Genomic DNA, 144,179 nt, shown 5'->3' on the forward strand with positions numbered 1-144,179 from the left:
AATATATTGTGTATACCAACATATAAAAAGAAATATGATGTGATGTATCAGTATCCTTGTTACCTCACAGATTTCTAGTCATAGAAACATCTATGTCATTACACATAATTTCACGCAAGACTGACCACAACCTCTTCCATCTCTCACCCACTATTGACCTTGGTAAGCGTCTGCGTCATGAGTCCGCCGCATGACAGCCATTCCTCAGTATGACCATGAGACAATTTTTATATATTTTAGAAGAACACTGCTGGCGTGACAGGTTATTTCATAGATTCCTTATTGGTAATAATTGTCTGTAATAAAAGTGTGACTACCCTCTCTTTAGAAACATGACTATCTGATTACACATACAAAGGACAAGACAAGGCATGAATTTACATAAACTGTTCCTTGCTCCAGAAGGGTACGCCTGCCTCTTACATGCATTTTATGATCACGTTTTATGTAAGCCTGTGTAAGCTGGCAATGTTTGTGTTTCAGATTAACTAAAGTCCCAGAATGCCAGGTGAACATTGTTGGCATATCTTTGCCAAGTTTCAATAACAATACAGGCTTTGTGTCTACAGAGCAGAAGGAACAAGGACACATGAGTCTCTATGCATATATTGTCACAAACTGGCTATGCACCATACTTTTCAATTCCAGCAGATATTTCAACTCTTACATGCAAAAAAGAAGCATTGGCACACCATGAAATAAAGATATGATGATGAAAAGCAGCTGACATGAGCTTGATACACAGAAATGTGGAAGCCTGTATAATGTCCAAAGAAAATCTATGGAATTGTAAGCAAAGATTTTCAACACAACATAAACTTCACATGGTTATGGGAATTCCTGCGTGACTAATGTCCAGAATAATGGCGAAAATCATTATTCCATCAAATCTTGTGTCTTGCTCTCATTTCTCTATAATACAAGAAATAATGCTTTAGTAGTGTAAGACTGAGACTCGGATCTGATGTTTACCAGAGTTTATGAATGCAGTTTCCTTCCGAGCCAGTAGAGACTGTGTGTCAAATTCTTGAATCGACTTGTTTGTAAAGTTCAGAATATTATGATTAGGTTTAGGGGCATGGCTGCATTCATCAATTTTTTTATGACTTTATTCATAAGAAATGAAATTAATTCCAACCACATGACCCTCACTTTTTTTAATTGTTAGGATGAGATCAGGTTAAAAATCCTTTTAAATTGGATTTGAATCGCTTTCATATGTGCATATCTAATATGTGGCCAAGCAACTGTAAAATAGTATAACTAGTCAGATCAGAATTCATGTGTTATTTGTTTGTTTGTTTGTGCCATGTACATAGAAATCACCTTTATAATGAAAATTCAGTTTGTCATTACTGTGATAATGGTTTTACAAATATGACATTTTCAGTTTAGTAACTTGACTGATTTTTAAAACGTGCTGAGATCTGTTCACATTTTTTAAATATATGGATTTCATACAAACACACATGTGAACCATCAAGGCAGAAAGATTATATCTAAACCAAACAAACAAAAAAAATCCTAAGCAAAAAAGCTAAGCAAAAAGGCAAGCAATTTGAATGCAAACTGTTTAACTGTTATTTTCATATACTAACCTATACGAAAGTACTGAGAATATGGTCTTCTTGCCCTCAAGATGACTCTTTTTTTCTCTCTGACCTTTGTTCTTTCTTCTCCACAAGCAGTCTGCCTCCTTCTGGTAATCCTGTGACGAGTCTTCCGTCTGGAATAAATGAGAAGTCTAGTCTCATGCCCTGCACGTAACCCTGCAAAGTTTATGGGACAACAATGCCAGAAATCTGCCTCTAATGCCCTGATAAGGCTTGAATAAAAAGAATAAAGTATTGGCCATATAACAAATTCAATGGTGCTATCCAACATAATCACAGCATGAACAAGAAAACAGAAATCCAGTTAATACTATGATTTCTTTTCCAAGTTCAAACACTTAACTTACTGTGTCCTTTGGAACTAGTGCTATGGGAGGTGAAACATATGATAAGATTGCATACAGTTACAATGCAGATACATGCAGATGGGCGACAAATTAAAGGAAAAAACAAAGGCTTTGTTGTACTGTGGTAGAAAATTTGCTGGCATGTTTTGGATCTACTTGTCCCCTCAGAGGGAAGGGTCACTGTTAATCAGGACAAATCATTCTGGTTCATCACCTTTATCCTATGATGAAATATTTCTATGCTGGTCCACAGGGCACAAGTGCTCACTGAACGATTTAATGAGTATGAGATAATGTAAATCATACACTTGATTCTCAACCAAGTTGAACATCTGCAGGAAATTTGATGAAGTGTAAGACAGCGCTCTCTAACACCAACATCAAACCACAAATTGAGGGGATATCCTTTGGATGAAAGATGTTCATGCCTACAGGACCATTCCAGAGAATATCTGTGCCAAGCACACTGAAGCTGTTTTGGCAGCTTGTGGTGGCAACGATTTATGTAAATTTGTGTATGTAAGTTTTATGTAAGGCTTTCTTTAATTTGTCACTCTTCTGCTTGCAGTTATGTTATGATTCACCAAACAAATAAAAGACTTATATATGTCAGAATATTTGCAGATCAGATGGATTTAAACAGAACTGACCAATGTCGGTGGTGCTCTGACTGGGAAATGAGGAATGTCTGTAAACCGTAAAAAGCAGACACAGCTATAAATATTTCAGCAATAAATGGATGTAATGCCATTAGCAAAACTCATGTGGAGACAAACCACATGAAATAAATGATGGCCTTTAAATCCATACTAAACAGGATATCTGAGGCAAACACAGAAACATCCCATGGTGCATCATTTACTCCTTAATATACACACAGGAAGTTCCCCATAGCTTGCTGTCTGAAATGTCCCAGAGTACCTCAGTGAGCTCAGTGCTGAACTGAAGACATACAAGTAAACTGGAAAAATAAATTATGGTAATATCAGGACAGGGCACTGGGAAAATAAACATTGTACATTTGGATTAGGGCAGCTAGTCTGTGTTTAATGTAAACTATCCAATATGCTTGAAGTTCCAAATCCAAAAGCCATCTATCATACACTATTTGAACAAATTAGCCTTTGGACAAAATACTTGCTTGGCTTCTCTAAACATTTTTCAGCAGGGTAATATTTATAGGTTTAGAAAAAAAAAATTATAAAAGTTATTTACATAAACACACCAGCAGGGGGCTCTATTTCTCAAAACTCTTTTGTTTTCTGAAACGAGTTTGGACCTGCCTGCATTCCGTAGATGTAACTATGACGTACACTGACATGGTGGAGTAGCTAGCTGAGTTAGGCTAGAAGGGAGGTATTTGAGCTGTCAAACTTTCTTTCTTTATATTTCATAACATTAGCTTGACGTTTGTGTTAGAGTAATGGCCTATCTTTTCAACTCGTCCTACAAAATAATCTAAGTCTTTACAGACTGTTTACTCGGAGTGTTTTGCTGTTTCGGAAGCGCCATACTGTGGCTTAATCTCAAATGTGTCTCTAATTCCTACTCTATAGGAGCCATAATAATGGATCCGACGCCCTATGTAGTGCACTACAGAACCCACAGGGAGCCGTTTGGGATTCGGCCTTAGCCTGAGTTTCCTCAGCTGTTCACAAAGTCCAAAGCTGTCTTTCTTGTACCTGTATTTCTACATTTCTGAACTGTTCATCTATCAAGCAGCAGTTAGCTAGCTAGCATCATGTTTGTGTCGGCATTCTGCGGAGTTTTATGCGGTGTTTTTCTGGCTGTAATGCTTTTGCGTTTAATCGCTGTCTTGCGGGCTGGTGCAGAATGTAAACCTGCTGCAAAGGGCTCGGTGTGTGTTCTTATTGTGGCCGGATCAGGTAAGAGGGATAACTTCATGCTGTTATGAATTATACAGCATGAGTGCTGGATATCAGGTAAATATCTCTGCATGTCCATCACAGGTGGACACACCACAGAGATCATTCGTTTGATGGGGAGTTTGTGCCAGTCTTACAGCCCACGCCATTATGTGATCGCAGACTCTGACAAGATGAGTGAAGAGAAGATTCGCACATTTGAAGCTTCAAAAGAGAAAAGCGGCTCTCCAGCACAGGTAACATGGATAACAGTGGTCAGTATTAAAGCTGCTTCTCTTTTCATATTTGCTCTTCCTCGTTTTTTTTCTTTTCCTCACTTCTTAGCTCCTCCCTCAAAGTCCAGTGGGTGGAGCTGAACCTGGTCCAACTCCTCCTATAAGCCTAAAGGCCCTTTACAACGCTGTACAAAACGCTTTACAAAACACTTATGCTGATGTTTTAGCTTAAACAAGACTCTACTTGAGGAGGGGCCACGGTGGCTTAGTGGTTAGCACGCTCGCCCTGCATCCCTGGGACCCCGGTTCGAATCCCACCTCCACCCAGTGCCCGGCGCCTGCATGTCCTCCCCAGTTTTCTCAAAGATATGAGCTGTAGGCTGATTGGCATTTCCAAATTGTCCATAGTGTGTGATTGTGCTCTGCGATGGGTTGGTACCCCGTCCAGTGTTTCCCCCGAGTCTCCAGAGACAGGCTCCAGGCTCCCCACGACCCTGTGTAGGATAAGAGGTAAAGAGAATGGATAGATGGAAGATGCTACTCCTTACATCATCACCTGACTTCTCTGTTTTAAAGCAGGTCATCTTAATTGACATTTACCCAAGGATTTTATTTGCACTCATTGTTAATTTAAGTAAAATAGCTGATCAAGTAAAACAGTCATTGATTGTAATTTGTATTTTGGGAGAGGTGGAGCTTTTATGCCATAGGCTAATATCACACACCACAACAAAAACACTTCTGCATAGGAAACACCTGTGTATCCTCACCTTAGAAGCCTCATATATCCTCTCTAATGATTCCTCTGACTGTATTTTAAAAAATGCAGTCATCCTTAAAGATGGTAGACCTCGACTGATTTCTGGTCATGGGGTAAAGTAGGTAGGATCAAAGCATGAAGAAGGTGTCAGTTAGAGTTTTGGGAAGCACCCTTAGAGCCTGCAGGTTCCCATATGACCAGCAGATGGAATCATTCTTCCTTTTTGTTTTAATGCTTCTAGTTTGCATTATAACAGAAATTTTCTGTATGAAAGATTTCTTTGTGGAAGTCACTTTATGCAGTTTTCTGCTCAGAGAGATGATTCAATATGTACCTTTTTGCATTTCCTGTTTGATAATGACTCCCCCTTTGTATCATTGTTAATAGACCCGTTCATTATGACAGCTACACCGGTTGTATTTTACAGTGTATCATGCAGCTTCTCTTTTTGCTCCATTTCAGTTCACCATTCATCGGATCCCACGTAGTCGAGAAGTTCTTCAGTCATGGAGCTCCTCTGTGCTCAGTACCCTGTACTCTCTGCTCTACTCGCTTCCTCTGGTCTTCAGACTCAGACCTGATATGGTACGTTTCCCCTGAATTACCAAGAGATCCCACAGCCTCAGTAGTTTTCCACTGAATTCCTTTCTTCAGCTTGGCTAATTGCTGCATGAGGCTTTGATTTTACCTCCATAATAGAAAATTCTTCACATATTTATGCTCTGAGTGGCTTCAGCCCTATTTTGAGAATGAAAGAGGATGAACGTTTCTTTTTTTGTAGTTTTCCATATTTCGCTGATGAGAATGGTATCTTCGTGTGAAGTCATTATGCTTCCTTATCAGTCTGCTTATTTCATGACTTCATGGTTGTGCTACTAATAAAATCTGTTTCTAATGTTAAGTATTGTAGAAATCAGGCTCACACTGGCAGACTTGGACTTGCATTCTTTTTTTTGTACTATTTTGGATTAATCCAAAGTCTTAGCTTTAGTCCTGGGCAAGAATTTAAAAAGAGGTCCCTCATCATGCATACTCCTACAGAGTTGTGTTGTCACTGTCACTGCAGGGGCGTGCACTAGCAGTAGAAACACAGATAGCTGTGCAGTAGCAAGTAACACTTGATTACAACAGCATAAATGTCTGAAAGTCACTTTTTATTGCCAAGTATACCTCACAGAAAACCCCAAAACCTTTACACAGCCACATTCATTTAAACCGTTCATCAACTACACGTATCAAATGGAAGATGAGTACATTGGTGAAATAGTGTACAAATTCAGAAGGAAATATGGATTTAATTTAACTTAATTAAGTTTAAGAAATAGAGTGATCCAAAATCTTCAGTCTAGTCAACATGTTTTAACTTCCATTTAAGGGGACACAGAGCTAGCCTATGATTCTGCATACACTTACTCTGCAATCTAAACTGCTCCCAAAGCTCTTTTTCTGCCCTGAAGGGTTAAGGTTTTGAAAACAGAAGTAGCCAGCCAAAATACACAAGCCAGTGATGCCAAGTAATTGCCACCATGTTATGCATAGTCAGGTGACTGCCAACAGCTTTAAGTAGAAGAAGATGCTATGTCATACACTATGTGCTTTTTTTGAATATCTCATTACAGATTTGGTCCCCAAATTGTTGTTGTTATAATAGCCTCCACTCTTCTGGGAAGGCTTTCCACTAGATTTTGGAGCGTGGCTGTTGGGATTTGCTCATTCAGCCACAAGAGCATTAGTGAAGTTGGGCACTGATATTGGGTGAGGAGGCCTGGGGTGCAGTTGGCGTTCCAGTTCATCCCAGAGGTGTTCAGTGGGGTTGAGGTCAGGGCTCTGTGCAGGCCACTCCAAACATGACAAACCATGTCTACATGGATCTCGCTTTATGTATAGGGGCATTGTCATGATGAAGAAGGTTTGCATCTCTTAGTTCGAGTAAAGGGGAGTTCTTAATATTAAAGCACACAGACATTCTATAAAATCATGTGCTTCCAACTTTGTAGCAACAATTTGGGGAAGACGCTCATATAGGTGTGATGGTCAGGTGTCCACATACTTCTGGGAATATAGTGTATTTTTGCTAAATCATATATTAATATATTTTTACAATATTGTTTACCTCAAAAGTATGCACCTTTCCTGAATATGTGCATTAAGTTGATGAACAAATAAAAAAAAATTAGGAAAATTGATGCTGGAATTGGCCCTGCAATGTTTAGGTTCTAGGCAATTGCTTATATGGCTGATGGCGATACAAAATGATGTGATACAAAATGGGATAGTGTAGTACAATTCAACATTTTACAGCACTTCTCAGTGTGAACACAGCAATTTGAGACACATCTCTTATGTGCTATCACCACTAGATGTCATAATCCTCTTCTGATTTGTTTTTTGTATGTTTGCAATTATGATAGTGTACCACTTACAGTCTGAATTACATAAGGAAAGTTAATTGTGTCAATCAGTAAACCTCAGTTGATGTAGAGCAAAGTTTGTATTTGTGACAAACTGAGAATCATTGGCGAAATGGTCAAACATTTAAAAACAAAAAGCCTTCTGTAACTGCAATCTTGTCAGCTTTCATTTTATAGGATTCCAGAACGTGAAATAGTCTTTAGTTAAAGAAAATGAAAGACATCTCAGTTCCTGCACCCTTTACAGCATGTCTGCTGTTTTTGTCTTCGTAACATTTAGAAAGGGGCAATTACACAGAGAATTTGTCCAGTTTTCCTTCAATCATAGCAGACTTTCTAGCCTTGCAAAAAGAGCTAGTTCAAATTTTCCAATGGTTTCAGGCCTACTTGTTAACATTCTTTGTTCAGTAATAGCCGCAATGCTATTTTGAGGTTGGGCATTCCATTTGCAAACTCTTTATACTTAAAATCAGTTGATTTTGCCATTTTCCTCCCAGCTGATGATAAGGCTCTGATATCAAGACATATCTGTGGTACAGAGAATCAAAACATCTGGCAATCCTCAGCCTGTTTCCAATTCAGTGAAAGGCATAAAGAAAAGTGTACAGAAACAGGAAGATAAACAGACAGAGGCAAATGAAGGAGGGGGAGTAGAACTGATACAGTGCCTCGTTCTCCCCTCTTCCTGCAGTTGGGAGCGGGAGTCTTGCTCTCAGGCTGTGGGAGGGCCTGACTGGATCCTCAGCTCCAGCTGTGAAACAGAGAGAGGAGAGGGAGGAAGAGCTTAACAGCATCGGGTTTCTGTACTGGCTGGGGCAGGGTGGGGCGTGATTAAGCAGGGCAGAGGGTGGGAGTGAATGAGAGAGTGAGGGAGACCTCAGCATGGGGAAGTCGCTGCCTGACATGTCAAAGGAAGCAGTCTTACTGTTTCTCTAATCTCTAATTAGAGGCTCTTGTTTATTCCTAATCATCTTTTTCCACTTTTGCTTTCTGTGAAGTGTGTTCAGAATGGGTGGAAGAGCAATCAGGACAGCCAGGGCCTTTTTTGAAAATAAAAGAGTTGACTTTTTGTGATTTTATTTTTGTCACACTGGATGTATATTAACGTTATTCAGATATTTGTAGTTACTGTCTGAATACTTGACCTTTTAATCTCAGGAATGTTATAACTCGTGTCCTATTATCTTCAGCTGCTCCTGATTTAGACATGCCATATTATTGGGCCTCTATCCTCTTTTACTGCTCTGAATCATTGGTTGAAGGGTTGTAATTTATGTCTGGTGACGTCTGACGCACAGGTCAGTACTTCGTGCCTGCATTCCTTAGCATGACTTAAATCTCCCCCTCTGTTTGTTTTTACCAAACTTGAGCATGTGTGTAAGTGGTGGGAGGCTGTGGGGGCTGCATTCTCGGGAGGCATCAGAGAGAACTGGGGGGTCAGTCCAGGTAGGCGGGGAGAGATAAGGGGGTGGTCTCAAAGCTCAGTTTGCCATAAAAGGACATGTATGAATCACAGCACCCCGTCAGCACAGCCCACCATCTCCAGATGTGTCAGCACAATCCAAGAGCCTGAGAGTGTCTGAACAGACAAGATGTAATGTAGTCTGTCTGAAGCCAATGGAGGATGGTTCATTCATTCTAAGTTTAGAGCCATTGAGAAAATGGCTTATTTAACAGTTTTTCTGAAAGTCAGTAACAATATGTCATGGGAATCTATACTGTAAATTGCTCAGGTCACTTTAAGGCACTTCCTGGATCTTCATGGGTTATATCAGTTATATCATGGATTAGAGCAGGGGTGTAAAACTCAAATTCTGCCTGGGTCACATCAGCATTTTCATAAAGCCCATGATCTAACGCTGTTAATTCTTATGTTATGTTATCAGTTCTGTATATTAACACCAATAACCTAAGCGCTGAAAGTAGAATTGGATATTTCTAGGAAACAGAAGGGCTAATACAAACTATTCAGCTGTATGCACTATTAGGCTTAGGTGACATGTATTAAATTTAAATGAATTTGTAATAATATATCTGTTTTCCAGATATCACAGATTTATAACAGTAAGAAAGATATTTAAGAAAACCTCACACAGAATTGTATCTATGGGTGTGTAAATTGTAAAATGTATGAAGATCATACTTGTCCTTAGTTCCCCATCTCTCCTGTTTTTGCACTCCAATATACACTATATGGCCAAAAGTATTTGGACACTTGACCATCACACCGCCTTCCCCAAACTGTTTCAGCAAAGCTGGAAGCACAAAATTGTCTTTGTATGTTGTAGCATTACAATTTCCCTTCAACTAAGGGACCCAAACCTGTTCCAGCATGACAGTGACCCTGTGCCCAAAGCAAGGTTCATAAAGACATGGTTTGCCAAGGTTGATGTGGAAGAACTCAAGTGGCCCGAGCCCTGACCTCAACTGAACATCTTTGGGATGAATTGGAACGCCAACTGTACCCCAGTCCTCCTCACTTGACATAAGAAAATTGCATATAAAGACATCCTATATAATTTTGTGCTTCCAACTTTGTGGCAACAGTTTTTTAGACATGGGTGTTGATTTTAACCAGCATTTCAGCACTGTGCCCACGCACACTGTACAGTGGTAGTTTCAACATTATGAGTCTGGTGTGAATTCTGCAAAATTCTGCAAAACTTTGTGCAAGCTTACGCAGGATGTATGAAACGTAGCAGCGGACCACATTTAGCACACAACCCTTGAGTCTGACACCAGTGGATTGCAGTCATTCCAAACTGAGGGCTGCAAAACTGTTCAATTTGTCACCATCTTAGGGTTGCTTATTACAAGCTTGTGCCAAGATACTTAAAGGTCCCATTTAGTGGAAATTAGTATGATTTATTATTTAATATGAGATTGAACTAGAAGTAAGTTACACGAGACCCCATGCGTATTTTCACTGATATCTGACAGAATGAAGTCCTACACATGCAGAAAGTAGGAAAAAGATTTTTTTCTACACTCCATCTGTTCTATTTGAGATGCACAACTTTTTCTTGTGTGGAAAATCAGGGCTCAAGAAGAGGAGGGGGTTATCCAGTTCATATGTTTTCCAAAAACAAATGACAGTAGCTTGAGAGCTACATCGTGAGCGGTCCAGCTTTGCGGCGTTCCAGTGTGGCTCCGTTCTGCTGAGCTCCTCTTTTCAGGGGTCTTTTTTTTTTTTTTTTTTTTTTTTTTTTTCCTCCATTGCTTTTTTTTTTTTTTTTTTTTTTTTTTTTTGCATCCAGCTCTGTGCCTCAGCACCATATGTTTTATTTTAACCTTATTAGGAAGTTGCTGGAGAATGGAATGGAGTTGCCTCTTGATTGTTTTAAGGAAGATTCCAACGTGGAATTTGATATTTTGTTCCATTCTTTCCTTGTGATGCCTGGAATGACTGAAGGATTCCCTGTTCAGATTTTTAAGAATGGGGCTTAAATATTAAGATCTGCATTTTAAAAAAATAAAAAATCTGTGTACATGACAGACACTTGTTAGACACTGCCAAATTTTTGTAAATTTTAAATTCTGGAGGGATGGAGCACCTTTTTTCCAGAAGGTATTAGGTATTCCCTCAGTTGGTGTTTTGATGATTGTGGTGAAGAGTGCAGTTGCTGAAAGCCAGCTAAATGCTCTCTACAGCTTACTAGCAGTGCCACCTGTTTTTTCCTTTATTTTGTCACCCATCTGTATGTCAAGTCTATTACCACTATATTATTAATATGAGCTTTTCAGTTTCTGTCTGACTTTCATGAAATATCAGTCTAGTAGCTGTCTGGGTATTCCTATTCTTAATCCCAGGTACTCATGGGCTTGGCATTTTTATGGTCCTCACAGCTGCTGTGTAATTGGGTGTGTGCTCATTCATATCCCCTTCAAACTGAGAGGACAGGTGAGAAAATGACACAGACTGACTCACGCTTTCACCTTGTGTCACTCTCTGTGCAATGTGGTGTCTTTTTACCTCTTGTAGGCTTTATCAGATTGTTGTCAGACTCGTCATGAGCCTTGTCACCTGTGTGAGAACTCATAGCTGGGTTTTATGAGCTATAGCCTTGACTGAGTCATTATATACTGATGTTGAAGTCAGTTTCCAGTGAAGTGTATATGCAAGCACAGGCACATGTACCAGCATGTCTTAGCATTAGAAAGTAGGAAACAATTTCGCCTCTTAAATTGGTTAACCGTACGGGTTCAGCCTATATGCAGTTCCTCAGAAACCTGGCAGATGAAAACACATGAGGACCTGCTTGCTCTGAATACTTGTGTGAGAGTGAGCAAGTCTGGTTTGTGTGAGGCTGGATGCTATTTTTCATAGAAAGTTGGCTGTGTGAGAATCCAGGTTCACTCTGGATGCTTCTGTGTCTGTCTGTCTGTCTGCCTGTCTGTCTACTGGGTGAGAAATGGTGTAGAAAGGTCCAGATGTGTGAACATTCTGAGGGACATTCATGAGGAATTTTCAGCACTGGTTTATGAATATGTTGTGCTGCAGTAAGTCATTTCCGTCTCTGCCTGTCCTCCACGGTGCTGGAGACACGCACCAGCCCGATCCACTTCAGTAGTACTCCAACACAGCAAGTGGCACATATTTTCCAGGACGATGTCATGTGAAACAGGGGGGTTAGCATGGAGGTGTTAGTGTGTTGTACTTCTAACCCTTTAGTCTTTATTTGTGTTTATGTCTGTAAGTGCCAAGGATTTTTTTGGCAACACTTTATCGGAAAACTTCAGGAGAATACAGTTGAAGCTTTCTGTGGGAAAAAAAAATTGCTCCTTCACAAAATGGAAATATTTTCTTTAAAACTACTTTTTCTTTCTTATCCATGGCCTGTGATTTATTTTGTGTTGAAGGGTGTACATTATGTCCATATTTGCATCTTGCTGGCAACAGACTTATTATAGCTTGGCTGGTACCCACAGCAAATGGTCTTGGATCTCAGCACACAAGCCAAAGCATCTTTAGAGCTGGAGTCATCTTCTCACTGTTGGGTGATTATTCCCAAAGGTAGACCTGCAAGAACACGTGAAGTGCAAATAACTCTGTCTCTCTCTCTCTCTCTCTCTCTCTCTCTCCCTCTCTCTCTCCCTCTCTCCCTCCCTCTCTCTTCCCATAAGCGTGATGAAGTATATGACAGGTCCAGCAATTCTGCTTTCTGAATTAGATCATTTCATCTAAATACTCAGTGGTCACTTTAATTTGTCTGCTTTATAACTTCTACCTTTGCTTCCTGGCAGTCTCTGCTAGTTGCATTCAGGCTGGATTATTTTACCCAGTTCATAGCTTACTGTTCAGTGTGGTGATGGATTCTCCAGATCCCATGGCTTCTTTCCACTGCAGTCTGACCGCTTTCCTGTGCTACTCCTTTTCTCCAGTCTAAATTCTCTCATTTTTCAACTTTCAGTTTTGACCTACATACCCATGAATTGACCAATGTAGAGTTCCTGATTTAAATGTAATGCCTGCAGATCGAATCTAAGGTGATCCTGATTGTGTGTGCATGTGTGTGTTTCAGGTGCTGTGTAATGGGCCTGGGACGTGCATACCTCTGTGTGCAGCTGGATTGCTCTTAGGGATCCTGGGGCTCAAGAGGGTCTTGCTGGTGTATGTGGAGAGTATTTGCCGTGTGGAGAGCCTTTCGCTGTCTGGAAAGATCCTTTACCACTTTGCTGACTACTTCTTTGTGCAGTGGAAGCCACTGCAAGCCAAATATCCTAAATCAATCTACATTGGGAGGATAGTATGAATGAAAACTTGACTTGACAGAACATTATTATTTTGTACTCAGTATGGGACAGTGATCTCTATTAGATCATTTTAATAGGTACTTTTCAATGTTGCTTTTTATATTGACTGTCTGATTAATTACAGATACTGTTACTGGAATGCACTGTCTTAAGTTACAGTGAGCTAAGGAATGACATGCGCTATGATTTATGTAGTGTATGTCTTCATGCTCTTGTGGTTGCTTAGGTGTAGCTGAAAATCTTGTTGCATGAGAGGGCCTTGCGTTCAGTCTTTTCCTTTTATCTTAAATGAAACTGAGGCCAGATTTGATGTGCAGAAGATTGGCTGCTGAAAGGTGCTGTCATGAAAAGCATAATCACTGCAGCCAAACCAAACACCACACCAGTCAGTGTCTACATGTGAAAACAGCCACATTTTTGTGTTCAGTTAAAGGTTCTACGAGGTACTTGACCTTTTTTAGTCTTTTTTTTTTTTTTTTTCTTCATAGCTGAAATCCTTGTGAGTGCTGTAGTGTTTTTTCTGCCTTTGTGCTCAGTGCTTACCCTAAGAACCCTGGAGTCACATTCTGAAGTTTCCTGTCCTTACTGCTACTACTGCTGTGGGCCACAGGAAGTGGCATGAATAATTGCGGTGTGTTTTTTGCAGTCATAAAATGTAGGGGGAAGAGAGAAAACACTCAAATTCTGCTGAAACATGTTTCTATTTTTAGCCCTAATCTCAGAACACTAGTATTATAAACATATTTTCATGCTATTTTTGGGAGCACCAATAAAAATATTCGATGAATGATAAATGCATTGCTTATAACAGTACTTATGTGTTAATTCTTGGATAATTGTCTGATTGCCTTAAAGCTTTCCCTCAGTCATGTGGCTTGCTCTGGACACGACAGGGACGTCCCTGAACAGCATGAGTTAAAAAGTCACAGCTGAATTACGTGGCGTTTTAGAGATCAGACATGCGCACCTTATGACTGGTTACATAAGCCACCATAAGGCTGTCAGATCATCTAAAAGCAGATATGGAAAGTTCTGAAGAAATCTGATGTGTGATTAGAAGGTATGTACTGTACACTCTTGTAAGATGCAGAGACATGATGTGTATTGAGTGCTGTGTCGCTTACTGGTCTTACAGCAGGGCGACTGTCATTATTGGCAGCTGGCTGCAGTGATTAAGTCAATCACAGCAGGAAGAGTAGGCTGACACTCATGTGGAAGTGCTCCAACGCCCACAACAGTGATCCAACTCAGACTTGTCTAGATTGTGGGCAGGCTTGTATGTCTGTGTTATTTTGCAAGAGATACTTTTACATACTTTTAATCGGTGTACTGGTAGAAAAGAAAGACTTGGGGCACCTGGGTTAATGTTTTATTTATTATAGCTCAGAAAGTTAAGATCCTCTGCATTAAAGCTGTTCGCTAATTATTATTTTAAAAAACTTTTAAAACTATTTTTTATAGTATTTTACTATACTTTTTTGCCCCTTTTTTATCCGTCAGTTCAATTACTGTGCTATTCGAGATATGCCATGTCCAATGTTGCAAGCTACACTGAGGAAATGACTACAACACAATTTTCCAACAGTCATTTGAACTCAATGTCAGTGTTTAATAGAAAGTGTTAAATCCAGGTCTTTAAAAGTGAAAGAAATTAATATAGCAAACTAGACTCTCTAAAAGCAGGTTATCCAAAGACACAGAAATAAATAGAAATATAACATGAGAGATGCCTAAAACTGATAGTTTTCCAGCAACTGTTTCTGTCCTGATTTGCATGTACAGTATTAAAGGTCTTGGGCACATACTTATATATATATATATATATATATATATATATATATATATATATATATATATATATATATATATATATATTGTCATTATTGTCATTATTTATTGAACAAAAGGGTTAATCTCACAAAAACTGGAAATTTGACTTGTGCAGAAGTATGTGAAGCCTTTTATTTAGTAGCTTGTGGCACTTCCTTTTGCAGCCATTACTTCAACCAAACGTCTTCTGTAACCACTGACCAGTCTCTCACATCTGTCTTTGGGGATTTTTGCCCACTCTTCCTTGCAGAACTCAGCCAGCTGAGAGAGGTTGGAAGGACATCTGGCATGTACTGCCCGCTTCAGGTCTAGCCACAACATTTCAATTGGATTGAGGTCCAGTCTTTGACTAGGCCAATCAACAGTGTGAACCTTCTTTCTTTTAAGCCATTCCTTGGTGGATTTGCTTGAATGCTTAGGGTCGTTGTCTTGTTGCATCACCCATTTTCGGCCCAGCTTCAGCTCTCTGACTGATGGTAGGAGATTCTCTTCAAGAATTTGTTGATAGGTCTGAGACTTCAAGTTTCCCTGAATAATATGGAGTCGCCCTGGCCCGGAGGCAGAAAAGCAGCCCCAGACCTTCACATTTCCACCACCATGCTTCACTGTTGGGAGGAGGTTCTTTTCCTGGAATTCAGTGTTGGCTTTTCTCCAAACATGGCGGCTTTGATTATGACCAAATAAATCTATTTTGGACTCATCTGTCCAAAGAATGGACTTCCAAAAGGCCTCTGGTTTGTCCAAATGCTCTCTGGCAAAGTTGAAACGGGCATCTTTGTTCTTTTTTGAGAGCAGAAGCTTCTTTCTAGCAACCTTCCCATAAATGTCATGTCTGTTCAATTTTCATCTGATTGTAGACGCATATACATTTACCACAGATGCTGCCAGAGAGGTCTGCAACTCTCTAGAGGTGATGTGTGGGTTGGCCTTTACCTCATTTATTATTTTTCTGGTGCTTCTTGATGATAGTTTTGATGGACGTCCACTTCTAGGCAGAGTTGTGGTCATGTTGAATGCCCTCCATTTGTAGATGATTTGTCTTACAGTGGATGGATGGAGTTGGAATCTCTTGGAGATGGTCTTATAGCCTTCCCCAGACTGATGGGCTATCACCACCTTCTTCCTGATGTCCTCGGATATCTCCTTTCCTCTTGGCATTGTTTGACTCCTTGGCACTACAGTGGTTTGGTTGGTTTCCTCTCTCTTTTAATCAGTGTTGCCCAACCACTTTCCTAAGGATGTCTAATTTGATTGGTTTGCTTAACTGATTAAGCACCCAAATGTGTTTCACTTGAATCTGTTTCCCACTTGACTTTACCAATGCAGCTGGGGCTTCACTTACTTTTGCACATACAATAATTCAATCTTTCATGTAGTTTTTTGGCTACTCACAAAATTCCCTCTAAACAAACATATGCAATTGATCAACATACATCTGACATTTAATTGATAAAAAGCAGGTGGTAATAAAATAAGAAAATCATGGTAAAACAACAGAAAACTCTGAACAGCTCAAGGGGTTCACAAACTTTCAAGCAGCACTGTGTATATATATATATATATATATATATATATATATATATATATATATATATATATATATATATATATATATATATATATATATATTTTTTTTTTTTTTTTTTTTTTTTGCCTTCACTGTCAGAAGCAAATAAGAGACAGGATCTCCAGGATGCCTGAAACACCCTCCCAGCATGACTGTGTACCTAAAAGAATTGACAAAACACATATTCAGTCATTTACTGTTGGCGCCTCTTTGAAATATTGGGAAATGTTTTGTCGCATTATTATTTTCACTTTAGATAAGTTCTTTACTGCACCTATCATGTTTTCACAGTGCTTTAGGCGTGGGGTTGTTATTACATTTCTGATTGGTTTCTGATTCACTTCTTATCCTTCTTCCTTAGTAGAAGCAACATGGTTTGAAAATATCCTTCCTAAAATATAAAATAATAAAATAGAAAATATCCTGATATTTACTGGAATTTGTGATGTCATCACTCTTCACAAGAGCCAGTAGATCACAGTCGCAACTCAGCTAGTGTCATATTTTACAGTGTGTTTTTTTTCTTTGTAAGCAGTTCCCAATTTTCACAAAAACAGAGTCTAATAGCTCATAGTTTATTCTGAAACTTGACAGTTCCAGTCTGCTTTAGTTCTTCTTTGCCTCCCTAGCAATGCTCACAGGCTCTTTATTTTTATTTTTAATAAAGGGATTTTATATGCGTGCAACCTCATATTTGATCAAAGACAACAACAGAGGTCCTACACACAGCACATTTTAAAAAGTAATTTTGTTTCCAAGGATGACAATTTCTTTTAATTCAGTTTTTTAGGAGTGTCAATATAACAAATGAGGAAAAAATGCTATTCTTAAAAAATGTTCTTTTGATTTTTTTTTTTGTTGTTGTTGAAGGAAAAATAAATAGTTTTTCCTGCTGTTTGAGTGGAATCACTATGTGTAATGTTTATATAATTTAGATAATTTTGCTCATTCTTTCCAAGGGTGCCAATAATTCTGCAGTTGGCAGTATGTGTATGGGTCAGTATTTAAGCAGCAGGTTATTATACTAAATTTACTATGGGTTTCTGAGGGTGTTAAATGGGTTTCTTGATAAACAGTCTTTGTCAGCATACTGTATAAACTGTACCTACATTTGGAAGTTGCCTTTTTTGCGTTACACATTTTGTGATACAGATTTCGGAGTGTAGCTGATTTGATTATCTGATTTGTAATTATAAAACATTATTATATACAGGTTTTCAATAATTAAATGAGAAAAAAAAGTTAAATAGTTGCTTGCTGTTTGAGGTTGTTTATGAAAAACACTTTATACAGTACAAACTAGTAGATCAGAGGTCTGGCCTCTCAGCAGTCAGTAGATGCTGCCAGCTGCACAGCTGTAAAAGTGGGCGGGGTTACGTATGCAAATCAGACGCCTATGATTGGCTGAAACAAATCCGTCAGTCGTCTTGCGACATTTTTCCTCCCCCAAAAAAGTAAAAAAAAAAAAAAAAACAGCTACCGAAGCGAGAATTTTCCGAGTGAGCTCAGTAAGAGCGCTGTCGTCCCGAAAAACAGGCTGAACTCGGGCGGAGTTGTAGGACTTTGTCTTTTTGCGGCAGCGGATCGCTGAATTAAATCATCTGTGATCTGAAATCAAGTGAAACACACACACTCACACTCACGCGCGCGCGCTACTTTCTGCCAGATTTCAGTGACACAAAGACATTTTAAAGCAGAGAAACATGACTCAGTTCAACAAGGGACCAGCCTACGGATTATCTGCAGAAGTTAAAAGCAAGGTAGGCCTAACTCCACTTTCTCTCTCACTGGTAGGGTGTAAAGGGAAAGATGCTGTGTAGAGGAGCAGTACGTGTGTGTGTGTGTGTGTGTGTGGGCTGAGGAGGGTTTCAGAGCAGCAGACGTTCAGCTGAGCATCTGTCTTTTAGTAGGAGACTTTTTTTTTTTTTTTTTTTACACAACATAGTGTATAAACTTAACTAATACCCTATTCTGTTTTTTTATCCTTTTTTTTTTACCTAAAGCAGGATTAAAAGTCATCAGTAAGTTCAGATAACTAAGTTAATGTGCTCTTAATGACTTTAACTGTCTTACAGTCTAACAGCTGAGAAAGTTCTAAAGTTTCAGATCAGCTTTTCACACTTCAACATGAGCAGCTTTGGAGTGTTATACAAACATCCAGCTCGTTATATAAATCATTTTCGTTGACTTACTGAAGCTAAATCGACTTTCAGAGATGATAGATTACCTGTTCTCGAAAGATTGGATCATTTAACACATAACTGATGTGTATTTCTAAGCGCTCAGTCGTTAAAATGTGCTACTTTGAATGTGGATGAATGGAAGAAGACGCAAAGCCAAGTCCATTGTATCCCATTGTCCGCCTGTGTGGGCGGAGCCTGCGCTCTTCACACGTAATAGCTGGACATGGTGGTTAGGAATCCACCTCACATTCATTATTCACTTTCTTCATCACACAGTCTGTGTAGATCCTGTGCATGATCATATGTGTATCATATGTAGATCCTGTACATGATCACTCTTCTGTAACCCAATGATGCATAGTCTGAGAGTTTGAGATGTATGGTATTGTACTAAATGCACTATTGGCCTGTAAATGAAGTTTGCACAGGATGCCTGATTTCACACCAAACAGGGTGGGAAAATATCCAAGTGTCTAAGCAGGCAGGATGTTGAATGAGACAGCGGAAATGCCTCACAGATTCTTTCGTGGATCACGTCACTATTTACCCAAAGGCTCTGGGAGCAGATGGGTCATAGGTCATATTCTATAGAGGTCTTTAAATCCATTATTCCACTAGCTTTGTGAGTCTTTCGAAATATGTTGAACATCACACCAATGAATAGTCATTGTTCTGGTAGCTTAATGAGGAAAATGTGGTGTTGTGAAACACAGGTATTCTACACATTTCTGAAATGCATACTAGAATACACTAGGATTACACTACCATTGCATCATCATCATCATTATTATTATTATTATTATTATTATTATTATTATTATTATTAGTCTAGTAGTAGTAGTAGGACTTTTTGTCATTCTTTGAAGGAGAATATCTTCAACAACACAACAAAAGTGTGATCACCTTGCTAGAATACATTCAAAATAAACAGGAAAGCTTAAAAGACATTTAGCTTTCGTGTGTATGTTCTGGAAAGTTTCTGTACAGACCCGTAAGCTGTTTAAGCCTTCCAGGGTTTGTCTGAACCATATCATCCCATTTCTGCTGCACAGCCTTTGCACAGATATCTATTGCTTTTGTTCAGTGTTTTTGGTTTTCAGCACAATTATAACAGTCAATTATAACATCATACAAACAGCACAGTTATTTCTTTCATGACAGCAAAAAGTCAAAGGGAAACAGTAATTCTGTATTTAATTGCATATTATTTTCATTGTTTTTATAATGCCTCAAAGCTGTAAGCTACAGTTATAATTGATCGATTAATCTTTAATATTTTAAAATATATTTTTCATATATTTTTTTTATATATCAGCTGCAGAAATCAAGAGGACTTGGCGGCAACTTTTGCCTGAGTTTTTTTTGTTTTGTTTTTTAAATAAACTGTAGTAACTTGCACACACCACTGTTAACGTTAAAGTGTTACACAGTGTTGTGATTCACTTTACTGGATTGCATCTTGTCTCCTATATTTAAGGAAAAGCCAGGTGGTTAACAAGGTTTCAGTAGCCATAAGCCATAGTCCTTCTCGGTAGAGTTTAGTTTCAGGCTGTTCGTTATAGGTCAGAGACTTGCTGGTCCTGTTTCTCTAGTTCACAATCTTGCTTTCTTGAAAACTGAGCATGTTGCTGTTTTCAGATGTTGTGAATCAAGCTGAGGATCGTTTAGTATCCAAGACTGATTTAGTTTTTTTTTTTTTATCTTTTAATTGTTCATATGTAATACAGTTATCATTGTACCATTGTGTTTTTGACCAGTTTTTTTTAATCATAAGTATTCCAAATTTCAAGGCTGAGTTGAGATAAATGGAAAAGTATGCTTTCAGGATAATCATCACCCATCCCTGGTTACACAATAACATACTTAAGTTTCACCTATTTACAGGCTTATTGCCAATACACCATGGGCCATTCATCAGTTTACACAACCAACATATAGCTGGCTTGATGAATTTAAGCAGGGGAGATGTTAATACTTTGCTTAAACAGTCATCCCTGTACCTTACTGATAATTTTTTTATAGAAAGGTTTTCTTTTGGCTCCGGGTCTTTTGAATAAAGATTGGTTTAAGGCACACGTGTCAATGGGACGCTATTTAGAGCAATGCATTTCTATTGTCTGAAATGTATCAGGAAAAAAATTGAAATTGTAGTCCATTAACGCATCTAGTCTTGCAATCATTTCTCAGAGTGGTTTCTATAGTAGTATATCCTGAGTATCGGTATTTGGCTGATACTAGTCGGAAGCACTGGATCCGTATCAGAGCAGATTTTACATATTTTACAATCCAGGCCACTGTCATATTTTATTCCGTAAACACATTCTGTTGAGTGACGTGTCTTGCGTGTAAACACAGGACACAAATACTAAAAGTATGCTACCATCGTGCCTCTAATGTTTCTCATAACTTGGCAACAGATGTTAGATTGATTACTGAGAGGATGTTAGTTTCAGGTCAGTAGTGGGTATCAGGTCTTACTTAGAGCTTTGATAGTAGTATCATATTGAAAATAAAATAATTTCGGTGGTGGCGTCCTTATATTATATTTAATTACAAAAAGATTCAATTGTCATTTACACTTTCAATACTTTTTCCAGGGGTGTAGTTTGTATCTAAATTGGTTTGGAGGAGGTTGAAACACTCTGGTTTACTCTGGCCTGGGAAACCGTCTCACTGTAGTATATTCATATTTGTTGAATGCCAAACCAGCTCACTTTTAGACTGTCCCCTGTGCTTCTCATGAGACTGTGGAACAGGGCTCACTGGAGAAATGCCAGGGAAGCTGAATGGCTCTGTGCTCATCATTGTGGAAGGATTGAAGATGCTGCACTTGATCAAGTTGAAGAAAAACCTGAGAGTGGTTTGGTGTAACCAAATCCAGGTGAAGTTCATGGCTTTGGGGCCATTTCTCCACAATGCTACATTCCAGAGAGAGGTTTAACGTAACCAATCGCAGTGGATAGAGAGGCTGTGCGGTCTGACGACTTGCTGCATTCCCTACAGTATGCTGACCAGTGAAATTTTTCCTGGATTGGTTCAGGCTGTGTAAAAGGCTGCAGCTGTTAACCCTGTATTGCCATTTTGGGTAGGACAGGAAAGTCCATTTCCTGAGGCCATTGTTTTTGCCTTCCATTTCCTTCGCAAAGGGTTTAAACGTAATCGTTTTTATGGGCAACTTACAAAATTATCTTAAGAGCATTTGGTTTTGTAGTGCAGCTTTTATCCTCTAATTTACCTACTCAAGACTTGATGGTTCAACCACGGTTGCTATGAAGTTTTTATGATGTGTACTTTAATACTGGTATAGTATTTAGTAAACGCATTCTACTTCAAAATTGCTGGAAAAAGATCTGATAGCTATAGCAGCAGGGAAGTTCCCAGTAAATTACGTGTAGGACCTGTTTAAACAACTGATACTGGTTTAAGAGACTTTATACTCCTGCATGCTGTTTGTCCATGCATTCATCCTGTTTTGCTTTGTCATTGGGAAGTGCATGGAAGTATTAATAGAAAGCCTGGGCCAAGGTTCAACTCTTGTTAACTCTAAAAAAGAGGAGCTAAAATGCTTCCTTCTTTTTTGAATGTTGCCAGTGTTCCTGGTGGACAACTTTTGGGAAGAAAGTAGTGGAAGAAATAAACTTGCCCTCCAATCTTTACTTGTGCCATAGACAGGAGTAACTCTGTTCTTTATTGCCTTTTCCCCAGTTACTCTCTAAATTAATTAGTCTGTAAGTGGACTGTACCTGAATGAGTTGAAATCTTATTAACCTTTTATTTTTAAAAAAATGATCTTTTGAGTATCCATATGATACTTTGATATCTTTTACGATATATTTATGAGACTTTATAATGTTAGCCATTTCGTGTGTCATTACATGAGGAAGGCCCTCTTGCCTGTCCTGAAATTGGACAGAGGGCGTAACTGTGGGCTACAGTGCATTCTTCCTGGTGGCTGCTCGCACATTCCAGCTGAGAGGTTTTTGAAAGAGGCCAGTAATTCAGTGCACCCTCCAGCCAAAACTGAATTTCACTCTGCTGAAGAGAAGGGAAATTAGCATTACAAAGTCCTGAGGGCTTTTGTGCATGGATATAGTTACCCACATGGTTTAGGCACATTTGAGCATGTTTCTTTTGGATGCTTGTTTTGACGTTTTCTTGGTATTACTGTCTTAGCCTCTGCGTCCTGGCTCAATGTCAGCCAAGCATACATGATGGTGGCAACACGCTAATATCTACACTGGCTTGGATAAGTTATGGTTAGGACCAGCGATGGAAACTAAACTAAGGGAAGTGAAGGCCAGCTGTTTCTCTCATGAGTCTCTTTTGCACTCTTAAGAGCTAAATAGTCTTGAGACTGTGTGACAGTTTTAAACAATTCAGTGGTAGAGGTATTTAACAGTTCTAATTCCTTACAATCTGAATCTATTTTAATTTTTCAGCCTGTATTAAATTGCGCATATTAGGTACTTCGTTGTTTTATCAATGCAGTCATAGGAATACAGCCATGCTTGGTCTGTCTGTGTGTAGCTAAGTTTGAGACTGGTGACAGCAGAAGGTGTGCTGAAGGCCATGTGGATCGCTTGATATGTAATAAAGGCTCCTGTTTATCATGTTTTGCCTGTGGGGAGTGATATGGTCTGCTTTATGGTTTATTTTGCTGGAATCTGGCTCAGTTTGTAACACTGCAACCTCCAGCAGTGTGAAAGACAGAACAGCTTCATCACTGTTGGAGTTCTGATCCTGTGTGCTGTCCTTTTAAATAACCAGATAAATATCATTTCATGGGTTTTGTCTTTGTGCTGACTCTGGAACTATGTTAAATGGGATTCAATATGCATACTGGGGTTCAAATTAGTCTCACGTTTTATTTATTTAACAGTAATGGAGTGATTTAATGGTGCTAGAGTCTTGACCTTCCATCATATGTTTGTTATGAACTGTTGGCTCACAACTAGCATTGTTGACTTTGGCAGTTGGCACACCATGCCGTCTCATACGTGCCATTTAGCGAAGGTAAAAAAGAGCTGGTGAGCCAAAAGTGGCCGTGCTCTGATTCACTGATTACATAGTGCTCTGGATAAACATGTGTCTGTGATGAATCACATGACTGAAAGCTAACACAGAAACAAAAGCATAAGAGAATGCAAGCAATGCAGCATTGTTTTTCTTGAATTTAGCTTATGGCAGGAACCTCAAAATGAGGAAGAAATTCACTATAGAAAATAACATTTCAGTATGTCTTAAAAGATGTTCCTTGAAGGCATCTGTGCCCTGAGTAACTGCTACATCTGGTCCTGGTCGGTGGTTGTGATTTGACAGGCTTGATCACAGTGAGGCTGGAGAGTGAGCATGATAAATCCCCTCTGGAGGCTCAAAGTGTTTTGTGATCATTCTAGAAGTTAAAACAGAATGCATTTCCACTCATACTTTGTAGCATGTGTAGTTGTAATAAAAGTCCATTTTCTATCTAACATGCATTTGCTTTTGCCCCATTTTCGTATTTAGATTGCACAGAAATATGACCTGCAGAAAGAAGAGGAGCTCCGCTTCTGGATCGAAGAGGTGACTGGCATGCCCATCGGAGACAACTTTCAGAAGGGCCTGAAAGATGGTGTCATTCTATGCGAGTAAGTTCATATACTGGAGAATGCTGAAAAGTGTGTGTGTATGTGTGTGTGTGTGATCAGATATCTCTGCACTCTAAGTCATATCACTCCTCCAGGGAGCTGACACAGTGTCTATCTTACTGTCAGCACTGTGTGATCTGCCATTGCTGTGTTACATGTAGGGAGTGCTGACTCAGTGTGCATGGCAGATCAAATAAAATGTCTATCACTGCACTGCTCTTCATCTTCAGTTATGTATCTTCACTATAGAGTTATGTATCTTCACTATAGAGTTATGTATCTTCACTATAGAGTTATGTATCTTCACTATAGAGTTATGTATCTTCACTATAGAGTTATGTATCTTCACTATAGACTTTTTAAAACAATATTCTCTTTACATCCTTTAGTTTATCCTTCCATTTATTTGAACGTGTAATAAAATTGCTTTGCTAAGATTAATCTTTGTCCCTGTGTCATTTTAGGTTAATAAACAAGCTACAGCCAGGTTCCATAAAGAAAATCAACCACACACAGCTGAACTGGCACAAGGTAGACTTACTGCTGCTGCTGTTTTCCACCCAGCTGAAACCCTTTGTTGTGAAAACTATTCATTCAGTGTCCTGGAAAGTAGCGATACAATACAAAGAATAACCCTGCAATGGTCTTACACAACAGTAGTCTGTATAGCCACTGTGTGCTATGGCAATAGTGAAACCCGTGATTTTTATCTGTTATTGTGTCCTAATGGGGTTAGTGTAAAACAGCTCTCTTTGTCGCCGTGTTTCCTGTAGCTGGAGAACCTTGGGAATTTCATCAAAGCCATCCTAACCTATGGCTTGAAGCCCAATGACATCTTTGAAGCCAATGACCTCTTTGAAAATGGGAACATGACTCAAGTCCAGACCACACTGCTCGCCCTTGCAAGCATGGTATGTTCTGCTCCTCTGTCGTGTACTGGGAACACAATGGAGCTTATTTTGTGTTATGCTTAATCCGTGCAGCATGCAATCATGTGTGATTAAAACTAATTATGTTACCTTTTTGCAGGCGAAAACTAAAGGCCTTGATACAAAGGTTGACATTGGAGTGAAGTACGCAGATAAGCAGGAAAGGCATTTTGATGATGAGAAGATGAAGGCTGGCCAGTGTGTTATTGGACTTCAGGTTAGATGCGCATCTTCTTCGGCTGTTTTTAATATCTGATTGATTGATGATAATTATGTTATTTAGCTACATATATTAGAAGTGGGCAAATTAATTCACAGTTGATGTTTTCAGATGGGGACTAACAAATGTGCGAGCCAGGCCGGCATGACTGCTTATGGCACGCGGAGACATCTTTATGACCCAAAGACCCAGACAGACAAGCCTTATGACCAGACTACCATCAGCCTGCAGATGGGCACTAACAAAGGAGCTAGCCAGGTACACACACAGTTTGACAGTTGTGTTAAAAGTGTGTAATGAGTAAAACTCTATTTCTCACATAATGGCACAGTGCTATAGATGAATGAAACCAAAAATCTTAATGAAGTTACATTACAAAATACACCAAATTGGATGGATGGATGGATGGAAACTTTATTGATCCTGAGGGAAATTGCAGAAACTCCAGGAGTTTGCCAGTTGTGATCATATTATCCTTTATACCTGTAATGTCAAATGTCACATGGCACATTCAGCAATATAAATTACATGATTGTGTATTTGTCTCCCTAGGCTGGCATGTCTGCCCCGGGCACCAGAAGAGACATTTTTGATCAGAAGGTCGCTGTGCAACCTCTGGACAACTCTACCATCTCCCTGCAGATGGGCACCAACAAGGTGGCATCTCAGAAGGGCATGAGCGTGTACGGGCTGGGCAGGCAGGTCTATGACCCCAAATACTGTGCCCCGGCCACGGAGCCCATCATCCATGCCAACGGCAGCCAAGGCACAGGCACAAATGGCTCAGAGATCAGCGACAGTGACTATCAGGCAGAATACCAAGAGGAGGAGTATCAGGGCAATTACCATGATGAATACAGTGGCCACTACAATGACCAGGGTATCGACTACTAGGGAGAGGTGCATCATTACTCGAAACAGTATTAATGCAATATATTCTCAACAGAGCAAGTCTTTTGCTATCATCACTAGTCTTTGTTTTGTATTAAGGGATGAGAGAAAAAGAGAGTGTTATTGCCTTGTGATCCCTGCCCCTACTCTAGATGACCTGTTTTTAAGCTGGCCATATTTTACTGTGGTCATATTTAAATATAAACAGTAAGTTACCTAAAACCTGCTATGTTAAGATGCAGAACATTAATTTTAACTGCTTTTTTTTTATGAAGAATGGAGAACTGTGAAGAAACTATTCCACATTTTCACTATGCAGAATTTGCTCAATGGAGATCCACTTTTTTTATACCCTGTGATTTCTTTGTTTATTAATTGACTTTTCATGCATCTCAGAGTGAATCAGTCTGAATTAGCAATTAAGCTTCACCAGCCAATCTCTGCTCCATTGCAACATGAAAGAACTGAGGATGATCTTAAGCTATGTCAAATAATGGGCAGAAAAATAGAGCAAAAGCCTTTAAGTCATTCCATTTGTCTTTTTACATCACTGGAAGTTTTAGTTTTTTCATATCTCTGAAATGCCAAGGCTTTAGTGCTTAAGAGAGGTGCTTCATTAGACTGGATAATCAAGAGTTCTTTTAGTTTCCTGCTTTTATCAAATAGTTTTATTTGTGCCATAATCTTTAAATTCTTATACATTCCACTCCCCCTGTATTTATTGTCATTTTCTCATTTAAACTGTTTCTCTGTCATGCGGTTCTTTTAATGAATAAATTGTATGTTATAAATAAAACCTTTAATGTCTTGGTTCTTTGATAGAATCATAAATCTTCAGTTTTGAGGCTACCCTCAGACAACTTCCAGAAGGCTTTTGGAAGCAGTTCCATAAGCCAGTGGCCTGAGATTTCTGGAAATAGTTATATAACATCTTTGAGTGAAAAAGCAGGCTCCAAAGTAGAGAAACTCTGCATAAAAAGACATTGGAGAGAAAATTGCATCTTGTGCTTATACATGTGCCACAGCCTGATAGGATTAAAGTGAGTTACTGAAAAGTTAACATTTTGGCTTGCATGTATTTATTCTGGGGTAAAACAGAATTGTTTCTGTGCTGTGGTTCTTCACCACCATCCTTCAATTAAGAGTAATGTGCTCAAACTACTGCGCTGATTGCTCAACAAAACCAAGTTGGTAAATAGATACAGGGTAACTGGGTTCAGCCAATATCCCCAGCTTGATCCGGATCATCTGACATATTCTGAACTAGTGGTTTTAGATACCCACAATTTTACCCATCTTTTTTCTCCAGTTACGTGTGCAGTGCACTGGCACAAAAGAAAACTGATGAGTAAATATAACGAGAAGAATACCGTTCCTTATTTGTAACATAAATGACTGAAGTCTTAAAATATCTCTTCCCGGGGCAAGGAACTACAAAGAAACTTTTGTTTAGAAAATTGCCCAGAAAAGTAACATACAGTATAGTTTGTTCCTTTAACTTCTGCCACTGTATGAAATTATCTTATTCTTTTCATTCCCATGTCAGTGTAAAAGCTTTTATTACCTCAGAACCTGATAGCCAGGTATTTTGCCTGATGTTCCATTGCGAAAGTTCCCAAAATAAAGCCACATGAGGAAAGCATCTGAATGACAGAACATTGACCAAATGAGATCCGGCCTTTAGAAGAAAGCTATGGCATTCGTTGGAACACTGCCGCCCTCTCCTTTTCCCCCTTCACTCCACTGCAGAGAAATAATCAGTGCTTTGTGCTAGCTGTGGAATCCAGGACCAAAACGCAAGGCGCAATTATAGGGAAGGCCCCCCCCAAAAAAAGCCTGTTACCGCAGCAACCACCAGGACCGAAACTTAACCAGTCCTGTAGCATAGCACACGATTGAAAGCATTCAATTCCAGTTTTCCTTCACTGCTTCGAGTGCAGTGAGCCAAAACCATGTTTAAACCTCAGCTATACTGAACCCTAATGATTGATAGTATGTTTACTGAGTCACATTCCAAAAGATTCTGCATCTGAGCAATGGTGGTACTTTATCCTCATGCCTCTGGCATTTTCAGTGTTCTTCATGACTAATGAGATAACGTCTCTTTCCATTGACAGCCAAGTGGCTATATTAAAAGTACAGCTATTAAATTCTATTAAACCTTGAGAGACACTGGTTTGGAGTTATATTCAGAAAAGACTAACTATTCCCTCTCCGCATTTCACATTTCTCGAATCAATCACTTCTCACTGAAACATGAGAGAGGCCTTCAGCAGCCTAGCAGCGTGTCATGAATCCAAAGACAATAGTGAGTGGGAGTGAACTGTGTCTGTGAAAACAGTTTCAGGACTGCAGTCTGGACTTTATTAGCAGATTGCTTCTGCTCACTTTACCTTAGAATGTAACTCACCTTACCTCAACCCAGACTGAAAAGAGGGATTTGGAAGCTGAAAGAAGAGAAGAAAGAAGTAGAATACCAGGAATGAGGATATATTCAGCTTTAGCCAGACATGTACCGAAGGCGGAGGGGGGTGTGAAGGAGGGAAGTGAAAAGGGGGAGGGGGGATTTCCTGGAGCTGACGGGTTGCTGATCACAGTGAGATACAGCCCCCTTGCTGACAAGAGCTGGGCCTGATCCAAGACCAGTTGAAATGCCTGGAGGGGGCCTCTGCTTCTACAGGTCCTGACACAAAACGGATCCGACTCCTGCTCTAATATTGTTATGGTCTTAGCCTTCTTTTGTTTCCCTTTTCCACAATCAGCAATAAAATTCCATTCGTGCCTTTGTAAGTGGAACCACTTGCAGTGAGTCTTTTATTAATCTTGGGAAGTGCAGCATTAAGTGCACCATCCTGTTCAGAATTCTTTAAATAGTTCTTAAAATCTTTGTTAGCTTTTACAGTTCAAACTCCAGTCATAGATTTATTTTGTCCTTGATCAGTGGCATTTCAGTGTCCTTGGATATGGATGTAGTTGTAGAACTAGTTTGAACAATTTATGAATATCCTTGACATCCAGGACCTCACTGGATTGGGGTAGACATTTTCCAGCAGAACTCTTAAATCCACCAAGCTCAAAAACATCTGAGACTAGCCTAGATATCAAGCAAAGAAAATACTACTTTTTCTGGTACAAGAACAGCTTTTAGGAGGCTGTACAAAGGCTGCTAGATTGAATATACTGTGACCAGTCCAGATCACTGTTATTTTTAGCTCTAGGTGGGTAAAAATATCTCAAGTTCAAGGCAGTCCAACTAATTTGGCAAGACTGTACAGTAGTACTTTTGTACTTTTTTATTGTTAGCCAAGACGTATGTCTGTGTTCTTTTACTTGCTAATCATATACTGCATAGTTGAGTGCTGAATGGAAGTCATTGATAAAACTGTCTTTGTACAAGATAGATTAAAAAAGAGAGAAAAATGGAGAAAGGAAAAATGAAAATAAAAAATACTTCAAAAAACTCAGTGTTACTGATTCATTCAATGCTTGTTACAAAGTTTTAAGGTATTCTTTGTACTTGGAGTTTCCTTTTCCTTGTTGTTTTCCTACTATCTCCTGAAGGAATGTCAATAATTCTGTAGCCTGCTGTTCATCAGTCTTCAGCTGAGAGCAGATGTGTGAACCATGCCTCACCCACCTCTGCTAAAAAGGAGGTACCACCCATGACATTTGCCATTTGTCACTCAAACATGCACACTGAACGATACTTTATCTAACTTACTTTATAATGTTAAATGTCTCCTTCCTTTGGTCCTATACTTTAAAAAAAGATCATTTAGCAGCCTAAAACCCTAGGGGCTCTGGTTTGGAAAAAGTTCCAAGGAAAGCCCATTTGGGGGAAAAAAAAACTCTTCAGCATGAAGAATCATTGAGGAACTCATTTTTCTAAGAGTGCACAAGATGGCAGTCATCATAATCCTACAAATCATGGTCCAGACACTTCAGAGCCATGGCTAATTAGCAGAATTTCAATCCAGTCTGAAAACCAGAATACATATAGTACAGGAATAATAATCACCACACAATATCATATACACATCCTTTTGTGTAATGAAGCTGCAGATATTAAATCTTTCATTTGCTAAAAGGAAAGGTCAGACTTCCTCTTTTTTTTTTAGTCAATAAGTCAACTATTACATTCTCTTCAAATAGCCATAGATATTTCTTCAGTCAAAATTCAGTCATTCAGTCAGGAACCTATTCAGTGGGAACCTATTAATGATTTATTAAGGGTTTTGCAAACTGGTTTTGCAAAGATTCGAGCACACTACTGCATGGAGCAGTCTATTGATAAATCTAATCTGGCGGTGGTTTTGGCACATTTACAGGTACATGTACTGTAAGTCAAGAAAAAAATATTTGACCTGGCTATTATTTCAAGCACTCAATTCCTGTAAATGATGTTAGCAGCATCCAATAAATGGTGAGGAATTTTCAGAAGTGTGTGCACAGGAAAATCAAGGTGGTTGCCCAGAAGCATGGCCATACATATGTATATGCAAGTCTGGGATACAGTCAATGATGCTTAAATAGCCAGCAATCTCTTCTCTTGCCAAACTAATCGTCACTAGCAGATCCATCACTGGTTTTACACATTTCTACAGAAAAAATGTTTCCCCAAAACAATAGTTCTTTAAAGTAATAGTGCTTTAAAAATATTAGAAAGAATGTTCAAAAAGAACATCACAAAAGAACATTATGTAACTCTTTACACACACACACACACACACACACAAATATTCTTTAGAGCCTCTTGAGCCTTGAACAGAGGTGCACCAATCATCTTAGACTAAACAGTAGGATTTAAGTAATTCTAAACGTGTTTCCATTTTATAGCGGAGCATTCCACTGACAGGGGAATTGTTATTCATTTACCAGACTTTTCTTTTATGTCAACTGCAAGCACCAGCAAAGTTCAATCCAAGACAAGTGACTCACTACAGCACCTCTCTACATTTTAAAACTTCATTTCATTTTCAAAATGTTTTAAGTAGGTTTAGCAGATGAAAAAAATTAATTGTATATATTCTTCTTTTTGCATGTGACCCCAGTCACGGGTCTGTCAATCCACTGCTTGCTCCACTGTCATTAATGCTATGAGCTTAGGATGATATATTTGGTATAAAGTCTTTCAACCTCCATTTTTTTAAATAAATGCACAGCATTTGTATATTTGTATATTACCACACAATCCTGGAATCTAACAATCTCTGAGATATTGAGACTGAGATAAATAACTTGCCATGGAGATAAATAACTTCAACATATATTTTAAAGTTCCAAGCTCAAAAGTGGAAATCCACACACTTTCTGCAGCATGTAGCTGGTGATTCTTTTTAAGACAAAAGAAACAACAGAAATCACAAGTGATCACAAGACGTTAAATCATGAGACATTAAAACAAAAAGCCAGCTCGCCTAAGACCACTGCCATACAGCTGTGACATCTCTTACAGCCTTCACTGGTGTGTATCTGCTATGTGAGGGCACTGTCTGTTTCCTTCTGGATTTGGGTGTGATGGGAACAGAGGGAAGAGGAAAGTCATAGGTGTGGATGGATAATGATGTTACAAGACCCATGTGAGCAAGTGAAGTTACAAATGATTTACTGATATCTGTGTTTCCCACAGTATCTCAGTTTCCCAGAGAGTGGCTGAAACTAATCAGATCGAATTTAGAGCAGACTGGAACGATTGTTTGGTTGAGTTGGAAAGATCGTTATCATACTAACTGCTAACAGAGGGATATGTTTGTATCTTATGTAGACTAAAGTAACGTAGATTTAAAAAAATGCGAGTGTGGTATGTTTCATGGTTGGATTTACATTATTATGTCTGCTATACATATGTCTGAACAAGAAATTGCTTTATTTACAGAATATGAAAGTAATTATCAGGGGATCTGCAGAAAAGCTCTTCCTTGGAAGCATTATGCAAGCTTGTAGGCCTCTAGACATCTCTTCTTACAGACAGAAAGACAGCTGACACACACTGGCACAACACATGAGCGTGGGCTACCTGATAACACTTCTGGCCTAAATTCACTGATACTGCCATATCACCATTTATAAAAAAAATCAATCCGATTTCTGGCTACTGGAGGATTACAATGCAGACTGTATCAGTGAAGCTATTCTGTTTGGCTACATATACACATTTAGGAGTAATTTATAGCAAGAGGTAAAGTTAATAGATGACATCTGATGCAAGAACATTATTATTATCCTGTGGCCTGAGGATTTGGGTTTTTCTTGTGTTTGTAAATAGAAACAGTGTGAGGCAGTGTTTGTGCTCTGACTGCTGCCAGCTTTGCTAGCATTTCAGTGTACATTGTCTGCCCTCTGGTGGACTAAAAGAAACAGCAAAAATGGAGTTCTGATCTAACATGGCATTGAAGAGAAACATAAGCAGTGAGAGATACAGTATCAGTGCTAAACTGTTATCTTAGTAATATTTTACTCAAGGGATGAGCGACTAAATCTGTGTTGAAAGAGGATTTTATAGAATCAATAATAAAAATAGTTAAAAGAAATCCTTAAACAGAAAAAAAGTTATTCATCCCAAAATTGGTCTGTATACCAGGCCTTTTGGGTGTGTACCATTAAAATAAAAGTGCTGAGAGACAAATTTTGCCCTCTGTCCACAGTCCACCAAGACTTAATACTCACTGAACTTACTGAAGTGTGGTCTGTCTGAGTCTAGTCTAAATCATGTGCAGTGCTCTAGATCCACAACATGATGCCCCACTCATATATGTAACGTTCAAACAATAATAATAAAAAAAAACTCCTGAACCGAATTATGTCACCTATGAAGCAAATATTATAATATCATTATATAGCAGTTTTTCACCATGCAACAAATCAGATATTCTGCAAATGCAACCTTGTCATAATTAGGCAATGCAACCCCTCCTTCCCTCTCTTCTTCCCTATATTCTTCCCTCCCTCCTCATCTGAAGATTTCCCTACCCCATCACACCCAGCCCACCCCCTAAGGACGTAATAATTAGCGTGTGTATTGACAGCGGGGAAAACTTTAAGCTGTGCAGGTCCGGGGGTCTTGGCCAGCCTCTATACATTAGGAATGAGGCCTGTCTGTCATATTTAATAATGCACAAAACATTTTGATCAAATAGGAACTGAACCTCCACTTGGGCTGTGGCCCAGAACAACTCCTACCCCCCGGGCTAGAAACGCTGAAGTTGATGTTTTAATTTAGTGCTTAATTTCACAGGTGGAGACCCAGAATCCAAACTGGCGCTGTCACTTAAACTTCATAAACTTATGAGCTGTATCTAGTCTGTTAGAACAAAAGCAGCAGCTCAGTGGTTAGATTTCTGGGCTATACACGAGTTTGTGAGTTTGAATCCCATGTTTGAATTTTTCACCATGCTGTTAATCTTGGCTCTTGAACAACCCTGCTGAAACATCCAGCTGGTTAAGCCGGACCACCTTTGCCAGCTGGTATACACTACTAATGTTTCATTGTAGAAGGTAATTTTAAGAAAATAACACAACAGTAAGGCAATTAGCAAATCTCAAACATTTATTGATCGATTTATTCAGGTGATAAAGAAGCTGGTGGACAAGCTGGATATTTCAACCAGGAAGCCCTTACTTGTCACACATACATTACAGCACAGTGAAATTCTTTTCTTCATATATCCCAGCTTGTTAGGAAGCTGGGGTCAGAGTGCAGGGTCAGCCATGATACAGCACCCTGGAGCAGAGAGGGTTAAGAGCCTTGCTCAAGGGCCCAACAGGTGCTGGGGCTTAAACCCTGACCTTCTGCTCAGTAACACACAGCCTTAACCACTGAGCCACCACTACTCAAAGCAGGAGCATAAAAGCATCTTTTAAATGAATATATGTAAAAATAATCATCACACTGTATTACTCTCTGAATACACACATGCAACAACACCTTCCACTGACATAATTATTAATGCAGCAATTTAATGTTATGTCTACACATAAATTTAACCCTAACAGGAAACAGGAAATCTTTTGGCTCTTTCAGTTTTTAAAATAAAATTGCAGATTTTATAACACACACACCCACCCACCCACACACACACACACACACACACACACACACACAGGAAACCTTTTGGTTCATTCAGTTTTTAAAATAAAATTGCAGTTTTTATAACACACACACACACACACACACACATAGGAAACCTTTTGGCTCTTTTAGTTTTTAAAATGAAATTGCAGTTTTTATAACACACACACACACACACACACACACACACAAATGTTTGGCTCATTCAGTTTTTAAAATAAAGTTGCAATTTTTTATAACACACACACACACACACACACACACACACACACACACACACACACACACATAGGAAACCTTTTGGTTCGTTCACTTTTTAAAATAAAATTGCAGTTTTTATAACACACACACACACACAGCACACACACACACACACACACACAGTACACACACAAATAGGAGCCTTTCAGTATTTAAAATGAAATTGCAGTTTTTAAAACACACACACACACACACACACACACACACACACAGTGATGAGACATGCACGGATGTGTGTGTGTGTGTGTGTGTGTGTGTGTGTGTACTGTACTGTATGTCTTTAAGACTGAGAGTGAAACCTGATGCCCACAGCAGAGAGCGCTTTGCCCTGCAGTAACCTCCTCCATCTCTGCGCATCAGGTTTGCAGCATCCAGCTTTAGCATGTGTCATTTCTGCTCTGCACACCGAGCTCACTTTCCGCACGCATGGCATTAAGACGCGCGTACAGATGAGCCGCTGCGCTGAAATGAAAGGCCGGCTGTGTGTGGCGGTGTTGTGGAGGAGCGATAGAGCTGCTGAGTGAGTGGACAGACTGGGTCAGCCCATGATGCGTTCAACCGCCGAGCCCAAGTAGCTGACAATTACAGCAGCCACGGCACTGAGTGCAGCCGCTAAGCTGACATGGTTGATGTTTGACTGGAGGTAAGCGTGACCGATAACCTAACCAGCCTGTGCTTCATATTATGATTCTTGTTTTGGGGGGGTTTCTGGGTATTGCGACGAGATCTGGCCTAGGGTTACAAAACATGTTAGTACAACAACGACCATGTTTTCCCGAATCGAGTGTTTATATATATATATATATATATATATATATATATATATATATATATATATATATACACACACACTACAGTCAAAACTGTATAAAAAGATGACGATAGATATGGAGCTGTGTTAGCGTACTGCTCTTACACACTGTTTAGCACAGTCGCAGGTTTTAGCCGTCATCTTTCATTTGTCCACAGTAGTATAAATACGTAAAAATACTTAGCACATATAGCAAATAGCGCTGCTAAGTAACTTCCACACTGAACCACAGCTAAACCAAACAACAAGCCGGGATTTGTTGAAGCTCTTTAGAGCTCAGTGCTTCTACTTTGCTTGTCAGGTTTAGCAGCTAGTTCTATATTTCTTCTATAGTCAGGAAATAGGGTTAAATGTATGGTTTGGACAGGAAATGCAGCGTTCACCAGCTACTGTAGCTACACCTGTTACTGAGTGTTTTTAAGTCTCAGCAGTAACGTTTTGGGTTAAACATTAAGCTGTAAACAGTTTCCTGGTGTTTCATATATCTGTGCAGTTCATTTTGATAAGTGACTGAATAATCTATGGAAGATACTTTTCTCTACACAGACATGCACATGATAGAGAGGACATTTGTGCTCCTGTTGGTCTCAGTTCTCTTTCACACCTTGTCTCCCCCTCCACATTTACCTTGGATTTTAATAACATGATCACACACCTTTTACTGAAGCATTTGGATCCTGATCATTTGGCGTTTTAGACATTAAAACACATTCAAGCTTAGCGTTGCGTGAGCTGAATCAGATCTACCAGATCTAAGACCTTGAAGGATTGCAGGCATGGCAGCAGTGATATCTAAAGTAAACAGGAGAGTCTGGCTTTGCTTGGAGCCTTAATAAGGAAACACAGTGCTCTGGAATTCAATCTACACACATCATTCAAAATGAAATGAAATAAAATATTAAAAATGAGACCATATCGCGTGACCGGATTTAAGTAACATTTTCTCTCTAATAGAGTTCCAGTTTGTGCTTTACATATGTTGCTTTGTGACCTGTACAGGCATTTGCCCTTGACAACTGGCACTTATATGAGGAAGAACTTTAAATACATTTCCACGACACTGAAGTATCAGTGTTAGACAGACAGCTATGCTTATTCTTATTAGAGGCTTGCAGCATGTATGTAAATTTCGGTGCACATGTGACTGTATTTGTTCTAATGTGCAAAAAAAAAATTACTACTAAAAGCTTTGTGCTTCATTTGCAAATCCAGCCCTTATATCTTGGGAGTAGTTTGGTCGAGGTAACCCTGGGTGCTTGGGAACACTGAACAAGCTGTGACGTACAGAGAGAGGGACAGCATGTGGTTAAGTTCCTGTGTCACAAACAGCACGTAGGCATATAGATAAGATTGTATAACTGCGTGTTTAAATCGATGGAGAAAGCATGCAGTAAGGCAGGTTTAGCCCAGGCTGGGGCACTGACTGTATGGATATGTCCTAGATTGATGACAGATTGATCACGTCCTGATTGCACACACTGCAGCGCTGGCACATGTTGTGTTTACCTGCGTGGTAAAAAACACAGCTTACCTCCACTGTATGTCTGTGATTTGCATCTCTCTGTTTAGCAATAGCACCTGTATATAAGCTCTGTAGTTATAGTCTAGTTTATATATATACACACATTCTTTTCTTCTTCTTTCTTTTATTATTTATTAGTTGTTGTTTTTTACTTTGTTTTATTTTATTTTTGTTTTATTATTGTAACTGTTAGGCCTGTTACGTGTTTTTATGTGCTGTGGTGTACAGTATCTGTACAGTGTAACTGAGTATGTTGTAAGGTGCTTATGAAGAAAAACCAAATGCCTTTAAGCAGTTACTTTGGAAACAGCTAATATTTATGATAGTTTAGTTATTGTGTTATATCAGGACCTCTGCTTTTTAGTGTCTTTTTAGCTTTTTAATGTGTACTACACACACTTTGAAGCAGGTGTAGCCTCAGGTGAAAGTGCTGTTGACGAGTTTCATTAATTGCAAGTGGTTATGATAAACAGGTTTGTGAACTACATCAGTCAGATATGCATTTAAATCTTGAAGACGAATGTTTAATGGAGAATGCTTCCTCCATACCTGGAGAGCTCTATTAATTATCTATTAAGCATAATCCCAGTTCTGACTGCGATAAAGACATTATGAAAGCTTCTATTTAGCATGATGTTAGATGATTAATCCAGTACTGGGCTTTTCCAGATGATCACTATTTTTGTTCCTTGAGCAGGTAATTCAGTTTATAATGAAAAAATATAGTGTGAGCGAGAGAGCTGTTCTACTGAATATTCACTACAACAGCACAACTGCGAGTGTGATATTGCTTTTAAATCAGCTCTATAAACAAGAAATTAATATTGAGAAAGTGACATTTCAGACACAGTATGTCCAAATATTTTGGTTATTTTGCTCCATCAATGAAAATATTTCCCAAAGAAGCCACAGCTGGACAGAGTGTAGCGTGTTGAAATGGTAACACACAGACTGACTGACAGCCCATAGGAAGTGTACTACTGTATGAACAAACTATTGCTAGAGTAGGACATTTTTTATGTAGCGAGCACAGACAAGTCTAACGTTATGTTAAATGTTTACTATCTTAGTCTAACTGTGAAATTGTCTTGCTTATCTGTTCTAGCAGTATATAAGCAAACCTATTTCACAGTTGCACTTTGCTTACAGTGCATAGCCTACAGTAGACAGTACTCCAGCTGTTACCATAGCAGGCCAGCTGTTTGACAGATACCTAACATGAATATAACATTGGACTGGAAGATTATGAAAATGTAACATGGGAATAAAGAAGATTTCACACAGTATTTTATACAGAGGCTTGAAAGTCCTAATGCTGGAGTTTTAAAGGTATGTTTTCAAGGTTTGAAATGTGGAGCTTTTCAACAGAGCTTTTCAACAGAAAATACTAAAATAAAGGGTTTAAAGTGTCCAATCAAACACAGCAGCTACAAAATGAATCATCACCTTCTATCAATACGGTCAATAAATAACAATTTGTCAGTGCAAAAATAAAAGCCACAGAAAATGTTCCCACAATTTGAAATTTCAACTCATCAACTTGGAGAAGTCTTCTGAACTACCAGTTCCTTACTTGGTTACAGACAAATCAACATGGCCGCTCACACTGTATACAGTGTAAAATTACAGTACACACCACTTTTAAATTAGCTTATAGCAGTATTGGCTTTAGCTCAATTAAATATACAGACACAGTACTTGGTTAAATCTATACTCAGTTGTTTGGAATTTGCTTGCAGTTGCTCTTATACAGTATTCTGTCTGTGTTCAGCCTGCACAACATACCCAGGCACCAGGACAGAGCTTTTCATGCATACTCTACATACAATAGTCTAAAATTGTTTAGTGCATTTAACACAATTTTGCATTCAGCAAGGTGATAAAATGCAGAATTGATGGCCTTTTATATAGAGTAGGTACACAGAGTATGTTTTTCCGGGGAGGAGTAGAACTTGTCCTGTGAAACAACTGCATTAGTAATGCAAGATCAAACTGATACCTTAAATAGGCTCTCACTGGATCAGGACCCCGTCTGCGATGAGAGAAACTGCGTTTTCCAAACACTGATATCTTTGATAATTTTTACTGTTAATAAAGAGAAACAGTTCAGCAAATCTTTTTAAGCTGATTGGGGAAAAAAATGAAATGTAAACTCAATACATACAAGAAACAAGCTGTGTTTCAATGTGCAGTGGATATCTTCTTTAACATTTTAAATAAGTTCAGCCTAACTCCAGAATATTTTATTTTTGGAAGTCTGTAGGCACAAAAGCAGCTCCAGAATTATTAGCACTCTTCAAGAGAATGGGAAGAACAATCTCCTTTCAGTCTCTGCTTTATCCTGATCAGTTTGTTTGCGTTTTCTGGGAAGACAGGACAAAAGTCCATTTTAGGGCACCACACACACACACACACACACCTAGGAGCCACTGTAGCCAGTTCACCTACAGGCATGCTTTTGGGAGGTGAAAGGGAACTGGAGTACCTGGAAGAAAACAACATGGATGTGGAACACATAACCACCAAGTTTTTTACATGACGAGCAGTGTTCCCATTGTTCACTGCTTCGACTGTCTGTAAGGCTGAAATCTTTAGCATAGTTTTTCCATACAACTGCTTTTCATACAACTCCTGTGACTCTCTTGTGTGGTAACCATAGTGACCAGTACATTAAGCAGAGATAGCACTTGGCCACGGAGGTTTGCTCTGTTGTTGTAAACCCACAGGATAATTATCGAAAAGATAACCATATCGTCAACCCTGTGGAGTTAACTAGTTACCACACTTATCACTCATAGCTTTGATTGTGGCTATGCATGTAAACAGAAATATGAGCACATTCACATGCTAGCTAGCTACATCCTTAATGGTGACTTAATAGCTATGTATTCATTCTTCTTCAGTAAGCACTTTATCCTGGTCAGGGTCATGGTGGATCCAGGGCCTATTCCGGGAAGACTGGGAGCGAGGCAGGATGAAACACCAGTCTATCGCAGGGCAGACTGAATAACTATATGATACATATAAACCAACATTAACACTCATTTTCTGATTCTGGGTAAATTTATTTTGATTATGTTGGTAGGCTAGTTAAGTTAGTTAGCAGGAAATTTTGGTTGATGCAGTTCTTGCATTGTGGTCTCTAAAGTTAAGAGCTTTTTAACTCTGAGGCGGAAACTGCATGCTTATCTCAGGCACACTTGCAGTAAGTTCTTGGAGATGAGCACATTTGCTGCTCCGCCCATGTCACTTTGCTGCCCACAGAATTTGTTTAAACGTTGCCTTCTTGACAGTGTTGAACAACAAACCTGGGCTGTCTTGCTTGATTTTTATATTCTTACTCACCCTTGGCAAAGATGCTATCGTTTACAGCAAGTACTAGAGAGCAAGTTTGGACAAAGCTTTATTTTACAAAAATATCACACCTGCTGCCTTGCACAAACATTACTGCATATTAAATAGAATATGCAATAAGTAATGTCTGTATGTAATAACAAATTGAGACAATGTATAGATTTATTTTAACAACAAAAAAAATCTTTTCTTAGGTACAGCATTGGTTTCAAAATTATCAGCACCAATTAATATTTAGTAAAGCCTTATAGAGAATAACAGCACTGTGTCTCTTCCTGTAATGTCTATCAAGGTTGGAGACAGAATAGAGATGGATCTTTGTCCACTCCTCCATGCAGAACATTCAAGCTGTTTTATATTTTTTTGGTTTGTTCATGTGGACTTTCGCCATCAACTCAGACTACGCGGTTTCAGTAGAGTTCAAATCCAGAGACAGAGATCATTGTGAAATATTGATTTAGTGTCCTGCAGCTATTTTTTGTTGAATTAGATGTATGCTTGAGGTCATTATCGTATTGAAACTACAAAAGCAAGCTAAAGCAAGCATTTATAAAATGCTCTGTCTCATGTACCGTAATATTATAGTCTAATTTTTACAGCCATGTGTATACAGGAGAACAGTAGTCAGCTTAGATAAACAGAGTACAGTGTAAAAATAGCTGCTTTCTATTTTAGGCTTAATCTGAAACTGAGAAGAGTTATTCTACATCTAAGAAAAATAATGTTAAGCTGATGAGTGTAGTTCATATCTATTTCTTGCACATTTTTTTTTTTTAGCTTGATGGTATTCTTAGACCATGGGCTATTTGTACTAGCATGTGAATATATTTTTTGATTTCTGCTGAATATTGAAAATGTAAATTTAAATAATAAGTTAATTCTTAGTAGCCTGTAGGATTTGCATTTTCAGTCAATTGAATGTCTGCATATGTCAATAAAATATGGTTTTGTAACCATCTGGGTATTAGTATTTGTAATATTCACTACAGTGAACTGCGTCTGGAACGTCTGAACGGAAGACTGCAGTCGAGCTTGCCAAGTCGTTTTGTTGTGTCATTTTTGGCTGATCTCTGAGATTCACTACGCTCTTCCTCAGGGTGGATGAACTAATTGACAACTTGATGCCCCTCAGTGAAGGGCACAAACAGAGCAGTAAAGTAGTTTATGTCTGCAAAATCATCCATTCACTGACATTGCCACGTTGTGCTTCTATGTCAGATTAAATAGAGAACTTGTTTTGCTGTGTTACTGGACTACTTATAGATCCCAGGGTTGAGCTGTTGGAGCTGTCTCGGGCTCCGCAGTATATCCTATGACATGCTCGACATTAATCTGTGGCAGGCGTCTGAATGGCACTTTAAATAAAGTAAGGCATGATATTTTGTCAGAGTGTTTGTAGCCTACAGTACACTGAACTCCACTGGTGTCCATGTGTACAGTATGTGTGTCAGTCTCAATGGCACAAAGGTTATGGTACAAAGAGTCATCAGTGTGGGCAGAACCGAGGCACAAGTGCTATTGCTCACTGATTTTTAATTTTTTTTAAACAATCTGTCTCTGTGCTCCTCCATTTCATAGGTGGCCATGGACGCCTTCAGTCAGCTGATCTTGTTCATCGCTACACTCAGTTTTTGCACCTTCCAGTGGCTCTTCCACAGCTTGAGTCCCTGGTTGTCATGCAGGATCAGCCCAGGCTTCCTGAAACTCAGCCACAAGCAGCAAATTGAGTGGAACTCAAGGTAACACACATACCACACACTTTCCAGTGTATCCACCATGCAAACATGCTAATGGCTTGTATTGCTCTCTGCTCTGACTACAATGGATATAAAAAGTCTACCTGATAAAATGGCAGGTTTTTGTGACGTAAAAAAAAAAATTAAACCAAGATAAATCATGTCTGAAATTACAATGAAATTACAACATATAAAAATTTAGTGAAAAACAATCAGAAACATTTTAGGGGAAAATTAAAAGTTACAATAACCTGGTTGCATAAGTGTGCACACCCTTTTATAATTGCGGATGTGGCTGTGTTCAGAATGAATCACATTCAGTCTCATGTTCAAAAGTAATTATCACACAGCTGTCATCAGTGAAATTATTCTGATTAACCTCAAATAAAGACCAGCTGTTTCTGTAGGATTTTCATCACATATTATTGGTTTCATCCGACTACTGAAGCCATGTTCCGCAAAGAGCTTACAAAGCATACATGGTACCTCACTTGTTGAAAGCTATTGATCAGGAGAGGGGTATAAAAGAATTTCCAAAACATTAGATGTACCATGGAACACAGTGAAGGCCATCATCAATAAACAGAGAAAATGGAGCACCACAGTGGCATCACCAAGAACAGGACGTCCCTCCAAAACAAAAACTGCCAAGAGACCAACGGCAACATTAGAGGAGGTGCAGGAATATCTGACGAGTACTGATTACTATCTGCATGTGACAACAATCTCTCATATAGGGTGGTTAGATGGAAGCCCTTTCTAAATCACCCCAAACCATGTGGCAAAATGTGTTATGGTCTGATGAGACCAATTTCAAACGGTGTAATAATTCCATAATTGCAGAAGGTATGCTTGGTGCAAAAAAAAGCACATCACCAAAAGAACACCATGCCCATGTTGCAGCATGGTGGTGGCAGCATCATGCTGTAGGGCTGCTTTTCTTCAGCCAGAAGAAACTGGGGCTTTTATCAAGGTGGAAGGAATCCTGATTCCAACTAAAAATCTGTGGGGTGACCTGCAGTGGGCTGTGCACAGGAGATGCCCTCACAATTTGAAGGATCTAGAATGTTTTTGCAAGAAAGAGTGGGAAAATATTGCCAAGTCAAGCTGTGCCATGCTGTTAGACTCTTACCCAAAAAGACTGAGTGGTGTAATAAAATCAAAAGGTGCTTCAACAAAGTATTAGTTTAGGGGTGTGAACACTTATACAACTAGGTTATTTTACTTTTCCTTTTTCCCTAAAATTTCTGATTTTCACTTTATTTGTATACTTTGCTATATCACATTAAAGGTGAGAAAATGAAGACTATGAAGATTGCTACTCTTTTAAAAAAAAAAAAAAAAAAAGGCATAAGTTGTGTGATGTTTACAAGCCCAACAACTGCAAGATCATAATGTAATGGATACAAAGTGAACATGTATGTAAGAACTTGTAATGAGGAAGAGTGTTTGCAGAATACTTTTTACACTTTTTAGCTCCACAACAGAACCACTGATGTGTGGTGGGATCGCCTTTTTTATACTGATGTAGCACTGTATGTTGATGTGACACTAGGTATTTATACTACTTGTGCCATTCAGATGTGTTTTTGCTTCTATGCTCTATGTCTCCTTGTTTTTCTAGGACAGTGTCCACATTCCATGCCATATTGGTCGGGCTCTTTTGCCTCTACATCCTTTTCTTCGATGAAGCCATCAATCAGGACCCTGTGTGGTAAGAGAACTGTCATACTGCATGCAGAGAATTATGTGGCAATGCTGCACTGTAGGAATGAACACAGCTGGAGTCGGCTCTCAGTCGTTCTCCTCACCTCAGGGGCACAGCAGTGACTTATTTACTCTGTCTTTAACCCTATAGGGGAGACCCAACATTGGTGAAGATAAACGTGGGAATAACAACAGGCTACCTCATATCTGGTGAGAGTTCATTCCTGCAGTCTCATTACATGCAGATGGCTTTCTGGGATATTAAATAAAGTCTAAAAGCAAGTGAAACTGCTGTGACACATGTCATAAGACAGTATTATCTGTTGCCTTGAAAAATAATAAATGCTCAAATTACGTTTATTTTATAGAGCATATTTAGTACTATTTATGAACCTATATTAGCCACTCCAAAATGATGTTTAGGCAGATTCAGAGGCAATAAACCTTTGCTTGTGACGATACAGTCTCCTCTGAAAGTATTGAATTGAGGAGGCCAGTTCTATTGTTTTTGCTATACACTGAAGACTTTTGGGTCTGAGATCAAAAGATGAATATTTCCTGATATTTACATCTAGATGTTTTAAAAAAACATAGAACATGGCACCTTTGGTGGAAGACCTCTCAATTTTTAGGTGAGCAACCGTATAGGGACAGATAGTCTTAAAGTAAATTAAAGTAAATAACACTTAATATTTGGTTGCATATCCCAGGTTGCAATAACTGCATCAATCCGGCAACCCACTGACATCACCAAACTGGTGCATTCTTCTTTTGTGATGCTTGCAGGCTTGTACCACAGCTTCTTTCAGTTGTTGTTTGTTTTGGGGGTTTCTCCCTTCAGTCTCCTCTTCAGGAGGTGAGATGCTGCTCAATTGGGTTAAGGTCTGCTGATTGACTTGGCCAGTGTTAAACCTTCCATCGGGGGAATTTTTCCTCCGATGAAGTGCTTTGTTGTGTTGGCAGTGTGTTTTGGGTCATTGTCTTGCTGCATGATGAAGTTCCTCCCAATTAGATTGGATGCATTTCTATGTAAATTACCAGACAGAATGTTTGTGTAGACTTCTGAATTCATTCTGGTGAATAACATCATGAGTTACAGCATCAATAAAGATTAGTGAGCCTGTTCCAGAAGCAACCATGAAAGCCCAAGCCTTGACACTACTTCCACCATGCTTGACTGATGAGCCCATGTGCTTTGGATCATGAGCAGATCCTTTCTTTTTCCACACTTTGGCCTTTCCATCACTTTTGTAGAGGTTAATCTTGGTCCAAGAACTTTTCTGGCTCATCTCTGTATTTCTTTGCAAATTCAAATCTGGCTTTCTGATTCTTACTGCTGATGAGTGGTTTGCATCTTGTGGTATGGCTTCTATATTTCTGCTCTCAAAGTCTTCATCAAACAGTAGCTTGTGATACCTTCACCCTTGCCCTGTGGAGGTTGTTGGTGATGTCACTGGCTGTTGATTTTTCTTCACAGTTATCATAATGTTTCTGTCATCAAGTGCTGTTGTATTCCTTGGGCGACCTGTTCGATGTCTGGTTGTTAGTACACCAGTGGTTTCTTTCTTTTTCAGGACATTCTAAATTGTTGTCTTAGCTATTTCCAATGCTTGTGTAATGGCTCTGATCAATTTTCCCTCTTTTCTCAGCTTCAGAATGGCTTGCTTTTCTCCCATAGACAGCTCTCTGGTCTTCATGTTGGTTTATCCTTTTGAACAACAAATGCATTCTTCACAGGTGAAACCCACGGCACAGACCAAGAGTAGACATTCAGAGCTATTAATTGTTTAAACATTCAATCTAACCTGGGCAACATACCGGCATACCTGGGCAACAAGAAACACCTGTCAGTGTTCCATTGTTTTTGATCACTTGAAAAATGGGTTGGTTCAAGCAAAAGGTGTCATGTTCTAAATTACTTAATACATCTAGATGTAAATATCAGAATATGAAAGCTGAAATTCTGATCTACTGTCTGATTTTCATCTTTTGATCTTAAACCCAAATGTCTTCAGTGTTTAGCAAAAGCAACAAAATTGGCCTTGCCTTTCTAATACTTTTGGAGGGGACTGTATATTTCAGGAATAATTTTGAAATATAAAGAAATCTACACAACAAATCTGTTCAAATCATGTTTGAAATATCTTTAGTAGATAGGCCTTTAGGCCTTTAGTAGATTTCTATGTGGCCCATATTTAGAATGAATTCCAGGACCATGTTAAATATAATTGCAAGTTCAGCTGAGTATTTAAAAGTGCAGTGTATCAAAGTTAGTGTTGTGATTTGAACAAACTGCTAAGGGCTGTTCTCATGAAGTCATCGAGGTGTCACCAAATGATCTCACTTTGTCTCTGCAAGAATGTGAAATACTGTGAAGTAGTTTGTTATTTTCATATCATGATGCAAGTACAGTATTTGCAGTATGTGTCCCTGCTGTAAATGAGCCTCTGCTCTCAGATGGATTTCATGTAATATTAAAAAATGTCTAGACTGGGAAGTCTGACAGGTTGTTTGCAGTTTACATATTTCCCCTGTTCTTGTGTCTTTTTCAGATCTGCTGCTCATATTTTACTATTGGAGGGCAATAGGGGACAAGTATTTTGTAGTTCACCACCTGGCCGCTTTGTATGCTTACTACTTTGTATTGGTGAGTTCCCTATTGTCCAAGAGCAGAATGTGCAGGCAAGATGGGAAAGAGACGGCCAAGGGTGAACAGTTGTGACGCCTGAGGGGTGTGAAGTGGCTGCTAAAACCTCGCCGTTCTCTACTAACACATCCAGGCTTGATCAGATGCAGTGTGTAATACATTTATTCACAGCACAAAGATAATGTTGTAGTCAACAGTTCTGCACGAGATGAGAGATGCATATTCTGCTCAAATGAAGTTTTAATAAATGCAGTTCCCCCGCATTCTTTATGGCCTAATTAGTCATGTAAATTGCTTAAGTTGTTGTCATAGCGATGAGGTGACATCGTCCCCAGCATTTTGGTGTTGGAACTGAACTGATTTGTCCAAGAACTGGCTCTTTTGCTTTGTAAATGCCTGTTATGGTATAAGATTGTTTACCCGCACCACCATTTCAATGGAAAATGGACTAACAGTGATCTGCTACTTTTAATGATAAACAAATTAGAAAAAGCAGCTTGCTCTGGAATTCTGCAGAAATGTTATTTGTAGTAAGTACTGTACACTGTGCTTACTGTTGAAATCACTTAAAACAGTGTGATTCTGATAGTAACACACAGCTCTAAGATAAAATATTCTCACTCTTCACAGACCTGCTGGCTCTTAATGTGAGCACAAAGCAGACGTTTTTATTTACCTTTAGTTATGTTAGATGAACTACACAAAATGGCGGCCACTGCTGTTCACCTTTGGCTCGGTTAGTATGTAACCCTCTAGGTTGCCAGGTTCTGTAGTTGACTGGCTTTGATGATGATGGTACTTTTTGCATGGAATGCTCAGTGACGTTAATGGCGTGAGCCGTCCCACGTATCCTTGCCCTCCCTCCACCATGCTTTTCTCTTGCATTGGCTGGGTGCATGTTGTAACCAGCTCACAGCTCACACACTGCTGCTGCTGCTGCTGCCTCTGGTGGAGGGTCTGCTGAATGCATGCTTATCTTCCTTTCCTTTATATGAGAGAAGTTTCTCTCTATATCCTGTATTTCTCTAGCGCTCTTTTGAGCTCTCTCTCACATGCACAATTTCTCTTCCAAAACCTAATAACCACAAAGTGCTGATGATGGTGCAGAACTAATATGAGCTGACATTGTTTTAGTTTAGTTTTTTGTTTTTTTTAATGGATGCGTTTCAAGGAGAGATCAGTTTGTTCTTTCTTGTGCTGCTATGGAGAGAATGAACCATCAAGTACTATAAGCACTGCTTGTTCTCTTTGATTTTTTTTCTTTGCGTGTTGCCACAGAATTCACTTCTAAGAGAAAACCGTATGACTGTGGCTGAGAGCTGACTTGACATTACAGAATTGTCAGGCCACCTGACCAAAAATATTGAGCAACTATTGAATTCTGTTCTGACCCACAATACACCGCATGACAGGAAGTGCTTAGTTTAGCAAAAAACATCTGACTCCAGATTAGGAGAGTGCTCAGCTCTGTGGCGCAGTGGTTTTGCTTTTCATTAGTTGTTTCTTTGGCAGATTTCTAAAAATAGCACAGCGTAAATCTTAGTAGGTAAAACAGGTTGTGAGCTATACCAACCTCCAAATGAAATCTGAAGCTCCTCCAGAAACATTAAATGAATGTTTTTGTAGGGCCATACTGTTACTGGACACTTTCATAACTGCTAAATTAAGTCGAATAGAACTAACAGAAATATTCCAAATGATATGCATGTGCATAAGATTAAAACAGATTTATCGTGAAGCTTGGAGTCTCTCAGCATTGTTTTATTCCTGTTTGTTGTTGTTTAAGTCATAACATTATTTGTTGCTGTTCCCTGTGTTATTTAATGGTTTGTCAGTTTTACAAACACATTTCAAATGCGCAGTATGCTGGCTCTTTTACACTGATGCCAGTTCTCATAAATCACTTGCTGGCTATTAATAATGTCAGATGGTAACAGATCGTTTGCTTTTAATAGTCAGTTTATTTTCTGAGGATGTACTTGGTATTTTTGATCGACATGAGTTCGTCTCAATACAGACCAGATTAAACCTGAAGGACCTGTGCATATGGTCTATAAAAGGCTGATGTACAAAAATGTTTAGTGTATATGTTTTTTTTTTTTAAATCTATAGTGCATGTTCGACAAACCTTTATTGTTGATGTTGCAGCTTTTCTGTTGTTTTTGCTTTCAATCTGCACTTTCTTTTTTTTTTTTTTTTTTTTTTTTTATACAAAGAACCTGTCCTGTCTGTCTCTGTCTTCACCTAACATGACGTCCTGAATAATGCAGTCCCACTTTTACTGACCCCCAAACATGCAAAAAATACCAGAGCAAAGTTAGTGCTTTCTTAATAAAAGGGACAGGGCTTGGCTGATCTAGATCTAGACTCCTTCCTGTCTTGTCTGCTGTTGTGCTGTTGTGGAACACTGCGCAGCTATGAAGCCCAGTTACAGTATGGACTTACCAGTGCCTAGGGGTACTAGCATGCAAATGCTGGTGTTTTTCTCTTTTCCTTTTTGTGGTCCATGTCCACTGTTGAGTAAGTATTCTAAACCCTGAAATTCATTTCTGCCCCCAAGGTAAGTGCTATTCATGTTTGCAAGTGTTGGACTAGGAATAAAAGGGTGAACATGCATACAGCCACGTCGACGGCCACCACTTACCGGCCAGACATACAGAAGAGCGACTGTAAATGCAATATTATTTAAAACTCTGTAACCTAATGATCTGAGCATTGCGGTTCAGGTTTGAAGGACTTCCCAGATCTAATATAATATACTGTGTCTTTAATTAGTATGGTGTTGAGGAGGCTCTACCTGAGGTGTAGTGATATTTAAGAGTGCTGTTATACTGAATATCAGCACGGCTGTGATTCATCTGTAGCTAATCGCAGCCGTGCTGATATTCAGTATAACAGCACTCTTAAATATCACTACACCTCAGGTAGAGCCTCCTCAACACCATACTAATTAAAGTGCGATATTGCTTTATTCAACAGTTCTATAAACAGGAAATTAAAATTGAATAAGTAAATAGCTTCAATACCCTCAAAATCAAGACTATGCTATTACCAAAGTCACATGATATGCAACATGGATTGCCATTATCTGCCTTTTTTGAGTTTCAGTGATCTAGGAGTCTGGACACAGGTCTGCCCTTCTGCAGCTTTGTGAGCTGCTTTTAGTGATGAAATGCTTTCTGGATTAGAATTCTAGCAGTTTAGACTAGCACACCAATTTTCAAAGAGCTTTTCAGGCTAAGGGCTACTATTAGCCTTAAGATTTTTTCTAAGTATGGCTGCAGGTTTTTAAGGACAGTACCATTGTTAAAAAATGTAACAAATACATGACTTGTAACATTATCCCTAAATTTGATGAGTCTAGGCAGAATTAATAGTGCTCTTATGAGGATATCTCCCAAAAAAAGGTTTTGTATTGAAATTAGACTCAAGTCCTGGGCTATGACATCATCACGTAAAAACGCATTAACTTTACCACGTCTGTGTGCAAACAACTGGACAAGTAAAAACTCAGCTTCATTTTTATACTCAAAATAAAGACCACTCGAAGAAAGACAGTATTATGTGCAAAAAAACCCATAAAAACAGACAAATAAATAATTAAATTAAATATTCATATCATTAGCCTGTCAATGTGTCAGTTCTTCTTCCAACCAACCAATCAGATTCTGGATATGAATTTAGTAAATTTAAATTATATACACTTCACCTTCAATAAATTTTTTCCCCATGGTGTGTTTAACACATTAACATTTTTGCCAATGATTTTTCTTTGTTTTGAACTTGCTAGTACAAAACAAAACCCTCATTACTGGAAAATATACCCAGAGTTTTGAACTGAATATTGCCCGAGTCTAATATATTTTTCCGTTAATAGATTAGCTGTTATACAACTCCAAGGTCCCAGGTTCAGTCCTTAGCTTGGGTTACTTTCTGTATGGAGTTTGTATTCTCCCCGTGTCTATGTGGCTTTCCTCTGGGTTTCCCTCCACCTCCCAAAAACATGCCAGTAGATGGATTGGCTAAGATAAGTTGCCCCTATGTGTGAATGAGCTGAGATGAAATGTGTCTCATCCAAGGTGCTGTTCCCGGGAAAGGCTCAAGATCCACCGCAACCCTGACCGAAAAATATAAAAGCGGTTACTGAAAGTGAGTGAGTGAGAGTGCATTAATAGATTAATTTGTAAAACACTCATCACTGCTGGTTGTGGCTACCTGTCTTGGTTATGAGTTGTCTATGTTTGACCCACCCTGGGGGTGCACACTCAGTATGCAGAGTCTGATGAAGGGTCAGTAATAAAGGTCATTGGGGTCGCTCTTCCATGCTTCATCCACACAAGGTTACGTACGGGGTTTTCCACAAAACTAGAGACGGTTTTTATACATTCTCGTGTTATCAAGCCAATCCGGTTGCCTGTTTATTGTATTATTTTGTCTGTCATTGTCTGTTTCTTCTTCACTGTGTTGTTCCAGGGTCAAGGAATGTTGCCTTATTTTGCTAACTTCCGTCTGCTTGCAGAGTTTTCCACCCCATGTGTGAACCAGCGGTAGGTTCTCCAGTGCTTTCTGTTCAGTTACCTCTGTGAGGAACTTGCGAGCTACAACATCATTATGAATTAAACCAGCTGCACTTAAAGCTCATGAAGCGCATATGAATTATACAATGAGTAAAAGTACAGTTAATTATAAGTTCTTGTCATGTGGGTGTGCTTGCCTGTGTTTTGCAGCTGGTTCTTTGAAGTGTTAGGTTACCCTAAATCCTCCAGACTCAACATTGCCAACGGTGTGCTCATGGCGGTTGTGTTTTTCATGGTGCGCATCGCAGTCATGCCTGTTTACTACAGCCGTATGTACTCTGTATATGGCACGGAGGCCTTCTATCGGGTGTCGTTCGGTGGCCGTAGTGCCTGGATCTTTTCCAGCATCTGTTTGGACATCATGAACATCATGTGGATGCATAAGATTGCGTGCGGCTGCTATAAGGTTCTGCGCTCCAGCCACCATGTAAAGTCCCAGACCCAAGAAAATGGAAAAATGAACTAAACATGGAAGAAAGTTCTCACTCTGTCGTGGGGGAATTTGAGGAAGACCCTTAGTGCACTCTGTGAGTCAGCCAGCAGCAGATGCATAGTTAGACTGATATACTTGCTTTTGAAGCTGGTCATGGGAGAAACCACCCCAGAGCAATACAGCACATGATCAACGTTTTCGGTGATGCTCGTGCTGCAAGAAGACCACTCGTGTCAGAGTAAGATGGCTGCTGGTGTCCCCTCATTCCACCTACTTCAGTGGTTTAGGCCCAACATATGAAAAATGGTCAGCTCAAAGCACACTGGAATTTTTATTTGATTATGTTTGAGCTGTTTATATTTTTATTGCCTGAAAGTGAGGCTTTTATTTTAAACTTTAAACTGAACAAAGTCTTACTAGGACAAAATGTGCCACATCCTTCTAATTTATTCATCAAAGCCACTGCCATCTATAAACTCGAACGGCCACCACGTTTACTTTGAAGTTCCACTTCATACACTATCTGTGAAGGATCTCACGCTCTCACCTTCACTACATTACACCAGGACTCTCCCCAGATCACAGACCACATCTGAACAGGACGACATCTTTACGCCAAGGATGCTGGGAAGGTTTAACTGTGAATGTGCATGGACATTTTAAATTTACATAAAGATTTTATACCGATATTGTTGCGATCCGGAAAAGTAGTGTACTTTCTTTGTGTGATGGGGACACACTTCTGTCTTTGCTTTTTTTGAACTTGAAAATTATCCCGGAAAGGACATCTTCACCTAGATATGGTTTGGAGATGACGAACATAATTGGAGAGTTTTGCACCTTGCTCTGCCATTACTGCAAGATAGTTTTGATTTTTAAACTGGGATTTGGGAATGGTTTACACGCACACGCACCCGAAGTTCTCCACACACAGCTTCGTTTGTACAGGGGATAAGTGCATGCTGCAGTGTGGTTCTCTGAATGTTTTGCATTGTTGATAGGAATATTAATGGACATGCACAATTACACATTTTAGTTTTATGTACAGTGACAATAGAATATAAACAGTCTAATATTTTGTAAAAGGCTTCAGTCATGGACATTACCCTACAGCTGATGTTGCTTATGTGCTCTCACTAAAGCAAAGGATGTTCAACAACCTTTTTTCTGCATCATGCCTTATTTATTTGAACCAGAACTGAATCAGCACGTACATGTATATTTATTCTTTTAAATGAATTGTATTATGTATGGAGAAAAGGTGTTTGTGATGTATCTTAATAGAGATATACAGAATAAAACACAAAATCAGCTTGAGAGGCATCATGTCACTTTGCAGGAAATTGTAGTGTAGGATATTCATGCGCAGTCTTGAATCTGATTGAAAAATTACCTACAATGATACTATTACTGGATGCCACATGTTATTTTATATTATAAAATTTAAAAGTATTTATGTAAATGTGTGTGTAAGATGACATGAGATGTAGAGGAATTATTTGCTCTTTAAAATTGACAGAAGTTCTATTTTTTATCGAATAAATTACTTGAATCCTTGCTCTACCTTATGGAGAATAGTAGTTAGTGCAGATTCTTTTAATTTCTGTACTTACAAGAGGAGGCCAGTCATAATCTTCTGCATTTGCTTATTTTGCAGACATTTGTTCTAGATGCCTTTTTATTTTTAAGAAATGTTTCTTGGCCATTTTCAAACCTTCTGATGCCGTTATGTGTTTTAAAGTGGATTGAGCTTGCATGTCTTTCCTTCTCTTTTTGTTATATTCTTGCCTTAGGTCTAATGTATGAAAGATGAAATGAATGTTTGTTACTTTATTTTATTTGTACTGTTTAGTGTGGATTCAGGTACACCAGCATAAGATATGTCTTAATATGGTTTTAAAACTTTGCCCAATTACCATGTTTCAGATTCCTTCTAACCTTTTCCTTGTATCGAAAAAAAAATAATGCAAAATGTTTTCATACTAGATGTAAATACATTCCATTTATGTAATACATTAATGTAATGCATAAATACATTTCTGTAAACGTTCAGTGTGAGAACTAAACGTCACAGGGATGGCTGTAATCTCAGTGAATGGCTAGTGTAATTTGCGTTTTCCCATGCTGGGAATGTTGATTTCATATTAATGTTAAGTTCTTATTAGTAAGAATATACCGTAGTGTAAACTCATTTGGCTTTTAAGTTTAATGTATGTAACTTGATTGGGGAAAAAAAAAACCACCTTATGTTTGTCTACACTGCTTTTGCTTTTGCATTAAGCTACACAGAGCAAACAGCCTCACTGTGTCTGGATGATTCTGTGTGATTTTGGAGTTGTATGAAGCAGGACCAAGAATGTTGCTTACATCTCATTGATTTTTTTAAAATCTTGTCATCAATCTTCTTTTTTCTCTGACCCAATACCCCCATTTGCTCAATAAAGCAATATGTTCATTTGGATTTAGTGTAATCTAGCCTCCCACGATGATCGGTCTCAGCTGCGCCTTCACTTATTGTATTTTGTATCAAATACATTAGTTCCATTAAAGCAATAATTCATGGAAAAACCAAATTTGCACAAATGTTCTATTAATCATCTTTCGCAGTGGAGCTACATGGCAAACACTGATACCATGCAATACTTATATTTCTCTTAACAGTGCTTATGTAATGATAAATGAAAAATATATTCACTATTCCAGGAGTGTAATATTTATTTGTTGCCGAGCGCTCAATACATGTTCTGCCACGTATTTATAAATGGTATGAATGAGTATATAAGTGTGTGTGTGTGTGTGTGTGTGTGTGTGTGTGTGTGTGTGTGTGTGAGAGAGAGAGAGAGAGAGATGCCCTGCATTGGACTGGCGTCCCGTATAGGCTTCCCGGGACAGGCTCCGGATCCACTCTGACCCTGACCTGGATAAAGCTGTTAGTGGTGATGAATGAACAGAAGTAATCCCTTACCGTCTCTCAATGAGCCTCAATCTGAAACATGCACTAACAGTTTAACATGAAGAAAGTAGTCTTTGTTAGGCTGTCTGACTTGCATATAGAGAGAAGATATAATGATGTAATGAAGCAATCTGCCCAAATGGGGCTGCAGAACAGGGCTCACCAGATACTGGGTTCATATAGAAAATATTGCCAATGTTGGGAAAATTTGCAGAACAGAAACATTATTCCAATTTGTATATTCACACTTTATTAGGAACACTATACTAATACTAGGTAGGGCCTCACTTTACTCTCAAAACAGTCTCAATTCTTCATGGCATGCATTCCACAAGGTGTTGGAAACATTCCTTTGAGATTCTGATCCATGTTGACATGATTGCATCACGCAATTCCTGCAGATTTTTCAGGTGCACTTTCATGCTGCGAATCTGCCATTCTACTACATCCCATAGGTGCTCTATTAGATTCAGATCTGGTGACTGGGAAGGACACTGAAGAACACTGAACTCATTGTCATGTTCGTGAAACCAGTTTGAGATTTGTGACATGGTGCATTATCATGCTGGAAGTAGCCATTAGAAGATGGGTAAATTGTGGCCATGAAGGGATGCACATGGTCAGCAACAATACTCTAATAGACTGTGGCATTCAAGTGATGATTGATTGGTATTAACAGGCCCAAAGTGTACCATCTGTGTGCCTCAGCAGAAATTGAGATTCATCAGACCAGGTTACATTTTTCCAGTCTTCAGCTGTCCGGTTTTGGTGAGCCTGTGCCCAGTGCAGCCTCAGCCTTCTGTTCTTGGTTGACAGAAATGGAACCTGACGTGGTCTTCTGCTGTTGAGATGCTTTTCTTCTCACCACAATTGTATAGAGTGGTTATCTGAGTTACTGTATCCTTTCTGTCAGCTCGAACCAGTCTGGCCATTCTCCGCTGACCTCGCCTGTATCTGCATGATTTTATGCATTACACTGCTCACATGCTTGGCTGATTAGAGTACAAGAAATTATTGTTAAAAATGTGCATTGTTTACAGTGATATGGATTCAGTTGCTAGTGAAATTCATTGCCAATATTTATTTAAGTAAATTAGATTAGAAACGATTAGAGAATGGTGTAATCTTCCTCAAAACCATATTTTGACATATATTATTTTAGGTCTATGATAAAAGCCAAGTGTTGCTAGTCGACTCAGATTTTTTTTAAAACTCTAGTTAAAGCACATTTTACCACCAGAACATCCTGTAAGTGTGAAAGCATTAGACTTTTCCAGACCACTAGATGGTGGAAGGGAGCTGTTTTGAAAATTCAAGAACCACAAGCGTCTGTACTTGCTTCTAAAGAGTGGTGATCATAACTGTCACACTGGTCATGTAGCTGTGTCACATTTTAGCAACTGGAAGATGAGAAGCAGGTGTTACAGGTGTTAGGACATGTGGAGGAGGAGGTAACAGAGGAGAGGGAAATCGGGATGGAGTGGTGGCAGAGAGGTCAGTGATTGGAGACGTACAGGAGGAACTGAGAGAGGAAGGAAAGGCAGATAGGGAGGCTGAAACCTGACCAGGAGGCAAGAGGAGCAGACATTCATCCTTTCCTCTTTTTCTTTTTTGTACTTGGCCGTTACAATAAGCATTTTTTAAAAAAAAAACTCACAGAGATTTGGGCATTTCCATCAGTTATTAGCAGCTACAGGATAGCCACTGAATTTCTGGCCAATGAGCATTAATTCCCTGCATCGGGACAGTTCTGAAATAGAGCTGAGTCTGGGCTTGAACCAACTCATTCATAAGGCCTAAAATCACACACAAAATTGTCTATATCAGCAGTGTATTTGAAATACAATATATGGCCAAAAGTATGTGGACACCTGACCATCACACCCATCTGTGGGTCTTCCCCAAACTGTAGACAACTGCAATTGTCTAGTATGTCTTTGTATTCTGTAGCATTAAGATTTCGCTTCACTGGAATTAAGGGGCTCAAAAATGATCCAGCATGACAATCTGAAATCTGTGCACAAAGTCAACCCCACTGAACAACTTTGGGATGAACTGGAAGGCTGACTGTGCACCAGAAGAGTGGAATATTATAACAGCAAAGGGGGGACCAACTCCATGTTAATGCTAATGGTTTTTGAATGGGCTCATACATTTGGCCACATAGTGTATGCTTTCAAATATTTTTTCCTGTTAGAAACACAAGTTGTATGTATGGTGTGAAATTAACAGTGTAGGATTTGCAATACACAAAAAACTGTTTGCTCTATTTTGCACTTCCTCACCACCAGGGGAGGTGTTTACACACCTGGATACTTTCTCGTTTGTATGCTGAGAGCTTGCTGTAAAATATTATCATGAAGAGCTATCTGTCCCTTTCTTCTTTTTGCCTTGTACACATGTTGGGTGTTTTTGAATATTTTGAAGCTTTCTTCATAACAGCTTGTGACTACGGTCAGAGCTACAGGTAACCTGTACTCTAAAGCCCCGCTGTTGAAAGACAAACACAAAAAGGCACAACTGATCTTTGTCCAAAAATACCTAGAAAACCACAATACTTCTGGGAAAATGTTCTATGGACTGGTGAAACTAAAATAGAGCTCTTTGGCAATGCGGGTCAGCAATTTGTTTATAGACACTGGAATGAAGCTTATAAGGAGCACCGTACCTACAGTTAAATATGGTGGAGGTTCCATAATGTTGCAGGGCTGCTTTGCTTGGCCTTGGAGGCCTTGAATGTATTGAAGGAATCTTTAAATCAGAGGATTACCTGGGCATTTTAGAGCGAAATGTGTTACCCAGTGTCAGAAAACTAGGTCTGAGTTAGAGATGGATCCTACAGCAGGACAATGCCCCTAAACACACACCCAAAAGCAGAAACGCATGGGTAAGACGAAGAAAATTGACTTTTTTATTTTAACAAAACAAAAACAAAAATATTTATTAACCAAAAAAACCCACCCTAATTTAGAATGTACACATCTAACCAGGGGCAGCTTTTGACACAGCCAGTGTCTATTCCCCATTTACACCACACAATGCTGTTGTTTGACATTAATAGAAGCAACCACAGGGTAGAGGAATACTCATACAGACGACTGACAACTAAAGGAACTACCGGTGGCTCTGTTGTGGAGGCATTTTGATGGTGTGATTTGTGTCCACTCATTCTCTTAGAGGAAAGGGTCACTGCAAATCAATACAAAGTCATTCTGACTGATCAGCTTTATCCTATGACAAAACATTTCCCCATCCGCAGGGTACGAGGGCTCACTGACTGGCTTAATGAGTATAAATTTAATGTAAATCATAGATGCCACTATGCCCTTCACAGTCACCAGACCTCAACCCAACTGAACATCTGTGGGAGATTTTGGAGCTTCGTGTTAGCACTTTCCACCACCATAAAACACCAGCTGAGGGAATATCTGCTGAAGACTGAAGAATCTTGTAGAATCTATTCTAATGCATACTGAAGCTGTTCTCGGCCAACACCTTACTTTGTTGACACCTGTTACTTGTTTTTCTTTCTCTATGTTTACTTCATTGTGTATTAGTCAATCCCTCTCCTACATACAATAAACTGTATAAAAAATATTTATGCTTGTTTTTAAAATAAAATATTATGTAACTGTAAATATATATATATTCCTGTTCATGGGAAAGCCTTAGTTCCAGAAAGGTAAAAGGCTTCAAAATGTTGTGACTACACATAGTTAGGAGGGTGTTTTAGTCACAAATTGTCTCTTAAATCATCTGAATTATTTGTACACTTCTGCCTTCAAACTTTGGGCCACAAAGTTTTGTATACACCAATTCTAAATAAGTTTTCACCTAAACAAGGCAGAAAAAATGATATTGTTTATTACATTAATTCAAATAAAGTAGTATACACACAAGCATTTAATGAAAACATTAAATATATACATGCTGCAAACACATTAACTAACGCTACACATATAGCCTAACATACAGTAAAGACGAGACATTGGGACACAGTTTAGCCACTAACAGCCACAGTTTAGCAGGAAAATCTTTAAGAATGTACAACTGTGTGATGCTTTTGGCATTTGGGTCATTTCATGAAGGTAGATTAAACAGCAAAATACTGAAAGCTACTTGAAAGAACCTGTTAGGCTAGTTATTTCCAGAACACACAATAAACTGCAGTGATAATTCTATGTTTTCATCTGAGCTTAAACACAGACAAAAAGAAAAGAAAGTACACAGGTGTTTGTCACAGTTTGCCACTCATCTGTAGAGAATCTACATTTTCCTCTGCTTAGGTATTCTGTTTTATCCGGCTTTATCCATCTTTGATTTGATGTTCTCTAAACTGTTGATGAGTAGGCCATTATAAGTCCACCTACGAGTCTTAATAATGCAGCCATTAGATCTCTGTGAGTGTAACCTGAAAGCACTCTGCCTGAGGCTCAATGTTTAGTACAAATGCATCCTCATTGGAGTAGTGCTCGATGATGTTGTCATCCATGTTGACCAGAATCCTGAGAGTCACACAAGAGAAGACAAAAGATAAAAAAAAAAAAAAGCATGAAAAAACCAACACAATATCAACACTTGACCATCTATAAACACAGAGTTGCCTGCTTATTAAGTATAGGGATGTAAGTAACATGTTAGCCTGGGCATGGTGTCTACAAGGTGCTGGATGTGCAGGAATGGTGCACAATGCAGAAACAAACAAGTTGTACAGTGTGTATTGTACATATGCACAGGTTTGCTGCAAACAGCCCTTTTCACCTCACCCCAAAAATGCTGCATAGGGTTGAGACGTGGAGACTGTGCAGGTCACTGTCACATTTAGCTATAATATATGCCTCAAGACATCCAAGTGTATAAAAAAATAAATAAGGGTTTAATTCTCTTTTTTTTTTTTTTTTTTTTTTTTTTTTGCTTAAATCAGAAAAAAAGGCACAAGAAACAGAGACTGATTAAACATAGGACCTGATTCTCTGATGCTCCTAAATACACAAGATGAGGTCTGTTTCAGATAATAAATTGTCAAGGAAACTTATCTTAATTCCATCTAATCCTTGTACTGTAAATATCTGGATTTTCATGAATCTCAACACAGCTAACTCACAAATTCTGCTTTCTGGAATGGAAGTTTGATTTGGTGATCCAACCTCACCTGCAGGTAGTAATGCAAACTCTATTTATGTCTAGGTTTTGATATAATTCAAGCATTATTATAAATACAGATGAGAAGCCACAATTAAAATTGGTGTGTTTTACTGTTAACATGAAATTATTTAAAAACATGCCATGATATCTGTGTGTCTTTGAATACTCCACCTATCCAACACACTGAATCCTCTTATAAGAAAACGCACCCATTACTTCACTGAGCTATAAAAGATCCACATCTGTGCCTCTGATTCACATTTATAAATTACATGTTGGCAGTAAACCTATACTATACAGTACTTACTTAAAACTATTGATATTGATGTTGATTCTGATTATTTGCCTGCAAACTGAGCATTTTTTCAGGTTGTTAAAACATACTTAAATATACACACATTCTGAGCAGGCATATGTTTTATCATACAGATGCACCAAAGAAACTGCTAGTGTATTCTTGTTTTGTGACCACATTTGATCATTCACAACTTTAAGGGCCACTGTGTGTGAAGGTGAGGGCTAAACCTAATAAACTGGTAACTTGGTGTATAATGCCAAACAATATACGCATATTAATGAGAGAAGATCTAGTCCATGACTTCTTTAAGTTTTTAAACTGATCAAGTATTTGACCCAACAGTAATACAGCACCTAGCACAGCATGAGTGCATTTCCTAAAGGAACTCCTAGATTACATCATGAAATGACTTCAACTTAAATCTTTGCTTTCTTTCCTGAGAAACCAAATTAATTACTAAAGATAATATTTATATGTACGTGTACATAGTATGTGATCATTAGATCTAATCAGCTGTCACACTGTTGTTTTGTGTCATGGTTGTTGCACTCCAGCTCCACTTTCACCACACCCTTTGATTACTGTTACAGCCTGTTCCTTGTGATTAGTCTCATTGTGTCTAGTTTCTCTCACATCTTGTTATCCTAGTCTTCCCTTTCTGTGTAGCCTGCATTTGAACATATATATCAAAATACATTTCAATTTCCTAGTTTCTGATTTATGACAATGCTAAGGCCTTGGACTCAAGATTTGTAAGACCCATGTACCACCCATGTACCAAAAAAAAAAAGAAAAAAAAAAAAAAGAAAAAAAAAAAAAAAACACCAGAAGTAATGACAAAAATATTAAGAATGATTAAATCATCACTCCACATTCCTATTGTTCAGCTTTTACTCACCCTTTCTTATTCTTCTTGTAGATTTTACTTATCTTCTCAACAGGAAGAGCATATTTGTCTGAGATCTGAAAAAAGAATGAACCTGTAATTCTGTATACTTCATTTTAACTGTGAATGTGTGTATGCTAGTTTGTGAAGTGCAAGTTTGTACTTACAGCCTCAGTCAAACTCTTCACTGTTGGAGACTTGAGCATTAGTGCATCAAAAACCTCATCAGACTCTTTCCTTACATAAAGTAGAACTGTTATTGAGAAACAGTCATTGGTTACAAGGTGTGAATACAGAGAAGGAAAAGCAATTACAGCAAGGATCATGTACACTCTCAGGTACATTCAGTGACTCATTATTAAGTTAGAAATCAGATAGAATATATATTAATCATCCACATCCGGTTCTCTCTTTGTCTCCCTCTTTCCCTCCCACGCACATGTACATACCCCTCCTTTGCGCATCACTTTTGCTCTGTTTGGCTGGTGGAACGCAGGGATCATCCTCTGACTGTCTGAACACCCTCTTCATCATCACACTGTAGTGACAGTAAGCATAACTGAACTCAGACCCTCTTGAGAAATTATTAATAAATGATCATTAAAATCATTTTAATGATTTTACAGCAGAATTTCTTTTGTTTACTCATACTCAATAAATATGAGTGAACATGAGTATAAGTAATGAGCAAACCTGACACGATCCTGAAGCTGTGAGATGTTTTTGTTTACTATTGAATATCATTTCATCAATGGTCATTAAAAAAGAATTCATAATCTGTTAACTTAATATTAGGCAGAATTTAAACTTTAAAATACAGGTTTAGAAATCCAGCAACCATCCTGTATACTTCTGCAAATACCAAGAAGCACTACACACCAGTATATGCATTCAGAAACAAAATATTCAGCTCATTTGTTTAATAACAATGCATGACTTTGTTTATAACACATTACTCGCTAATCAGGGTGTAACTGCACTGCACTTACCAATCACTCTCCATTTCTTCAGTACTATATCCAAACATCTGTAAACAGACAGGCAGAAGAGTTAAGGTTAAGGTGGGATAAGAAGGAAAAAGCTAATGCCACAAGAATAGGAATACTATTTAGGAATAATATTAAGGGCAGGAGTATGGCACGAGGGATGAATAACTTTTTTGGTATTTATGCCTGTTTTGTTTTATTTCTCCTTTCTAGTTTTGCATTTGCCTGGCTGCACTCTGATGCATTAACACATAAAAATGGATTAATGATTACAAACTCTCTCACCTGTGCAGCTCTCTGCATGTTACTGAAATGAACATCAGGGATGAACAACACTGGCTGAGAATCCAGGTCTGTTATGGATTTGAAAAATGTGATGTCTGATCTCTTCTGCATTAATGCTCCAGGACTTCCTCTTTTACCTGACAGATCTAAAAGAAAATGAACAGCCAGGAATGATACTGTGTTGTCCTTCAATGTATTTCACAATATAGACACGTTTCTAAACTTGTTCTATTGTACATCCTGCACATTTCACTAGTCCTTCCAAGTATTTGAACACTTAAGGGATGTCCATCAGAAACATGCATTTCTTCAGTGAAATCAATTACAACTACACAAAAACAACTCTCTTGTGTTACAGGAATCTGTGTGCCTTTAATAGGCAGCTTTGCAGAGACAAAAACTGTGGTAAATTGTGTTAATAAACAACATTTTTACAGTCAACATGTTTAGCTGTAAACCCTGCTGTTTCATGTTATAATAATGTAATTTATAGGGGTGTAGTAATAATAGGGTTAGGCATTTTAGAAGACTTTGGATCTTTATTTGCAGTTAAAATGACGTCTCAGGCGCTGCTACGGAGCTCATTATGTTTCAATAGAGCATTTTCAACAGGTAAGAGACTTTATTCAATACAACTTTTTGGGGAGAATTTACAAATTTATTTATTTATTTTAAGACATGGTGAGCCTGGAATACATTTTGTTTATATTATTAAACCTCTGTTCGTAGTAATTTTTTATTTATTTAGTTTTATAGAGACAAAATGCACATTGTTATGCATTGTTTATGATTCATAAATTAAAAAAAAGAATTATTTTCAGTCATAATTTTTCTTCATTCAAATTTTGTTCAAAATATTCTGAGAATTGACTTGTGAAGCCAATATCATGAATCGAATTATGAAGGTAGTGTATCATTATACCCTAGTAATCTATATTATTTCAGATTGTTCACATGTCTGCTTTAACTCACCATTGTGACCTTGCCCTCCAGTCACATGACCCTTTGTCTTTTTCCGCATCTGCTTTCTCTCCTCATCGCGAATCTTCCTCTCAGCTCCCTGCGGAGAAATGGGATGTGCAGAAGCAACTATTTATATCACAAATTTAGATAATAATTGCCATAATGTTTAATGCAGTTGTTTTAGTAACTAGTTGGACACACAACGGTACAAGACATTGGATAGGAAACATTCCTACCACAGATTAAATATTTTATTTGTTAAACTGCCAGTTGTTATAATCACATGCACTGTTAAAGAAACACTTTTGCTAACCTTGTCACAGAAGACCTTGATTTGGCAGTAAGCTCTGTGAATTGGTTTATTGCTCCTGTTGTTGTAGCTGTATGTATCAATCTGAATCATAAGTGGAAGCCCTTTCACTCCTTTCTGAGAGGAGAAATCTGTGCTCAAACAGTTCACTGTGATGAACACCTATGAAAAGATGAAAAAATGATGATGTACATTCCTAACATTTAGAAGGTATGTCTAAGTGGTCCCCCCCCACACACGTCTCCTTTACACCCATTATAAAGATAATTAGCAGAATATTGTTGTATAGGACATTATTAAAACAATATACATTATGAGAAAAAAGGATGCCCTGAAAATGTCCCTGAACTGTAAAATCTAGCTATAGGATTAGCGTTCAATTTTGACATGTGTTATAATAAAAACATAGGACATTTTGTTCCCAATGTTCTTTTCGTGGATCAAACAAACCAATGTTGCTTTATTAGGTTATTTATTTTACAAATATTACAAAACAAATGGGGTCTATATGACCAAAAGAATCACAGTCAGGTCCATAAGTATTTGGACAGTGACACAATTTTCCTAATTTTGCCTCTGTACACCACCACAATGATTTTGAAATGAAGCAATCAAGATGTGATTGAAGTGTAGCCTTTCAGTTTTAATTCAAGGGGTTTAACAAAAATATTGCATTAACCTTTTAGGAATTACAGCCATTTTTTACATAATCCCTCCATTTTCACAGACTCAAAAGTAATTGGACAAAATAACAATTATAAATATAAAATTATTTTTAATACTTGGATGCAAATCCTCTGCAGTCAATGACTGCCTGAAGTCTGGAACCCATAGACATCTCCAAATGCTGAATTTTCTTCCTTGACATGTTTTGCCAGGCCTTTACCTTAGCCACCTTCAGTTGCTGCTTGTTTGGGTTTCTTTTTGCCTTCAATTTTGTCTTCAGTAAGTGAGAAACATGCTTAACTGGGTTGACTTAACTCGGCCATTTAAGAACATTCCATTTCTTTGCCTTAAGAGGCTCTTGGGTTGCTTTCGTGGTATGTTTTGGGTCATTATCCATCTGTACTGTGAAGCGCCATCCTACCAGTTTTGCAGTATTTGACTCAATCTAAGCAGAAAGTACAGCTCTATGCACTTCAGAATTCATCCTGCTACTTATATCAGTAGTCATCAATATCATCAACATCATCATTAATCACCAGTGAGCCAGTTCCACTGGCAGCCATACATGCCCATGCCAATACACTCACTCCACCGTGTTTGACAGATGATGTGGTATGCTTTGGATCATGAGCCTTTCCTTTCCTTCTCCATACTCTTCCCATCATGATGTGGTATACGCTGGACCATGAGCCCTTCCTTTCCTTCTCCATACTCTTCTCTTCCCATCATTCTTGTACAAGTTAATCCTGTTTTCATCTGTCCAAATGATCTTGTTCCAGAACTGGGCAGGGTTTTTTTTTTTTAGATGTTTTCTAGGAAAGTCTAATCTGGCCTTTCTGTTCATGAGTGTTACCAGTGATTTGCATCTTGAGGTAAACCCTCTGTATGTACATTCATGAAGGCATCTCTTGAGGGTAGACTTGAGAATGATACGCCTACCTCCTCCAGTGTGTTCTTGACTTGGCTAGATGTTGTGAAGGGGTTTTTCTTCACTAAGGAAAGAATTCTGTGATCATCCACTTTAGGCATTTTGGTGTTGCTGAGCTCACCAGTGCATTCCTTCTTTTTAATAATCTACCAAATTGTTGATTTGTCTCTGCTATCTCTCTGATAGGTCTGTTTTGTTTTTTCAGCCTGATGATGGCCTCTGTCACTTGCATCAACACCTCTTTGGACCGCATATTACTTTTGAACCTACTTTTGAAAATGGAGGGATTACGTACAAAATTGTGGTAATTTCTAAATGGTTAATGCAATATTTTTGTTAAACTCCTTGAATTAACGCTGAAAGTCAAAATCCATTATGGTGGTGTACAGAGGCAAAATTAGGAAAATTGTGTCACTGTCCAAACCCGACTGTAAGTATGAGAAAGTTACTTCCTGCAGGGGGTGCAACCTTACTAAATTGGTCTAAGTGTTACTTTCTCAATGTTATTGTGCCATCCCAAACAATTATGTTCACATGATCTAATGACGTATCTACCAGACCAAGCTACACAGTGGCAGACAATAAGCTAAACACAAATATAACACTATCCAGTAAATAAACAAAAGACATTAAAAAGAATAAACATCCACAAAGTGCATGCATCTAAATGACTACTTCTGAGCCAGTGTCTGTGTTTCAACACCAGCTTTAGTTTAAAAAGTTCTGAAATGAAATGTAAACTATATCATAAATGAAACAATAATGAATTATGAATTATGAATGCCTCATGTTGGATGATCTTCACTTCTGCTGCGGCAATTAATTTATTCAAATAAACTGAAAGATGTTTGCTTGAAATGCTTCACCGCAAAACACCATGTGCCAATATTTCAAGATACACTGGAAAAACTACTTTTGAAAGATGAAATGTGGGAAATGTTTTTGCCTAGAGTGAAAATACTTTCCCACTGATGGACTAGTTTGCCTTCATGTCTGTACCTGTAACTTTTGTTTAATAAGAAGTGCAATGTTGTGAGAACCACTTCTTTTCTCATGGTCATGTGATCACTTCCAACAGTCATCGGTTAATAAACTACAAACATGCTCACATGTGTACAAGTAACAGTATTTTTCTTTCAAGTTTATTGCAGGATAAGCAGGAAATGCTGATAGTTTGATATCAAAATAAGCCTGAAATTGAACAGACCATACAATATACATATGCTCCTACTGTAGTGATGGGGTTTATAAGAAATTATTATCCATATTTTTCATATGTTCTATATAAGTTATTAACTCAGATGCTGCACATGTTAAATGCTAGTTAAATTAAATATATAATCTTACAACAGAGGCAGCTTAATGTTGCAAGTCTATGCTATGAGGAGTTGAAATTATTATTAATTATCATTCAGAAAATAGGCTCATGACCTCTAAAGTTTTTTCTTCTTGATTCTGAATTTCTTAAAAAAACACTTTCTTTGATACAGGCTTGTGCTGTTATTGATCTTGCGGCAAAATACCTTGAACTATTGATTCAGTGTGTTAAAATGTGATGGTTTAGTACCTAGCCCTGCTCGGTACTTGCACAGATCTTCCTCGCATAGACTTCTTTTGTATTAACTACAGACAAAGTTGTGTTTGTTCTGCAGCAAATTAGATTATCACCTGAACCTTGTGTTAGAGTAGTGATTTTTGACGCACAAATCAAATTAGCCAGCCTTATACAGCAACAGTGTAACTTAAAAGAGAAAAAAGTTAAGTTTATATTCATTCTAATTCAATCCATACTTGACATGTGAATCATAATTAATAATTATGATTCAATAATAATAATAATAATAATAATAATAATAATAATAATAATAATAAAGTCTTAAAGCAGGCTGCATTTATAAGATAAGATAAGATAAACTTTATTAATCCCCGAAGGGAAATTCAGGTATTCATTTATGGACCTAGCATGTATTGTGAAAAAAAAAAAAAAGTAGGCGTATTACTTGACAAACTCAAATCACAACTTTATCAGTTAATCCAAAGCATTCCCAGCAAGTCCAAACCACTATTGAATAATAAGAGCTCTCAATATCTTACATGTCTGCATGCTCACCTTAGCCTCCTCATTAATGTCCCAGGTGAAAGAGACAGCATTGTAGGCAATTTCCTCCAGGTTCCCAATAGTGTTGAAGCTCTCTTTGTAATCAGCTTTATAAAGAAAGTAGATCAGAGAGAAGATCGGCAATAAAATAAATAAAACCCTCTGCATTAGATTCATTCTCTCTAGGCCTTGAAAGGGCAATATTATAGTTTTAGTGAAAAGAATGAATCACTTCCAAAAGTACATATATTTTAATTGATCTGCAATTCACATAGATTTAGTATATATCATACACACTAAGGAGAGCATGACATGATCAATGCAGAATGACAGTACAATGAAAAAGGCCAACAAAAGCAACTAAAACATTGTTAGTACAGTGTTAGATTACAAGCTGAATTCTAAAGTAGCATTATAATATCAATCATATTCAGCACACCTATTCCTTGCATCTTGAGCCTGTGTTTATTTATGTACGTTTCTCCTAACAGCTATTAACATATCTATTCAAATCGTGATCTGCAGCCTTGGGCAATATGAAAAATCCTGGGATACTGTTATTCAAAACATGTATTATGGCATATCAGGTTCCAAGCTTTCCAAAACATGACTTCGTCCACATGCTGTTCATCAGACCACCAAAGTGGTCTTGAAAAGTCAACCCTCCACACCCCTGTCTCTGGCCTAACCATATATCTATTGTCTACCCATTTTCCATCTGTGAGTAAAGGTGATGGGTTACATTGCCCTAAGCCTTCTACTAATGTTGCATTTAATAGAATACAATATGAAGGAAAAGCAGACGACTAGTGAATGAGGGGGTTAGGGCATTGTAACACACACACACACACTCACACACACACACACACATACAGAGGGATGTTAAGTGAGGTGAATTCCCCAAGTAGTAAGAAAAGACGGCACACAAATTCTTACCAATGTCCAGGACTCTCTGTTTGGCGGTGTGCTGACGGGTGTGCCAGTAGTTCCAGTGCTTCAACTGCTCATCGCGACATTTGTCATCTCCAAACACCACCATCACCACACTCTATAACACAAAGAGAAAATGAAGGCTGCATAAAGCACAGAAAACACCACAACAGAACCGTGTATCAAGAATACAGTCTAGATTATTACTCATAACATACAGTAATAGCTACATCAAACCAGAACACTCTTTTTGCTTCACTGTTCACACAGGCAGAGTGCAGATTACCACGTGGATGGTGTAAGAACTCACCCTCACTTTGCTGATAGGATGGCGCAAGCCTTTACCAATGCCCGCCTCACACAGTGTAATGCCATAGAACTGGCCTCTGTTCAAATAGATCATTGGACCCTCGCCAGGTTTCTGTCGAACAGAGCGGCTCGCTTCTATATTGTACTGGAGCATGTTCCTACAACACAGGAGATGAACGGTATTAGTAGTCATCCCCCCTGACAGGGAAGATATAGATCTCCATTTCCTTTTACCATGACTGCCTATGTTTTAAAAAGGCTCAACTCAAGACATCGCTAGTAGAGCACAAAACTTACATTCCAGGCTGCTCAAAGAGAGCGTCTTGGGCCCCTAGAGTGGTGGACACTCGGAATTTCTGCTAAAAACACAGAATATCAGATATTAGCATTCTAATAATGATAAAACCTAACTGTCTACAACCATTGACTCATTTCATTACAGTGTATCCTAGACAATCTGTACATTCACAGCATTTAGCAGATGCCCTTATCCGGAGTACTTTGTAGTCTCTACCAAAAACATATCCTGTAGGAATGCACAGTTACCAAAAGGATGTTTTACCCGTTAGGTAGGTATAGGTATGCGAACAAAAACTCCTACCACATTTTCGCCAGTGTAAGAGTCTTCAAAGGTGCTATCTGGAATGCTCCTCTGCTCGTCCTTGCCATAACTGCTATGTGCTTCCTGAGTGGACTGTTGGTAGGGCACATGATGGTATGGCTGCCTCTCAGGCTGCTGGTTAGAATACACCTCTGACTTTACGTTGGCCACCACTCCCCCCGCTGCTGGTAATGCGCTATATGAGTCTCGCTTCACCTCTGTGCTACGAGAATCTGTGTTGACTGAGAGATTGACTGGGGGAGATCTGGTGCCCTGAACGCGCTCATTCATGGATTCGACACCACCATGGCATATCCTATGAAAAATAAACATATAAGCAAAAAAAAATTTACATTTGGCTTAATTGTAACTCTGACAAATAAATCCTATCATTATCACATTTCATATGCATGTGTCAAGCTGATTGCAAATAATGCACAACAAACCTTTTTTCTTCCTCTGGAAATTTAGCTACAGACAGGAGCCTTTTCTCTTTTGGAACCTGAGATGCACAGGAGAGTATGGTTACAGGATAGCACTCTAAATAAAGAGCTCACAACAACTACCAAACAGATATTAAGTCTGATCTCGTAAGATAGACGTCTCGTAACACCTCCTCTTTCTTGTGGAGAAATGTAAGCACAAGAAATGTCTCTTTCAGGTACAACAGGACTTTCACTGTTCAAAAAAAGGCATGAATGCTGGTTTGGATAGCCTTGGATGGCTTTTCAAGAGAACAAAGCCTTTTCACCTTGTAGTATTCATACAGGAGTCCAAGAGCTGCCACACTGTCCTCGTCTCCATTGATGCTCATCATGGCCTTGGTGGCTGCAGTGAGAGGGTTCTCCAGGTAGGCCCTCCAGGCTTCATCCTCACTTGTAAACACACGGCGGGACAGGAAGGACGTCTCATTGGGAACCACTACTACCAGCCGCTTACTGTGCCACAGAGCAACATATGTTGTGAGGAGAAGCAGGTGATTTGGAATTTATAATCAAACATGATGTTTCTCAGTGCCAGGTGTTATACGATTTATACAGTAGCACCAAGTGCATACAAGTGGGTAGGTATTAGGAGTACTCAACATTTTGTAGGCTAAAATCAAGTCAGCACTGAAATGAATGAAACAGTACAAAAGCAACGTTCTGGTGTGGGTGTGTATTTTAAGTGTAATCGTGGAACTCTAAGTTTAGGTCAGACATAATAAAGAGTCATACTGTTTCTACAGGAGTTAATCTTTTCTCCGAAGCAGACTCTTACGCTAAATAAAACCAACACCTTTTCTTGCCCGAGGCATTTCTGGAGTCAACAAAGAGCTTCACCAAAATCCTGCTATTCCCAGAGCTCTCCCTTTACATTCCCACACACAATACACTATCCCAGTGGATATGGATACTACCCTGTGGATGTGCACAAAAGCATATCAGGAAATGTAGGTTAAATGTTTACATGAGTGATCAAGACTATTTTGACCTGTGAAAATAAACATCTTACCTACAGCCATTTTGATTTCTGTCAGTAAAGCTAAAGGGCATTAGAAGACATGCTAGGGTATTACAGTAGACACTATAAATAATATTTAAAAAATAATAATAATTTTAAAAATAAGTTTGGACTTTTTTTCGTTAAATGAAGGGTGTTAACACTAACAACGTTAACAACGACAAGTCTGAGGTTTTTCATTGAAGTTTGCTACAGAGGAATGGATTCTAGCCTGAACAGGTGAACTTACCTTTCCTCCTGAGCCATGGTTATAACGGCTCAATCCACTGTTTCTGCTGGGAAACTGTCCAGGAAGCGGCAAGCTTTCAGTCAGTTAAAAGCCTTCAGGAGAACGACAGAGCAAACGTTAAACGTTACCTGACTCCTAACATCCGTCTGACATTAACATTAACCTCGTTCCACCTATATAAACAAAGCAAAATGACTGTATGTGGGCGGGAAAGCACTTTCCCAAAACTCAGCGTTCTCCGAGACGCCACCGCAGGTGGGTCTGAATCTGTCAATTAGAAGGCGGGGCTAATACTCACCTCAGTCTGATTCACTACTGCCGTATCGGATCGGAGTCGACTCCTGCGCGCGCTCACACTGCACGCGACCCGCTCGCTCTCAGGGTCAATCCCAAACCGCTCTCTACATCCTAGAAAAGTCAACCACACAGGCTATATCGAAGAACAAGATTTACACCCTAACTAGTGCAATGTGTATCAAATAAGTGGCCATATGGGATGCAGCTCAAGTAAACAGCTCAAAACGGCACTACAAGTGATCAGGTTTCTTGGTGCAGTTAAAAAACGAAGCTTTCAAAAAATTAGCACACTGGCACAGGGACTAGTATTATTTTAATATTATTCAATTTTTAATGACTAATATTATTTTAATATTCTTTACATTTTTAATGACTAATATCATTTAAGCCTCGGACTTTTCATTGGTTTTAACAGCCTTAATTTATGGAAAAAAATACAATTTCTATCATTTTTCCCAATGTGTTTCCTATAGTAGCCTAGCACATGTCGAACTAATATTATTTGGCTTTCATTTTAATTTTATTTAAAATTTATATATATATATATATATATATATATATATATATATATATATATATATATATATATATGGTGTGATATGGTGTGAAAATCAGTATAACAGCAATTTTGTAAATTTTCAATTTTGTAATAGTAATGATTTGAAAAAGAGAGAGCTGCAAGTATGAGAGTTTTTGTCACCCAGTTCAGATGCCATTTGTTGTTCAGACATTTCTGAGTGTATAAGCTGATTTATTGTTGACTGTCAGACTAGTATTTCTTTGACACAGTAGCTGATGTCACATAACCTAAGGTAAGACTGGGTGTGTGATCCTGTTATAATTGGAGATGTACTGAGCCTATCATTTGCTTTTAGAGGTTTTAATATTCAGTCTTGACACTGAAGAAAGTGCTGTTTAGTCAGGATCCAGAAAACTGCATGGATCTACATGATCTATTAAGTGTATTGTGAGAATATGAAGTGATGGATATAAGATATTTCAATTATTTCAAGATGTACTCATGCATGCTTTTTGTCTTAGAGAGCATGACCAAAAACATGACCGTAAACAAAAGTATTGTTCCATTACTAGTGTATTTTACAAAAAGGTAAGTTAAGAACAGTGATGTCTACATGCACTGGGGTCATTGGGGTTGTTCTTAAAGGTAACTTGCACCTTTTGGCCAATTTGTCAATATTTTGGAGATGGAAAATCATTATTCACATACAAGTCACCTTCCTTTCAATTTACAGCAGAAAAGCCAGGACATTCAAATGTCAAAATCTCTTAAGATGGCTAGAATTGAGAATACTGGCTCGGTGATTTGAGGTCAAAGCTACACACCAGCCAAGTGCAATGCCAGATCTTTCCTGAATCTTTATTATTCTTCATGGGACAGTTAAAAAGAGGTGTGGCACTTCAGAGTCTGCAAAGAAAAACTTGATTCTGCTTCTACCCGTCTGACAGGTAACGGCTGCAGTGTAGGGCGGACGTGAGTGAGGCATGTGTGTGTGTGTGTGTGTGTGTGCGCACGCGTTTTCACACACAGGTTACACAGGCATTTCTTCTTACCTTACATATCAACTAAAAGCTCAAACTTGTAGAAAGACTTAAGTGATGTCGTAACGGTACATGTTTTTCTTACCCATACCACCTCAGGGGAATTAAAGTTTCTTGCAGACCTCTGGGCTGCTTATTAGTCTGTAAAAAACCATGATTTAAATGCATCAATGGTTATGTTGATTGGGAGAAAATGCAGTCATTGTAGACTAATACCACAGAGCTGTGATGAAACACATGATGTCAAGTGCGGTTTACTCCAGCTTGTTTGTCATCTCTGAACCTGAACACTTTTAAGTCTTTAATTAAAATGAGCTCACACTTTCGTCTCTTAGATGATTATAAACTGGCAGTTCAGGAGTAATCAAACTGGTGTTGTGACAAATTTGGCATGGTATATTAAAATGTGATTAATATCACTAATTTCTGCAATTCACTATTGTATCTTATGATATGAGCGCAAATACATCCAATGATCACGTAGGCTAATGTTATCTTTCAAACAATGTCTTTTATTTTGGTAAATAACTGCTAGTATAGAGATATAACAAACCACTTATTCTCATAGTTACTATCTACTTATTGAAATACCTTTTCAGTGAGTGTCATATGTTTAAGGATATTACATGCCATAAGATGTTACACAAACATAGTCACATTATACTATTTACAAAGGATACTAGTGAGATTGCAAGATCCCAATTACAGTAAATACAACCCACAGTCCCAAATCAGGTTTTAAATAAATAGATAAATCTTTATCTGTCACACCTGTCTGATATTATAAAACATCCATAAGATGAAACTTGTTTTATATTCATGTTAGATGTGAGCATAGACATGTTTTTCCTGAAGCAGTGTGAGCCACTCAGGCCTTAAGCTCATAGGATTCACTCTGAAAACAAACAGACTGGCACATGTATAGCACAATTGCTCAACTGTTGGGAGGATACAGTCATGCTGGAGAGTGTTAATGAGGAAAGACAGAGAGATAGTACTGGTTTTTCTCTGTCAGACGCCATTTTAATGATAATGCCTTGGACTTGTTTATTATGGGGCTCATGTGCCACTTAATAATATCTGAACAAACTATTATAACAAGTAATTAACTGATAAACTGAATAAAATATGAATAAAATTGAATCTGTTATTGGTCATGGCAAAAGTTACAGATTCTCAAGAAGTATAATCCCAATCACAAGATTATCGCTAAATAGTAGCCCTGCTGTATTTATATTAAAACAAATGATAAAAAAAAAAAAAAAATGTGTCACCTGCTCAGAGAAGCGGTGGCTTGACTTGATAGAGAACAGTTGCGAACTGAACTATCTGATATCACAAAACTAAATCCAAGAGTTGGTAGAACACAGAAACAGGCACCCCTAAAGCAGATGCAAAATACAGCACTAGAACACCGAGCCCTGAGGCAGGACTGCACCCTGGATGGGACGTCAGTCCATCAAAGGCATCACACGCACACTCTCATACACTCTAGTGGCAATTTATCTTAGCCAATCCACCTACTAGTTTTATACACACAGAAAACATGTTTTTGAGAGGTGGGAGGAAACCAGAGAACTCTGAGAAAACAGAGTTTCTTGACAACTCTGTATATTTAGAATATGCAGGGTTTTGTCAACAATTTAGCATGTGAAAGTACGAGAGGAGCTGCAGGATAGCTAGTTTAGATGGTTTAGCTAGTGTAAATGGTGAACTGTCTGTAGTAGACTGAAGTAGAACGTGTCTGCAGCTTCAAGGTCCTAGGTGTCCACATCTCTGTCCTGGCACCTTAATAGTTCAATTCTGGTTAGATATGCAACAGCGTCTTTACTTCCTGAGGAGACTGAAGAAGGTCATCTGTCTCCCCAGATCTTAACAAGTTTCTATCGGTGCACCATTGTGAGCATCCTGACCAACTCCTTCACAGTGTAGTATGGCAGCTCCACGGTGTCTGAAAAAAAAAGTCTTGCCCTACACTTTGTCCAGATGTTTGATAGATGTGGTATGCTTTGGATCATGAGCCTTTCCTTCTCCATGATCAGAACTGGTCAGGCTTTTTTTTTTTTTTTTTTTAAAACAAAGCCTAATCTGGCCTTTCTGTTCTTGAGTGTTACCAGTGGTTTGCATCTTGAGGTAAACCGTCTGTATTTACATTCTTGAAGGTGTCTCTTGATTGTAGACTTTGACAAAAATACGCCTACCACTGAAGACTTGTGAAGGGGGTTTTCTTCAACAAGGAAAGAATTCTGCGATCATCCACTTTAATTGTCTTCTGTGGTCTTCCAGGCCTTTTGGTATTGCTGACCTCACCAGTGCATTCCTTCTTTTTAATAACATACGAAATTGTTGATTTGGCCACTCCTAAAATTTCTGCTATCTAGCTAGATAGGTCTGGTGTCACTTGCATTGACGCCTCTTTGGACTGCATATTGAGACTTCCCATTAACAGCTACCAAACACAAATTCAACACTTGGTATCTGTCTATAAATGGAGGAAGTATTTTCTCCAGGTAGCCTGAACTTCATTATTTATAGCACACGTTAATTTCAATGAGAAACAAAAGCAGAAAAAAAAGGAAAGCATAAAACAGTACTGGATCAGATATTGTGCAATGGATTTGAGGTATCTGTTTGTAGCTCTAGAGAGACTGTATTCTGCAGTAGTACAATCTGAATGAGTTTGTTCACATCTCACAACAGTCTCTTACTCAGTGACCACTACTCAGTGTGATAATTTAGAGATTAAGACCTGTCACCTTAGCCAGCCTTGACCAATAACTATTACTGTAACAATCTGCGAATTGACTAAGAGCAGTTTTAATTACTTGTATATCACATGATAAATTAAAAAAATAATCAAACTGAAATTGTCTATAATTTTTCTCCAGGTAGAATTGCATAGACTAATATTTGTCTTTATCAAGTTATTTATGTTTAGTAAATGATTTGTTTCTTTTTTCATTCAAGTTGTTGATACATTTACCTGTTGCTTTACCTATGATCCATTGATTTGTACATTTCTGAAATAACTGATGATTTGTCAATTGATTTCTCTGGAACAATTTAAAATAAATTACTGTGGCCATTGATATTTTGACATTGTGTAGTAATTTATCAAACAGAGAAAACAAGCGTTCATTTCCTAAATTTAATTTTTGCTTTATAGTATAACAAACAGATTTCTATGCCTCAAGTTGTCACTGCCACAAAATACAGGTTACCATACAAAATCTACCAAACAAAAAACAAAAAACAAACAACTGCAACAAATACAAATGTTCTTTTTGACAAACAATTGTACAGTATAAATTTATACAATACTGGTTCTGTATATTTGGCACCTAACCACATGATATAAATTGTGATATAGAAATACGTGATTCTTAAAAAGAAGAAATACAAAATTAAACATATGCATACACCATGGAGTAAATTGATGCAGTAGTTGTGATGTTTGAACATTTTCCAACTTTACAAAACAGCAGTTTTAGAAAGTAAAGAAATGAAAATTTATCAAATGAAAAATATAGCAGTACTGAAATCAAGGCAGCGGCTCTCACCTGCAGTTCTGGGGAACCACATGTTCTGCACATATTTGTGAAGCACCAGCTATAATACACTTGAACCAAATCAAAGCCCTTTATAAGCTGATTCAGGTGTGTTAGAGCAGGAAAACGCTCAAATGTGAAGTGTGTGGGGTTCCCAAGACTGTAATTGAGAATTACTGCAGTAAGGCATTTAACAATTTGCTGTGGCAGCCAATAACATTCAAAACCTACAATAAACAGCAGCAGCAACAGAATGCATCTGGAGCTCCAATGTGTTTATCAAGCGCACTGAAAGCAGGACAGGAACTATACAACTATACTATTACTAATTTTAAAACTGTATTTAAAACTGTATCTGATTTTAAAACTGTATTTTTTATATACGATAACAACTCATTTGTTTAATGGTGAAGAAATGTAGTCACTGAGATCAGATCCCACATTGTTAAACCTTAAAGAAGATACATCAGATACAGGTTATGCTACTATATTTCCAGACTAATACATCATCTTAATGTACCAAGTTCAATAAGAAACATCTTTTCTATCATGAATGAATTGAACACACTAACGCTTTTGGGAAATTGGACCCTGATCATTTGTTCTATACTCTTCCAGTAGTAAGTGGCTAATTCTAGATTAAGTTTTAGCATTACAGGCATTTACATTAGTAAAAAGCATCATGGCAACAATAAAGCAGTTATCCATAGAAACACATAACTATTTGCACATGTATGTGTGTGGCAGGTCAGTAACCTGACAATGTCTACATATCTACAACCTACAGTTCATACTAGATTTACAATGTACATCATACTAACTTTTACATCAATAAATCTTCAGGTCTTCTACTGTAAATATTAGAGTTTTGGCTGCTCACAAGCTCTCTGGGACAAAGCAACAGACCACAGAGAACAGTGTGAGCAAACAGTACCAGGACATACTACAGCCACACACATACACACACAAACCAGCATGCATACATATAACACAAAAGTTTCTCTTCCATATACAGTTAAAATTTATTTAACATGCTCCACTGAAAACACTAAAAACAAGATGATGTTGCATCTTAAAATAGTCATTTGATAGTTCTGCATGCATGCCTGTTTCGTTATTTGAAGAAAAAAAAAATTTTTCACAGGCTATACAGGCCTATTAAAGTAGAGAAAAGTCCCACAATTCTTCATTTCTTTTCCTTCAGGCAATACAGCACAAGGGAGAAAAATGAGTGCACTTCTAACACCTGTAACAGTTCTAACAGTTCTAATGTTTATTGGGATTTGGGAAAAGTGTAGTGTACATACTGCACAATTATGTTGACATATTTGTTGTCAAGAGTAATAACACTGACATGCTAATAATAAAAAGGGTAGATCCTGGAACAGTCATTACTGAAAATTAATTTCCTCTGAAATGCTAAAAAGCTAAACCAAATTGTAAGGCTCTGCCAAGGATATGTGCATATTCAGAGTGATGATCCAGAACCTTTCAGGCAGGCCAATACTAAATCAGGGACAAAAAACTGCATGAATTTACAAATATTAGTTGGCCTTTATAAAAAAAAAAAAAAAAAACTCTACACTACCAATCTATTTAACTGCATCTGTTTGGTGCTAGTACTGAATCATGTAAAAAGGCATCTGGTGAGGATGTGTTGTTAATCACTGCTGGTCAAAAACTAAAGGTGAGAAATTTATAGCTGGGTCTTCTTGTTGCAATACTGCTGGACACTTGACAGTGCGGTCAAGCTGTCCTATTAAAATAAAGAACACAAGTAGGCCTCCAAACCTCTTCTTCCACAGTGCTTCACTTCTCCATTATGCATGTCAAGCTCTCCATCTTCTGTTCACATTTTATTTGACCAAAATATCTAAACTCCTCATGCTGCATGAATAAAACATGTGCTTCTATCAGGCAGTCCAAGTTACATAGCTGAGCCCAGAGATATCCCCTAATTCAGATCAGAAATTCTCACAGAGAGAGCACAGCAAGTAAGGATGTGTGTGATGTGTGCGTCACAGAAAGTTGTAAGCAGGAAGGGGCGGGGGCAGTTGTATGTGTGTGTGTGTGTGTGGTGCCTATATCTGGTGCCTATATCTGGTGAAGCTCAGTTTGATGGGATACAGACCCGTATAAATAGGCCCTGTCATGTCCCATTATTATGGTATCAAAGACTGAAATAAAAACCATAAATAAATAAAATGGAGGAGGAGGAAGTGGTGGGTGCTGCTTTTAGAACTGTCCTGCACTGCTGGGGTCACACTGCAACAGACGCACGATGGACGGGTCACTCTTCGCTCCTTTAATGAACTCCTCCAGAGACAGCTTACCTAAACAAGAGCACAGACCAACTGTCAGCAATACATTCTAGGCTGCTTTCAGTTCTACAAACTAGAAAGGCAAGAGGAAAATTACTTAAATCAGTCTTTTTAACTGTTAATGATCCTTAAAATCGACCAATACCCTGCAGTGTGCTGCGAAAGCCAGCAGATGGCAGCAAGTAACATTTTCATCTTCCTGCAAGTCTAAATTACACACCCACTGAGCACTTTATTAGGAACACCTGTACACCTATTAATTTATGCAATTATCAGCCAATCGTCTGGCAGCAGTACAATGCATAAAATCATGCCCATACAGGCCTGCAGCTTCAGGTAATGTTTACTTCAACCATCAGAATGGGGGAAAAATGTGATCTCAGTGATTTTGACCGTGGCATGATTGTTGGTGCCAGACAGGCTGGTTTGAGTATTTCTATAACTGCTGATCTCCTGGGAGTTTCACACAGAGTTTCAAGACAGATTCTTTCTGAAAGCCAACAGTTCATTGACCACGAAATCAGTCCACTCTCTCTTCCCCTAGTTTTTCAGCATTTTTCTTGCACTCTTTCTTCCTGCATAAGCTGAAATTACATGGGACTACTTAAATGTGCTCCTTGGCCTACTCATCTATTTCAGTTTTGCTTTGTACTGCAGTCATAAAAACTATGCATGTTAAAGACATGCACAAGGAAATAATTAGAAGAAAACACACACACACACACACACACACACACACAGCAGTATAGCACTGATTGTAAAAAATGATATCAAAGCACTGAGTCAAACTATGTTAAAACAGACAAAACACAAAACACTAGATAGTATCCTGAGGCAAAAACATAACTCTTACCATCTCGGTTGGTGTCCATCTGTCTAAAGATCTTTTCTGTTCTTTTCTCTGGTGTAGACTCATCCTCTGGCATCTTCATTACTGACGAAACCATTTTATAAATAGCCTAGAAGGGACCAAAGGCACATTAGGATAGCAATTTGTCAAAAAAAAAATTAAAAAAAAGGATTTTAATCAAGGATTTCTGAGGATCTTTCCTGGGCACTCAACACACTGATCAAAAAGGTGCAACAGCATATTTACTCCCTTAGAAAACTAAGGAAAGCTCACTTATCCCCCCAGTTACTACTGAACATTTACTGCTGCACTATTGAAAGCGTCTTAACAAACTGCATCACAGTGTGGTACAGCAATTGCACTGTCTTAGATCAGAAAGCCCTTCAGCGGGTGGTGAAAACTGCCCAATACATCACTTGTGTCCAGCTACCTTCATTCAAAGACAATTATCACAAACGCTGCTTACTGAGGGTGGGAAATATAATCAAAGACACCTCTCCCCCCAACCATGGTCTGTTTACTCCTCTACCATCTGGGAAACACTACAGGAGTCTTCGCTGACGCACTAATAGACTCAGGAACAGTTTCTTCCCATCAGCTATCAGCCTTTTGAATTCTGAACTCAGGCGCTGAAGTGTGCACCCCTATTCTGACCCATGTTTTTTTTAAAAAAACAAAAACAAAACATTGTACTGTATAATATTAATGCTGTTTGCACTCTTAAATACCATCTGTATCTTGTCTTTTGCACTACCATGGTAACTTGCCCTTACACCTCATTCTGAACTCGCCTTCTTGCACATTACTGACTAATTACTACATGCACCTTCTATATTTGCAGTGATATCTCTGCAAATCTCTCCTTATATCTCTATACAATGCACCTTGTATATTTATACACCTTGTCATTTGCACTTAGCTGGTCTCTACTTCCTCTACCTCATACCTTGCACATGTCTGTAGGGGAATTTTATATTTTTTATATATATATTGTTTATATATATATTTATACACACACACACACACACACACCGATCAGCCATAACATTATGACCACCTGCCTAATATTGTGTTGGTCCCCCTTTCGCTGCCAAAACAGTCCTGACCCGTCGAGGCAGGGACTCCACTAGATCCCTGAAGGTGTGCTGTGGTATCTGGCACAAAGACCTTAACAGCAGATCCTTTAAGTCCTGTAAGTTGCGAGGTGGGGCCTGCATGGATCGGACTTGATGGCCAGCACACCCCACAGATGTTCGATTGAATTGAGATCTGGGGAATTTGGAGGCCAAGTCAACACCTTGAACTCTCTGTCATGTTCCTCGAACCATTCCTGAACAATTTTTACAGTGTGGCAGGGCGCATTATCCTGCTGAAAGAGGTCACTTCCATTAGGGAATACCACTGCCATGAAGGGGTGTACCTGGTCTGCAACAATGCTTAGGTAGGTGGTATGTGTCAAAATAGCATCCACATGAATGCCAGGACCCAAGGTTTCCCAGCAGAACATTCCCCAGAGCGTCACACTGCCTCCTCCGGCTTGCGTTCTTCCCATAGTGCATGCTGGTGCCATCTCTTCCACAGGTAAACGATGCCTTCCACATGATGTAAAAGAAAATGTGATTTATCAGACCAGACCACCTTCTTCCATTGCTCCATGGTCCAGTTCTGATGCTCACCTGTCCATTGTAGGCACTTTTGGCAGTGGACAGAGGTCAGCATGGGCACTCTGACAGGTCTGTGGCTACACAGCCCCATACGCAGCAAGCTGCAATGCACTGTGTGTTCCGACACCTTTCTATCATAGCCAGCTTTAACTTTTCAGCAATTTGTGCTACAATATCTCTTCTGTGGGATCAGTCCAAACGGACTAGCCTTCACTCTCCATGCGCATCAGTGAACCTTGGATGGCCATGACCATGTCGCTAGTTCACCGGTTGTCCTTCCTTGGACCACTTTTGGTAGGAACTAACCACTGTAGACCAGGAACACCCCACAAGGCCCGCCGTTTTAAAGATGCTCTGACCCAGTCATCTAGCCATCACAATTTGGCCGTTGTCAAAGTCTCTCTAATCCTTACGCTTACCCATTTTTCCTGTTTCCAACACATCAACTTCGAGAACCAACTGTTCACTTGCTGCCTAATTTATCCCACCCCTTGGCAGGTGCTATTGTAACGAGATAATCAATATTATTCACTTCACCTTTTAGTGGTCATAATAATGTGGCTGATCGGTGTGTGTGTGTGTGTGTGTATGTGTGTGTGTATATATATATATATATATATATATATATATATATATATATATATATATATATATATATATGTATATATATATATATATATGAATGACAAAGTTGAATCTAATCTAATCTGATATTAAGTACAATATCAAAATTACCTCTGGACTTTTAATCATGTTTAAGTTTTTTACAGAGCTAAAAAGCCTGATCACAGACATGATGCCGTATAAAGCTGTCTAACCAAATTAAAACTGAATACTACACAAAATCCAGCAAAAACAAAATTGACTGAATATATACTGGATGCACAAACAGATTTAAGTGTTTGTTTTTATAAAAAAAAAAAAAAACATACTTCTGTGATGTCATCAGGACAGTGAGTGGATTGCTTGTGCATATGCAAGAAAAGCAAAAACTATACCTCACATCACATTTCTGGAGTTACATAATTGGCTAGGGAATAAAAGATTTGTATTTGAAACACCATCCCCTTGGCCCAAATTGTAGTTTAGTGTCATAATCCACCAAGACGACTTTCATCCAGGAAAATGTATCACGCTTATAATTATTTTCAGATTTTATATTAAAATACACCCTTGGAGTTAAAATAACATTGGAGGTGTGAATATGGCACTGGAAGTAACCATATGTGACTATCTTGGCTGCAACATGGCTAGGAAGAGGACAGAAAGCACAGTCACAAAAAGCACAAATACAAGGTGACAAGAATAAATACCAACACCCTTATACATTCAAGTGAATACACACCATGGGCATCAAGATATACAATACCCCTAAAATAGATTTCAGAGAAGCAGTAACTGTGGCTCTCCTCTCTTTCTATAGCAAAAGCATCTCTTCTGCTTTTTAAGGCACATGTCTCTCAGTTCCACACCAAAAAAAAAAAAAGAACAGGCTCTAATTAAACTGCTTCATAGCTATGCACTGCTGCTGGTGTGAGCCTTACAACAACCACCATTTCATCTCCATGGAAATGTAGACATAGTAGAAAATGATGCAGTACAGAAAATGAACTGAGCATTATTTTCCTGAGCTGTTAAAAAAAAAAAATCAATGAATTTCCCTAAATAATTATAACCATGAGTTTATTAACCGTCATAATTTATTACAAATAAATGTATTTAAAATGTTCAGTTGTGTGTTGCGTATTAGTGTATGGATCAAGCTGGGAAATTCACATTCAGAATGATTCACTGAAATGCACTAACTAGCATCAATTGCAATCATCGCAAACACAATAACCACTATTCACAGTCCAATTTGTGCAAAATCATTTAGTTTTTTCTAAAGTGAAAACTGATTAGTGTGCATTTAATTATTTATAATTCTGCATTACTCTTAACAGATAAACAAGTCCTCATTCAATTCTCTGTTCACACACTAAAATAAAATTTAGCACATACCTGCACAATTTCCAGCATCTCTGCCTTACTAATATATCCATTCCCATCCAGGTCATACATGCTGAAAGCCCATTTCAACTTCTGCTCCAGCTTTCCTCGTGACGTGACGCTGAGTGCAATGATAAACTCCCTAAAGTCTATAGTGCCATCGCCATTGGCGTCGAAGGTGCGGAACACATGCTCAGCAAATTTTGAGGCATCTCCATAGGGGAAAAAGTTGCCATAGATCTTCTTGAACTCGTCCATAGATAGGTGGCCACTGGGGCAGTCCCGCAAGAAGCCCTTGTACCACTCCTGGATCTCGTGCTCGGTGAAATCTGTGCTTTCCAGCAGGTCCTGCATCACCTCTGGCCGCAGCTTGCTGTTCTGCTTCCCCATGCTTGAGTTTCAAGTTATAGCTTTGGGAAGACCAGAGAGAATAACATAGTAAAACACATGCAATTTCACAAAATTTTCTAGTTTTTTTTTTTTTTTTTTATTATTATTATTATTATTTACTAATAATTTACTAATTTTGCAATCTACTTCATACTACCTGAACATTTAGGGCCGATACTACTTCATGTAAATCACATTTGACCACAGGAAGCACTGAATGAACATGACTAGTCACTGAGAATGTTCATAATATAAAAACAACCACTTTCAGAGAGGAAAGTTGTTTACATGAGTTATTTTAGACATCATCTGCCTTTCTCCACATTTCCTTATATCAATGCATATCAAATGAAGAGATTATTTTAAAAAAATGTAAAGGTGTACGTTGGTACTGCTGTTGCTCAAGAATACAAACCCATGCAGGTCGCAGACTCACATATAAGAGGCAGCATGTAACTCTCGGGCTACAACATGACAGAACACCCAACTACTGGAATGAAATTTCAGCATGGCTGAGCACACACACATTGCAGAACACAGATACCTTATGTAGACATTAGTGATCCATAAAACATCTCAGACATGAGCAAACAGTATTTCTTGGCTCATTGCAGACAACTTTGTGAGGGGCAGCACGTTGCACCTTGTATGCTTTGGATGTAATCCAGTGAAGAAGACCTAACTAACAAACATGGCTGAGGTGGAAAAACTCGGTTGCATTTGTTCAGTAAAACCTACCAGATTTACTGAAGTGATATTGTGTGGAGGAAGCAGAGAGAGAGAGAGAGAGGGAGAGATAGAGAGAAAGAGAAAGAGAAAGAGAGAGAGAGAGAGAGAAGTGAATCGGCTAGTTCGGCGACATGAAAAATATCTACGATCAGAAAGTGGCCTACGCTATTTATGTGGGTCATTACTCTCATAAATGAGATGCTCTGAAGATTCTGCCTGTGTGCTAGGATTTTCCCTCTGGCTAGATACAGCATAGATGTAAGAAAACAGCAGTTGTAGCTTTAGCCTGTGCAAAAACAAAGTACTACACTAAAACCACTTTGTGTGATAAATATTGAACCTTATTCAAAAGTCTGAGGGTTTGGTCTACAGTTGTTCTAAGCAAGCAAACTCATTATTTTGGGTTAAACTGATTGTTGAATTGCAGTCCTGAAAGTAAGGGGTTGAAATTTGTCCTTTTCAGAATAATAACCCTAACCAGTAGCGTTAAAATTTAACTCCTGCAAGTCAATAAATAAATAAATAATAATAAAACAATAATATAAATAAATAAATAAATAAATAAAACAAAAAATAAAACCCTTTTTCAGAGCTGATTGTGATTCCTTGTTTTGAACTGTTGTCTTCTTAGATACTGATAGCAATTTTGCAGAAAATGTTAGTTCATTCATCTTCGGTAACCGTTTAATCATGATCAGGTCACAGTGGATCTGAAACACTGGGAATGAAGTACAAATACACGCTGGATGGCAAGTCAGTCTATCACAAAGCAATTTAGAGTCAATGCCATCATATGCTGGCATATTTGTGGGAGGAAACTGGAGGATCTGGAAGAAGACCTTCACAGACACAGGGACACATGTAAAACTCCACACAGACAGCAACCCGAGTTCAGGATCAAACCAGGGTCCCTGGAGCTGTGAGTCAGTTATGCTACACGCTGCGTCACTGTGCTGCCTCGTTCTAAATTCAATTCACGTCAGTTAGCTCAAGCTGGAAAGATAACTTGTCTAGCTTAGCCCAATGAAGCATCTACCTTTTCATATGATGTACAGTGTCCGTTCTCAAACCCTCTTTGAGAGCAAAGACAAATAACAACTTATAAAAACTAAATATAAAGCACATAGGTCCCTAGTGTACAGCTACACAGTCATGCTTTAAAATAGAAGATATTACATAAATTACTGCTCATACTTACACGGTCAGAGGCATGAAGTCTTACTCATATTATCTCATACCATATATTATCACCCACTCTTAGTCTGTGCACACACACTTACACACACAGACTCTGCTGTAGATACAGGCATAGGAATATACACCACTGACACCATTTGTCATTATGAATGACTTTTGCATGACTGTTTAAATGAGAGTACAATAAGAATAAACAGTAATAAGCTTATTCAAAAATTATTTAGCACTATAATAGTAACATTAATTGTAAGCAATTGTGTCATCTCTTTTGTCCTATAAATTATTTTTAATTTCATCCATTTTTACACGTATTTCAATAAACTAAGCCAACTGCATTTCACAGCAGCACGTGACATATTGGTCTTTATACCACAGTGCGGTTGAATTCTTGATATACATTCATTGACTTGGTGAAGTTTTTCGTTGATCTGGTGACGTTTAAGAGACGCTTATTTAACTTTTATGGAAAGAGTTTTGAGTGCTTTGTAAAGGATCTTGGCTAAAGACTTAAGGACAGACAAGCTGTGTTTTTTTTCTAATTAACGTCAAGAAAGAAAAAGGACATGCTGGTGAGATAACGACTGTTTATCATGGCTACAACGTAAGCGATAACAAGAACCAACTTGTCTTGGCGGACATTCAATAATATGCAACATAGCTATAAACCATTAAAATGTGTGACATGTTCATTAATAAATTAAAATTGTAATCACAAATCCCGGCGATAAAAGTAGAACAACACACTCCAGACCATGCCGTTAAAAAAAAAAATAATAATACACTTTGGCCCACTTCACATGTATCATTTTCCATTATCCACACAATCTGACGTGTGTTATTCCTTACAAATTTTAATAATCATTTGAAACTCAGGACATTTTGAGATACATTTTATTTACAAACAAAAGGAGTTGTACACACAAAAAAAAAAATTCTCACAACAGGACACAATGTCTGTCAACCTTGGTTGAAATCAATCATTCTGAACGTTACTTCTTGTATTATTCTACGCAAACTTCAGACTGCTGCTTTTCTAACAAATGAGCAATGTGACGTCTGCCTTAAGCCTCCCCTTTATTGTTGGAATGAATCTGGGAGTGATTTAGAAGGGTTAAAGTATTACTTATTTCTCTAGTCCACCAATCTAAATAGTAAAATATGATGTCTCTGTGTCAAGTTAATTCTGGCATCACACTTGGAAGGTATTTGATTTTGCCTCCATATGCCCAGAAAACTGAGGCATGTCCGCGGCTTAGCCTCAAATAATAAGTGCAATAGAAATGATGCATTTATAAGTACATCGGCTAATTACTTCCAAATAAATGGTAGAATAGTTAGTCATCTAATTAGTTATTATTAATCAGCGCATATGGTGTGTGAATGGTATTTAAAAAAATGAAATACATTTGAAATTTACTACTGTGGGTGCATGTTTCCATGGTAACCCCATAATTAGACACAGCCCTAATTGCACCACATTTTTTATTATATGTGTTTCTCGGGAGGAACGGGAATCGTGCACTGTACAACAGCGCACACGTATAAAGAACAAGCATTAAACACTAACTACTGTGCACAATGCTGTGCTGTAGAAAATCTGCACACAGCCATTAAAATGTGTTGCTTCTGAAATCTGAAAATCACTGAACATCTCACATATATGCACAAATTATTAAAAATACCTCTCTCAGGAGATCCAGTGCTACACTATATACATCACATTTAATTGGTGTGAGAAAGAAAAGCCTCAGAAAAATGTCATGCAAATATAAATAAAATCTCAACTTGAATATTAACAAATACACCTGGCCCATTTTCCCCTCAAGTGGATTATTTCTGAATCCCCCTCCCCCACAAATCACTTGTCTTAGGACAATAGTGATGCTAATAGATCATTCAGCTCAATAATTCAGCAAAGAAATATGAATGAATACAGCAGCCTGGAAGCTTGACGAATATGGCTAACTCCGTGCCCTGCTCCTTCTCTAGGCTCTATGAGTCTCTTCATAAAAGCAGGTAATATAACCAGTCAGATTCATCAGGCAGTTGCCATGGTAATCTGTTCTGAACATTTCGTGGACTGATTGAGACTGAGTGAAGCGGCGTTCACCTCAATGTGTGGCTCACAAACAGAAAGAGGAGATCGCGAGTGTGATGTGAGAGTAACACATTAAGGTTCTGCTTAATGAAAGCCTTTACCACCTGCCAAAATTGGTCAATTAGTCTTATTATCACGGTCAAAGCCTGGAGGAATGACAAAAAACTCAGACAATCATCAGCTCCTTGAATCTTTTACATTCAGCAAACCATTAGAGTTCTAAAACCTTGTGTCCAATCTGAAAATATTAAAAGATGTTCAAAACATTCCAAAAATGTTCAAAAGATACTTGGACCCATTTTAATGTCCGGTGCTATGATACAAGCTTCCATCTGATAGACAAGCGTGGGAGACTAAAGTACCATTGAGAGAGTAAAATACATTAGTGAGTAACAGCTTGTGTTGTTTCGATCAGTTGTCTGTCTAATTATATTATAAATTAATAGTCAAAGAGAACGCAAACAAGATTAAGATAAAATCTGCATATGACTCTGTTACATTCAGGAAAATTATTATGTATCACAATTTATACAACAGTTAGTTCCAGTCCACTAATTTGATTGGTCGAGTGTTTATATTTCCTACAACCACACTGGAACGTTTCACTGCATAACTCCACTCGTCAGTGTTTGCTACATAAAATTCCACTTCCTTGTTCAAAACCATTACTATAGTAGAGTCAGCGACATAAGTGGACATGGCAAATGATACTTTTCAAGAATATAACTTTTGACTTGAATTAGGAAAGCTTGTCAGGTGAAGATGAAAAGGAAGACGTTTTACCAGAAGCACCTTTAATGAGCACGTACAAATCAATGTGAACTATCTAGCCACCTAGCTGACGTGCTATAAAGTGAGTGCGGCATCTCACTCAACAGAACATTTGGCCATATTGTGTCCGAAATGTCACTTACTTGACATTAATTCCTTGTTTATAGAACTGTTGTATAAAAGCAATATCGCACTTGCAATAGTGAACTCAGCACGGTTGTGATTACCTATGACCTGTGGTGAATCAAAATGTTAAAAAAAAAATAAAATAAAAACGTAGAAAATATGTAGAACTTGAAAAATATATATATTGTTTGCGTCATGGCCTCAGTACAAGTGTGTTACATTTCTGAGAAACCCTGCTTGGAAAACTGTATTACGGTCTGGATTGCTTCTTTGTGTTTGGATGGGCCTCTTGTCAGTCATTTGATAGACAGTCTGTTCGGAAAGAAAAAAATAGGGCTGAAATCCTTAAGTTCTCAGTGAAGCCAGATAATTCTCCTCCAAGAAAAAAAACGATATCCTCTGAATAAATTAATGACTATTAACAAAGTAAAACCAGAGTAAACCGTGGCAGTGCTTTTCCATGATTGAATAATTTATTACCAGTGAAGGGGATGAAGCTGGACACAGAATTAGTGATGTTGCTCCTGGACAGGTCTGTAAGAGCAATCTGTATACAGCTTTGAAGTGTTTGAATGGGTGGCTTTTACATAAAGTTTTATCACTTAGATACTCAAGTAAGGATGAACCACCTGCATAAAAAATATAGTATGTAATTCTAGCTAACTACTGTGCAGCTAACAATGCTAATACTGGAGCTTAAAGCTAATAAGTGCTCATTACAAAGAAAAATAGGATAGCAAAAGGACTCTTGACCATTCTTGAATCAGTATGAACCAGATTCTGTGTGGTTATAGTGTTATAACTTGGCTTTTAAGCAGTTGAATGGCTAAGTGCACTTGACAGTGATGTCATGACAGTCCTTGCTAATGCTCTCTAGCTGAGCCACAGTAGATTCAAATGAAAAATTTTTTTTTTATATTTTATATATATATTTTATATATATATATATATATATATATATATATATATATATATATATATATGTTTGAATAAATATGTAATAGATAATCAAAGTATTATTATTATTATTATTACAGCTTATTGCGTTGTTTAATGTTATTTGTTCACTGTGTTAAATAAAAGCATTAACCCACTTGTTTTAATTCATAAGTCAGTAAAAACCCAGGAGACTCAAGTGTTTAATTAGCCGAGGCTGACCTTTTGCCATGTTGCTATGGAAACAAAAACTCTTAGCAATGAGAAAACAGGAACTCTGCAATTAAAATAGATGCCCCCCACAACCCAACTCTGTGAGGAAATCGGTTATAAATGAGTAAAGCTTACTTGCTAACTAGGTTTTTTTTTTTTTGTAAGATGTTTTAGCATTTTTTTTTATTGATAAACATGAACTATGTCCTTTAGGTCCTTGTCTCAATTAAACCGGTTTACTATTGCATACTTTCCTGCTAGTGTTTATATCTACTGAGGCTTGAACTAGCTCTTTACGATGTTGAAGTTCTTCACGCACATGAATATCTGCAAATGGTTAAACAAATGCTCATTTTTCTATGTCGTTTCTGTTGCTGAAATAAGCCATGCTCTCCACCATAATGCCGATCTCATGTAGCTTTCTAAATTTAAAATAAAAAAAAAAAAAATCACCTCGGCCACAAATGGCTTCCCCAGGAAGCTGTAGCTCTTTAATTAACCACAATTCTTTTCCATCTCCAAAAATGCTCACAAGGCAGGATTTTTTCATGTATTCAGACCTCCTTCTAGAGGTTCTTCACCACTTCTTTTAAATGTGAATAGGGGTATTTACAACGCTAGTTACAATTTAGATTTTGACCAGAGCATGGCGAGTAAATCACTGAGAATTTGACAATACTAAATAAGGAGTAAGACCATGAAATCTCACTTATGACTTACTGCAACAAATACAAGCTAGTTTATTACCAATTGGTTAGCCAGCTAGCTATCTGCGATGAGAGGAGAGCTTGGGGCATTTCCAAGTTGCAGAGTCATGTTTATACTAGCTCTTTACAATGTTGGCAGTTGTATTGAGGGGTGCAGAAATGTCAGCCTTTAAATGTTCAAAATAATGAAAAATGTGTAGTGGCATACAAAAGCAATAATCAGCATTAATCAGAGCATTATAAAAGTAGAAGTGTTAATAATGATTAAAAAGTACAAGTGTTAATAGTAAATAGTAAATCAATGTTACTATCACGTTAACTGAACTGGAACGTGAACATGCATGTGAATGTGGTAAATACTGAGGGAGGACAGTCTTCTCTTCCACCTTACCCCTTATGCCCTTACACAGCTGAGGTTAGCAACTAACATTTTTTTCCAAGCACACTGAGCTTGGTCTACAGCTTCATATGGCTCATCAGTCAAATCACAGACTAAAAGATTTGTTTCATCCATGGCAGACCTTTATGAACCAGCAGTTCTAAGTCTCAGCATGTGTACAAGAGAATGCAGGAGAAGATTTCTTGGTAACTTTCTAAACTTCATGGCTGATGACTGGGCAGATATTGCTTAATAGGCTAGGATATAAAACAGCTGCAGAGCAATCAGATGTCTCAGGGAAGGAGACTCAGACACAGTCTCGGATGACTCAGACTAGGCAGATATTGATTAATAGGCCAGGATATGAAACAGCTGCATAGACACCTCAGGGAAGGAGGGCTATTGATGGTCATTTGAATGAATTCCGTAGATATGTGACCGTGCTATTCCTGAAGGCAATGTTAAAAGTCTTATGTAACCTAAAAACAAATTTACTGATAAATAAGCTTCTTAAATTAACTCCCATATTAACGTCATCTTTTCAAGAAGAAGACTAAAATACAGCGTGAATTGACTTCTGGGAAATTACTGTGTGTTATGTTTTAAAAAAAGAACATTACTCTTGTGAAATGTCATGTACTCATGACTCTTGTGAAAATGTGAAGTATGTGAATCTGAGACCCTGCCAAATGATTACTTCATATTAGAGGCTCAATTAGAGTGCTAATTAGGAAATGTTTGCAGTTTGCACTCCAATCTAACTTGAGAATGGGTTTTATACAAACGCCTATATCTTCAATGACTACCTTGCTTTTTGGGCAACATTATATAAGAAGAGGTACAGGTTAGTTTTATGTGCACTCATATGTTTTGCACAGTTGTTCAGAAAAACACAGACAACAAAGCCTGGCTTCTTCTTGGCACTTCCTGACCTGAACTGGCACATTCCATTACACTAGAGCTTAGAGATATTCTCTCCTTCCAATATTACAGCTTCCTCAAGATCTGAGGGTGACATGACCTAGCGGACACATCACAACCTCACTGTCCTGGACAACATTACTTTGGCCTTTCGGACCATTCAGGCCTTCTTTTTCATTTCTATCCCCCATACAGCATGCTTATTGCTCCTACAGAAAAACGAAAGGTGCTCAATCAAATAAAAAAAAAAAAAGACACACAAATCTATTAATAAATTGAATCTACAATCTCATATTTCCTCTATTATTTTTCCAGTTTCTGCAAATTAGTGCAACCTGGTGCAACCACTGCCACTGGTGCAGATGTCCTTTTTTTGGAAACTTTTTCTGTCAGACCAGATGAAGATGCTGGTAAATTTATACTACAGCGCTCTTGTTGTCACTGAGTCAGTGAGATGCAAAGTTTGGGTGAGCTGCACTCAGATGGGCTGCTGCTGAGAGCTGAATTCAAAGGCAGGCATTCAAATGTTAACATTTCATGATATATTTCCAAAATAAATTTCAGAAATTTCAGAGGGGGATCTTTCAGAGGTCTCCCTGTGAAGGATGGATCCTTCGGGGGGAGTAGGGCGTAGTCATTAGTCCAGAATAGACAGCAGCCTCAGTGTACGAAACGGACAGATGGGTGAAGATGATGGCGCCAGGACTGATAGTTCCTATCCTTCATATCAATAATACATCCTCCAACATTCTATTATTTTACTTTGCATTCTATTTGCTAAAAAATAAGCAAACAGACAGTTTGATACTTTTATATTAAAGCTGATTTTTAAAAGGTACTTAGAGTATTGATATTTCCGTATTGATGTGTCCATCCCTAATGAGAAGTACCTCAGGCTACGTCCACATTAATCCAGATAAATTTGAAAATGCATCTTTTTCTCTACGGTTTGGCCTTTCGAAAATGTTATCAAGTGGATCAATTGCCGTTTTCACGTTGTAGTGTGCCCTGAGAAAATGGAGACATTCAAAAACAATGACACATTTTTAGTCATGTGATACATACAACTCAAAACAAACAAGATGCTGGACCATGTTCTACTGCAGCTGTTGTGCCTGCTACCCAGTTTGATAGCATTGTTAAACATTAATATCACTTTGTACAATCTTCAGATTGGATTTTTTCACAAGGGACGGAACGTTCACTCGCAATTGCTATTCAGCAGTAGAACAAGAGGACAAGCGCATTTCAGACCGTACATGAAACGGTCTGAAGACCTGGACGCACCAGTGTGTGGTGGGACAATTTTCGTACATGAAATTATCGTGCCCGAGGAGCGGGATGAGAATTTGAGGATGTCTAGAGACTCTCTATATCATCCGAGTGAACTTTTTACAACCTTATATTCAAGGCCAGACAGCATGACTGAGACCACCGGTGGAAATTACAAAGTAGTCTTATACTACTTGTTGCATGCAGTCTATACTACTTGAGCGACGAAGGAAGACTCGGAAAAACGGTGAATGCGTTTGGATTAGCTCGACAAACTGTGTCTAAAATAATCAAAGAAGCGTGCAGGACTATCACATTTCACCTGAGTCCCAAGAATGTCATTCACAGATGCAGAAGTACAGAGTCTTGTCACAAAGTTTTATGAAACGCACAGAATGCCGCAATGTCTTGGGGCTATAAACTGTACTCATATTGAAATATAAAGACCTGCAGTAAACTCCACTGATTACAGTAAAAGAAAAGGCAAATTCTCTGGCTGCCTGCGATTACAAGTATACATTCATGGACATTGTCATTAAGTGGCCTGGCAGCGTTCACAACATGCGCATATTTGCAAATTCAAAAATCAATGGCTACTTGAGAGATGGAAAGGTCCCTTTTTGTCAAAGAGTAGTTGTGGAGGGAGAAAGTAATGTTCCTGTCTTTTTACTGGGAGACCCAGCACAACCCCTGCTGCCCTATGTCATGAAAGAGTATGCGAGTGGAGGAGTTACTCCTGAAGAACAGTACTTTGGGTTGTCACTGTGCAAGTCCAGAATGATGATTGAATGCTCCTTCGGACATTTAAAAGCATGGCAGCACTGCAGCAGGCAATAGACATAAATCCGGATGATCTTCCTTTTGTAATCACTGCCCGTTTTGTCTTGCATAACGTCTGTGTAGCTAACAGAGAAATGATTCCAGAGCAAAATGTTGCTGTAGCTGTTCAATATGACAGACTTCCAGTCTACACAGCACAATAGCTTCCGAACAGAATGCAACCAAACTGAAGGGAGATGAGTGAGAAACGTGCTCACCAAGCTTCTTGACCTGTGAATGATGCTCGTAATGTCCTCTAAAACATTTGCGTAACTTACAGTTGTTGGTATCTTGGTTGGAATGAAATTATTACACAAAATTCGGTTAGCTCGGTTATGCAATACATGTTATTTCATGCTCTAAGTGTTACATTGTTTGTGTGCTGCTGATGTTATGCTTGTCTGATTAAAGTATACACTCAGTTTGTTCTATAGGCTGTTTGCTGTGCATATGATATATGGGTGAAATGCTCAGCTCCTGGAAAGTGTTAACTCGAACTGGATTGTAACAGTGATTATAGTCACCAGATCTGTATAAAATAATACACTTGAGTTACTAATTGAATAAAATGTATTTTGTTTTAAACATATTTCAAACTTGTTTTGCAAAGAGTTTCAAATTTTTCCAAGGTCAAGAAATGTAGCAGGGGGAAAAAAACAAAACATACTTTTTTAAACTTATCACTGCTGACAAATCATTTTTAAAATTGTGCTTTGTCAAACAACACAGTGAACATTACCAAAAACAAGCCTTGTACATGCCCTTGTACACACTGGTGACATGAATTTACATAAGTAATTCGAACTGCAATGAGTACATAAAACAAGTAGACTTTAAATGTCTGTCATCCGAGAAGAGACATGTGAAAACAGAGCAGTACCATTAAAGTCCATCAAAAAACATTTAAAAATAATTACAAATAAGGGGCACACACTGTGCTGTTGTAACCATGGTTACCTTAAATTTGAAAAAGCTATTACAATTGAAGCAAGAATTGCACAGCAATTAAACTAGGCCCTTTTTTGACAGGAACTACAAAAAGGAACTTGTAAGTAGTAAACATTAGACATTACAGAATAAAAAAAAAAAAAAAAAATTAGTTTCAGTCTGCGTCATCAGAGAAAAGACATCTAGTGTAAGAAAATGGAGCAGCAGCTTGATGGTGCTGTAGGGTTGATGCGGTCACCACAGGAGAAGGGGCTGAGGCAACAACTGGCCTGAGTGACTTGTGAACATATGGTGGTGCAACATATGGAGTCTGGGCCATTACCTGTCTCATAAGTGTAAATCCCAGTGCAGTTGAATTTGTAAGTTTTTCAAATGTTGGAAGTAAGCATGCCTTTGTTCTCTGAAAAGTTCAGCCTTCATCCTCTCAAATTTTTGCCTCTTCACCTTGAGATCCTCCTGAGCAAGCACAATTAATTGCCCATCATTTGATAGTTTTCGTTTCAGCTTTTCTTGTCTGTAGGTCGACAGCGTTGTATTCAGCCTGTCACATCTGTTCTGGAACAAGGTAGATATCCCCTCTGTGTCTGAGTCCTTGAGTCCAAGTCCTCTGAGACTTGAAGTGCTAGCAGCAGCAGGGGAAGGAGCAGAACTATAGAGTGAAGGGGAAGGACTATCTCTACCGACCAACTGGGGACAGTCATCGTTGTTAATATTGATGGTTTCGATGCCGGAATTAATGGTGGTGATGGCCGGCGATCCACCCCAAATCTGCTCACGGTGTTCGAAGTACAGCAACACAACTCTACCATGCCTGTTTCTCTTTCTGGATTCCACCAGGTGTCTGTACTTAAGCCTAATAGCCTCCAATTTTGTTATTACTTTTGTGAGACCTTCCTTATTGTACAGGTAAGCTGCGTTAGCAGAAGAATAGTGGTCCAATATTCCTTCAAGTGGTCCAATATTTCTCAAAATTTGTTTTGGCAGGATTCCCAGTCTACACTTTCACCTGCCTTTGCAACTTTATAGTCTTGGGTTACCCACAGCAACACCACCTCTTTGTCTGTCCATTTACAAAACTCTGTGCTTTTCCTTGACATTACCGCAGGACTGAAAGTAAATAAACGCCTCATGGAAACGACGCAGACCAAAGCTTCCTACATTTTTACACATGCACAGGGATGTAAGAAATTTCAGATGTTTCAGTGTGGATGAGCAATTTTTGGAATACGTTTGAAAACACCAGTTTAGACAGAGAGCATTTTAAAACAAAAATGCAGTTTTCAGATCTATCCGGATTAATGTGGACGTAGCCTCAGATCCACAAAAACATTTTATCCAGTTCCTTCCATTTTTCAATCATAGCCAGGCTTATACCTGATTTGGGCATGATGCACACATGATTTTGCTATGACTGGCAAATTTTTCCATCAGGGATAAACTGGGCGTGAATCAGATGGTGTTTGTTACACAGTGTGAGAGGTTAATCAATGCCTGATAAAGGCGTTCTGTGAAGCTGTTTTAGGTCATGAGCAATTTCTCGAAATTTCATCAGATGCTGTGAAAGCAGTGTAGTGATTTGATATGACTAGCAGCCTCGTGCCTGTACATGGAAGACAGATTGGAACATCACCGTCCACAGATTTAAAGCCAATCTGTGACTTTTCAATCATCAGTGTGGTGGTGTTGCTCCGCAACCATACTCACATGCTGTAGGCTGTGTAATTCTTCGGCTTCATTGTTCCACATAAAAGTCTGAATCTAATGGATACACTTTCTGAAAATGGACAAACCATATTGAGCACGTTTCACCAACCACGTCTGTCTCCATTGTTTTCCCCAGGTCTGTTTTTGGTCTTTCTCCCAAAAAAAAAAAAAAAAAAGACTTATAATTAAAATTGAAATTTGGATGTGATCCAATAATGTACTGTGTGGGAAATGACATCAAATGATTTCTGGTGTCGATCTGAAAGATTGTAGTGTGGGCAGTAGTCAGATCACTTATACTGTGGAATCCCTGCTTAGATTACTGTGTGCAAGCACGTGCACCATCACCCCTAATATATCCAGTAGTGTATTACATCTTGCTTGAAAATTAGATATGCAATTTTGCATTATTGTATTATTGCTGTTCACAAGCAATCATTGTAATTCTATTTGCAGAACAAGAAGTTAGCTAGCAATATCATCAATACCTGACATCATGATAAGCCACCATGATGTCTAAATATTTACAGACCACCTTCCTCCATTGCTCCATGGTCCAGTTCTGATGCTCACGTGTCCATTGTAGGCGCTTTTGGCAGCGGACAGAGGTCAGCATTGGCACTCTGACAGGTCTGCGGTTACACAGCCCCATACGCAGCAAGCTGTGATGCACTGTGTGTTCTCACACCTTTCTATTATAGCCAGCATTAATTTTTTTCAGCAACTTGTGCTACAGTAGGTCTTCTGTGGAATCAGACTAGATGGGTTAGCCTTCACTCTCCACGCGCTTCAATGAGCCTTGGGCAGCAATGACCCTGTCGCCAGTTCACCGTTTGTCCTTCCTTGGACCACTTTTGGCAGGTACTAACAAGTGCATACCAGGAACACCCCACAAAACCTGCCGTTTTTGAGATGCTCTGATCGAGTCGTCTAGCCATCACAATTTGGCCCTTGTCAAAGTCACTCAGATCCTTATGCTTGCCCATTTTTTCCTGGTTCTAACACATCAACTTCGAGAACTGAATGTTCCCTTGCTGCCTAATTTATCCCACCCCTTGACAGGTGCCAGTGTGATATCAATGTCATTCACTTCACCTGCCAGTGGTTTTAATCTTATGGCTGATCAGTGTATAAATTAATATATTTAAAACAAGAATTAATTAAACTTGAAACAGCAAACAAAAGGTCCATGTTGCTGTGCTACAGGTATTTTTTGAAGGCAACTGAAAGACAAGTGTCGATAAAACTGTTTGCACAGCCACTTCTCATTAATAGTGGCTGAGCTGTGAGGAGTGCTGGACTTGCTGGAGTAACACAAAAAAAAACGTTCCTTACATGGACACATGAAACCATAGATAGTCATCAGCACACCAGTGAGTGGGGGGGAAGAAATGCAGAGGCTACAACAGCTGCCAAATACTTTGAAGAAGAAACAGAAAATGCATATGCAATAACTTAAAATATACATGTAACGAGCTTTTCTCTTCCACCGTCCCTTTCACCCTGTACCACTAAAGAATTACAAAAAACGAGCAGCTGTGTGCGGCTTGCTGTGTGACGATGGATATTCTGACACACAGTCCTATGGCTGAGAAGACATAGTGAACAAAAATAGCCTTTTGAACACTTCTCACATCTCATACTAGTCCGTAATTCAAAGTCCAGAACAGGGAGATGTTACTGGACACTGGAGATCCCAAAAGCACAGAGTTATTTACGTTGAATGCTTTCAAATGTCTATTCATAATGCATTCTTGGTTATTTTAGGTAAAAGGCTTACATTCTTTAATCTGTATTCCAAGGAAAATATAAAATCCTATTTTCTCCATTACCATGTTAATGCACAGAAGTGCCAGACTTAATAAAATAAGCCGAACATATTTCTCAGCCAGTTTCACACTGATAGCAAACTCCATAACATCCTCTGGCAGTCATAGTGAAGCAGCATCTTAAGACCCTTTTTTTTCAAAGCCAACCCCATAATGGGACAAGCCTCAGTGACCTCTGACCTTCTCCAAGTGGGCCATTGAGAATGCTACAATGGGGACGCCCACACAGCTGTCCCTGACAGCTCCGTGTCCACTCAGTACTGCCTCACAGCTCCACAAACAAGCCTAGTGCAAATAGTCTGGACATCTGAGAAATGATAAAAGCCTATTAGGTTTGGTATTCAGAAACCTTTGTCTATAGTTATTCAGCAAAAAGTTCTTGATAAGAAATGTATCACAAACAGCAACAACACACAGGCCTTGAACACATGTACGCTGAACTTTCTTCTAATGCTAAGCCTCACATCACAATTATTTGACTGAACATCTGATGTCCCCACATTCCTCTACCTTTCCATTTAAACTATAAACTTTAACAGCTTGTTTCTACGTCTTGAGCCAGATGTGTAAAACCACACTGTAAATTACAGCAGAGAACTAACAAACGACGTGTATTAACGGCACATATTAACTTTACTTACAAGCCGCTCCTCTCTGCCACAAGGCGGACCGTGATGTGCGACAGTTGACAGTGTTGATTCCTTAGTGAGGAGTAATGACAGTATTTATTCAGTCAATTACACTAAGATGGAAGAGAGGAAAGACTATGTACAAAGCTGTGCAAATCTCCAGAGCATCAACACCTCTCTCTCAATATTAATGCTGGGATTACGGTCTGGAGAATGGATGCTGGCCATGGCTGCCTCCTGAGCCAGGTCATAAATGTTATAATATAAACTAAGTTTCAACTTTATAAGGGGCTCATAAAAGGTAGAACCTTGGACTGGCACTTAAGCACCTCTTCAAACACAAAATATAACAGTGATGACACAATATCACATCAATGTGTCTGTGTCTTTAAAGAAGGCAATTTTAATCTTTCAAAATCCGAGTTATATTAGGAATCCACTCAGTGCATTTAATTTTGTATGCTACATGTTTCACTGTTAACATATTTTAACAGGCACTTGGCTTACTCTGTGCTGAGTGCACTGTACAAACTTTCATATTAGCATGCACGACATAGAAGTACAAAGTGGGAGGTACGGATATTTGAACTGAATTCACACTCCACCTATGAATGAAGGCAGAACCCATACTAACTACTGTGTTTTGGTGGGCGTGTAATCATTTTTAATATTCTTCATAATTTGAGGGTGACTATCACTTTTGTTTGAATAATTCTATATCCGAGTACTGACGCCCAGGTGTGAGTGCACACACAGACACACACACGCACACACATAATCTGGGCCTGTAATAACAGACAAGGCTGATAACACACAATAGCAGCGGTTGCTGTGAGCCTAATCTCCTCCCACACGTGTGGGTTGTGTTGATGTAGCTGCCAGCACTGTATCTTATCCTCATTTCTAGCAAGCTTCCAACGAAAGAGAGAGAGAGAGAGTGTGTGTGTGTGTGTGCGAGCCTGTCAACAGGCCTTCAGAAAAAGGAGGAGAGAAAGTGTGTGTGTGAATGGACACTACAGACATGGCAGAGAGACTTCCTTATTTCCACCATACAACCATCTGAGGACACGTGATCACAGTAAAATGCTTTTACAATAGGATTTCATAAGCTATTGAGTAATATAGTCTGTGCAGACGTGCCTTGGTAAACTATAAACCAGAGCAACTCAGAAAAAATGGCTGAAAAAAACTGCAGCTATATCTAAAAGGCAAGGTAAGTGCAAAGCTATTCGGGCAATCTGAAAAGGCGCAGCTGCTCTGCTAAATGCTGAGGACCCGCACATAAAAACACCGCTTAAGCAGACGAGGAGTGGGAGACTTGAAAGCGGTGAAGGAGTAGGAGGGGAAATATTGAGGAAATTGGAAGTGATAAAGGAAAAGAGAAGAGCTGTAAGACTTCGGAGATCAAGCTTCTTTCATTTTCCCTCCATCTCTCTCCCTCTCCCTCCTTCGTTCTCATGATTTACTATGTTCAGATGATTCCTGATCCTTTAGTGTGACATGAGCATAAAAATGATACCAAAACAACCCCATAATCCATGTAATCTCAAGCATAAGCCATCCCTTCATCTTTTTTATACCCCTCCGTCCCTCTCCCCTACACTCAAGTTCCCCCAAATCTCAGCATCAACATAAGCAATAAATACCAGGTCAAGCCTCTTGGGAATACACTGACCTCATATCCGGAAGAGACACAGAGTGAGGGAGATACACTGAGTGAGAAAGCAAGAAAAAATGTAGGGGGCTGAGTATGTGAAAGAATGAGAGTTTGAAGTAAATGCAGGAAAAAAAGAAAGAACCAGGGTGGGTGGAGATGGGAGGCGATCAGGGAAAAACTGCAAACTGAGTTAGTGTGTGACTAAAAAATACACACAGCATTAATCTATTTTTTTCTGCTATCAAGATTTCTAAAACATGCAAAAGAGATGCTCGGGCAATACTTGGGTATTAGTGCAGAAGAGACATACCTCTTCTTTTTAGTCAAAACAAGTCCTTAGAAGTCCATAACCTCGTAGTTTCCCCTGAGTCACAAACGCAGACAGCAACAGGCAGCTATACAAACCCAGCAAGACTGAGTAGGCAGCAGGCAGTTCAGAGATCAGCCTCGTCAAACCCAACAACTCTAAGACTCTTCGAAGCCGCAAGTAGCCGAATGAAAAAGCAAACTCGGACCGAGTTCCTCCCCTTGTTCCTCCCCTTGACGCAAACTCCAGTCACATGGTCTCATCAAAAGCAGAAGTGAGCCTTCGTTGCCCTGGCAACAGAGACATGGCTGTGCAGTGATTTCAATAGGTCAATCTCCTTCAGAGACTCTGAACAAAGATTCACCAAAAACCATACATGTGCATACACACAGAGACAGAGAGAGAGACAGAGAGTGAGACAGAGAGAGAGACAGAGAGAGAGAGAGAGAGAGATTGAGGTGATATCTTTCTAAAAATTGTGTCATTGCACAACTGAACATTCAATACTTCCACAGTTATGAGAAAAGGTTTACAAATCATTCTCATCCATTTCTCTACACAAAAAGTCCTGTACATTTTCGATGAAGCGTTGCTTCAACAGCCTGCTTTAAATCACTCCACAGCCTTTCAAGGGAAGCCTTTCAACTACAAAATTTCTTTTGTTGCAGCAAGTGGTGCCTCAGAGGGAGACCCCGTAACTGCAGGCCACCCCACTGGCCCCTAACAGGTTCACACTTATTTTTACTTCCCCCATTTTAATGGCTTTTGGCATTGGTTATTAAAGTCAATATAAATTGAATTTAGTGACCAGACACACAGACTTTCAAAGAGCAACAAATGTATAATATTTCTCTTTTGTCCTCCATCCTCTCCCCCACATCTGCTACCTGCCACACTAACACAAGTAACAGCACCACATCCATTAGCTATCACAACAGAGAAAGCTGCATTTCACTCCAAATTAATTATAATTTCAGGTATCTGTAAGGTCAATCGGGTAAGATTATTCATTGTCATTAGAATCCAGCTAGCTAACTTGCTTGCTGTTACAGGCAACAAGCAAAATTTCTATTGTTTTAAATTTAACATTATAATTTCTGATGTTTCAAATTCAAACAAGATTAAGGTCATGCTATTTTGTACAGTGCTCCAAGTGTCCCCGTGTTCCACACAGTTGAGTTAATCATTCATCTTTTTATTAATTATGTCCAAGGCAATAAAACAAATCATACGTCTGCGAACTTTATCTCCATGTACTGTGATAAATACTGATTTAGGAGCGTCTGGGAGCAGGAAAAAAGACAGGGAATGTTGGAAGTAGAGCAAAGATTCCTGCACAAGACCAAGGCATTTATCACAATCTAAACCTCTTATGTGGTCTAATTTTGGAACGTGCGATTAGATAGATAGACAGACAGATAGACAGCTAGACAAACAGACAGATGACAAAAGTTTCATGCCTCCAACTTGTGGTTTAAAGAATTTAAAGAGTGGTATATTTTTTATTACCTTTCCGATGGTAAGAAAAATAGATGGGCAGCGAACAGAACCAACAAATCAAGTATGACAAAGATGTTATAAATCCTTTAACTGTATTTATAAAAAATAAAAAAATAAATAAAAAAAAAAACTAGCCAAGAAAACTGGCCAACAAGCATTGCAACCTTGACTTAGATTTAGCAGGTTAGAAGGCTAAGCATTTTACTGAGAGTTTAATTTAAGCATATAATTAAATGTTTTTCCTGTGAAGTGACTCATGAAGCTTGTGACACGGTATCAGCTATCACAACTTAAGCATCTTATGTAGCCTAATTTTGGAATGTGTGACTAGACAGACAGTTAGATAGATAGATAACTGAGCAAGTAAGAAGTATTCAAGAGCAATAGAAAACATTCAGTAAAATTATAAATGATAAAATATGAAAGTCTAAAATAAATATAACCATTTAAACATCAGTCCTGAGTCGATGTAAAAGTGACAGAACAGTGGTAAAAATGTATATGCAGCAAAGTGTGTATGATTAGCAGTAAGTTGTACAATGCAATTATACAATGAATTAGCAGCAGTGCAGTAAACAGCCAAGTGCAAAAAATGCAACAGATGTCCAATGAGCTTATTCGAGGAGAAGGCTCTAATGCATATTGGGGTTTAAAATGGAGATTGCTGTTAAGCACACAAAAAAAGCACAACCTTATGAACTGATGTTCATGCACGCTGCAGGTAGCAACAGCCTCCCTCTGATCCCTGTGCCTTTACACACACTCGAGGGGCAGTTACACACTATTGGGTTATATCTATAGTTGCTACAACTGCTGTGCATATTTTTAGGAAACTGTTGACATTAATACTTAACACATATTAAGTAAAACCCTGTTTCATTTGTTGGTTTCGTATCACTAAAAAAAACAGGAAATTGTAATTTTGCACTAAAAGTTTTGGGTGTACACTGACTTATGTCTGTGTATGTGGTTTTGATTTATTTATTTATTTACTGCCACAATACTACATGTGAACGTGGACACAGACAGTCGCCTTGATATCGTGCTGTAAAATTTGTTGATGCTGTGCGTTCTCTATTCTTTGTAGTGAAAACCTATAATTAAAACTCTAAAAATAGAACTAAAACAAAGACAGCCAACATCTAATAGCACATCATTATGGCTAAATTTTCAGAAAGCAAGTTTAAGTTCTTGAACATTATATATGCTCATAATACATATTTCTCTTGTGCCATTCAGGAAAACATTTTCTGTGGTCTTAGCACAGACAGAAGAAGCTCTGGCTAAGGGTGCTGCAACACACTGAGCCTTTGGATTCCATCACAATGGAACAGAGACACGTCATTGTCTTTGTGTCACTATTTCAGAGCTGACCTTGCTCCTGGTCCACAGAGCATGGAAAACCTCATTTTATACAAGGGGCCTGATTACCATCTGGAGGCATGCTGAGTATAGGGTCAAGGCATTTAAAACAGAGAAAAGAGGGGTGCCTATGGAGGAAGGGTAAGGTCATGGAAACAAGTTCTACAGGGCATGGTACTGGCATGGAGGAAGAGCCTTAACTCCCAAATCACAAATTAGAATTATTTACTGAGAACACACTCTAATAATGAAAATGTACATATACAGGAGAAGCATGAGCATGTAAATTTAGATAATGTATTCATTCTGCAGACTTGGGACAAAAAAAAGAGCATGCAACAAGTACACTGATAAACAAGGCCAGAATGATGAGACACCTCTGTTCCAACAATAAAACATTTAAAGTAGGACCACACAATTTACTATTTATGATTGCTGTTACAATAACAAAAGCCTCCAACATACAAACCCAGTAACAATTTAAAACATAGCAGCAAAAACACATAATTTCTACAATTACTCTTTTCATACAATGTCATAGATATAAATTATGCAATATACACTTTGTAGGTTTAAATTCGAGATATAAGAGCTCTTACAGCTATCATGTCACCCAAAATGCATTTTATAGTATTATCTTATTGCCAATGCCTCCACCAGCACCAAGGCTAGTACTTCTTGTTACTAATTTTTATGCCAGAAATACCCTTAAAATACATTTCAAACACTAAGTAGGCTATTTAAGAAAAACTATTTCAGACATTTCACCTTGCTGAGATCTTGACTCTGTCTGAATCAATTCCAAAATCTGGCTACAATGATATTTCCATATAAATACCAACAGTCAGCAACTCGTTCTCACGATATCACGCTAACAAGAATCTCGGATGTACGCACAGACAAACAACCCCACAACATAATGCCTCCACCATCTCGTAGCAGAGGCATAAAAAAAAAAAATTTTTTACAAATTTTCAGCCTTTAAGAGTGCCTTTGACAAAAGAAGAACGCATTGAAATCATTCTCATGGCTGGACCAGGAAGCTGTTGCAAGGTTACGGTGGAATTTAACAGGAAACATGGCAAGCATATCGGACAACACTGTTGCCAAATTTATTAACAAATTCAAAAAAGACTGGAAGGGTTGCGGACCAACCGAGAAGTGGACGTCCACGAACATCCACTGACGAAGACACGACCGACGTGGTGCTGGCATACATTGTCCCCTATGTATGGAGACTTCTGGGACCTTGTATAATACAAAAATAATCATGATAGCTGAATGGCTGAACAGCTGAAATAAGAGTAAGACTAAGTTATTGCTTGCAAACTTGCACTTCTCCATAAGCATATCCAAACAGCTACTTGTTGCTGTGCAGTTTTAATCTGACAGTGTGAGACCACTGGCTGCCGTCTACAAAATCTCTATAAATGAATAATCTCTCTAGCCACTGTACAGTTTACTGTACTGGACAGGCACATGTACAAGCTGGAAGACATTTAATATTCTTTAGGCAATGTAACCTCCTCCTTAAATCTTCAGTTGTTTTTGAAATGACACAAGACCTTAGACCAGAGGTTAATTTTAAAAGTTAATTTAGCTGCTTGAACAAACACAGAGGATGATGGCAGTATGTCCTATCTTTGCAGGAAATGGTTTTTAACCTAGCCAATGAGCACAGTATATTCTTGTTATGAACCTGCTAAAAGATTCTTCAAATTTTCTTTAACAGCAACTGTTTGTTTTTTTAGGCACTTATCAGATTTGAGATTAGTGTCAAACAGTGGATACTTACAAAAAACAAAGAAGATGACAGAGCCTTCACTGATTAAAAGACCTGTATCTTGCCACCTCAGAAGTGTTAACTAAGGGTAGCCTTAAAGATATCCTAAACATCTTACCAGTCTAAAACAGGGATGTAAATGAATGTTTATAAAATACTGCTACTGCTTAATGTTTATTTCAGCACTGGATACTTCATATGGAATCTCCTTCTAACTGAGAGGCTAAGGGAAAGCACTAAAATGCAATTAAAAAAAAAAAAAAAACAGTGGTTAAAACAAAAAAGGTAAAGCTGCTGTGTAGTAAATTTAAACAAGGCTGTGCCCCTGGCTGGAATCCCAACCACAGAGCCTCCATTAAATCATTATTTAATTACATTATTTAGATTAAATTATATCATTATTTAATCCAGACCTGTAAATTGCATGATCACAGTGAATTCTCTATCCCTAAATGGAAGGCTGGAGTTTAAAAGCAGCATAGCATTCATCCATAGCTAAAAATGCACCAATATCATCACTCCACTGATGGTCCAGGCCCTGTAGACTCTTTCAAGCAGGGTAGTGCCAGAGTTTGGCACTTTATAATTTACTGACTACTCAATAAATCTGCATGCCATTCATATGCATTGTATACTCATAGTCAAGCAAATGCAGATGGAAAATGTGGCTTAAAAAGTGAATGGCAGATTTGGAATTTGACCTACTAATGTCACATTCATTACAAATCACAACATCTCAGAATAGGATGGGATGCAAGTCAAATGCATTGGTTTTGACATATTTGTATTTATTAAGACAACATTTATGGGTAGACAGCAGCAGCAGCTCAGTGTAGAAAAATCTTTGCTGTTGCCTAGCTACCAGTGGTCCAGGTAGTCAGCAGAATAATGTATGTACAGACCAGGTGTTTTTTTTTTTGTTTTTTGTTTTTAAAAAGAAAGAAAGAAAGAAGAAACACACACATATGATGTTAACAGATACAACAGCACTGCTGAACAGGTAGATCCAGTTTGTTTGTTTATAATTAATAATGCCAGCTCCCATGGCTTTTTTCATGGCATGAAACAGTTTAAAATGTAAAAAAAAAAAAAAAAAAAAAAAAGGAAAATTTAAGTTTTTTTTAAAGGTCCTAGAGGTGTTCACAGTTCATTAAAATATCCCTCAAGGAGACTGGACTTTGGCATAAGGGGCATAAGGGAGGATCTTCACCAGTTAACAAAAATTTGTACACGAGTCTGGAGTGGCTTATTTGGCAACGAGTGTAGATGATATGATCCCAGTGATTAGACAAGTAGAAACAACGTTATCTACCAACAACTTGATTTCATACAGTTTATTTGTACTACATTGGTATCAAACGCTCTGCCATTTTTTTGAAGACATAAGAGTATATAATAGGTTTGAGGTCTGAATAGGGTGGAATATGGCATTTTTTGAGCTTTGAAGATGAGGCCTCCTTAGCAGCAGAATCTGCTTCCTCATTCCCTGGAATTCCACAATGCCATGATAGCCAACGAAAAATAATTTTAAAATTCTGTGCCTCACAAGGCCACAGTTAAAATTTCCACAAAAGCTGGGTGTTCATTTTTGAGGGATGTCAGAGTTTGAAGACATGATTTTGAGCCTGTTATAATTAGGAAATTTCACTGTTAAGAAGTTTTAATACGATCCAGTGCCAAAATAATAGCGTTGGATTTATTGCAGAAGTGTGTCTGACCTAGTACATTTAGATCAACTTTTATATTTTCTAGATGGGGCTTAATCCTACCCTGGGTATTACCTACCCTGAAGTCTGTTAGATAAGCAGTTATCAATAAAAGTAGGCAGCAGTCCTCTGAAACCAAGTTAATGCAAATCCTTTAAAATACCGTACTTCCAAGTTGCTTTCTCAAAATCAAAGAAAACAGTAATCATGTGTTCCTTTCTTATAAAAGCATCACGTGTATAACTCTCACAGCTGATGAGGTGATCTACAGTGCTTCTTCCTTTTCTAAACCCACACTGAGCATTACATATACAATGATTGGACTCTAACATCCGTACACGGCATTCATTAACCATTCTCTCCATAGTTTTACATAAACAACTTGTCAGAGCTATGGGATGATAACTGGAAGGTTCACAATGATCTTTCCCTGCTTTTGGAAAGGGAATGATTTCCACTTCTTCCCAAGAAGAAGGAAGTCCTGATATCCAAATTGAGTTAAACATTTTTAAATGCAAGCACAAAGTAGTATGAGGTAAATTCTTTAAAAACTGATAGTGAATGGTATCTGGACAAACAGCTGTATCCTGTGATTTGTTCATGGCTCTCCAGTAATTCCATGACAAAAGGTTGGTTATACGATTCCAAATGATCAGGAAAAAAGTTAAGACCTTTCTTTTCTTCTGTAGCCTGAATTGTTTGAAAAGCAGGAAGGCAATTTTCAGTCGATGAATCTCTTTTCCCAAAAGTTTCTGCAGGGATATTAGAAATTTCTTATTTTGTGGTTAATATTTTAATAAACCACATCGGGCATTCTTTTGATGTAGCCATATGTTGTTCTTCACAATTACAGCACTTGGATGGCTTCTGACAGCTTTCTTTGTCATGATCCTCCTCGCCACAATTACAACACATACTCTTATTCTTACAGTTGTTTGAGCCATGTCCCTACCTCTGACAATTAAAGCATCTCAAAGAGTTGAGAATAAATAAGTTCACATGAACGCTCATACCCAATAGTGATTCTTTCTGGTGGATGAGGTTTATTGAAGGTAATAACGTACATGCCAGTTTTAATATTTCTGTCTTCTCTTTTAATTGTTATTCTCTTCATGTGCATGACTTCTTGAGCAATCTCATCTTCGTCTACATCATCTAAATCTCTGGTTCTGATCACTCCTTTGTGATAATTAAGAGTACAGTCTGTGTCCAAATCTAAAAGTCGCTTCTTGGATGTATGTTTGGCAGCCACGTTTAAAGTGTTTTGCTTCATCATCTCTACTCCCCACCCACCTCGGAGTCCAACAAGGGGATGCACAGAGCCGTGTATATCCGGAAGATTATGCACCAGGGATAGAGGTATAGTATACTCGAGCAACTCGAGCACTCGACTGACCCTTAGCCATCATATTCTCGGTTGATTGGAATGGGCCTTTCCAACTGCCCCAATAGAGCCAGAGCACCACACTAAAAAGATGGAAGCTGCAGCAAACCACATTTCTCAGGGTCGCAACTCACGGCAAACAAGTCACCCTACGCATCTTGCAAACAGCAAAGATTTCTAAGTACCTATTAGACAACAGATTCCTTGCAAGCAGGCCTTGTGCTGTACCCAGTCATTTAGTTTGTGTGGACAGAACCAAGCGTTGGGCAAATGCTATTACCTTTTTGCTGTCAGCCATCCAGTATTTAATTGAATGATATAATAGAACATTTTGTGACCAAAGATTTTTGTGGTAGTATTTATAGACAGCTTAGCAATAAGCCTACTGTACTCTTTACCTTAGTTATGTTGGTCAAGCCATAAACCTTTATCAAATGACTTATATTTGTTGACATTATTATCAGCATGCAAACACTAACATTTGCAACCAGTGCAGCCATATGGGAACACACACTCAATTACTCACATACACACAAGTGTGCAAGTGGTCTGGGTCGAAGTGTATGTCAGAGCATGGGAATCTCTGGCCAGAGATCTCCCCTTGCCAGTGAGTCATGGGAACAAGAGCAGACACTACAGTTAGCTGTGCTCCTGAGTCATAGGTCAGATCACACAAAACAACAAAATGGAAAATGAATGGAGCATGCCACATGTTCTCTTCCATATATTATGGCTGCAATTTATATAACCCTGTAAAGGATTAGGAAGAATGTATTTGATATGACAATGGAAAGCATGATATAGTTAGTATACAACAAATAAGTGCATGGATGTTAACACAAAAAACACGTAAAGCAAGAACCTAATCAACACACCACACACACAAAACAAATGCACACAAACCCACATTTAGTACTCACAGAGAGTTGGCTTGACGTCTGTGATGTTCCCCACTTTTGGGAGAGAAAAGCCCAGAGCCAGCTAATCTGCAGAGGAAAACCAGCAGCCTGTTAGTCTTGGCCTACAACACTGAGAGTTATTTTAAGGGTTTGTCATTACTGCAGTCCTACAGGACTGGAAGCACAAAGGGCCAGGCAGCACAGAAAACGTAACACTTGACTCATGGATTATGTGGACCTAATTACACAGGAGTGCTAAAAGGAATTTCTGGCCCCCTGAAATCTTCATACACTTGGCTCCTTACTTCATACCATTTGCCTTACTACAAACTACACCTACGAAGGAATATTTCAGACCATATTAAAGAAATACTTTCACCAAGCACTTTATTAGGAATACTGTACTAATGCTGGGTAAGGCCTCCCTTGGCTCTCAGAACAGCCTCAGTTCTTCGTAGCATGGATTCCACAAGATATTGGAAACATTCTTTTGAGACTCTGGTCCATGTTGACATGATTGCATCACACAATTCCTGCAAATTTTTCAGGTGTACTTTCATGCTACGAATTTCCTGTTCTACCACATCCCAAAGGTGTTCTATTGGATTCAGATCTGGTGGCTGGGAAGGCCACTGAAGGACACTGAACTCACTGTCATGCTCACGAAACCAGTTTGAGATGGCTTTTGCTTTGTGACATGGTGCATTATCATGCTGGAAGTAACTATTCGAAGATGGGTAAATTGTGGCCATGAAGGGATGCACATGGTCAGCAACAATACTCAAATAGGCTGTGCCATTCAAGCGATGATTGGTACTAACGGGCCCAAAGTGTGCCAAGAAAACATTCCCCACACCATTACACCACCTCCACCAGCCTGGACTGTTGACACAAGGCAAGTTGGGTCCATGGACTCATGCTGTGTGCCTCAGCAGAAATCCAGATTCATCAGACCAGGCTACATTTTTCCAGTCTTGTCAAAACTGTCCGGTTTTGGTGAGCCTGTGCCCACTGCAGAATTGGAATATGGTCTTCTGCTGTTGTAACCCATTCGCCTCAAGGTTCGATGTGTTTTGCATTCTGAGATGCTTTTCTGCTCACCACAACTGTTCAGAGTGGTTATCTGAGTTACTGTAGCCTTTCTGTCAGCTCAAACCAGTCTGACCATTCCATTTCCAATGACAAACATGTGTCCACAACAGTCTGAATTGCTCTCTAGATGATTCAATGACTTGGAGAATTGTACTTTTCAACAGAGACCTCTTTAGAGCTTCAGTAACCGGTCATCCTGATTGCTGCTTATTAACGGAACATGAGGATGCTCTGTATACAGGTGCCTTTGAGAGCGTCTTCAGGTTGATAATGATCTTTTGAGTCACCACATTCACCTCCAGTCTCAGAAGAGTCCAGAAAAGACATGCTGGAACAGGTTTGGACTCAGTCGCTTAGATCCATAATGCTCTGGCATACAAAAACATTCTAGACAATCATGTGCCTCCGACTTTGTGGCAATATTTTGGGGAAGGGCCACATATGGGGTCATGACCAGGCATCCACATACCTTTGGCAATATAATGTATTTGCCAGTACCAAATCAATGCAAGACAAAGCTCAGTCAGAGAGCGCAAGTTAATCCGCTGTGACAGCTTCCAATAGCCCACAACTGGCCTAACCATTTGTTATATATGTTTCCTCCACTACCACTGATGGTTCCCACATTGTGCAGGATTTAACAACAAGACCATGGCCTTGCTTGTGTCCACAAGATGGCTACCAAGACCTTGGTTCCCACTGCTGCTTTCACAAATTGTCAGAACACTTAGGTGGTTTCCAGCAGAAGCAGATCTTCTGACCCAAGTGGACTGTGAGATTTGGCACCTTCAGCCAGCTTGCCCATGTCTGTGGATCTGGCCCTTCAGACTCAATCGCCAACTGATGACTGTGATCTAGCAGTCCAGAGAATTATTCTGAACATAAGAGACCCAAGCACACAGGCCTTGTATGCTTTTAAGCGAAAGCTGCTCACCTCATACGCTGGACCCGGATTCCCTGGATTCTGACTTTTCTCCACTGTTAAACAGTGGAAAGTCACCATGATATGCCACTCTAAGAGGTCTGTGCTGCTGCTATTTGAGCATTACCTGTGTGCCTTCCAATGATGCAAGAGTAGCTGGTAATCTCACTTACGTGGGGCACCCAAAAGAAGATGGGTTCCGTTTTGAGTCTGGTTCCTCTCAAGGTTTCTTCCTCACATTGTCTTGGTAATCACTGAGAGACTGTCTGAAAATTGCACTGAACTGTGGAGTTCTCCACTGCTAGGCTAATGGATAAAGGGGATGCTATAACAGCAGAGATGAAAGCAGCTGCAGCTTCTTTCGTCGTGTCATCTCCAGTTCATTATGCATTTCGTTAGCAGAACACACGATTGAAATGTTTGAAGCAGCCCATACAGGTACACTAGATAGGATATTCAGCAGAAGACTGACATAATAAAGGTGTGTGACACCTTGATGTATGAAATATGACCACAACTGGTCACTGGAGGCCCATTCAAAATGCCAGGTGTAAACTGCTGTGTGTTTCAGCTGCCCACTTGTGGTCAGATCACTTGAGGCAGATGTTAATACCAGGTGTGCACAGGGCCTAAATATTCCTTTAAAGGGCTTTAGATGAATAATTGGGAACACCAGTCTCACACTGCCCAAAATTTCAAAAAGATATGACTTCGTATAGTAAAGTAAAAAATTAACTTTAAGTGGATTTCTGCTTTACAATCAAATAAATCAATCAAGATAGTAACATTTCATTACTGAATCTTCATACTCAGCACCATTAACAGGTAAAGGATAACAGCAGCACACTCGTCTCCTTGGAAACCTGTTGTGCTAATGTGGGCTTCTGCTTAAATGCACAGAATACAGCATGCAGTAGTGGAGATGCTAGCAGGTGTGTGTATGCTTGTGTGGGGGAGCTACAGCACGCCTACTTGTGCTTCAATTCTCTTCCTCACGAGAGAGCCAGCAGTCACGATTCTCAGCCCACTCAGACAGAAAAACTTCCCATCTCATTTCATATGGAGGCTTTAATGTGTTTGCTCTAGCAGTGCTGGTTTGTCTGTGGAGGCAAACTGTGTGCAACATTTCACACCTTACCACGAAGACTGGCTGCTCACGAATCTGAAACAATGAATGGTTGAGTGACTCATCTTGAATCTGTGGTTACATTCGGCCAACAGATCTGTGTGGGTGATATCTGTTACAACTCTAGACAAATATACAGAGAGACATATTAAATACTACTTGTTAACTTCTGGTTTAGTTTGCACCATCTTGAGTGTTTGAGCTCCAGTTTTAAAATCCACTAGAGCATACTTGTATCAATATTAGTTGGATGCTCAAGTATTTTGAAATCTTTTAAAATGTATTAAAAAAATGTTTCCTGGCATGATCATTTTTTTGCTGTTTTCACATGGCCCTGCGGGTGAAATTGTGTTTTTTCTCCTCTTTTGTTTTAAGAACAAGAAAGTGAAGAGTAGGATAAGCAGATGGTCAGTTGGCCAAGAAAAGCAACCATTTATACATGAGTGTGTATTAAAGGCTTTCTTCATTTAAAAAAAAAAAAAAAAAAAAAAATCATATGTGCAAATGCTTAAAATATGAGGGCTACAGCCAACAACATAAATATCTGCCTTGTATCTTATGCTAGCACACTAACTAATTGCAGAGGTTTCTGACGACTGTTCTGTGTGGTCTGATGAATCACAGACATTGATGTTTCACAAATGACACAATTGCAATGCTTTCTCCAGCATCATTCCTAAACTCTGAGACCTCACACAAACATAACTGGTGTTATTACTTTCAGTCTAGCAGAAGATATGTGAGAATAGATTGAGACGCCCATTAAAATGGCATGATAAAATGCATAAAAGGCACATTAGTGATCAGCTGTAGAAGGCTGTGTAACCAAAACATGTATTGTCAGGTCACACATGTAAACCATATTTGAGAGTAGCACTTCATTTTACTGATGAAGAAACCAGCAGAGCAACCGCCTGCCCATAGACTGCTGTCCCAATGACACAGCCATGAGATAATTACTCTAAGACTGAAAGATGCATATGCCCCTTAGGAAATGAGTATGTGCCACCAGGTGTGCATAACAACTGACAGCTGTGCAAATGTACTTAAGAACCCTATTTTTGGTCAGCAGCTGTGCATAGCCATATTAGATCACAGTTTAGAGCTACAATTCGCCAACATTGATGGCCACAATTGATTTTTTTCAGTTCACTGAATTTTCATTTCACTGATACGTTGTTCATTGAAGAATCACTCAGCCTGCTGGGGTTGATAGGACAGCATGAGAGCAAGTGGCATCATTTACAAAATGGCAAAAATAAGACTGCCAGATTATGCAGAACCATAGGGCATGAACCCAACTCTTCAGTGAATGTCAACGGTGAAGACAAAAAAATATCAGCAATATAATAAAATAATAAAAATATTAGAATTACCTAACTACCAGTCTACCAGTGTAAAAAGCTGAAGAAAGATATATCTATTGAAGGAGGAGCACAAAAGCCTTCATAAACAGTAGTACTTGGAGAAATAGCTCATTAAACAAAGGCCTAAGCCATATTTAGTGCAAAAGTGTGCTGTCTAAAAAAATAGTTTGTGGCTGTTTGATATTTGGAGATATTGCATGTTGAAATCCTTGTGACATAATCACGAAAAAAAAAAAAAAAAACGGCACAAACCATTTTTTGGCATAACTCAGCAAAAACAAATGTGAGAAGCTTTATTTATTTTATTTATTTAATGGTTATATTTTGTATATGTGAACAATTTCACAAAGGTTCACAAATGTTCACTTTGACATGTCAATGGCCAAACTTTCCAAGTGCTTGAATTTCTTTAAACCAATTCTGGTTCTCTTTAGCACAAGATAAAGTGCCAATTATCGCCTACTTAAAACAATAGCAAGCCAGAAAATCATACAAGCGCTATGTTGACACTTATCTGAATAAATATTTTCTACAGCTTTGCATAACTACAGAAAGCTAAGCATTCCATGTAGACAAACTCTGTTTATATTAAAAGTATAAGAATCATTCTTTGTGAATTACATCAAACAAACTTCAGCAGCTAGAAAACAGAATTCTTACATGACACAAATTTTTGGTCTACTAAAGAGAAACAAACTAAACTCCAATGTGTTTATGCCCTCACATTATGTTGCCTCTCCTTCAACAGTGAGAGAAAGTGACAGAATGAACAGTAATCTCAGTTAAACTCTCATTGCAGATGATGTGTGACAGCCCAGTCACTGAGAAAAATGAGCAAAATACACAATTGTGTGCATGTCATTTCTGTTTGCAACAGTGTCCCTAATTTTCATTTGACTCAAATTATCAGGGATTTGTGGGGTGGGCTTGAGAAAAAGAACCTTCAACCATCTCCATCAACAATAATTCCCAAATTTTCCCAGAATATAGTAAGTTTAATTTAATTACTTTTCTTGGACAAATTATTACTGATAGTCATATATTAAGTTAAGACTCCACGACACGACAGAGAAATTGTTGGAATAATCCATATTTTGATTTAGATAACAGCTAGAGTAACGATAACAGCATGGATGTTGGTAATATCTCGTGGGAGTATTTAGTTGGGCGTTAAATAAATAAAGTGTTTAACAAGGAGAGCATGTTAATTTGGCTTTATCTGACTACTGGCATTAAATGAGTGCTGTGATCAAGCCCAAGTCTGCACGTGATATTGGTCACAGCTGCCTAATTCCTGAAACAATCCATCACATAATTATTTACTGTAGCACGGTTTTAATGGTATGTTTAGTTAATCTCTTAAGGGCTTCCGTTGTACAGAAACTGTCAGTACAGTACTTAACTATGGGTTTTAAAAATGTCACATCTACAACATACAAATGTCACATACATTTTCCTATGTAATGCGTATACCACAAAAAAAGCTTTCTGAGTTCAACCAATTCTTTCTCACACATCTCATACAAGTCTGCAAGGTCATTTGCATAATGCTCACTGATGCTAAGCTTGTGCATGGTTTAAACACACCAGACATGAAAGCAGGCTGCATTTAATGCTACTGTGACACTACGACAACAACTATTTTTACTAGTGACGCATCGAAATTGATATTGGGTCAATACTGTGGTCATTTACAAAAAAAAAAAAAAAAAAAAACCTCAGACACCAACACCCTATACCACTTGATACTATGTGACATAAGCCCAGAGTACATCTCTGTGCTAATGACAGATGGCACAAAATGACACTGATCTTGTTTCATGAGTAATGATGACAATCAAAACTGCAAACTCGGATCTGTGAGAATATCAAGAGGAGGTACTACAGCATCTTTCTACAACACAGAGATCTTTATACTACTTAAACAGTATCTTTAATAGAGAGCACGAGGGTGGCTGAGCATGCAAAGCAGTATCGGTGACCGTGGTCATTAAAAACGGAAGGGACAGCATTTCAGTTCTGCACCACTTCACTCACTCGCCATGGTCTATACTTTGCATGTGAGTCAAGGTGCAATTCACAGCACCTTGAGTTCAGCTTTAACGAGCACACTCACTGATGCTGCTCTGCATGCTCAGGTCAGCCAACCTTACACACTGTATTAAAGATACTGTCTAAACATCATAACATCTTAAGCAAACTCAGCATAAGGTGCACATAGCTAGCGGCACACAGCAGCAACCACCACAAACAGAGAGAAATAAAATGTTCCATGATGCCCGTGATTGCTTAAAACTAAGTAGATTTGGCTTTCGACAAGTAAAAAAAAAAAAAAATTTATTCATTTTTGTGTACATGGTCTGAGAAAACTTTTATTGATGCACCTCTTTAAAAGCATTACCTAGCAACTTATGTACTTATTAGTGGTCACCTAATTAATTAGACCTTACTCTAGCTACCTAGCTAAAAATAGTGTAGAGAACAAAATTACTACTCCTGGTCATTTCCTTGTTTTTTTTTTTTTTTTTTTTTTTTTTTTTTTTTTTAAATCCATTCAGTGTTCTCCATTCATTTTGTTATCTAATCTGTGTATTCTGTTCTCCAGTTTGTTGGCACAAACCATAGAGTGTTAGCAGACCAGCTACATACCACAACAGGGGATAAAAATCAGACGGGTCAGACAAGCAAAAGAAAAATAAAAACCTGAAATATAAAATACAGACAAACTCACCAACACCTCCCCTTTTTTCCCCACTAGCTGGCTATTATGAGTTCTCCAACTCAACTACTTCTTAATTGGGTAATGATAGAAACTGCACAGTGAGAATAAATCAGCTATCATTCACCAGCTTCCCACCAAACTAGAGAACAAACAAATGACTTATACACTATATTACCAAAAGTATTCGGTCACCTGCCTTGACTCACATATGAACTTAAGTGCCATCCCATTCCTAACCCATAGGGTTCAATATGATGTCGTTCCACCTTTTGCAGCTATTACAGCTTCAACTCTTCTGGGAAGGCTGTCCACAAGGTTGAGGAGTGTGTTTATAGGAATTTTTGACCATTCTTCCAAAAGCGCATTGGTGAGGTCACACACTGATGTTGGTCGAGAAGGCCTGGCTCTCAGTCTCCGCTCTAATTCATCCCAAAGGTGTTCTATCAGGTTCAGGTCAGGACTCTGTGCAGGCCAGTCAAGTTCATCCACACCAGACTCTGTCATCCATGTCTTTATGGACCTTGCTTTGTGCACTGGTGCACAGTCATGTTGGAAGAGGAAGGGGCCCGCCCCAAACTGTTCCCACAAGGTTGGGAGCATGGAATTGTCCAAAATGTTTTGGTATCCTGAAGCATTCAAAGTTCCTTTCACTAGAACTAAGGGGCCAAGCCCAACTCCTGAAAAACAACCCTACACCATAATTCCTCCTCCACCAAATTTCACACTCGGCACAATGCAGTCCGAAATGTACCGTTCTCCTGGCAACCTCCAAACCCAGACTCGTCCATCAGATTGCCAGATGGAAAAGCGTGATTCATCACTCCAGAGAACGCGTCTCCACTGCTCTAGAGTCCAGTGGCGGCGTGCTTTACATCACTGCATCCGACGCTTTGCATTGCACTTGGTGATGTGTGGCTTGGATGCAGCTGCTCGGCCATGGAAACCCATTCCATGAAGCTCTCTGCGTACTGTACTTGGGCTAATCTGAAGGTCACATGAAGTTTGGAGCTCTGTAGCAATTGACTGTGAAGAAAGTCGACGACCTCTTTGCACTATGTGCTTCAGCATCCGCTGGCCCCTCTCCGTCAGTTTACGTGGCCTACCACTTCGTGGCTGAGTTGCTGTTGTTCCCAAACTCTTCCATTTTGTTATGATAAAGCTGACAGTTGACTGTGGAATATTTAGGAGCGAGGAAATTTCACGACTGGATTTGTTGCACAGGTGGCATCCTATGACAGTTCCACGCTGGAATTCACTGAGCTCCTGAGAGCGGCCCATTCTTTCACAAATGTTTGTAAAAACAGTCTGCATGCCTAAGTGCTTGATTTTATACACCTGTGGCCAGGCCAAGTGATTAGGACACCTGATTCTGATCATTTGGATGGGTGACCGAATACTTTTGGTAATATAGTGTATGTTCAGCAAGAACAAAAAAAAAAAGAAAAAGAAAAAAAAAAAGTAGATCTCTTATATTATATTATATTATGAGACTCTTTCACTCACTCACTCCCCTTTGCTTTATTTGTATTCTGTCTCTTGTGACTGGCTGCACCTCCTGCCAATTACAGTGTAGTCTGACTTCTTTCATGCTTAAAGTTGGGGGATGATGATGTTTGATGTATCTGAGCTGGCATTTGATACAAATTCCCCTGCAATATGGACCAGACATCTCTTACAGAGTGCTGCCTGCGAATCACGATTGCAGCACGGCAGCTTAAGAACATCATATTATACAGTATTTTCTAACCTGAATCAATCATGATTTTTAATATCAAATGCACTGTAGCTGTAACCAAATGCCTACGGCCATCATAGGTGCAGAGCAATCACCTATAGACCTACACATTTAACCTCTTCCTGTATTCGAACTGTTTCACTTCCATTACATTCTGGTTTAAAAGAAGACTCAATTCTTCATTTGAACAGTGAATTTACAAAATATTTTCAACTGTCTTGTAAAAAAGTTCACAAGCAAAAATGCACCAAGTCGCTGCTTTCTTTCATATGATATAATATAATATAATAACAGATACTCTTTTTGAGTGGGTTACTTGAATCATTTTTCAAAAAGGTGTCTTTATTTTTACTCAAATACTGGGTACTTTAGTTTATACAGCACTTGGACAGTCACTTTAGACTTCTGCCAAATGAAAAACATGCACACCAAAATTCACACAAATGTCTGATTTAAAAAATCCACAAGGTCACATCAGTATGAAATTGGTCAATAAGATGCAGTTAATACACACCTATACATGGTGATGAGGGATTTTAACCCTGAAAAAATGGACATAACACCTGACTCTCAAGACGGATCTGAAGTATCAGCTCCTTTTATAATTTCCCCCCCAAACAGCAGCTAAATCTTTCTCATCTCTTGGCCATATCACTGATGCACAACGGGAAGTGGCATGTCTTCATCATGAATAAATAACTCTCCTAATGTGTTCACATGCTTATATAATTGTCTGATACATGTGCATGAGTATTAAAACGCTGCTGAAGTGAAAGGAACCGAGCTAGCTAACTGGCTCGAGCATTTCATGAATTAATTAAAGCTAACTTCAGTATGAAGCAGTTTCCGTAAAACACCGTTAGCTGCTGCTGTCTGTAGCTAAAACGAGCACCAAATGGATCCTCCGATAAACATCTCGAGCTGTTTGAATCAAAACAGTTCATTAAAACTTGGTGTGACTTAATTATCGCTGACTTGTTGCCTCGATTAAACTTCCCATTAAAGATTAGCTAGCTAGCTATTTGACTGCTATATACCATGAAAAAAAACTTGCTCCGACGTACAGCACGACGTTAAACACAAGCACAGCCGTGTGTTCGTAGCTGTCTACGTGAGGACTTGTAGCTAGCGAGCTAACCGCCCAATGCAAGAGCAACAAGTTGCACCAAACAAGTCATGTTTGCAGTTAGCACATAGCTAAACAGCGGAACAACAAAGTTTGCGTCCTGAAGAAGCTCCGGAGAAGCTCAAAGATAAAGACCTCACCTGTGACAAACCTCTGCAGATGGATATGACACCTTACAGGCTGTGCGTGTTATGAACAGGAGAAAGAGCGACGAGTGGGGGGGAAAAAAAAAAGAAAAACAAAACGTGAAATTATGAGGAAAACTGCAGTTCCCGTACGCGGCGCTGCTCAATGGCCCCAGGAAAGCCTGATGACGTCACTTCACGCGCCATGTACGCCCTCCTGCAGCCTGACTGAAGTTTTTTCTCCTCACCTTTAAATGCCCTTATATGTGCATTACAATGCAGAAAGAGTGTCATGTTAAAGATGTTAAAGTTCACACACCGAACTACATGCTGCGGTTCTGTACGTTTAAGTGAAGCAATGTTCCTCTACAGCTCGGCTACAATGCTTTATATAATTCTGGTGGAAACACAGCACTTAAAATGAATGTATACTTACTGGCCAAGTGGCTGAAAAGGGGCGTGACTTTGGGAAACCCCGCACATAACTCATAACTGCTGCAGAATGTCGTAGTAAGCTAATGTTTACACAAACACAGTGTTATTATAAAGGTTCCTAGCAGAGCTGCTCATCGGTTAATATCTTTAACACAGCTGGCTTCTATCCAAGTGTCTAGTAAATGACCATTTTGATGTTTCATGGCAATATTTTTACTCTGCAGCTTCAATAGCCTGCTTTTCTATTACAGCTGCAAACACAGCTGGCTAATGCACATTATTCCAGACACCTCAGACCTGTTTATTGTCTTTCCATCCACACAAAATCCAAGTGAATCCTATCCTGTCAGTAACTGGGGTCCTGTATTCTGTATGGAACCATGCACAAACGACAACAACAACACTTTCATTTCAATCCCAAACTAAGCAACACAAAATACTTATTGATTATTATTATTATTATTATTATTATTATTATTATTATTATTATTACTACTACTACCTGACTGAATTGTTGAATTGTGTGAATTGCAAATAAGGAGCTCTTTTCTCTTGTTTTTAAGATGATAATAATCACATTTTTTTCTCTTACCTTAGAGAGATATTTATTATGGAATTGTGCAGTTAATTACTTATAATTGAGTATATTCCCTAGACTTTATAGACAGACAGATAAATAGACAGATAGATACTTTACTGATACTTTTTTATTAGATACTTTATCCGAGTGATTTCTGCATTTTATCTTCCTGTCATGTTCAGTAGTCTTGCTGAGTGTACTCATTGTATCTGACTAACATGATATGGTTGGAGCTGGAGATATCCACGATGGTCATCAATTTGGATGCCACTCTCCTCTCCCCAACATTTCTAAGCAATCTGCATTTCGACATGACAAAATTCCTGTTATGCTATTATATTCATTCATTCATTCATTCATTCTTCAGTAACCTGGCCCTGTCTATACCCTGGTCAGGGATGCAGTTACTGTTATATTGAGAAATGGAGAATGTTATATTGAACCCATGATCTTACTGCCATCTAGTGGTAACTTAGATATTCCTGTAATAATAATCTCAGGAAATAATAATAATAATAATAATAATAATAATAATAATAATAACAATAATAATAATAGTAACAGTCCTAAAACTGTTAAAAACTGATTGGTAAAACGGTTAGTAAGCAGTGTCAACAGGATGTTCCGATAAACACAAATTTCAGCAAACTCCTATGGTGCATTCAGAAAGTATTCAGACCCCTTCATTTTTTTCACATTTTTGTTATGTTGCAGCCTTATGCTAAATGATTTAAATTATTTTTCCCACGTCAATCTACACTCCATGCCCCATAATGACAAAGCAAGAACAAGAATTGTGAAAACTTATTTTATTTATTTTCAAATTTATTAAAAAGGAAAAACTGAAATCACATTGACATAAGTATTCAGACCCTTTACCATGACACTTAAAAATTAGCTCAGGTGCATCCCATGTCTCTGGATCATCTTTGAGATGTTTCTACACTTTGATTGGAGTCCACCTGTGGCAAATTCAACTGATTGGACATGATTTGGAAAGGCACACGCCTGTCTATATAGGGTCTAACAGCCAAATATGCATATTAGAGAAAAAAAAACACAAGCCATGAGGTCCAAACAACTGCCTGCAGGGGTCAGAGACAGGATTGTGGCGAGGCACTGGTCTGGGAAAGGCTACAAAAAAAACTCTGCTGCATTGAAGGTTCCCAGGAGCACAGTGGTCTCCATAATTCTTAAACGGAAGAAGTTTGGAACAACCAGGACTCTTCCTAGAGCTGGCCGCCCAGCCAAACTGAGCAATCAGTGGAGAAAGGCTTTGGTAAGAGAGTTGACCAAGAACCCAATGGTCACTTTGGTTGAGCTCCAGAGATCACGTGTGGAGATGGGAGAAACTTGCAAAAGATCAACCATCACTGCAACACTCCACTGATCTGAGCTTTATGGCAGACTGGCCAGACAGAAGTCTTCCCACTTGGAATTTGCAAAAAAGCACCTAAAGGACTCTCAGACTGTGAGAAACAAGATTTTCTGGTCTGATGAAATGAAGACTGAATTGTTTGGCCTCAATTCCAAGTGTCAGGTCTGGAGGAAACCAGTCACCGCTCAGTGCCTGCACAATACCATCCAAATGGTGAAGCCATTTGAAGGAAAGCTGAACACATCAAAATGGAGATATCCAGACCTCAGACTGGCCTGAAGGTTCACCTTCCAACAATGACCCTAAGCACACGGCCAAGACAACACAATAGTGGTTTAGGGACAACTCTGTGAATGTCCTTGAGTGGCCCAGTCAGAGCACAGTCAAACATATCTGGAGTGACCTGAAAATGGCTGCCCACCGACAGTCCCCATACAACCTGACAGAGCTTCAGAGGATCTGCAGAGAAGAATGGCAGAAAATCCCCAAAACCAGGTGTGTAAAACTTGTCTCATCTTTCCCAAAAAGACTTGAGACTGTAATTGCTTCCAAAGGTGCTTCAACTAAGTACTGAGTTAGGTGTCTGAATACTTATGTCAAGGTGATATTTCAGTTTTTTCTTTTCAATGAATTTGCAAAGTTATCACAAATCTGGCTTTTGCTTTGCCATTATGGGGTATGCCTCTGTGCGATGTGCTGGACAAACAAGTCCAATCCATGGAGGCCCTACCCAGCAACTTACAGGACTTAAAGGATCAGCTGCCAACATCTTGGTGCCAAATATCACAGAACACCTTCAGAGGTCTTCTGGAGTCCATTCCTCGAAGGGGCGGTGCTGTTTTGGTGGCACAAGGGGGACCTACACAATGTTAGGTAGGTGATTTTTTTTTTTTTTTTTTTTAAATAATTTATATTTATATATATATATATATATATATATATATATATATTTGTATTAGATTGATCAGAAATGCAGTCTAGACATTGTTAATGTTGCATATGACTATTTTACCTGGATGACTATTATAGCTAGAAGCAGCTGATTTTTAAAGGGATATCTACATAGGCATACAAAGGCCCATTTTCAGCAACCATCACTCCTGCGCTCCAAAGGTATATCATGTTAGCTAATCTAAACTAATAAGAAGTTATCATGTTAAAAGGCTAATTCCTCATTAGAAAACCCTTGTGCAATTATATTAGCACAGCTGAAAATTGTTTAAAATTGACAACTTTAATTCATTTGAAGCACTTTATAGTAACATAAGTGCAGTCGCTAATGATAAGTCATCACAGTCCCTTCCGTTAGTTACTATCTACAGACCCCCAGGACCGTACTCTGAATTTCTTAGTGAATTTACAGATTTCCTATCAAACCTAGTTGTTTCTGTCGACCGAGCGTTAATTGCCGGAGACTTTAACATTCATTTTAAGAATATAGGCAACCCGCTGAAGATAGCGTTTACGTCCATACTTGACTCATTGGGAGTCAGTGTGTTGTAGGATCCACACATAAAGCAGGTCATACGTTAGACTTAATATTATCTTTTGGAGTTAATATAACCGATATAGTGATAATCCCGCAGTCTGAGGCAATATCAGATCACAGTCTGATTTCGTTTTGTGTGTGTCACAGTAGCATCGTACACACAGAACCGCGCTACCGAATTAGCCGTACAATAACACCTGCGACCGCGCAGAGCTTTATTAATCACCTACCAGAATTATCCACTAGTATAGGTTCACCATCAGACCCTTTAGAACTCGAACAGGCGACTGAATTTTTAGAGTCGACATTCCGCTGTACCTTAGATAATGTAGCCCCACTTAGAAGAAAAACAATTAAAGATAAGAAATTCGCTCCGTGGTATATAGTGACCACACCCGCTCTCTAAAACAGAACGCCCGAAAGCTATAGCGTAAATGGCACCAGATCAAACTCCTAGCATTTAAAATAGCATGGAAAGACAGTATTTTAGCCTATAAAAAAAGCTCTAAGGCAAGCTAGGTCCACTTACTTATCAACGCTTATAGAAAATAATAAAAGTAATCCTAAATTCTTATTTAACACCATAGCAGAATTAACTAGGAATAAGACATCGACAGAAATTTTCACAATAACAGCATATAAAAGTAACGATTTCATGAAATTCTTTGATAGCAAAATTAAAAACATTAGGCAGAAGATACAGGCCCAAAGTCCAAATTATACAATAGACTGGGAGGATAGACTAACCATAGATCAGAGCTTAGAAAGTTTTACTCCTCTTGAAGAGAATGATTTAATCTCGCTCATCTCTTCTGCTAAATCATCAACCTGTCTATTAGATCCGGTACCAACAGTCACTCAGGTTTGTGACGGCAGAGTGACTGTATGCCTTACATATCAGGGATCTCTCACGTCTGTGTTTCCCCCTGGTTCTCCTTTTAGTTATGCTGTTATAGCTAGTCCTGCTGGAGTCCCCTGCACTCCTCATTAAGTTTTATCTCCACACGGTGACTGTGTACCTAACTACTTTCCTTCTCTTTCTGCCGAGCTACACTCCTAAGCTGCTGGTGATCCAGACCCCCCTACGCTCTGGACCAGATGAGCATCACTCCTGAGCTGCTGGTGATCCAGACACACACACCCCCCCCCCCCCCCCCCCCCCCCCCCTTCAGTCTGGACCTGTCCACTGGCAATGCTTCACACTGCCACGAAGACGCTTCACCTGTTTTCTATGGACTACACAGACGCACATTGTACACACGCGCGCACTACAGTGTAAACCCATATGAGGTTGGGTTCTGAGTCTGGCTCCTCTCAAGGTTTCTTCCTATCACCATCTCGGAGTTTTTCCTTGCCACCGTCACCCTGCTTGCTCATCAGAGACATCACACATACACTTCACTTTACTTTTGTTTGTGTAAAGCTGCTTTGAGACAATGACCTTTGTAAAAAAGCGCTATACAAATAAAATTTGTTGTAAATTGAATTGTTGTGCTGTTAAAGGAGGCAATAAAACTGGCCTTATTTAGGCTACTTATGTATCTGGTGTATCAGCATTTGTGGGTTTGATTATGGTCTCAAAATGGCCAGAAAGAAAGTGCAGGAACTTGTCGGTCTATTGTTGTTCTGACAGAAGAAGGTTATTCCATGCAAAAAACTGCCAAGAAATTGAAGATATCTTACAAAGGTGTGTACTACTCCTTTCACAGAACAGTGCAAACTGGCTCTAACAAGGATAGAAAAAGAAGTGGGAGGCCCCAGTGCACAACTGTGCAGGATGATAAATACATCAAAGTCTCTAGTTTGAGAAATGGCCACCTCAGAAGGTCCTCAGCTAGCAGCTTTATTAAGTAGTAGCCACAAAACACCAGCCTCATCTTCAACAGTGAAGAAGCAACTCCAGTATGCTGTCCTTTTAGGCAGAGTTTCAAAGAAAAAGCCATATCTGCAACTGGCCAATAAGCAGAAAAGGTTAAACTAGGCAAATGAATACAGACACTGGAGAAGGGATAATTGTTAAAAAAGTGTTATGGACCGGTGAATCAAAGTTTGAGGTGTTTGGATCACAGAGAAGAACATTTGTAAGATGAAGAACAAATGAAAAGATGCTGGAGGAGTGCTTGATGCCATCTGTCAAGCATAGTGGAGGAAATGTGATAGTCTGGCATGCTTTGGTGCTCATAGTGGGAATATCATGTTATAAAACTGAAAACTTTTGGGTTTGAGATCAAAAGATGAATATGAGATGATAGATCAGATTTTCAGCTTCCATTTCCTTTTAGTCATATCTAGATATGAAAAACAAATTGGAACATGGCACATTTGATGGCAGATCACCCAAGGTTTAGGTGAGCAAAGGTATTGGAACAGATAGTCTTAAATAGCACTTAATATTTTGTGTCATATCCCTTGCTTGTAATAACTGCATTAAGCCAGCGACCCACTGACATCACCAAACTGTTGTACCACAGTTTCGTTCAGTTGTTTGTTTTGGGGGATTTCTCCCTTCAGTCTCCTCTTCAGGAAGTGAAATGCTGCTCAATTGGGTTAAATTCTGCTGATTGACTTGGCCAGTCTAAAACCTTCCACTTTTTTCCCTGATGAAGTCTTTTGTTGTGTTGGCAGTGTGTTTTTGGTCATTGTCTTGCTGCATGATGAAGTTCTTTCCAATTAGATTGGATGCATTTCTTTGTAAATTGGCAGACAGAATTTTTTTATAGACTTCAGAATTCATTTTGCTGCTACCATCATGAGTTCCAAGCCCAGGCCATGACACTACCTCCACCATGCTTGACTGATGAGCTCTTATGTTTTGGATCATAAGCAGATCCATTCTTTCTGCACACTTTGGCCTTTCCGTCACTTTGGTAGAGGTTAATCTTGGTTTCAGAACTTTTGTGGCTTATGTTGTATTTCTTTGCAAATTCCCTTGTGGTCTTCTGATTCTTACTGCTGATGTGTGGTTTGCATCTTGTGATATGGCCTCTATATTTCTGCTCTTAATGTCTTCTTTGAAAAATGGATTGTGATCCCTTCGGCCCTAACCTGTTGTTGGTGATGTCACTGACTGTTGTTTTTGGGTTTTTCTTCACAGCTCTCACAATGTTTCTGACATCAACTGCTGTTATTTTCCTTGGCCGACCTATTCAGTGTCTGGCTATTAGTACACCAGTGGTATCTTTCTTTTTCAGGACATTCTAAATTGTTGTATTGGCTATGCCCAAGGCCCAAGGATTTTCCCTTTTGTTGGTTTATCCTTTTGAACAACAAATGCATTCTTCACAGGCAAAACCCAGGGTTCAAACCAAGAGTACACATTTGCGCTCTTAATTGTTTAAACAATCAATCTAACAGGGTACACCTATCAGTCACATGTTCCGATATTTCTGATCACTTGAAAAATTGGTTGGTTTGAATAAAAGTATTGTTCTAAGTTAACACATCTGGATGTAAATATTAGGAAATGAAAGCTGTAATTCTGATATATCATCTCATATTCTTAGACCCATTTCAGTGTGTAGCAAAAACAAAAGAATTGGCCTTGCCATTGGAGGGGACTGTACACCAAAAATGAAAAACTAAAACTCAGTCAGGCTGAATGGGGAGCATCTGTGAACTGTCATATTCAGGTCTCTCCACAGATGTTCAATAGGATTCTGGGCCACTCAAGGACATTCAGAGACTTGTCCTGAAGCCGCTCCAGTGTTGTCTTAGATGTACACTTCAGGGCACTGTCTTGATTAAAGGTTAAACTTTGCCCCAGTCTGAGGTCATGTAGAACAGACTATCTTCAAGAATGTTCCTGTATTTGGCTCCATTCATCCTTCTTTTCTTCCCCATTTCTGAAGCTCTTTTAGAGTGGTCTTTGTGTTCTTGGTCACTTCCCTGACCAAGGCCTTTGAAACTTGGTTACTGAGTTCGACCAGACGGCCAGCTCTGGGAAGAAACCTGGTGGTACCAAACTTCTTCCATTACACAGTGGTGGAGCCCACTGTGATTCTGGGATCATTCAAAGCTTTAGAAATTGTTTTATACCCTTGCCCAGATACAACACAGTATGATCACAGAAGTCTGCAGAGAGTTTGACTTAATGTCTTGGTTTCTGTTTAATCTATTTTAACACAATAAAATTAAATCTAAGTTAAATCTATAACACAAAAAAGTGCAAAAACTGAAGGAGTCTGAATACTTTTCAAACCCACTCATAGCAAGTAGAAAAAAAAAAACCTAATACACCAACTAGAGAGACTGCAGAAGAACAGATAGCATGAGCAAAAAAAAAAGAAAAAGGAGTAATTAAAATGCCTGTATATTAATAATGAATTTGTTTTTAAGAATGAATCTTCTATTTTTTTTTAGACCACATCAGTCATTGTGAACAAGCAATTAATACAATGTTGAAAATAGTTTTTAATTAGTAGGTAAATTAAACATTAGTTGTATGTTGATTGTAATGATTTTGTAGATTCCTATTTAAAACTGCTTGAATGAATTATCTATTAGCTAAAGCTATTTTCCAAACAACTTTAGCCAGATGTTTTGAGTGTTATCAACGTATGTGGATTTTCTGACCAGCAGATGGTGCTCTTACTCTTTTGCATGTCGTATTTTGTACGTTTTTTTTAAATGCTTATGCTGTGACAATTACTGTCAATAACTGAATACTTTAAAAAACTTGCAGTTATAAACTCTGATCATCCATGTGAGCGCAAGTAGGAGTTTGTGATCTGTACATTTTGTGCCTCCAATACTGCTGCTCTCCATGGTGCTGAAGTCACACCCTCTGGGAAACTTTAGCAGCCATGTTTTGGTCAGCCACACCCACCTCGTCAATGGCTAGGTTTACGTAACTAGATACACCTGGCTTTTACTGAAATAAGCACCCTAACATTATTCTCAACAGAACTCTACTGGAAGTGGAAAGGTGAGAGATTTTCATTCTTCCTCTCTCTTACAGAAAAAAAAACCTCTCTCAGTGTTTATCATTGTGTTCCTCTCTGTTTGTGAGTTTTGTGCTCTACTCTCACAATCACAAGCAAAGATCGCAAGACAGCCAAGTGGAACCTAGTTAAACATCATCTGACACTTGTACAACCTTGCTGCTGACTAGACAACCAGTCAGCTTGTTAACTGGAAGACTGAAGAAACTGGATACACAACACAGTGCTCTTTCCAGTGCAGTGAGAAAAAAATAAGTGGAAAATTCTGGTCTTCTTCTTCAATGTAAAGTTTTTTTTTTTTTTTTTTTTTTTTTTTTTGCGATGATCTGTATTGTAAAGTATAAGTGCTTTTAAAAAGAAATGTATAAAAATTTTATTCTGGGGCAGCACAGTGGCACAGTGGTTTCCTCCAGGTTCTCTTGTTTCCTCCCACCTCCCAATAAGCATGGTTGTTGGTGGATTAGCTGCTCTAAGTTGCCCCTACATGTTGAATGAATGTGGGAGTGTGTGTGTGTGTGTGTGCATGATGCCCTGTGATGGACTGGCATCCCAGTCAGCGTTCATTTCAGCCCAGTGTTCCCAGCATAGTCTCTAAATCCACTGCGACCCTGACCAGGATGAAGACGGTTAATGAAGATGAATGAATGAAAATTCTATCATTTCATCCCACTAAGAGTTATAACCTGGGTGAGGTTGTGGGGCTGTGCAGGTGAGTGGCCCCTTATGATTGGTCTGATATTACATCTCTGTGTCTCTGTTGGTTGGAAGGGGCTTCATGGGCTTTGACTGAACCGTGCCGTGTCTACTGGAGACCTGGTCAAAGAAAGAACTGGTGGCCACTTAGCACTTATAGTGGATGAATGGGACAAGAGTGTAGAAGTTAGGCAAGAATTTGTATTTGAGCTTAACTTGCTTCTCTATTATCAGATTCAGAGGGAGGCTTGCTGTGGAATTTCTCTGACCTTGCTTTTGGGTCTATCATTACCCATCTCTGTGTTCATGCTTTGCCTTTACAACTGTTCTAGAGTAAATTATTTAAATAGAATAGCATGGATCTTTTCCAACAATGGAAAGACAAAGTAGATCATTCAGTAGAAAAACACTGGAAATGAACTTTTTAAATGGAAATGGTATTGTGAAAGCTTCCTTTATGTAGATTGTTTTATTGAATCGTGTTGGAAGTGGAATATTTTTATTGTGTCATTTATTGTTATATTTTTATTGTGGACGTGGAAATGAATAATAATAATAATTGATAAATACCTTCACTGCTACATGAAGACAAACGCATACACACACAAGCATTAACACTAGGGTTAATGTGTTGTGGAAGCATACACATACTCCCTGCTGCACCGTGCTTCCACCTCTTTCTCGCTTGGCTGCTAGTCTTGAAGCTGATGCCAGGCATTGATAGCTGGCAGACTGTCAGTAATTCATGTTAATTGAGGGAAGTTTCCATCCCTGGCACCCAGTCAGCTGGCATGGCTGTCCCTCTGTCTACATGAGGCCCAGCAGCTCATTCAGTCGTATCCCAGTGCAAAGCATGACCAGCTTTCTTCTTTCATTGTTAATGTATGATCACACTCACTTATACCGATATAAAGTGTTAAAAATGGAAATATGTATAACAATTGTCTGTTCAGAAATAAAGACAGAAAACTAATGATCTATCAAATCAAATATATCATTCAAGTATCTAAAAAGGGAATGAAAATCTGAGATTAGATCATTAATTAAAAGAGAAAAGAAAACATTTTGGACGTTAAGACATAAAGTATTCTGTGAGCTGTGCCAGTCTTCCCAGAAGTACACTGATTGCATAAATCCTTTAGTGGACTGTTTATTAGTAATATAGTTCAAACAGGAGGCTTTGTTCTTCAAAATAAAATATAATAATAATTATAACAATATATTATAATATAATAATATTTTTTTAAATTTTGTTGACAGTTTTGAATAGCTGAATAATGTAATCTGAAACAGAATAAATGGTCTAAAAGATTGTACATTATAATTAATAATTATATTTTTTCTAAGATATAGATACAACAATTATTTTGAAGAAAGTTAATTAAGTTTTAAAGAAAAGGGATCTCTGTCCTATTCACTGATGTTAAAGCCACGTCAAGTTTCTTCCCATCAAAATATCATGTAACAATAATGGTAAGTTAAATCTAATTTCACCTCATTTGAACTGTGATTATTTCCATACATCTCTAACACCACAATTAATCAACCTCTTTACTGCTGGGCGTTAATCCTTTTTAACTTACCACAATTGACTAATTAAACTAATTAGGACGAATAATGAAGAGATTGTAATTTCATGGTCTTTTTCCTCTATAGCCACAGAGTCACATCCCCCAACCTGAAATGTGCTCAAATATTATTCCCAAAACAAAAGAAATTATTTAAGGAGATTTATTTATTTAATTTATCAGGTGATAGATCTCAGTCAGAAAAGGATCAGAATGAGAATAATTATTCACATGGGAAAGAAGACTTCACAAAGTCTCTGTAAACAATAGAAGGGGAGAATACAAAAACACTTTTAATTATCAGAATTGCATTTTTCTACATGTAATTGCTAATTATGCTGATAGCTTTATCATAAAATTGTTATCTTTGAAAAAGATTTGCTTGCGCTTCTTAACTATACAGTGCTTTTCTTTTTTCCTTCAGTTTTTAATGAATTAATTAGGCGATCACTGTAATTACTGTTTATATTGTTGTTAATGAGCCCAAAGGCAAGCAAGCAGCACTCATCCAAATTACACTCACTAGGCACAGAGCCAAAGAGAGGTCCTAACTGGGTGGTGTGTGTGTGTGTGTGTGTGTGTGTGTATAAGTATGCCTATCAGTATGCATGCATATTTGTGTTTTTCCACGTAACCTAATATTATAAGCTTATTCCTAATAAACAATGTATTTACAAGTTTAATAGAACACAATAGCATACACTTTCATCATGTTATAATGTAAGTGTTTACATTTGTGTTTGGGAGCAATATATGCCATTTCAGTCAATCATTGCAGAACCTGCCACACACACACACACACACACACCCACACACACGTGTTGCAGGCCCACAGTTCCAGGGACCTTCAATCAATCTTCAGCTGTCTGTGTAGAGTTTCCCATGTTCTCCTCGTATCCGTGTGGGTTTTCTCCAGGTGCTCCAGTTTCCTTCCACATCCCAAAAACATACATGTAAGTGGAGTCGCTATGCTAAATTCTCTCTAGGTGTAAATAAGTGTCTGAATGTGTGTGATCATGGTGCCATGCAGTGGACTGGTGTGTAGTCCCATCCAGGGTGTATTCAAGCTTTGCTCCCAGTGTTCCAGTACAGCCTCTGAAACCATTGCGACCCTGACCAGGATAAGAGGTTGCTGAAGATGAATGAATGAATGAATGAATGAATATTGTGTTAATGGAGAAAGTTTCTGAGGATTAACTTCCATGATCTTCTATTTACTGGATGAAGTTCTTTAGGTTTTTACAGAAACATGAGAAGAATAAGTATGGATTTAAATGGTTGAGTGATAGAAAGGTTTATTCTAATAGGGATGTCTTTATAAAACCAAATTAAAATGACCTTCATGGCATATTTTTAAATGAATGATTTTTAAGAACCATAAAGAGTTTAGTGTTTTCTGTGAAAACATCAAAGTTAGTTTTTGATCTGAGGAGTAAATTGTACGTGGGAGGAAATGTCAGTTTCTTCATTCATTAATATGAAATGTAAATGATATTTATAGAATAGTAATTAATCCAATATTTAATTATGGATGTTGTAAAACTGCAATCATCAGATTTAAAAAAAAAAAAAATTTAAAACGATGCCTTAAATGAAGTATCATGTGATGTTTAGTGGCTGTACAAGGTAGTTCAGGTCATCTGCAATGATAATGACAAGACTGTATAAAATGTCACATCTAGTTGTGTCTGCTGACAGATTTGTAGCAGTTACCTGTATGATTGAGGTCAGGGCATGTGGCAGGTACACATAAACACACACATACACTCGCACATGTCAAAAAGCAGCAAGGAAACTGTCAGCTATTTAATTAACAGCCATTTCCAGAGCCTTCTCTCCAGATGCCAATTTGACCCAATCAGTGTAGCAGAGGGGAGCAACGTGAGAACAGAAATAAGAAAATGTGAGCACGAGAAAAAAGCAGATAGAAGGTAGAAGGCATGGTACATACTAATATAGATATGCCATTCTCCAAATGAAAAAGTGAATTGAATTATTTTTCTGTGAAATATTACTAACAGCCTCACATTTGCTTGCAGACATTTATCTAAATAGAGGGCCTAATTAATGTGTCTGGTGCCCTTATTATTTTTTGAGGGGATATGCCTCAGTGGGGAGAGACAGAAAGGTCACTTTTAAACTGAAACTCATGGAAAAATATGAATACAATGCAATGGCTGCTGCCTTTACAACCTTTAAAAAATGAACAGTTGGCAAGTAAGATTTCAGAACTCCACAGGCTACTACACAAGCCTAATGCTTTAGTCTGAATACAATAACTTACACAAACTCATTCTGTTCTGCATTCAGTCTTGAACCATCATGCTTTATTCATTTTAGGACTAATTATATATACTGATTTATAATTGGACTAGACACCACATGAAGCCAAAGAGCCAGGAAAAACTAGTTAGGTGTTGAAAAACTAACTATGCTTTTAAATAAGTTCTTATACACTCAAGGAACACTTTATTAGGAACATCTGTGCACCTATGCAATTATCTAATCTGCCAATCATATGGCAGCAGTGCAATGCATAAACTCATGCAGATAGAGGCCTTCAGCTTCGGGTAATGTTCATATCAACCATCAGAATAAATGTGATCTCAGAGATTTTGACCGTGGCATGATTGTTGGTGCCAAATGGGCAGATTTGAGTATTTCTACCACTGCTAAACTCCTGGGATTTTCATTCACAACAGTCTCTAGAGTTTACTCGGAATAGTAGAATAAAGAAAAAACACCCAATGAGCAGCAGTTTTGCAGACAGAAATGTCTTGTTGATGAGAGAAGTCAGCAGAGAATGGCCAGACTGGTTCAAGCTGACAGAAAGAATACAGTGACACAGATAACCACTCTGTACAGTTGTGGTGAGCAGAAAAGCATCTCAGAATGCACAACACATCGAACCTTGAGGCAGATGAGCTACAACAGCAGAAGACCACGTCGGGTTCCACTTCTGTCAGCCAGGAACAGAAAACTGAGGCTGCAGTGGGCACAGGCTCACAAAACTGGACAGTTGAAGACTGGAAAAATGTAACCTGGTCTCGATTTCTGCTGAGGCACACAGATGGGAAGGTCAGAATTTGGCACCAACAGCATGAATCCATGGACCCAACCTGCCTTGTGTCAACAGTCCAGGCTGGTGGAGGTGGTGTAATGGTGTGGGGAATGTTTTCTTGTCACACTTTGGGCCTGTTAATACCAAACATTCATCGCTTGAATGCCACAGCCTATTAGAGTATTGTTTCTGACCATATGCATCCCTTCATGGTGTCAATTTACCCATCTTCTAATGGCTCTTTCCAGCATGATAATGTACCATGTCACAAAGCAGAAGTCGTCTCAAACTGGTTTCATGAACATGACGATGAATTCAGTGTTCTTCAGTGGCCTTCCCAGTCACCAGATCTGAATCCAATAGAACACATTTGGGATGTGGTAGAGTGGGAAATGTGGTACTGCAGGAATTACGTGATGCAATCATGTCAACACGGACCAGAATCTCAAAGGAATGTTTCCAACATCTTGTGGAATCCATGCCACATAGAATTGAAGCTGTTTTGAGAGCAAAGGGAGGCACTACTCAGTATTAGCATAGTGTTCCTAATAAATTGCTCGATGAGTGTATGTTCAGTACGTTCTTTTTAAAGAGGGTCCCTGAGTGATAATTTTATTTATTCAAGCACAACTATCAGCTAGAGGCTTTATCTGTGATAAATTCGCATACTGCCTGGTGCTTCTATTAGTTTATCCACCTTCTATATATCTATCTAAAATGTGGTCATCAAATCATCAAAACCATACTACAGTCAGATATTTCTATCTATAAGAGACCTTCCATTATTTTATTCATAATATAGTATATGATCATTATGACTTGTTTCCCACCTGCCATGGTTTATTCCACCCAAATTTAAGCCACAGAAATTTTCAGTTATAGAAATGGAAAAAAGGAATAATTATTCTATTTCTATCATGCCAACCACAGGTGAGCTGATTTGACAATGTAAATCTCATTGTTTTTGCATGAACTCTGTGCCTTTGTGAACTTTTCGGTAATGAAGCCTTCAATTAGCTCTGGCCAATCAATGTAGTAATTGCAGTGAGAGTTTGATGCAGTGTGGAATCGCTGGGCGCTGCTGCTTCATATCGATTTACTTAAAGCAATTAAACGCTGTTTCTACTGCAATGGTGCCTCAGTCCCTTGCCATCTGCTCCAAGCACACTGCAGTGAGGCTCTGCAAATGGGCAACAGGAAGTCAGGAAATGAATGGTGATAAACAAAACAGTGAAGAACATCTGTAGAACACTTACAGAGCCAACACACACACACACACACACACACACACACTACAACAAAAAAAAGGTATAACACTACCATACACACAAACACATGCAAATATAGGTTCAATATGAATGTCTAGCACTTTCTTTCTTTAATTAAAGAACATATACATAATCATTGTTCAGAATAATGCACGAGTGAAAGCAGTCTGTGAATTAGTCACACTTTAGCACAAAACATATTGTTTTGTCCATTACTTATTGTACTTGCAATTTGCAATATCGTAGTGTGCCATTTGCTGGAGCACAATTTCAGTAAAAGGTGACAATGGTGAAAGCAGTATTCAGTGGACTGCAGGGAATTTAATCTGGCTTATCATCACCACTGGGCTCCAGAATGATGCTATGCACAATAGATACTGTCTGATATTGATTTTGATAGCCTTTCCACCCCTCCAAAATGTCTTTTCCATTCTCCTGCAGGTAATCTTAATGTCTTCATGTAAGGCCTGAGGCCCACTTACGATAGAGACATCGAGGGCAATACAATGATTTTGCAGTACATGGCCCAATATCCCAACCACCTTCTTCTGCTTTCACTAAAAAAAAACACAAATGGAGGACTAATTGTAATGACCTTTGGAAATAAAACTCTACAGTACGTTCATTTTCAGAAGGTTCCCTGAAAAAGAAAGGGGGAGGGGGGTGTCACAAATAGAGTAGTACCATGAATGGAAGAGACATGACTGGACATGATTCGGGGGGAAAAAAGTGTCCAGGTGAGACAGCTTTATTAATTTTTTGCAATAAAAAGAAATACTTTGAGACTCTTTATATTGTACATGGTTAAGTATTCTTTAGACCTGTGTCTGTTTTCTACAGCTAGATAAAAATAAAGACCTACTAATTCAACTCAGAAGAATATAGCTGAGCTTAGTACAGAGTTTGGTGCTGTGAATGTGTTATCATTGTTCTGCTATTTTATCCAGAGCATAACACATGATAAGTCTAGTTAACTGTTTAATTCAATAATAGTATTTCTTCTCATTAGGATACACAAGCTATACAAGATCATTGTGCAAAATACTGCACAAGTGAAAATAATATACAATCAGATATGAGTATAGAACATAGAGATGTGTGTATGCTCTTTAATTCTTTGGCCAAATTCAGTCTTTTTCCCCTTTACACAATGGTTAGTACTCGTTACTGGTGCACTTCAAATGCTTATGTTCTACAGCCAGACAAGACAAATATAAAGAGTGATTTTAGCCATTTAAGCTGGGGGATAATTTGAAACTCAGCATTGCCACCTCACTGGGCCCCTTTTATCCTGCCATATTTACACCCTCCAGTTTTAAGTTTAAATTAAAGCTCAGGAATCTATGATCAGGTTTTTATACTGCACATCAATCTATTATTATAATACATTTCCTAAATTTATATCAAGCAAATATGACAGTAGTCTGCCATCCTCTGATTTAAAATCAGCATAAAACCTTACCCGGCCTACATAAAGAAGCTTTCACATGAACAAGCTCTCCTTTAAAGTCTTGAATAAAGCACATTTATTAATCCTTGAGGGGAAATGTGAGGGGTGTAAAAAAAGAGAAGAAAAAAGTGGAACAAAAGCACTTTGCCTTTCTTTTTATTTCACCAAAAGCATCAGCAAGAAAGTGAAAAAAGGAAAATCAATTACCAGGCACACCTGAATATTATTCCCTGCACCATTCCTTTGCTTCTTCCAAAAAAAGCCCAAATTACTCAGCAAACTTATCACTTGCTGTGGCAAGACTGGTATTAAAGAAAACAATCAAGGCGTCAGGATTAATCTCGGACAGCCGCCTTATCTTTAACTTGCACCTTTGTTATTTTCTGATGAGCTGCTCCTTTCTGTGCTGCCACATTGTGCCATACCTCACTGCCTCCTTTCTCCAGCTCCCTGGGCTGTGGCGCAGGACCTTTTCAGTTTATTAAAAAACCTTTATTTGTGAAGAACAAAGACGAGATGAAGGCAAACAATAAGGTCAAGCAATCTCCTTTCTGCCAGCACTCTGTCCTCTCACCTGATATTTGGAGCATTATCTCTATGTGTGTGTGTGTGTGTGTGTGTGTGTGTGTGTGTGTGTGTGTGGTCCAAATGCACTGACAGCAGCGTTCTCTTATAAGTGACTGACACACATCAACCTCTAGCGGAAGACCTTTTCACTGCTCCTCCTATCAAAAGGGCCACAATGACAACTTGTCAAACTAAAAGTGGGACTCCACTGATAGAAATGTGCACATACAAAAACACACGCATGGATACACAAAGGTGTAAATGTAGACACACAGATTAAATAGAAATGGCAGGAGCTGCATTTTAACCTCATGGCATCTTGAACTCTATCAGCACCATAGTTGTGTGCTGAATCAGTAAAAAACTAAAATTCATATCCATTTCAGACTGTAGGCAGAATTCACCCATTGCAGCCCCACCACACAATGCAAAGCTCTGCAGATAGACATAGTCTAGACTGTAATCAGGTGGAGCGTTGTGTTCTAGGTCATTCCATACCACCTTCTCGCTCTCTCTCCCCCTCCATCTCTCTGCAATGCTCCTTCCCTCTCAAGCAAATCGAGACTAGCATCTGCAGTGACAAGTGCTCCTGTTCACCTTTTCTCTCTTATCTCCTCTCTCCCAGAGAGCTCCTTCTCTCTTTTCACCCCCTAATCTCCACTTTCCCCTCTCTGTCCCTCGCTTCTCCTCTCCTCCCCTCTCCTCCTTCTCTGCTTCTGTATTCATCAGGTCTGGCTTGTCCACGTACGCGATGGCTCTTTTATCTGCCCCTGAGAGGGAAAGGAGAAAAAGAAGCAGTGAGCAAAAATGATAAACAAATAAAGTATGAGAATAAATTTCACATTTGGTTGTGTGTGGTTCTCTTTCGCTTACAATGAGAAGAGAGTTGAGCATTTCTTGTCAGAGTTCATTTTCTTCTTTCAAACACTGTAAAGTAACAAAGCACAGTTCTGACATTTATCTGTGTCTAGTTTATGACATTGTAAAGCTAACCTGCTGAACACTGCTGAGGAGTTGTGTTCTCTGGATTGCCAGCCATAAGCGTTGCAGCAACTGTGTATTATTTGATGTCGTTCCTGAAGTAAATAGAGGGCACAAACATTCAACACAGTTGTTAAACCCAGAGCACCTCAACATCTTCAAACTCAACATCAAACGCTATGCTAATGCTGGGTTGCATTAGCCAAGCACAGCGGCAGCAGACCAGGGCAGAACGACAAAGCTGTTGAATATCACGCAAGCAAAGACCCATGTGCTTGAGAGAAAGTGAGGAAAGCTGTGAGAAGTGTTGAGCAACAGCAATAATACCACATATTGGTTAACAAACTAATCCTTCCAGGAGTGTGTGCTATTTGTGGGTTAAAGAGTTTCAGATCACTTAATGGAAAGTGGCCCTTGTAAAATGAATTCATCCAATCAGCCTAACACATAAACACATCTCAATTATGCAAACAGCAGAAGACAATGCTGCAGCTGGAGACAGAAAGCTCTCTGAACAATTGTCACCTGAATAGAACTCCAGTGCGAATAATGGAGCAGGACTACACAGCAAAAATAAAGGTCACATACTGAATACTGAGATAACATAATTCATACTGAGTTAACAGAAGTGCTGAAATACATCATTAATGGTGGCTGAGCGTATAAAGAATATGTGTCAGTGCTTCTAAGTGTCTAAAAATGAGTGTGCAGAGAATTCAAGTAAATAATAAAGAACAAAATGGTGTGCGGTTGAGCCTAGAGGGAACTAGTCCATAATGGTGTGGACTCACACAAGGGGCTGTTACCCTGGAGTTGATTATATTCTTATTTTCCCTGCCCTGGAGTGTTACATTTGTCTTGTACCAGGGCTACTTGCGAATGACTACACATTTTTCTTTTTTAAAAACAACATATATTTTATTTCGCATTTATAGTTACATATAGGCCTAATGTTGTGAAACATCCACAATACAAATGAATCCCTGCAATCAAAGCAGCTATAAACTGTTGATCTCTCCCCAGCGTTCATGTCTCTCTTTTTCTTCTCCCTCTTGAAAACATTCCAGGAAGCTTAGGAACAATACCACATTTGTCTTTTTACAAAGCTTTGACACTGTAGTCAACTTCCACGAATGTAAAATAAACAACTCCTTTGCATAAATCTTGATCATAGCTTCTTGTAAATTATAATTAAAATATAATTATATATTTTTTCTTTGTTAAATAAAAAATATCTGTTTATTATTAGGCTTCATTCAGCAATGTGGATTGTCTGGCGTACAAGTCCCTGTGAACAGCATCAGAAGAAGTGCATTAATATATACGGTACGTATCTGTGATTTGTCTTGCAGCTGCCACTACTGTCAGAGTTGTACTGTTATAGAAAATGAATCAACATCTTCTGACCCATCAAAATTGTGAAATGAACAGCGCAATGAAATAAATGAACCACTCTTACCAAACTGTATGTCTTTATGAGTTACATTACGGTTCAAGAGTTGCAGTTGTAACCAGTCATCACACTAACCACAGAAAAACAGCACCATTAAAAAATAAACACAAAGTTCATGGGAATTCTAATGACTAATATTATTTTTGTTAGAATTCATATGAATAAGGATTAATTTTTTTAAATGCTAACCTTATCCCTTACTATTACTTTATCCATGCATATCTTTTCATACTTGTGTGAATCCCTACAAATGTGCACAGATGAAACCAGGATGATACAAACACAATGTTCCTCCTATTGGACAGTGCTCATGTTTAAAGTAATGAAGAAAATCATTATTATTATTAGTAACAGCTCATTATGCACTGCTCAGTGCCCACACCTCTAATGCTTGCTCTGCATGTTGACATGGGTATATAGTGATCACTGTTACAGGTGAGGGACTGTAACTGTATGCCAAGAAAGCATTCTGCCCTCCCTGAGGTACAGAGGTGTTTAATTGTGTGGGTCCCCTCCACTATTTGAGGCAGGTATATTATCCCCCTGAATCACACCTGTGTTTTCACTTCTTAATAGGGCTTGGGATTCAACATCACATTCTATTGCATTATGGGATTGAGCTGCTATACTGTCTGCGCTGACTCCTTGTTCACATTATCTCCTTTGTGTAAACAGTGTATTCTGGTTTGGTTATGACCAATAACATGCCAAGGAAGCACTCCAAACATAAAAAATATGAATGCATGAAAATATAAATATTAATAAACATTTAAAGACACATCATATATGCGACATTTTTAGAAAATCAGGCTAATTAAAGATGTCAGTCCAATGAACTTCCATATGAGCGAACTAATTATGTGGAAACGCTGCCTCCTCTTACCTTTTTTTTATTTTAATTTATACACTATGTGTGGCTTCAGTGCTTTTTTTATATTACAAATTACTAGAAGCTCATATGGAATTCACAAATGGATGATTACAGGACTTACAGATTTAATTATGAGAAATGGTGACAGAAAGGTCATTGTAATTTTGCTTTGTAGTGTATATTAGCTTGTAAGATATTCCAATTTCCCCAGGCCATCAGTCGATCCATACTCACAAAACTAACATGTGCAGTTATTTAGATCTGCATTCATTAACACTGTAACTCCTAACATTAAAAAAAAAAACTTTATTTCTACCTAGGATCTTAGATACTATCTTATTTCACACTTTCATCACATTTGTGGGCTATGAAAATATAAATAACTATATAATTATGTTAGACAAGATACAGACAGAAAGAGAGAGAGAGACAGAGAACAGGATTCAGTATCTAATGAGCTTGGTAATTCATTAATTTAAAGCAACTAACTGAGGTGTGTTAAGTAAATTTCCATCTTATTGGAATGAACATATCACAGGGCCACACTGATCATTTAAATATGGTGCACAGAGTAAAGTTTTTGTCATACTGCTGAAAAAGAAGTCATTATCTTTATCAATTGAGAGACCTTTTCTCTCTCCTTTTTAATCCACAGAAGAAGAACTGTAAAATGATATGTTTATTCATTACTAAAATTACCAAGGTGACCCTAAATTAAAAAAACCTGTATCTTGCGCAGTTTACATTCATCCTATCATTTAGTCATCGTTCACAAAAGATGAGAAAGCAACAGTGTACAATGACTTTTCTCATGTAACATAACATTACTGTAAGCAGAGAAAGCCACATTTTCCTATGGGATGTTTGTGAATGATCAGGTTACTTAAAACCAAGGTAAGCTGAGTACCTGATACAATGCAAGACAATGTCCACTTAACCGCAGAACTACTGTGCTGTACCCTTCAATAAAAGGAAAAATGGACTAGTGCAGCCTAGCTATTGGTAATTTGTTAATGATACACTATATACACTAGCCAAAGGTTTGTGGACACATGACCATCACACCCATATGTCGGTCTTCCCCACACTCTTGCCATAAAGTTGGAAGCACACAGTTGTGTAAGGAAGTCTTTTTTATGCTGTAGCATTACAGTTTGCCTTCACTTGAACTAAGGGGCCCAAACATGTTCTAGCACAACAGAGAAGAGCGGAGGTTAGTATAACAGCAAAGAGAGACTTAAATCTGGAATGGGATGTTTAAAATGCACATATGGGTGTTATGGTCGGGTGTCCACAAACTTTTGGCCATATAGTGTATCTATCATAGCTAGGCTGTTTAGTCCAAGTTTCCTATCTAACATAGGCTACATTCATGCAGTTAGTGTTTGGGAACTCTATTAATTAATGAGAGTGACTGTGAAATTGTGTTGTAATTGTGTCGGATAGGTAAGTTGTCAGTTCAAGAATGACACTGACAGGTTTTATTCAGTACTGTTTGTCAAATCCTCTTTCATTCTCTGGTTTGTCAAAAACCCACTGGTTTCTTGTTGCCACAGGTTTTCTATATTTTTTCCACTGCCCACAAAAATAGCTAGCTTGTAACACATTTGGCTCACTCTCCAACTGCAGAGTACTCCCTTTTGCCCCCACATTTTTTTATACCAGGACTGAGAGGTTGGCAACATGCACCTATGAAAGGTGGGCATGGCTGTAAAAATGTTCACTTCCTACCTTATTCTTAGCTTATTTTTACATTTTGTTAAAAATTCTACAAGATGATTAATCAGAACAATTATCTGCATGACACTATGATTTAGAAGGAAATCTGCCCACACCACAGGCACTATTATCTTTCTCTCCCCCACTCAAACCTTCAAGCCCCTAACGCAGTCGCTGTTAATATCCTCCGCAGGACACACTCATGAGCTTCCTGCTAACTGTCTCTTGCCTTTTGTCTGAGGGGTAATGAAGCTCCCAGCATGCATCTGTCGGGTGTCTCTGTGTTATTCCCAAGCTGGTGTGTGTGTGGGTCTGTCTGTGTGTGTAATGACCCAATATCACACACACACACACACACACAGAAAGCGATAGACCCTTAGAAAAGACAGAGATGAGACAAGGGTAATTGTGATTATGGCCTTTTAATTACCGTGTATGAGGCCTCTCGGACACCTGTCTCTGCCCAGCACAGCGGGACTGCACACCTGAGGGGGGGCCATATGAGAAGGTAATTCAGCCATCAGGACGCCTAAAAGGCTTGCTTATTACATAAAAACAACCCTCAAAATTACCACACTACACCTGGAACAAATCCACATTATACATCCATGTAAAGGCTAAGCTAGAGAGGCTAAACTAAGCAAAGTGTCCTCACTGTTTAGTTTTGCCATTTGATGCTTCACTAGAGAAGGCTCTGTAAATAGTTAATGGAGAATGACTGCTGTGAATCATTTGAGTTTATATAGCAATTTATTTTTGCCTCGTTGTAGTCTATCACTCCATTAAGGGAAAATCATGTAAGGAGAAAATGATGGCATAGAAGTGTGTTTTATATGGCTTAAGAGTGAGTGTAAACAATTTAAAATTTTTACCCTTTGTTTCATAGTATAAATAATTGATTTTTATTATTGGAACTGACCTGATCTTGACTTAAGATGTAAATTTTGGCGTAGATGTAAACATACTTTTCATGTTAGTTTCAGTGTAGTTACTGAATAATTTATAGCAATTACTGAATAATATGCTTTAGGACAAATATTAAGCTGACATGTTAAGGGGTTTTAATAATGGCCATGAATGGATTAGAAATGTGAGGCATTGAAGTTTTTCTGCCATACACAGTATATCAGCTAAAGGGAAACGCCTCAAGAAGAGGGTACATGGGCAGTAAGCTCAAAAACACCACAACAATATATGTATAGCCTATTAGGAATGTGGTATCAGAATGTATAAGTCAGTAGACTGTCAATGTGCTAAATGGGACTGCACAGCTATGAATGTAATAGGCAGTCTTCTTTATTTTTGGGTTGATCTTTCTTTCTGGTTTGTCAAATTACAAATCTCTCTCTCTCTCTCTCTCACTCTCTCTCTCTCTCTCTGCAGCTGAACACTTGAAGCCCCCCACTGTATTATGGTGTTAATAAAGGGCCAGGAGGCTCAAAGGGAGTGGCGTGTGCCACACAAAGAAAAGACGGCTGCTGCCGCAGTCTTCAGCCCTCATTAACTTTTGTCTCATTGCAACAGTCATGTCCTGTTATTATCTCTTTCTCACTCTCCCGTATCTCTCCCTCTCTCTCTTTCCCCCTGACACTCCTCTCTCGCTCTTTGTCTTTCTTACTCCCCAGGCTGCTTGTGTTTTCTTCCACACTCATTGGCAGAGACCGAGTCTACTCTCGCTCTGCATCACAAAGAAGTCAGCAAACGAAATCATGAGAAAACCAAGCGTTCATCCAAGGCCTCAGACCCACCTATAATATTTTTTTGGGGAAAATGTATTCTTAATAATGATCATTTTGTGTGTAGGTGAACTGACACACATAGTACAGAATGAATCTGTGAGTGAGTGTGTGTGTGTGTGTGTGTGTGTGGCATTTGTAAGTATATGGGTGAAATGTGGGTATATTGGTTCAGTGTATGTGTCTGTATGTGTCACCAAATATGCAAATTTACATTTTGGTCCATTTCAGGTAACATGCCTTTGACACAAAAGGCGATTTTATTTTTAAAACAGTTACACACAGTCCAGTAGATGCACGCAATAAAGAAAGCAATATGAGCGTGTATGTGTGTGCATGTGTTTGTCTAGTTACTGTACTCTTGGCTTGTTTATGTCGCTCAGTCACCACTAATGAGTGATCAGCTTTCCCAGCATGAGAGTCGTGCGGGTAATTCAGTGGCGCGCCATGTTCCCAAACGCAGGAGAGGAGCTTCATTAATGAGGAGACCTGTATAATCAAACAATTAGCGTGCCATCTGAGACCAATGCATTCCACTCATCAGTAAAGACTCGTCCCTGACCAGCATGCAACTTCCTCTTCCTCACTACTCTTTTGTGAATATGCCTTACACCCCCTTTTTCCACCAGGACATCAGCAAGCCAAAGATCACCAAAGAACCCACAGAATAACATGCACAGCCTTTTCTGTGCAGAATGACTCATAACAGTGGCATAGAAGACTGACTCAGATTTTTGTCAGTGGCCTAACCTCACCCAGTTTATTTTATAAATTTTTAAAACTGCACACTATCCATTCCTCTTAGAAAAAGACCCAACAACAAAATGGTTTCTTTACTATT

The 144,179-nt window shown here is 38.6% G+C and overlaps 5 protein-coding genes across 9 annotated transcripts; 3 read left to right on the top strand and 2 right to left on the bottom strand.

Moving 5' to 3' along the window:
• The first annotated feature begins 3,231 nt into the window (after positions 1 to 3,231).
• Positions 3,232 to 16,366, top strand: alg14 (ALG14 UDP-N-acetylglucosaminyltransferase subunit). The gene is made up of 4 exons (XM_026926011.3): positions 3,232 to 3,846; positions 3,931 to 4,082; positions 5,284 to 5,406; positions 12,755 to 16,366. The coding sequence occupies exons 1-4, from the start codon at positions 3,702 to 3,704 to the stop codon at positions 12,983 to 12,985; spliced, it is 651 nt and encodes a 216-aa protein (XP_026781812.3). The 5' UTR covers positions 3,232 to 3,701; the 3' UTR covers positions 12,986 to 16,366.
• Positions 16,367 to 17,858: 1,492 nt separating this feature from the next.
• On the top strand, positions 17,859 to 27,029 carry cnn3a (calponin 3, acidic a). The gene is made up of 7 exons (XM_026926570.3): positions 17,859 to 18,143; positions 24,072 to 24,193; positions 24,658 to 24,724; positions 24,967 to 25,104; positions 25,223 to 25,339; positions 25,454 to 25,600; positions 25,895 to 27,029. Exons 1-7 carry the CDS (start codon positions 18,087 to 18,089, stop codon positions 26,234 to 26,236), a joined length of 990 nt encoding a protein of 329 aa, XP_026782371.1. The 5' UTR covers positions 17,859 to 18,086; the 3' UTR covers positions 26,237 to 27,029.
• A 7,838-nt stretch (positions 27,030 to 34,867) lies between these two features.
• Positions 34,868 to 53,810, top strand: tlcd4a (TLC domain containing 4a). Its single transcript, XM_026926247.3, has 7 exons — positions 34,868 to 35,205; positions 41,828 to 41,988; positions 43,610 to 43,699; positions 43,844 to 43,902; positions 46,245 to 46,339; positions 50,813 to 50,886; positions 51,067 to 53,810. The coding sequence occupies exons 2-7, from the start codon at positions 41,834 to 41,836 to the stop codon at positions 51,380 to 51,382; spliced, it is 789 nt and encodes a 262-aa protein (XP_026782048.1). The 5' UTR covers positions 34,868 to 35,205; positions 41,828 to 41,833; the 3' UTR covers positions 51,383 to 53,810.
• A 4,337-nt stretch (positions 53,811 to 58,147) lies between these two features.
• Positions 58,148 to 70,713, bottom strand: grhl2a (grainyhead-like transcription factor 2a). Of its 2 annotated transcripts, none has more exons than XM_026925969.3 (16): positions 70,440 to 70,713; positions 69,459 to 69,645; positions 69,154 to 69,209; positions 68,708 to 69,023; positions 68,404 to 68,462; positions 68,108 to 68,264; positions 67,804 to 67,915; positions 66,880 to 66,974; positions 63,179 to 63,337; positions 62,875 to 62,962; positions 61,903 to 62,048; positions 61,621 to 61,658; positions 61,081 to 61,169; positions 60,799 to 60,884; positions 60,644 to 60,708; positions 58,148 to 58,807 (listed from the first exon to the last, which is right to left on the bottom strand). In XM_026925969.3, the coding sequence occupies exons 1-16, from the start codon at positions 70,454 to 70,456 to the stop codon at positions 58,693 to 58,695; spliced, it is 1,785 nt and encodes a 594-aa protein (XP_026781770.3). In that variant the 5' UTR covers positions 70,457 to 70,713; the 3' UTR covers positions 58,148 to 58,692. The 2 variants fall into 2 exon arrangements, with proteins under 2 accessions (XP_026781770.3, XP_026781769.3); XM_026925968.3 differs by having other exon boundaries at positions 68,404 to 68,465; positions 70,440 to 70,711.
• Positions 70,714 to 75,430: 4,717 nt separating this feature from the next.
• Positions 75,431 to 119,503, bottom strand: ncalda (neurocalcin delta a). 4 transcript variants are annotated; one of them, XM_053234186.1, is made up of 5 exons: positions 119,165 to 119,503; positions 108,943 to 109,021; positions 82,681 to 83,078; positions 79,019 to 79,124; positions 75,431 to 78,177 (listed from the first exon to the last, which is right to left on the bottom strand). In XM_053234186.1, exons 3-5 carry the CDS (start codon positions 83,056 to 83,058, stop codon positions 78,080 to 78,082), a joined length of 582 nt encoding a protein of 193 aa, XP_053090161.1. In that variant the 5' UTR covers positions 83,059 to 83,078; positions 108,943 to 109,021; positions 119,165 to 119,503; the 3' UTR covers positions 75,431 to 78,079. The 4 variants fall into 4 exon arrangements, with proteins under 4 accessions (XP_053090161.1, XP_026782435.1, XP_026782437.1 ...); XM_026926634.3 differs by having other exon boundaries at positions 108,956 to 109,021; positions 119,165 to 119,499; XM_026926636.3 differs by lacking the exon at positions 108,943 to 109,021 and having other exon boundaries at positions 119,165 to 119,502.
• Positions 119,504 to 144,179: the final 24,676 nt, after the last annotated feature.

This window comes from Pangasianodon hypophthalmus, chromosome 1, assembly GCF_027358585.1.
Source record: "Pangasianodon hypophthalmus isolate fPanHyp1 chromosome 1, fPanHyp1.pri, whole genome shotgun sequence".
In the NCBI taxonomy this organism is placed as follows: Eukaryota; Metazoa; Chordata; class Actinopteri; order Siluriformes; family Pangasiidae; genus Pangasianodon; species Pangasianodon hypophthalmus.

Bases quoted from the DNA above. Each gene is read 5' to 3' on its own strand.
- alg14 (XM_026926011.3), top strand. From the start codon at position 3,702: ATGTTTGTGTCGGCATTCTGCGGAGTTTTATGCGGTGTTTTTCTGGCT. The intron at 4,083-5,283 runs GTAACATGGATA...GCTCCATTTCAG, and splicing joins AAAGCGGCTCTCCAGCACAG to TTCACCATTCATCGGATCCC. The intron at 5,407-12,754 runs GTACGTTTCCCC...TGTGTGTTTCAG, and splicing joins TCAGACTCAGACCTGATATG to GTGCTGTGTAATGGGCCTGG.
- cnn3a (XM_026926570.3), top strand. From the start codon at position 18,087: ATGACTCAGTTCAACAAGGGACCAGCCTACGGATTATCTGCAGAAGTT. The intron at 24,194-24,657 runs GTAAGTTCATAT...GTGTCATTTTAG, and splicing joins GATGGTGTCATTCTATGCGA to GTTAATAAACAAGCTACAGC. The intron at 24,725-24,966 runs GTAGACTTACTG...TGTTTCCTGTAG, and splicing joins CACAGCTGAACTGGCACAAG to CTGGAGAACCTTGGGAATTT.
- tlcd4a (XM_026926247.3), top strand. From the start codon at position 41,834: ATGGACGCCTTCAGTCAGCTGATCTTGTTCATCGCTACACTCAGTTTT. The intron at 46,340-50,812 runs GTGAGTTCCCTA...GTGTTGTTCCAG, and splicing joins ATGCTTACTACTTTGTATTG to GGTCAAGGAATGTTGCCTTA. The intron at 50,887-51,066 runs GTAGGTTCTCCA...TGTGTTTTGCAG, and splicing joins ACCCCATGTGTGAACCAGCG to CTGGTTCTTTGAAGTGTTAG.
- grhl2a (XM_026925968.3), bottom strand. The intron at 61,659-61,902 runs GTGAGAGAGTTT...GTCTGTTTACAG, and splicing joins ACATGCAGAGAGCTGCACAG to ATGTTTGGATATAGTACTGA. The intron at 60,709-60,798 runs GTAAGTACAAAC...TTCTTTTTTCAG, and splicing joins TGAAGAGTTTGACTGAGGCT to ATCTCAGACAAATATGCTCT.
- ncalda (XM_053234186.1), bottom strand. From the start codon at position 83,058: ATGGGGAAGCAGAACAGCAAGCTGCGGCCAGAGGTGATGCAGGACCTG. The intron at 79,125-82,680 runs GTATGTGCTAAA...GGTCCCTTCTAG, and splicing joins AGATGCTGGAAATTGTGCAG to GCTATTTATAAAATGGTTTC. The intron at 78,178-79,018 runs GTAAGAGTTATG...GCTCTTGTTTAG, and splicing joins GATGGACACCAACCGAGATG to GTAAGCTGTCTCTGGAGGAG.